Genomic DNA, 131,900 nt, shown 5'->3' on the forward strand with positions numbered 1-131,900 from the left:
CGAGGGCAATTTTGGGGCTTCACCATGTTTCATTGAAATGTACAGCTGTGTGTCATCCGCATAGCAGTGAAAGTTAACATTATGTTTTCGAATGACATTCCCAAGAGGTAAAATATATAGTGAAAACAATAGTGGTCCTAAAACGGAACCTTGAGGAACACCGAAATGTACAGTTGATTTGTCAGAGGACAAACCATTCACAGAGACAAACTGATATCTTTCCGACAGATAAGATCTAAACCAGGCCAGAACTTGTCCGTGTAGACCAATTTGGGTTTCCAGTCTCTCCAAAAGAATGTGGTGATCGATGGTATCAAAGGCAGCACTAAGGTCTAGTAGCATGACGACAGATGCAGAGCCTCGGTCTGACGCCATTAAAAGGTCATTTACCACCTTCACAAGTGCAGTCTCAGTGCTATGATGGGGTCTTCTGTCACGTTCGTCGAAAGGATTGGACCAAGGCGCACGTGCGTAGAGTTCCACATCTTTTAATTAATAGAAACTCACCAAACAAGCACAAACAAAACATGAAGCTACTGGTGTGCACACAGGCAACTATCTGTAGACAAGATCCCACGAAACACAATGAGGAAATAGCTACCTAAATATGATCCCCAATCAGAGACAACGATAAACAGCTGCCTGTGATTGGGAACCATATCAGGCCACCATAGAAATACAATTCACCTAGATGACCAACCCTAGACACGATTACGCCCCAACCAACATTGAGAATAAACAGCTCTCTATGGTCAGGGCGTGACATTAAGGAGAAACATAAGAAATTGCACAAGAACATTTCCAATAACCTTTTTGAGGAATAGCAACTTTACTTAACTTTCTTCTTAAGTCGATAGTTAAGGAAAAAATGTGACATTTCTTCTTAAGGTTTTGTGAATCTGGGCCCAGATCTCTCAACCCAATTGAACACTTACGGGAGATTCTGGAGCGGCGCCTGAGACAGCGTCTCCACCACCATCAACGAAACACCAAATTATGCAATTTCCCATGGAAGAATGGTGTCACGTCCCTCCAATAGAGTTCCAGACACTTGTAGAATGTATGCCAAGGTGCACTGAAGCTATTCTGGCTCGTGGTGGCCCAACGCCCTATTAAGACACTTTATGTTGGTGTTTCTGTTATGTTGTCAGTTACCTGTACCTGGTAAATAGAAAACAATCAACATGCTCATTGTGCAGCTGTCTAGTGCTTCTTAGAGGTATCATTATATGCAAGTTTGATACTTTATGAGTTTGACTATAAAGTAACTATTAACCTGTAACAAGAATGATAATGCATCCCTACCCGTGGTAATTTGTTTTTCCTGATGAGGTCACATGGCAGTGTTATTGATAATAGGTATTAGATAATCATATTTATAAGTGGGTCAATCCATATGATTTCAAACGCTTTGTAACCGCACCCCTTTTGATTTAACTGTGAATTTCCATACACATTTGCCCATGGTATAAGTGGTCAGAAAGTGACCTTTTGAACCTGAAAGCCAAAACATCTAGGAGAGGTGTTCAAATACCCATTTTGCATATCCCACCATACCATGAGAAATCCATATCTTCATCACTGAAAAAGGTAAACAGTTGCGCTCAATGTCATTTGAAAGCTTACAAATATGGATTGTCAAACAAATATATAATTTCTTGCAAATATTTTTTTTATAATGAATTACATGCCCTGAAGAAGGAACTGCATTGCCGAAATGTTGGTTATTAGGTTTTCCCATTAACTTGTTGGGAGTATAAATAGAGTGTGACTTACTTTCTTTTTATAGAATTTATAAAGAATTACAACACATGGAAATGTAGATAATTCATTTCAAAGGTTAAGGTTAAAAGTTTAAAAATACAAATGATAAATTACAATAAAAAAAAATACAAAACTTGTTTCAATAAATCATAAAATATCGTAGATTGATTACCCTGTTTTTAAGCTTATCAAAATATATTTTTCAGTGATGAAGATATGAATGTCTTACATATGCAAAATGGGTCAACTTTGAGCACCTCTATCTCGCAAATGTTTTTACCTTCAGGTCCAAAAAGTCCCTTTCTGAACACTTATACCAAGGGCAAACATATGAAAAGTTTTGTTTCAATCAAAAGGGATGCAGTCAAAAAGTGATTGAATTCATATGGATCGACCCCAAGCAATGCTCCCTTAAATTATTTGGAGCACTGAACAAATTTTTGTTTTTGTGAAACTTGAACATTGTGAGAATTTTGTGCATCTTCTGGCACGTGCTTACAGTGAACACTGAGGCTGTATCCTTACAGCTTTAAACAGTAACCAACCGGCTACTGTGGCTATTTGAGCATAATGTAGGCATACCAACAAAACCAATGGAGCGAAGCCCATAACATTTTCACATGGAAATAGCTTTTGATTCCTATGATATAGCCTACAGTAGCCTATATGTGGTGTTTAATGCAGGTCTCCATTGCATGAGACTTTTAAAACGTTTTTACATTATGAAGGGCTTGACATGAATTAATGATTTTTTACTTGGTCTGTAACACCATGGGCCAAATATGTGACTGTAAATTGCATTGTATTGTGTTGTATGATGCAAGAAACCACTTTACAAAATAACATGAATAATTATTACCAAACAGAGAATTAGACAATGTAGGCTACCCCTCTGCCTATTGGCTTATTTTCATATTCAAGTCCGTCTCAAAATACAACACTGCCCCTTTAATTAAGACATAAGCTTTTTATCTGACCGGCTTTTCAAAGACAGCTTGAAATGTAGCCTGCAGGTTCTGTGCTCTTGTAGGAAGCTGTAACTCCCCATTGCTGACCTATACTTATCTATAACTGGGCTAAGAACTTGCTAACTAGCAAAGAATATCAACACATGTTCACAAGCACGGCTCTCCCCTATGAACTGATTTGAACAGCACACTCACTCGCGGGTGCGGGTGATTGAAAGACAACCCCGCCAATAGAATTCTACTCCGTTGCGCTCTGGCTCTGCCTACAACAAAATCACAGACTCAATCTTGCAATGTTAGATTTGTTGTCGTTTGTTGCATTGAAAAAAGGCTGATATAATGTTGAGTCGATCCCAGAAAAATATAGTGCAAACTAATGGGGCGAATTCAGTGAAGTTCAATCTCTTGTGTCGGTAAGTGGCATGGCATTTATTCTACACGGCAGTCCTGGAGGAAGTGCGCAGTTTAGAGGGAACATTGACCCCAAGTGTATATACAGTTGAAGTCGGAAGTTTACATACACTTAGGTTGGAGACATTAAAACTCCACTCCACCAATTTCTTGTTGACAAGCTATAGTTTTGGAAAGTCGGTTAGGACATCTACTTTGTGCATGACGCGTCATTTTTCCAACAATTGTTTACAGACAGATTATTTCACTTATAATTCACGGAATCACAATCCAGTTTAACCTAAATTGACAGTGCCTTTAAACAATTTGGAAAATTCCAGATAATGATGTCATGGCTATAGAAGCTTCTGATAAGCTAATTGACATCATTTGAGTCAATTGGAGGTGTACCTGTGGATGTATTTCAAGGCCTACCTTCAAACTCAGTGCCTCTTTGCTTAACATCATGGGAAAATCAAAAGAAATCAGCCAAGACTCAGAAAAAAATTGTAGACCTCCGCAAGTCTGGTTCATCCTTGGGAGCAATTTCCAATCGGCTGAAGGTACCACGTTCATCTGTACAAACAATTGTACGCACGTATAAACACCATGGGACCACGCAGCCGTCATACGACTCAGGAAGGAGACACGTTCTGTCTCCTAGAGATGAACGTACTTTGGTGCTAAAAGCGCAAATCAATCCCAGAACAACAGCAAAGGACCTTGTGAAGATGCTGGAGGAAACAGGTACAAAAGTATCTATATCCACAGTAAAACGAGTCCTATATCGACATAAACTGAAAGGCCGCTCAGCAAGGAAGAAGCCACTGCTCCAAAACTGCCATAAAAAAAAGCCAGACTTTTTGGAGAAATGTCCTCTGGTCTGATGAAACAAAAATAGAGCTGTTTGGCCATAATGACCATCGTTATGTTTGGAGGGATAAGGGGGAGGCTTGCAAGCTGAAGAACACCATCCCAACCGTGAAGCACTGGGGTGGCAGCATCATGTTGTGGGGGTGCTTTGCTGCAGGAGGGACTGGTGCACTTCACAAAATATATGGCATCATGAGAAGGAAAATTATGTGGATATATTGAAGCAACATCTCAAGACATCAGTCAGGAAGTTAAAGCTTGGTCGCAAATGAGTCTTCCAAATGGACAATGACCCCAAGCATACTTCCAAAGTTGTGGCAAAATGGCTTAAGGACAACAAAGTCAAGGTATTGGAGTGGCCATCACAAAGCCCTGACCTCAATCCTATAGAAAGTTTGTAACAGCTTAACTTTCGTCCATCCCCTCGCCCCGACCCGGGCTTGAACCAGGGACCCTCTGCACACATCAACAACTGCCCCCCACGAAGCATCGTTACCCATCGCACCACAAAAGCCGTCTGCAAGGGGAACAACTACTTCAGGTCTCAGAGCGAGTGACGTCACCGATTGAAACACTATTAGCGCGCACCACCGCTAACTAGCTAATCATTTCACATCGGTTACATAGACAGAACTGAAAAAGCGTGTGCGAGTAAGGAGGCTTACAAACCTGACTCAGTTACACCAGCTCTGTCAGGAGGAATGGGCCAAAATTCACTCAACTTATTGTGGGAAGTTTGTGGAAGGCTACAAGAAATGTTTGACCCAAGTTAAACATTTTAAAGGCAATGCTACCAAATACTAATTGAGTCTATGTAAACTTCTGACCCACTGGGAATGTGATGAAAGGAATAAAAGCTGAAATAAATAATTCTCTCTACTATTATTCTAACATTTCACATTCTTAAAATAAAGTGGTGATCCTAACTGACCTAAGACAGGGAATTTTTACTAGGATTAAATGCCAGGAATTGTGAAAAACTGAGTTTAAATGTATTTGGCTAAGGTGTATGTAAACTTCCGGCTTCAATTGTAAGTCATACTCATAGAGACTGACTGACAATCTGCCCATACATGACCCTCTCCCCAGAAGCAGTGCATGATGGTTAATGATTACAGTGTGTTTAACAACATCACATTACCCCTAGTCACACTGACTCAGTAAAGTCAGTCACACATACACACACATATGCACAAACACATTCAAGTACACACACATTTTGTATGCATGCACACACCACAAAATTGGGCCTATCTGACTGGCAGAGGGAGTGGCTCGGAGTGAAGAGACAAATCAGTGACATCTTCTCTTGGATAAGATACTCCCATCCACCCACTCCCCTCCACCCACCTTACTCTAACTGGTTACAAGGGACACACCGCACCCACCCCCACACACACACGCTTGCACACACCACACACACACACTCTCTCTCTTTCTCTTTGTGTAAGGCACAGGTCACAGGATATATCTCGCTCTCTCTATCTCTCGCTCACACACACACACACACACACACACACACACACACACACACACACACACTCATGCTCGCTCGCTCACATTAAATTTACGCAGTTGTGTAACTGAAAAGATGTTCTATTAAGAGAACACATAACTACTTAGAAAACACAAAAACTGTCACGTCAGATCGGAGGAGGAAAATCATAGGAGGATTCTGATAGTAAAAGATCTGCAATAAGCTATGGAACATTTACGCGCATTACTTTCTCGCTGTCAGATCCCTAGCCTCTGACAGACTACTCGTAGGAGAGGTGACTCAGCAATCCACTGAAGGCTGAACACATGACAAAGACCTCACTGTAAAAGTCCTTACTTTTTCAGAAGTACGATGTGGTGAATCCTTGTAAATAATAATCATACTGTCCAACTGGGCACACCATGTCATTTCAAAGTGGAAATGTGGATAACATTTGTTTGAGACGTTGATCAATGAGATTTCAACCTTTCTTCACCCACTCAAAAAGACAGCCAGATGTTTGTTGAATTTCCGATGTGTTATCACTATGGTTGTAACCATCTAAAAGCCCAACAAAATGCATTGGAAAAACAATGTCAGATTTTTGGATTAGTTATCATCTAAATGTGTTATCACTGCGCTTTCAACTTTTTTTAAAGCACAACAAAGTTAAAATGGGAACACAATGTCAGATATTTTGTATTTATACAACAACCTAATATGTTATCATGTGCTTCATTGAATAGCACAACCAGATTACCTAGATTGCAGTTGAGATTACATTAATAATATCAGTTTAATATAGTGGGCTAAATCAGGGTCACACAGAGTGTTTCTTGGTAGTCTTAAACAAATCTACTTTGAAACAAAAGTATACACCTCACGCACATGGTTATGGGCTTAAAAAAAAGAAAAAAAAAGAAGACACCTTTTCCATGTCAGATATACAGTTGAAATGTATTCCAATTTGTTTTGCATCCCAATAGTACACTTTATATACAGTTGAAGTCGGAAGTTTATATACACTTAGGTTGGAGTCATTAACACTAGTTTTTCAACCACTCCACACATTTCTTGTTAACAAACTATAGTTTTGGCAAGTCGGTTAGGACATCTACTTGGTGCATATGACACAAGTACTTTTTCCAACAATTGTTTACAGACAGATTATTTAACTTATAACTCACTGTATCACAATTCCAGTGGGTCAGAAGTTTACATACACTAAGTTGACTGTGCCTTTAAACAGCTTGGAAAATTCCAGAAAATGATGCCATGGCTTTAGAAGCTTCTGATAGGCTAATTGACATCATTTGAGTCAATTGGAGGTGTACCTGTGGATGTATTTCAAGGCCTACCTTCAAACTCAGTGCCTCTTTGCTTGACATCATGGGAAAATCAAAATAAATCAGCCAAGACCTCAGAAAAAAATTGTAGACCTCTGCAAGTCTGGTTCATTCTTGGGAGAAATTTCCAAACGCCTGAAGGTATCACGTTCATCTGTACAAACAATAGTACGCAAGTATAAACGACCACACAGCCATCATACCGCTCAGGAAGGAGACGCATTCTGTCTCCTAGAGATGAACGTACTTTGGTGCGAGAAGTGCAAATCAATCCCAGTACAACAGCAAAGGACCCTGTGAAGATGCTGGAGGAAACAGGTACAAAAGTATCTATATCCACAGTAAAACGAGTCCTATATCGACATAACCTGAAAGGCCGCTCAGCAAGGAAGAAGCCACTGCTCCAAAACCGCCATAAAAAATCCAGACTACGGTTTGCAACTGCACATGGAGACAAAGATCGTACTTTTTGGAGAAATGTCCTCAGGTCTGATGAAAAAAAATAGAACTGTTTGGCCATAATGACCATCTTTGTGTTTGGAGGAAAAAGGGGGAGGCTTGCAAGCCTAAGAACACATCCCAACCGTGAAGCACGGGGGTGGCAGCATCATGTTGTGGGGGTGCTTTGCTGCAGGAGGGACTGGTGCACTTCACAAGGTAGATGGCATCATGAGGAGGGGAAATTATGTGGATATATTGAAGTAACATCTCAAGACATCAGTCAGGAAGTTAAAGCTTGGTCGCAAATGGGTCTTCCAAATGGACAATGATCCCAAGCATACTTCCAAAGTTGTGGCAAAATGGCTTAAGGACAACAAAGTCAAGGTATTGGAGTGGCCATCACAAAGCCCTGACCTGAATCCCATAGAAAATGTGTGGGCAGAACTGAAAAAGTGTGTGCGAGCAAGGAGGCCTACAAACCTGACTCAGTTACACCAGCTCTGTCCAGAGGAATGGGTCAAAATTCACCCAACGTATTGTGGGAAGCTTGTGGAAGGCTTCCCAAAACATTTGACCCAAGTTAATTAAACAATTTAAAGGCAATGCTACCAAATACTAATTGAGTGGATGTAAACTTCTGACCCACTGGGAATGTGATGAAAGGAATAAACACTGAAATAAATCATTCTCTCTACTATTATTCTGACATTTCACATTATTAAAATAAAGTGGTGAGACTAACTGACCTAAAACAGGGATTATAAAACATACTGGGATTATATGTCAGGAATTGTGAAAAAACTGGGTTTAAATGTATTTGGCTAAGGTGTATGTAAACTTCCGACTTCAACTGTACATCACATAAGACTGAGATATAACAGAACCATTTGACATTGAAACACCGGATTTTCGTTGGGTTTTTTAAATAATTTTGATTAATAATGAAATTATGAAAGATATTAATAACATTCCAACTATGAAGCCAGTTTTGTCATTTGACTGCAGGAAAGGGCTACAAGTACATAGTGCAAGTGATCAATGCTGTTCGAGATTCTGCACAGATTAGTATAGCAATTGTGAAGATCTCCACAGACCTGCGACTTTTGCGTGCCATTTTGAACGTGCACGCTTTCTATGATTACATAACAACACAGTAACTGACATTTATTATTAATGTAGGCTAACCTCAAAATGTGGCCATGGATGTGTTACTCATTTTAATGTTGAATAAATACTGTTACATTAGTTTGTAAGATAGCCTTTACTTTAGTCTATTTACTGTGTTACTAAAGTAACATTGAATTGTGTTTGGTTGGCAACGAAACCAAATACCAACATTTAAAGGATATCTAATGCTTGGATAGTTTCATCGGAAGCACTGGCTTAATCCTGTTCTTGAACTTTTACTTTTGGTTTAGCTGGAGACATGAATCCAACATACAGTGCATTCGGAAAGTATTCCGAATGCACTTTTTCCACATTTTGTTACATTACAGCCTTATGCTAAAATGGATTAAATAAAACATTTTCCTCGTCAATCTACACACAATACCCCATAATGACAAAGCAAAAACAGGTTAAATATTTTGGGGATAATTTATTAAAAATAAAAAACAGAAATACCTTATGTACATACAGTACCAGTCAACAGGTTGGACACACCAACTCATTTCAGGGTTTTTCTTTATTTTTTCTATTTTATACATTGTAGAATAATAGTGAAGACATCAAACATATGAAATGACACATATGGAATCATGTACTGTAGTAACCAAAAAAGTGTTAAAAACAAATCAAAATATATTTTATATTTGAGATTCTTCAGAGTAGCCCCCTTTGCCTTGATGACAGCTTTGCACACTCTTGGCATTCTCTCAACCAACTTCATGAGGTAGTCACCTGGGATGCATTTCAATTAACAGGTGTGCCTTCTTAAAGTTAATTTGTAGAATTTATTTCCTTCTTAATGGGTATGAGCCAATCAGTTGTGTTGTGACAAGTTAGGGGTGGTATTCAGAAGATAGCCATATTTTTTAAAAGACCAAATCCATATTATGGCAAGAACAGTTCAAATAAGCAAACAGAAATTACTTTGAGACATGAAGGTCAGTAAATCTTGAAAATGTCAAGAACTTTGAAAGTTTCCTCAAGTGCAGTCGCAAAAGCCATCAAGCTCAATGATGAAACTGGCTCTCACGAAGACCGCCACAGGAAAGGAAGACCCAGAGTTACCTCTGCTGCAGAGGATAAGTTCATTAGAGTTAACTGCACCTCAGATTGCAGCCCAAATAAATGCTTCACAGACACATCTCAAGTAACAGACACATCTCACCATCAACTATTCAGAGGAATCAGGCCTTCATGGTCGAATTGCTTCAAAGAAACCACGACTAAAGGACATCAATAAGAATAAGAGACTTGCTTGGGCCAAGAAACACGAGCAATGGACATTACACCAGTGGAAATCTGTCCTTTGGTCTGATGAGTCCAAATTTGAGATTTTTGGTTCCAACCTACATGTCTTTGTGAGACGCAGAGTAGGTGAACGGATTATCTTCGCGTGTGTGGTTCCCACCGTGAAGCATGGAGGAGGAGGTGTGATGATGTGGAGGTGCTTTGCTGGTGACACTGTCGGTTATTCCTTTAGAATTCAAGGCACACTTAACCAGCATGGCTACCGAAGCATTCTGCAGCAATACGCCATCCCATCTAGTTTGCGCTTAGTGGGACTATCATTTGTATTTCAACAGGACAATGACCCAGAACACACCTGCAGGCTGTGTAAGGGCTATTTGACCAAGGAGAGTGATGGAGTGCTGCATCAGATGACCTGGCCTCCACAATCACCCGACCACAACCCAATTAAGATGGTTTGGGACGAGATGGAACGCAGAGTGAAGGAAAAGCAGCCAACAAGTGCTCAGCATATGTGGGAACTCCTTTAAGACTGTTGGAAAAGCATTCCTCATAAAGGTAGTTGGCTCCTTCAAGGCAAAGGCTGGCTACTTTGAAGAATCTCAAATCTCAAATATATTTTGATTTGTTTAACACTTTTTTGGTTACTATATGATTCCATAAGGCTGTTGCGCCTTTTTCACCACACTGTCTGTGTGGGTGGACCATTACAGATTGTCAGTGATGTGTATGCCGAGGAAGGCTTTTCACCTTCTCCACTGCGGTCCAATCGATGTGGGTAGGGGTGTGCTCCTTCTGCTGTTTCCTGAAGTCCACGATCAGCTCCTTCGTTTTGTTGACGTTATCAAAGCTAAGCAGGGCTTGGTTAAAACCCTGGATGGGCTGGCAGCTCTGCTAATTCTCTGTAAAGAGCAAAGGTGGAAGTAGGTGAAAATAGTCTCATTAGTGTAATTGCGTAGCTTTTCTCAGTACTTGAATCTTCTTTTTTAAAGTGAGTCATTTTTATTTTACTTAAGCGTTGGTTGAGGTATTGTACCTCGCTACCTCTTTAAAACCATCTATTACAATTTTGTAGGCGACCCATAAGGGAGTAGTCGAAATGTACGGAATTGTTACCTGGTGGAAAATGGGGAGGGTCATCCTTTTTCAATTTCAGTCAGGGGGAGGGTTTAGTATTTTTTATTTAGTCCAGGGGAGGGTCATGTAATTTCTAATCATTTAAATGTCAGTATTTGTCAGAATTTTGGAATTTACGTATTGAATTAGACTGTGTAACTTTGGTGTAAAACCCTGCTCTCTCTCTTTCATTCTCCTCACTGAGCCCGGCTGGGTGGGCATTTTGATCAGTCTCTCTTTGTGCTTGGCTATCCAGAACGTGGCCGTGTAGAGTATCAGGCGAATCAAATAGTGCTTGTAATGATGATGTAGGGAGCTAGCGCGCAACAGTAGAAATGCCATAATTCAAAACAACTGGGTTTTCGGAAATCTCTGACTTCCAACATCAGTGCGTTCAAGACAACTGGGAACTATGCTAAAAAAATATTTTTTTTTTACGGTCATCCAACTCGGATTTATTTCAAAGTCCAAAACTCAGGCATCTTTCTAGAGCTCTAACTTTCCCACCTGAAAATCACGTCATGATTTTACCTCATTTTCCCCAGTTGTCTTTTGAAAGCACAAGAAAAGCACTCTGGTTTAATTTAAAGGTTTCTTTGCGGGTCTCTGTCCGCTGAAGAGAGTCTAGAAAAGTTCAATGGAATTGGGGAGAACAACAGTCCATGTGGATAACTGAACTATCTGTATGCCTACGAGTTGTTCCTCCGAACAGTTCTTGTGCTGACGTTGCTTCCAGAGGCAGTTTAGAACTCGGTAGTGAGTGTTGCAACCAAGGTCAGACGATTTTTAAGCGCTACGCGCTTCAGCACTCGGCGCCCCCCTATATACACTGAACAAAAATATAAACTCAACATGCAACAATTTCTAAGATTTTACTTAGTTACAGTTCATAGAAGGAAATCAGTCAATTGAAATACATTAATTTGGCTCTAATCTATGGATTTCACATGAGTGGGGGGAAAAAAGGTAGGGGCATGGATCAGAAAACCAGTCAGTATCTGGTGTGACCACCATCTGCATCATGCCCCGCGACACATCTCCTTCACATAGAGTTGATCAGGCTGTTGATTGTGGCCTGTGGAATGTTGTCCCACTCCTCTTCAATGGCTTTGCGAAGTTGCTGGATATTGGCAGGAACTGGAACATGCTGTCATACACGCTGATCCAGAGCATACTGAACATGCTCAATGGGTGACATGTCTGGGGAGTATGCAGGCCATGGAAGAACTGGAACATTTTCAGCTTCCAGAAATTGTGTACAAATCCTTGCGACATGGGGCCGTGCATTATCATGCTGAAACATGTGGTGATGGCGGCGGATGAATGGCATGACAATGGGCTCCAGGATCTCGTCACGGTATCTCTATGCATTCAAATCCCAATCGATAAAATGCGATTGTGTTCGTTGTCCGTAGCATATGTCTGCCCATACCATAACCTCACCGCCACCATGGGGCACTCTGTTCACAACGTTGACATCAGCAAACCGCTCGCACACACGACGCCATACACGCTGTATGCCATCTGCCCGGTACAGTTGAAACCGGGATTAATCTGTGAAGAGAACAATTCTCCAGCGTGCCAGAGGCCATCGAAGGTGTGCATTTGCCAAATGAAGTCGTTTACAACGCCGAACTGCAGTCAGGGCAAGACCCTGGTAAGGACGATGATTACCCAGATGAGCTTCCCTGATACGGTTTCTGACAGTTTGTGCATAAATTCTTTGGGTTGTGCAAACCCACAGTTTCATCAGCTGTCCGGGTGGCTGGTCTCCGGCGATCTCACAGGTGAAGAAGCCGGATGTGGAGGTCCTGGGCTAGCGTGGTTACACGTAGTCTGCCAGTGAGACCGGTTGGACGTACTCCCAAATTGGCCGTATCCGAAATTCTCTAAAACGAAGTTGGAGGCGGCTTATGGTAGAGAAATTAACATTAAATTCTCTGGCATCAGCTCTGGTGGACATTTCTGCAGTCAGCATGCCAACTGCACGCTCCCTCAACTTGAGACATCTGTGGCATTGTGCTGTGTGACAAAAGTGCACATTTTAGAGTGGACTTTAATCGTCCCCAGCACAAGATCATGCTGTTCAATCAGCTTCTTGATATGCCACACCTGTCAGGTGGATGGATTGTGTGTATGGAACATTTCTGGGATATTGTATTACAGCTCATGAAACATGGGACCAACACTTTACATGTTGCTTTTATATTTTTGTTCAGTTGACCACATAGCTACCTGGACTATCTACATCAACCCTTTTCCCACTAACTCTTTTTGACTCTATGCACACACACTGGACTCTACCCACACACTCACACATACTTACACTGACACTCCAACACATACACACAAACTCACTCAAACCACACTCATCACATTCGCTGCTGCTACTGTCTATTATCTCTACTGTTGCCTAGTCACATTAACCCTACCTATATGTACATTTCTCACTCAATTTCCTCGTACCCCTGCACTTCAATTCTGGTACCCCATGCAAATAGCCAAGCTATCATTGCTCATTGTGTATTTTTTCCTTGTGTTTTTGTTTTATTGCTATTATTACTATTTGTATTGTTATTTTATATTTGTATTGTATTATGCATTGTTGGGAAGGGCTGTAAGTAAGCATTTCACTGGTAATCTACATCTGTTGTTTGTGAAGTATGTGACAATTAAAATTAGATTTCCTTTTTCAGGATTTTTTTTAGGTCTATCGCAGTGCATTTTCTTGTATGTAAAGCAAATGTCTGTTATAAACAGACAATAAATAAATATCTAACCTAAATGAGACCAGTTGGCTGGCCTACAATTGACATTGTAGTTGACAGCGTACTGATGTGTAGAGTGTATATAGTGTACAGATGAATCATTGAATCGCTCATCAAATGCGTTTTAAAATGTTCAATTGGGGACATTAAAGTTATCATTATCTTATCCAGGAGTCACAAAATGACCAAATACACCCAACCAATTTGAAGTCTAATTAGTAAAAACTGTGAATTTCTAAATGAGAGAAATATTTAATTCATTCAGACATGGCCCAATTTCTCAAATTGAATTATTCAAATGCTGTCCAATACTGCCATTTGGTGGACAAGAAGAGGATAGTCCAGACACATGTCACTTTTTGGAATCAAATCAAATGTTCAAATCAGGTAAATTCACATGAAAATGAACAAAATAAATAAGAGACTGTGTCCTTTCAGAAAATTATATTTTATTAATGCTTATTTTATCAGTGCAGAAAAATGTGGTAATTTGTACAAATTACATTAAAACGTATTGAGTGAACAAACATGCATTTCTGAGCCGTCAGTCACATTTGATGACCAAAACACTGTTTTTTTGTGTGCTAATGTTAACTTGAAAGTTTAAAAAAATCCCACGTTCACATGCTAGTCGGAACTAGGAAACTGACATTTCTGACTTGCTAACTGGTTAGAGTTCACATGAGATTGGTGACACTTTAATTGGGGAGGACAGGCTTGTGGTAATGGCTGGAGCGGAATTTGTGGAATGGTATCAAATACATGCTTTCTATGTGCTTGATGCCATTCCATTTGCACTGTTCCAGCCATTATTATGAGCCATCCTCCCTTCAACAGCCTCCACTGTTGTAGTTATACACGCGCAGCATTCAACCAGTTAGCAAGTCAGACATTTCTTCTAGTTCCGACTAGCAAATGAACGTGGCATTAATTCATAAAAAAGCATCACACAAATTCCTTTACATCCAGGGATTTCACCCATCAGTCACCGACTGGCTTCTCAGAGAATCTGCAAACGGAGTAAAAACATTGACAAGATAGTCAAGTGACCTCTCTAACAATGGAAATACATGTCCTCAAAGATGGAAGGCAGGTCGGCAGAGGCAAGATCAGACGGGACCGTTCTATCCAATGAGAGGGCAGCTATGTGTGCGAACAACAGGCCATAGAGTTAGATAGAGAACTAATCTTTGTATTTGTGCTATTATAGCATCTGTGACAGCATGGCAGTGACATTGAGGCTATCTCCATTTTAAAGTAGTCCATTTTCTTCTTCTTAATTGGATGATTGTGCGCAACTCATAGGAATCACCACCCAGTTCACTACTTTAAAATGGTGGAAGCTCTCCAAGGACGTAGCTACATATGAGGACAATGAGGTCCGGACCTCAGTCATTTATTTCCTATTTCAACTCAGTCGGTGTCTCAACTTACTGTTGAGAATTTGAATAAATTCACATGGTGTTAAAACTTGTCTGTGTATCAGCAGTTTTCCTTGTGTTATATGCCACAGTCACTCAATTAGCCAATGTCAGTTAAAGGCCCAGTAGCTAAATAGCTCATTATTAAATAATGATATAGTTAAGTTTGAGGTTAAAGATCTGCTTTCACACTTTTGGGAAAGGGCTTGTGAAGAAAAATCTTATTGCAAGAACTGGGAGTTCTTTCAATTTGAGGTGTCCAAATACCTTAGAAAATATGGTAGTAATCTTGCTAAGACCAGAAGAGCTGAGGAGGAAAAGGTGATCATTAAGATAACTTCCCTTTCTCAGAGGTCCCCAGCCAGCCTCTCGGGGGAGGAGAAGATGGAACTGATTGAGTTAGAAAATAAACTGGATAATATATATAGATTAAAAGCAGACGGTTGAGGAGGGAGAACAGAATTCATCCTATTTCTTTAGACTTGAGAAATTTCACCACAAGTTAAACATTGATGGTGTTATTACAGATGACCAAAAATGAATTGCTAAATACTGTAGCAATTTTTACAGACAATTGTATAGCTATGTACTGTCAGGAATCCACAGATATGTTTTTTAACTCACTGAATAATGTTCACTCTATCACTGATATAGAATCTAAACATTGTGATGAACCCATCAAAGTTGAAGAGATTATAGAGTCTATCAAACATCTAAAGAACAATAAATCACCAGGTGTTGATGGAATTACATCAGAATTTTACAAATTATTTTCTGAACAAGTAGCCACCTTCCTATTTGAAGTCTTTTTAGAGAGTATTAAAAACAATGTTCTCCCTCCTACAATGAGTCAGGGGTTAATAACACTGATACCTAAGCCTAAGTGCAGCTCATCGATAACTGGTGTCCAATGTGTCTTCTTAATAATGACTATAAGATATTAGCCTTACTACTTGCAAAAAGAATTAAAGAAGTCCTGGATGCAATCATTGATGAAACACAGTCTGGCTTTATGAGGAACAGACATATTTCTAACAATGTCAGACTAGTATTAGACATACTTGACTACTCAGACCTAATAACTGAGGATAGCTTCATATTATTTTTAGATTTTTATAAAGCATTTGACACAGTAGAGCATCAGTTTCTCTTCCACTCCCTTGAGAGACTTGGCTTTGGGGATTTTTTCTGTAAGGCTATTAAGACTCTCTATACAAATGGTAACAGCTCTATCAAATATGGCACCTCACCTAGATTTGAGTTAAAGAGAGGAATTAGGCAAGGTTGTCCTATCTCTCCGTACCTGATTTTATTAATCACCCAACTTCTTACAAATTCTTTAAATAATAGTCCTGTACAAGGTATTTCCATAGCTGGTAAAGAAATTATTATAAGCCAGCTGGCTGACGATACTACACTTTTTCTCAAAGACGCTAACCAAATTCCCATATCGATCAATGTGATACTATCCTTTTCCAAAGCGTCTGGTCTATATCTTAATATTAATAAATGTGAACTCATGGCTGTCAAAGATTGTGTGACACCTTCATATTATGGTATTCCAGTAAAAGAAGAACTTACATATTTAGGCATAACCATTAGAAAGGATCAGAAGTCGAGAGGCTTACTAAATTTTAACCCTCTTATTAAAAAAAAACAGAAGTAGCTAAATCAATGGCTAATAACCAAGGCTGAAGGTATCTCTAGACTAACATATGGCGCTCTATCTTTATATCTTGACAGTAAAATAAGCAAGGAGATAGACCAGATGCTTTTCAACTTTCTGTGGAGAAACTGTACCCATTACATTAGGAAAACTGTTGTAATGAACACTTATGAGAATGGTGGGCTGAATTTTCTGGACTTTACTACCTTAAATAATACTTTTAAGCTCAATTGGATAAAACAATTCCTAAGAAGACCCACTTCTATGTGAAGTTTTATTCCTCATCATGTCTTCTCTACTTTTGGTGGCCTTAACTTCATGTTGGTTTGCAATTATAATATTGACAAAGTTCCAGTGAAACTTTCTGCTTTTCATCGGCAGGTTTTTTTGTCATGGTCCTTAATTTATAAGCATAAGTTTTCTCCACACAGATATTATATATTGAATAATCGGGATATATTGTATAAAAATACTTATTTGTTTTTAGAATATTGGTTCCGAAATAATATCCTATTGGTGAGCCAACTGGTAAATGCAGAGGGTCTTTTACTCAGTTATAAGGAATTCTTATCACTTTACAAGGTCCCTGTAACACCTAAAGATTTTGCAATTGTTTTAGATGCCATTCCCTCAGGTGTTGCTTTATTATTCAGGAACGTGTCAAGACCTGACCCTCAGAGCCTACCTTCCGTTGACCCTGTTGACTCATCAGTAGGAAAGATTTGTTTCTCTTTTGGTCCATTCAACAACAGAGCGATACGAACCTTGTTTCAGCAGGATGTTGTATCTATCTATACCTTATGTCATGCCTTATTGGAATGGATTTATTGATATCTGTTGGGGAAAAGTTTGGATGTTGCCACACACATACCTGCTTGTTAACAAAATTAAGGAAGTTTCCTTTAAAATTATTCATAAATATTATCCTGCCAACCACTATATGAAGAAGTTTAAGGAAAACATCAACTCAAATTGTTCCTTTTGTAATGACCACCCAGAAACAGTGTTGCATATTTTTTGGCATTGTATTCATGTAAGAAAACTGTGGCAAGACATCAGTAGATTTATAATTGAACACATTTATGAAGATCTTACACTATTGTGGAGAGTGCTTGGATTCTTTACCTACGATAGAAATAAGCTGAAATATTTTTATGTAATTCATTTCATTATTCTTTTGGCCAAATTTCATTATCACAAATGTAAATTTACAAACAAAAAAACTAATTTTCTTACCTTACAAAAATAATCTGAACTGTATTTTAAGACAATTAAATACTCTACTAACAAAAAAGCTGTTCGAATTATAAGTGTATGTATGCCCCTTAAGGTCCTTGTGTAATGTGATATTGTACCCCCTACCCCAATTGTCCATTGTATATTATTCATATATACTTGTGTTCCCACGTGTACTTCCTGTATTGATTTGTTGTTAAAAAAATAATAAATAAAAAACAGTTAAAGGCCCAGTGCAGTCAAAAACGTGATTTATTTCATGTGTTGTATATATTCCCACACTATGTAGTTGGAATAATACTGTAATAATACTGTGTAAATGATGATAATAACCTTTTAATGTAAGAGCTGTTTGAAAAGACTGCCTAAACTTTCTGCCTATTTTGGTGGGATAGAGGTTTGGTCTGCCTGGTGATATCACCAGGCGGTTTGTTAGTTAATGGACCAATTAAAAGAGTTCCAAACCTCTCTGCCAATAACAGCTAGTTTTCGGTTTTCCCCTCCCCACTCAGACCACTCCCAGACTCTTTCTTGAGAAATGTCTCTTTGCTAAGAGATGATTTGACAGCTGCAAATGTGTAGAATTGCAGGCAATTAGCTTTAAAACTGCACATACAAAAAAATCTGTAAAGCAAACATATTTGTTTACCTTTTGTTATTAAAATACTTTTTCTGCAAACAGTTCCCCCTGTACATATTAAATTATAGTTTTTAATCCCGGTGCTCAGTTAATGTGTAGCAGCTAATTGTATAGACTATGTGTTCTTAGATCGACTGAGGTGAATAAAGCCACAGCATCCAATGTGATAACGGCTGGGCAAATTTTTGCTTCTTTTTATGTTCTCCAAATAGCATTTCGTTTTTAAATTGTATAGAAATTCAGTAAATGAGTTTCAACTAAACTCACGTAGCAAATTAGCAATTACATGTTTTGTTGACAAAATTCCACACTCTGACCTCCATGCAAAATTCCTCACTTCGTTATACTTCGTGGGCTTATTTTATAAGACAGAATTTGGGCTGAGTAAAACCTCTCGCTTCGTCTCTTCCTCTCTGGTAAAGAGGACATGGGAGAGAGTGGAGGAAAAAGACGACTCCCTAAAACACGCCACTTCGATACCGCTACGACCGGAAGAGACTTTTCGTAGCAGGTAGGAGAGCGTTTCCTAATTGAATTATCCTAACCTTCTACGAAAAACTCACTTCCGGTCGTAGCTGTGTCGAAGTGGCGTGTTTATAGGGAATCTCGTAAAAAGAAACCCCCACTCCCACTGATTCACAGCTGTCAGTTGGAGGAAAAAACACTGTCAATCTTTGGGAGGAACCACTGTACAGTATTTTAACAACCAAGACGAAGAAAGAGCAAATCCTGGAAACATCAACGTCGTTTAGAAGTTTCTACGAGCCAGGCGAATCTCTTTGAAAAGGCGTGACGTGAAGAGCAGTGTCAGTTTGCTCTGTCACACATTAGAAATTGGGGTTGGCTAGCTAGTAGCTGGCTAACCAGCTAGCCAGCTAAATTTATACTGCTCAAAGGGATTGGCCTTCTCTTTTGCATTGGGGTCATTACACCGGAAAGGACATCTCAGGATTCAATTAAACCTCATTTTTATGTTTTGGGTCCCAAGGAAGGGTAAGAGCCCAGGGTCATAGCTTTTCAAGTTGAGGGAACATGGCATGGGGTTCTCTTGCTACTAAGCTAGCGCTAGCTAGGCAGCTACCAAACCAAAGCAAACACTTTCCCAATGACAATGTGTTTATGCTAGCTAGTTAGCTAGCCCAGGAAAGAAGCTAACTAGCTAATTTTCTAGCTTGGAAAACGCGGTGTTAACTATACAATAACTAAATTTACGTTATCCCCGCCCGAGTAGTTAACTAGCTACTGTAGCTAACGTCTCCATCTGTAACGGTAACTAACGTTAGCTCCCTCGGCGTTTAATTATTTAGCTAGCTAGGTAGGTATCTTGGCTACAAGAGTTTAACCACAAAGAGTCAGAACAATGAGTTAGTAATAAAACAAAAATGTTTTAACGTTACCCATGCAAGGGGCCATGATGGATAATTAGTAAGTTGAGCTAGCTAGCAATCCTAACTGTGTCATCGTGGAGGTTTATGGCCACTGTCTGCCTTATAACCGCCGAGTTAGTTAGCTAACGTTAGCTGATTCCTTATCTGGGCGTTTTCTTCTTGTAACTTGCCTGTGCTAACCACAAACGTTACGTGACGCTGGTAACGTTAACCTTTTATCAGAACACACACCGATGGCTAGCTAAATATTTGTAAGTTAATTTTGACAGCTCTAACAATAAAAGCAAATATTAATTTATAGCTAACCATATCAAGCTGTATGGGTGAAGCCTCCAAGCCCTGTGTTTAGCTGGAACTTTTACCTACGTGTAACCAGCTAACTTCAGCTATGTAATGATTTCCCAAAAACAATGTCAATGTTTAAGAAAATAGATGGCTAGCTAGATATGCATCTTCACTTGTCATTGTGTATTTAGGCCAAGTATCAATTGGCCTTTACACGGGTGGGGGGGGGTACGCAATAAACATGCCTCAGGTGAGAGTTGAGTAGGCTAATGTTTGATTCAAGGATATAACTAGTGTCAGTTTGTGGACCTCATGTAAACTTTTGCTACCTTACATGGCAACTTGGAAAGAATCTTGACTCTTTCATTGCATTCCGCACAGAACAACTTGATCTTTCTACAACTTCATACTTGTAATATTTTGCAGGTTTGTCAGTGTGTATGGCTTTGTCAGCACCTGGCCAATGTCAGCCGCAAGTGTTACACTCTTATAGGACCCAGACATCTGTGACCATGGCAGGATGTTTTGTAGGAATGCACTCTGGCCATGGCAGACTATTTTGTAGGAATGCACTGAGTGAGTGTGTTCCTCTCTGTGCACACAACATGCATGCGGGTGCTTGCGGGGAAGTTTGCACATCCCTCTCAATTCAGGGTTATTTGATTGCGTTTCGGCTACGTCTTGATAATATGCTATTCATTACATTGTACTATGTCCAAGGACTTAGTTCAATACTGAGATTCCCAGCGCTTCATCAAGGAGTGGTCTTCAATTGATCTTGAAATTGTGATTTATTAATGTAAACAAGGCATCAGATAATCTCAATTCAGTAAAATATTAGTGTCTTCATGTAAGGTGATAGGGCTGTCAGATCCATCTCTATCATTCATGTTTTTCAGATTTTTACCCCCACACTGTGTTGCTCTAATTTGGCCCTGAACGTGTTGGTGGAGCTGCAGTTGCACAGAAGCCATGGGGACACCAGGTAGAAAGCGTGCCCCTATCAAGGACCGGTTTTCAGCTGAGGATGAAGCCCTTAGTAGCATTGCCCGGGAGGTAAGTTAACCATCCATTTCAGAACCTCCCTGCTTTTAGTTCATTTCTGTGATTCTTTCTTAGTTTAAGATCTTTAACTGGTGTCATTAGCTGAGCTTCCCTCACATTGTAGGCCTATGTGTAGTGCATAAGTCACATTGGATGTTGTGTGTGGTGACACTGAAGACATGTATTTCCCAAAATGTGGTCAAAGACAAGTTTGAATTGGATGATTTATAAAAGGATGCATGGCAAGCCATCTTGGTTGTATTACTTTAAATGTAGGCTTCTCAACCCATACCCAACAATACCAACTGAGGTGAATGCAGCAAACAGCCCTCTGAAGCATATCTTGACACATGTTCACACACAGCTCTGCTTAGTCTGAGATGTGCTTGTAATGTGGATATTCAGGTTCCTTCAAGTTGTCTCAGCTCTGGCGAGTGCAGACAGCTGGTTTGCAATGGTGTAGTAGGATTGATTTGAAGAGATTTAGGGAAAATGGAGGGCAGGGGCGAGGAAGGTGGGATGGCCTGTAATGACTTGTCCCAGGATTATTCCATGTTCCTCAACTACCCGGCTGTCATTCCTGGCCTTTTCGTAGAGGCTGTGCAATTGTTCTCAGCGTACATAGTAGGCCCATGCATTTGTTGTGTAATTGTTATTGTTCATGACTTATTTTGAGAACGATTGTGGTGTATTTGCATAATTATGTGGCTAGATGAAACTATGCCACAGTGTGGGAAAAGCCTATATTATCAGCAGAGTAGATTTTCGAGTTCATGTGATTGACTGCCTTGCTTAACTTGCAGATTAACAGAACACAGGATCTCATATAGACTGGGAGGGAATGTTGTCTGTGCTCTTGTGAAGTGCCTCATACTTGGGGACTTCTTGGTAGTGCCTCATACTTTGGCACAGTAAACAAGGTTACATTTTCCGTCTTTAACCATACAAGCCTGTTATATAGAATCATGAGTCATCTGACCCACCCAGCCAGGTCCTGTCCTGTATGAATCAGGGTTTCTTTGTGGAGAGAACTAGATGTGCACAGAACAGTGAGGCCAAGTGAGTGTGTGTGCAGTGGGGTCCATAAGGCCAACCTCTCTCCAACCTGTCACACACCACCACTCCCCTCCAAACAAAGCTCCAGAAAAAAGTCATTGCATGAGGTCAGTCATCCTCTCTTAGGCTATGAGAGTGCTTGCCTGGTTGGCCTGTGCTGGACACGGATCACTGTCCTGCTGAGAAGGACTGTGAATTTGAGCCTGCGCTATCACCACCCCATATTGGAGGCCACTTACATTGCTGGGCTGTCAGTCACTTAAAATATCAGCAGCTTGCTTGCAAAACCGTCAGCCAAGTAGGAGGATTCACCACATGTTCTGTAGGCCTATCAAGTTTTCCTCAAAAGGATCATAATGTTAGAGAGATGATCAGAATGGGTGTATTTGATCTAGGCAGTCACTTAATTAACTGTGCCGTTGATTGTAAGTGAATGTGTGGGAGTTGAGTGAGTCATAGATCATAGTCCATATTACACAGTTTCAGTGCTATCCTGGGTAATGATAGCTATAAGCCATGCAGAGGACTATTGAAGAGAATGGCACAGTGTCACACTGAGTAGAACAGAATGAATAGAACAGGCTTGGAACCTCTAACCCTGGCAATTTGACTGGTAAACTCATGGGTACACTCGCAATGGCTGCCTGGTATTGTGATCAGTAATTTCCATGGTAATGGAGAATGTCGACACATCTCGGATTGTTCTGAAGTCGTTTCTGTTAGAAACATAAAATTAACATTCCTGCAACATTATTTTGTTGGGGCCTCTCGAGTGGCACTGCGGTCTAAGGCACTGCATCGCAGTGCTTGAGGCGTCACCACAGACCCGGGCCCGATCCCGGCTGTGTCGCAGCTGGCTGCGACTGGGAGACCCATGAGGCTGCGCTCAATTGTCCCAGCATAGTCTGAGTTTTGCCAGCCAGAATGTCCTTGTCCCGTTGCGCTCTAGTGACTCCTGTGGCGGGCCGGGCGCATGTACGCTGACAGTGTTTTCTCTGACACGTTGGCGCGGCTGGCTTCTGGGTTAAGCAAGCAGCGTGTAAAGAAGCAGTGCACCTTGGCAGGGTCGTGTTTCAAAGAAGACGCATGGCTATCGACCTTCCCCTCTCCCGAGTCCGTACGGGAGTTGCAGCGATGGGACAAGACTGTAACTACCAATTTGGATTCACAAAATTGGGAAGAAAAAGGGGTTTAAAAAACAAAAAACTATTTTTTGTTAAAATTTAATTAAATCTCTGATAAATTTACTGAATTGATTGCAAATTTATAGGATTCACACAAATTCATAGGATTAATATAATATTGAATAAATACACAGTGCATTCGGAAAGTACTCAGACTCCTTCCCATTTTCCACATTTTGTTAACTTACAGCCATATAAACTCAGCAGAAAAGAAACGTCCTCTCACTGTCAACTGCGTTTTATTTTCAGCAAATATTTGTAAATATTTGTATGAACATAACAAGATTCAACAACTGAGACATAAACTGAACAAGTTCCACAGACATGTGACTAACAGAAATTGAATAATGTGTCCCTGAACAAAGGGGGGTGGGTCAAAATCAAAAGTAACAGTCAGTATCTGGTGTGGCCACCAGCTGCATTAAGTACTGCAGTTTATCTCCTCCTCATGGAGTGAACCATATTTGTCTGTTCTTGCTGTGAGATGTTACCCCACTATTCCACCAAGGCACCTGCAAGTTCCCTGACATTTCTGGGGGGAATGGCCCTCGCCCTCCGATCCAACAGGTCCCAGATGTGCTGAATGGGATTGAGATCTGGGCTCTTCGCTGGCCATGGCAGAACACTGACATTCCTGTCTTGCAGGAAATCACGCACAGAACGAGCAGTATGGCTGGTGGCATTGTCATGCTGGAGGGTCATGTCAGGATGAGCCTGCAGGAAGGGTACCACATGAGGGAGGAGGATGTCTTCCCTGTAACGCACAGCGTTGAGATTGCATGCAATGACAACAAGCTCAGTCCGATGATGCTGTGACACACCGCCCCAGACCATGACGGACCCTCCACCTCCAAATCGATCCCGCTCCAGAGTACAGGCCTCAGGATAATGCTCATTCCTTCGATGATAAACCCAAATCTGACCATCACCCCTGGTGAGACAAAACCGCGACTCGTCAGTGAAGAGCACTTTTTTCCAGTTCTGTCTGGTCCTGCGACGATGGGTTTGTGCCCATAGGCAATGTTGTTGCCGGTGATGTCTGGTGAGGACCTGCCTTACAACAGGCCTACAAGCCCTCAGTCCAGCCTCTCTCAGCTTATTGCGGACAGTCTGATGGAGGGATTGTGCGTTCCTGGTGTAACTCGGTCAGTTTTTGTTACCATCCTGTACCTGTCCCGCAGGTGTGATGTTCGGATGTACCGATCCTGTGCAGGTGATGTTACACGTCGTCTGCCACTGCGAGGATGATCAGCTGTCCGTCCTGTCTCCCTGTAGCGCTGTCTTAGGCGTCCCACAGTACGGACATTGCAATTTATTGCCCTGGCCACATCTGCAGTCCTCATGCCGTCTTGCAGCATGCCTAAGGCATGTTCACACAGATGAGCAGGGACCTTGGGCATCTTTCTTTTGGTGTTTTTCAGAGTCAGTAGAAAGGCTTCTTTAGTAGCCAGAAGTTTTCTTAACTGTGACCTTAATTGCCTACCATCTGTGAGCTGTTAGTGTCTTAACGACCGCTCTCAACCTGCTCCACTGCATCCCCGTCAATGAGAATGGGGGGCGTGCTCGGTCCTCCTTTTCCTCTAGTCCACAATCGTCTCCTTTGTCTTGATCACTGAGGGAGAGGTTGTTCTCCTGGCACCACAAGGCCAGGTCTCTGACCACCTCCCTATAGGCTGTCTCATCGTTGTCGGTGATCAGGCCTACCACTGTATCATCGGCAAACTTAATGATGGTGGTGGAGTCGTGCCTGGCCATGCAGTCATGAGTGAACAGGGATTACAAGAGGGGGCTGAGCACACACCCCTGAGGGGCCCCCGTGTTGAGGATCAGCATGGCGGATGTGTTACCTACCCTTACCACCTGGGGGCGGCCCGTCAGGAAGTCCAGGATCCAGTTGCATAGGGAGGTGTTTAGTCCCAGGGTCCTTCGCTTAGTGATGAGCTTTGAGGGCACTATGGCGTTGTCCCTCAGTCAGGGACAGGTTGAAAATGTCATTGAAGACACTTGCCAGTTGGTCAGCGCATGCTCGGAGTACACGTCCTGGTAATCCGTCTTGCGGCCTTGTGAATGTTGACCTGTTTAAAGGTCTTACTCGCATCGGCTACGGAGAGCGTGGTCACGTAGTCGTCAGGAACAGCTGATGCTCTCATGCAAGTTTCAGTGTTGCTTGCCTCGAAGCGAGCATAGAAGTAATTTAGCTCGTCTGGTAGGCTCGTGTCTCTGGGCAGCTCGCGGCTGTGCTTCCCCCTTTGTAGTTTGTAATAGTTTGCAAGCCCTGCCACATCTGACGAGCGTCGGAGCCAGTGTAGTACAATTCAATCTTAGTCCTGTATTGATGCTTTGCCTATTTGATGGTTCGTCGGAGGTATAGCGGGATTTCTTATAAGCTTCAGCTGCTTTACCCTTTTAGCTCAGTGCGGATGTTGCCTGTAATCCATGGCTTTTGGTTGGAGTATGTACGTACTGTAACTGTGTGGACGACGTCATCGATGCACTTATTGATGAAGCCAGTGACTGATGTGGTATACTCCTTAATGCCATTGGAAGAATCACGGAATATATTCCAGTCTGTGCTAGCAAAATGGTCCTGCAGCTTAGCATCTGCCTCATCTGACCACTTCTTTTATTGACACTGGTGCTTCCTGCTTTAGTTTTTGCTTGTAAGCAGGAATCAGGAGGATAGAATTATGGTCAGATTTGCCAAATGGAAGGAGCGCTTGGAACACGTCTCTGTGTCTGGAGTAAAGGTCGTCTAGATTTGTTTTTTTGTGTTTTTTTCCCCTGGTTGCACATTTACGATGCTGGTAGAAATTAGGTAAAACTGATTTAAGTTTCCCTGCATTAAAGTCCCCGGCCACTAGGAGCACCGCCTCTGGATTATCGTTATCCTGTTTGCTTATGGCTGTGTACAGCTCATTGAGTGCGGTCTTAGTGCCAGCATCGGTTTGTGGTGATAAATAGACAGCTACGAGGAATATAGATGAAAACTTTCTTGGTAATTAGTGTGGTCTACAGCTTATCATGAGATACTCTACCTCAGGCAAGCAAAACCTCAAGTCTTCCTTAGCCTTCGTGCACCAGCTGTTGTTTGCAAATATACATAGACTGCCACCCCTTGTCTTACCAGAGGCGGCTGTTCTATCCTGCCGAAAAAGCGTAAAACCCGCCAACTGTATGTTATTCATGTCGTCGTTCATCCACGACTCGGTGAAACATAAGATGTTCGTTTTCAATGTCCCGTTGGTAGGATATACATGCTCGTAATTTGTCTATTTTATTATCCAATGATTGTACGTTGACTAATAGGACCGATGGTAAAGGCAGATTTCCCACTCGCTGTCGGATCCTTACAAGGCACCCAGACCTCCGTCCCCGATATCTCCGTCTCTTTCTCCTGCGAATGACGGTCATGAGGGCCTTGTCTGGAGTAAATCCTTTGCGTCCGATTCATTAAAGAAAAAATCTTCTTCCAGTATGGGGTGAGTAATCACTTTCCTCATATCTAGAAGCTCTTTTCGGTCATAAGAGACGGTGGCAGAAACATTATGTACAAAATAAGTTACAAATGCCACGAAAAAACACACAATAGCACTATTGGTTAGGGGACTGTAAAACAGCATCCATCTCCTCCGGCGCCATTGATGCTGTTTCATCAGCTTCTTGAAATGACTCTCCTGTCAGGTGGATGGATTATCTTGGCAAAGGAGAAATGCTCACTAACAGGGAAGTAAACAAATAGGTGCACATAATTTGAGAGGGAACATTTCTGGGATATTTTATTTCAGCTCATAAAACATTGGACCAACACGTTACATGTGTTTTTATATTTTTGTTCAGTGTTGATTAAATAACAGATTTTTTTTTTAAACGGATGAATTCCCAAAGCTGTTAGTTGACGATTGTTTCACATGCGCATGGTCCTTGCTATCTGGGGTTTTTGGGAGGTCCCTAACCCATTGAAGTTTTACATTTATAATGGTTATGGGTAGGGTTTAAGGTAGGGACGTCCCAAGGATCCCTAGAATGTAGAAATCATGTGAATGGCAATGCATAATGCAGTTGGAAAGGTCAATTAAATTTTTGGGGGGGATTTGTTTTTCTTCTATAGGCTATTATAATTAAATAAAAATTAAGTGCTTGAAAGTCCTTGAATTTGACTTGCAAATGTCTGTATGAACCCTGAATAGGATACTTTTTCAGCCCCAATGGAAAATAAAGGCCTCTGCTATTAAAATTACCCATGCATCTTTCGCTTTGCTGTCTTACCCCGGAGAGTATTTGTTTTTCATTCAGGCCAGTAGCTTTTATTGGAACTGGCCCGGTGTGCCACTGGAAAATGTACCTGAATGTCGAACCCTGTATGTAAGTTCATGATAATGGTAGGCAGGCCTATTTTTGCAACTATCTGCAAATACGTATTTCAAATTTCACATCCTCTTTTTTTAGATAACAGAGGTAGAACAAGTTGTCTGTTGTGCAAAACGCCTGATTGAAACTTGTTGGCTGTCAAACGATTTATCTACCTATGCTTGGGCTATTTTATGATTGGGTGTTATCACACATAGCAGCATATAATTTAGCAACGTGTGTTAAAGGGGTCCGCCTAACATTCCGTCTGATAAGGGGAGGGTTTTGAACGATTAGCCTAATGTTTGTGTCCATGGCAACTATAAACACTATAGTACTGAAGATAAACAACGTAAACTTTGACATAACATCCAGGGTGTGCCAACTTCATGGAGCCCTAGATGATGTAGTCTAGTGTGAGTAGAGGATCTGATCTACTCCTTGACGCTTAGGGTTTTGGAGGTGTGTATGATTGTGCATTTGTGCGGCTGCTGCTCAGATTACTCCTCTCCAGTCCCATAATGTGGGTGCAGGGGGAGGGAATGCTGGGGCCAGGCCGGATGGGCAGGGCTATAGATAGGACAGCGACACAGAGCTCAGGTCATACTGTCAGACAGCTCGACAGGTGCAGCGCAGAGGAGCCAGCCATCTCCTCTCCCTCTTTTCTCAGACACACACACCGTGTTTTCCACTCGAGCCCGGCTGTCGGCTAAACAGCCGATTACAGACTCCTTTTAAGCCAGTTACTTTTTCCACCTAAATGAACGAGGCTACTTTTCAATTTGCTAGTCAAAGTCAGCCAAGCCCCCTCCCGCTAGAATGAACGGTATGCATTTTCTAGCGATCTACCGGAGATTTCAGAGTTCCCAGGTTTGTTTTGAACGCGGCATCAAACGGCAACGGAAGGCAGGCTTCGTCAGCACGTCACACACCACTTTGCAATGAGCTGGAGGCAGTTACGTACCCAATGCATATGGGCCTGATAAATTTGTCAAATGCCTGGTAAATTTAAAATGTTTGCCGGTCAAATATCCCATTTTCCTAACGAAAACCCTGGTGTATCTGTGTGTTTGGGTCTTGGAACATGTCTAAAGTCAGTACAGCCAATCTGCCAACTTCTGTCTGTGGCGTCCACACAGTTTGGGTTACACATTAATATGACCCCACGGTGGAAAGGTGAGACTCTCACGAACACGTACATGTCAGTTGTTGCTGTAGCCCACAGGCCTCACGACTCGTCTGAAGCTCCCCGGGTACCAGTTGAAAAAATGAATGGAAGTATATATGGAGACCTGTGCCAAAAATAAGGGGTTAAATACAGTACATTCGGAAAGTATTCAGACCCCTTCCTTTTTTTCACATTTTGTTACGTTACAGCATTCTAAAATTGATTCAATAGTTTTTTTCCTTATCAATCTACACACAATACCCCATAATGACAAAGCAGAAACATGTTTTTAGAATTTTTTGCAAATGTATTAAAAATAAAAAACTGATCACATTTACATAAGTATTCAGACCCTTTACTCAGTACTTTGTTGAAACACCTTTGGCAGTGATTAGTCTCTATTCTTCTTGGGTATGATGCTACAAGCTTGGCACACCTGTATTTGGGATGTCCCGAAGTGCTATGGAGCAGCTCCGTTCGTCTTTGCCTCAATCCTGACTAGTCTCCCAGTCCCTACCGCTGAAAAACATCCCCACAACATGATCCCTGCCACTACCATGCTTTACCAAAGGGATGGTGCCAGGTTTCCTCCAGACGTGACGCCTGGCATTCAGGCCAAAGAGTTTAATCTTGGTTTCATCAGACCAGAGAATCTAGGAGTGGCTTCTGTCTGGCCACTTTACCATAAAGGCCTGATTGGTGGAGTTTTGCAGAGATGGTTGTCTTTCTGGAAGGTTCTCCCATCTCCACAGAGGAACTCTGGAGCTCATCGGGTTCTTGGTCACCTCCCTGACCAAAGCCCTTCTCCCCCAATTGCTCAGTTTGGCTGAACGGCCAGCTCTGGGAAGAGTCTTGGTGGTTCCAAACTTCTTCCATTTAAGAATGATGGCTGCCACTGTGTTCTCGGATCTTCAATGCTGCATCATTTTTGTTTGGTACCCTTCTCCAGATCTCCAGACATGCACTGTCAACTGTGGGACCTTTTATATAGACAGGTGTGTGCCTTTCCAAATCATGTCCAATCAATTGAATTTACCGCAGGTGAACTCCAGTCAAGTTCACAAACACTTCACATTTCCATATCATAAAACTCATGTAATTTAGTGTCAATGTTTTTGGTCACTGTTTCATGTACAGTATGGATGCATCGGGCCCAGGTTCAAATGGTTAAGATATGAGTGCGTCGGTTATTGGCTCCGCAAACCGATCCAAATGTAGCACGCTTTGGTCAGAAAACCTATTAAAATGTTACAAATTGCCGGTTCACTGAAAGATTTTGCTCATGACTTTTTCTACCTTCCCAAAAATGCCTAATATTTTTGTGACAACTGCGTCCTCTCCAGTGTCGAACTAAGCATGTAATTATGTTGACAGTCATAGATCTACTAGTTATTTTGCATACCGAATAGCCCCAGGCAATATCAGTAGCCAGCTTCAAATGTTTGTAAAATGGCTTGCACATTATTAGGCTTTATTAGTTGAGTGACAACCAATGTAATTTGCTAGGTTATTTTTATAAAATGTGATGTTAAATGGCCTGCGTACTCACCAGACATGTAACCCATTGAGCATGTTTGGGATGTTCTGGATCAACGTGTACAACAGTGTGTTCCAGTTCCCCAGAAACTTCGCACAGCCATTGAAGAGGAGTGGGACAACATTCCACAAGCCATAATCAACAGCCTGATCAACTCTTATTTTTTTTTTTTACCCCTAATTCATGCTATCCAATTGGTAGTAGTTCTTGACTCATCGCGGCAACTCCCATACGGACTCAGGAGAGGCGAAGGTCGAGAGCCGTGCACACAATCAAACCAAGCCACACTGCTTCTTGACACAATGCCCACTTAACCCGGAAGCCAGCCGCACCATTGTTTTCGGAGGAAACACTGTACACCTGGCGACCCTGTCAGCGAGCAGGAGTCACTAGTGCGCGATGGGACAAGGACATCCCTGCCAACCAAACCCCTCCCCTAACCCGGATGACGCTGGGCCAATTGTGCACCGCCCATGGGTCTCCCGTTCGCGGCCAGCTGCGACAGAGCCTGGACTCGAACCCAGAATCTCTTGTGGCACAGCTAGCGCTACGATGCAGTGCCTTAGCGCTGCGATGCAGTGCCTTAGCGCAGTGGTCTATCTCGGGAGGCCACAGTCTGATCAACTCAATGCGAAGGAGGTGTCGCGCTGCATGAGGCAAATCGTGGTCACGCCAGAAACTGTCTGGTTTTCTGATCCACGCCCTACCATTTTTTTTTTTAAGGTGTCTGTGACCAACAGATGCATATCTGTATTCCCAGTCATGTGAGATCCATAGATTAGGTCCTAATGAATTTATTTCAATTGACTGATTTCCCTATATGAACTATTGCATGTTTCTTTTTGTGTGTGTGTGGATATAGATATCTGTCAGCAACGAGTATGGCTGAAACAGCCGAATCCACTAATTTGAAGAGATTCCGCTGTCAATCAACATGCATGCAGGAAGGCAGATGCATACAACTTTACAACCACAGCAATGGATTTGAGATATTTATGTACACACACACTACTGTTCAAAAGTTTGGTGTCACTTAGAAATGTCCTTGTTTTTGAAAGAAAAGCCTCTTTTTTTTGGTCCATTTAAAATAACATCAAATTGATCAGAAATACAGTGTAGACATTGTTAATGTTATAAATGACTATTGTAGCTGGAAACGGCTTTTTATAAAAAAAAAAAAAAAAAGAAGAAATATCTACATAGGCTTACAGAGGCCCATTATCAGCTCTAACCAGAAAAGAAAGAGTGGGAGGCTCCGGTGCACAACTGAGCAAGAGGACAAGTACATTGGAGTGTTTAGTTTGAGAAACCGACGCCTTACAAGTCCTCAACTGGCAGCTTCATTAAATAGTACCCACTAAACACCAGTCTCAACGTCAACAGTGAAGAGGCGACTCCGGCATGCTGGCCATCTAAGGCAGAGTTCCTCTGTCCAGTGTCTGTGTTCTTTTGCCCATCTTAATCTTTTCTTTTTATTGGCCAGTCTGAGATGGCTTTTTCTTTGCAACTCTGCCTAGATGGCCAGCATGCCGGAGTCGCCTCTTCACTGTTGACGTTGAGACCGGTGTTTTGCGCGTACTATTTAATGAAGCTGTGAGAGATCTTCAGTTTCTTGGCAATTTCTCGCATGGAATAGCCTTCATTTCTCAGAACAAGAATAGACTGATGAGTTTCAGAAGAAAGTGCTTTGTTTCTGGCCATTTTGAGCCTGTAATCAAACCCACAAATGCTGATGCTCCAGATACTCAACTAGTCTAAAGGACAGTTTTGCCATTGGAACACAGGAGTGATGGTTGCTGATAATGGGCCTCTGTATGCCTATGTAGATATTCCATAAAAAATCTGCCGTTTTCAGCTACAATAGGCATTTAGAACATTAGCAATGTCTACACTGTATTTCTGATCAATTTGATGTTATTTTAATAGACAAATGTGCTTTTCTTTCAAAAACAAGGACATTTCTAAGTGACCCCAAAATTTTGAACGGTAGTATGTGTATTATTTGCCCTAGATTTTAGGAAATGGCAGTTACAGGTGTTAAACGTTGAGTCACATTGGCAATAGAACAAGGTTTCAAATTATGCCCAACTGACTCAGATTTCGGTTTATAACGGGGATGTTGTCCTCTCGCTCAAACCTTTTAATTTTTGTCTTACCTACCCCACATTTTACAGGAATATTCTTATGTTACTGAATTTATCCAGAGAATTTTTTGATTTTGTTAACAAATGCGGTGAAAAGTACAGTAAATGTAAAATGCACATACAATCAACACCGTTTGGATTGTCTTGTCAGGTGAAATGTTGTGTACTCAACTTTGGTATAAAAAAAATTGCCCATCTCCAAACTGTTCCCATTCAATTGCTACGATGCTTATGCATATGCTTTTTGTATTTCTTCTGTAAGAAACATTTCAATTTAGGCCTATATAGGACAATTCCAACGAGTGAAAAGGGTTATTAATAAGAGATCTGTGGGTCAGTTGCTAAACAAGTATTTTTTTGTGGGAATAAATTACATACTGCCATTCACAAAGAGTTGCAAACACTTGTTAATTATTTCAGTAAATGAACTGATGTCGTGCTAGCTCTTTATTAGCACGTATGGACCCAGAACTTAATTGGAATCAAGGCATTAGAATGTACCAGAAGCCGCCACAAATAGAATTTGTTCTGCAAAAACGTCTTAACCCAAAGGGAGCCTGTCTGGCTACTTTTTCTATTTGGCTGGTAACTCCATGTGCTTGTGGAAAACGCTGCACACGCGCCCACACTAGTCTATTAGCCTCACTAATCCATTTTAACAGTGCAAAAATACGCCCTCATTTTTTAAACTTTTAATCCCACCATTTTGTTTTCTTAGAGGAAGGTCCAATTTAGAATCTGACCGTTTTAAGCCAAAGCATTGAAACAATTTAGTTGGCTTGCGGTGCTCATAGTCACACACAACCTAAATGTGATGGTTGTGCCACTCTGCTCGCAAAGCTGTCATAGACAGCAGCTGTTTAGAGAAAGACAGACCATCCGCATGATTAGCCAATAGAAAATATCGAGAGGCTTATGACCAAACGGTGAGTTCACCGACCCTAATCGAGAGTGGAAATCCGCAGAGATGGCTGAAGACTTCTGACAGATGCACTGTGGGTGAACCGCTCAGCTGTAACATAAGAGTCAGAAGAGACATTTGATTACGGAAAACGTCCCACGAGACATGCATGTTTGCACAACAAAGGCATGTTTTTTCCCCCAATGCTATTTTTTTCCCCACTCAACAGGAATAGGCCTACTGGCGGCCCATTCTGGCACCACAGATAAGCATGGGCTGGAATGTTGACTGTTTGTTTGCAAGGAGATACTCTGTAGCCTACACCATACCACTGATGCAGAACCCATCTTTTTGTTGAAGATAAGTGGGTTTTTCTGCTATGGGAAGTTAAACGTGATGGTGTTTGTAGATGTGGTGTTGTCATGAGCAGAGTAGTCAGTCAGGAGAAGCTAATGTGTGTGTGTGTGTCTCTCTCTCTCACACACACACACACACACAGTCATAATGGGCCTCCTTGGGGGGTGGGGGGAGCATGGTCTACTTAAATTAGACACTGCTGCTGAGGCGCTTTGCAAAATTAGCCCCGTTCCCTCTCTACCTCTGGGGTAAATTAAGTAAAATTGGCGTAGGCCAGACTACCTATGTCATCTTTCAAATCCATTGCTGTGGTTGTAGAGTTGTATGCATCTGCCTTCCTGTGTGCATGTTGATTGAATAAATATTGACTGCCATTGAATGATTGCATATTTAGCGACTGGTGAAGCAACACCACATCTAGCTTTGTTTAAAAGCCTCATTGCCTAGTTTATCCTCCCCAATTCTTCTTTGTTACTGTGTTTTGTCCACCACTGTCGTTTCCCCTTTTTGAGGTCCTTAAATGAGCCTCTCTAAACTGATGGTTAGCACATGTTGTTGGGGTTGAGGTATTCCAGGCACTCTACTAAGGACTGTGTTCTAGAGCTGTGACTCATGTGGAAACTGGTCAACCAGTGCATGTGGTACAGTAGCTCTCTGTCACAGGTCTCTCAGGATCATTTATTTTTGGTCTCCACAATTTTGTTCTGTTGATTTGTTTGGAGTTGGTCTCCGTTGTGTTGCAGATGACCAGTACACACTTCTATAGCCTGCAGCAGAGTGAGGTGCAGATTGTATGCTGTGGTGTAGCCTAACGTGCAAGGGCGCTTATTCAAAGTATGTAATGCCAACCACCGCCTTTAGCGTGATCCTAACATGGCATTGCCTTATCATAAACAAGCTCATTGAGGGTGTTCCTATGTTTCATGAACTGAAATAAAAGAACCCAGAAATGTTCCAAATGTACAAAAAGCTTGTTTCTCTACACATGTTGTGCACAAATGTGTTTACATCCCTGTTATTGAGCATTTCTCATTTGCCAAGATAATCCATCCACCTAACAGGTGTGGTATATCAAGAAACTGTTTAAACAGCATGGCCATTACATAGGTGCAGCTTGTGCTGGGGACAATAAAAGGCCACTCTAAAATGTGCAGTTTTGTCACGTGACACAATGCCACAGATGTCTCAAGTTTTGGAGGGTGCGTGCAATTGGCATGCTGACTGCAGAATGTCCACCAGAGCTGTTGCCAGAGAATTGAATGTTAATTTCTCTACCATATGTTGTTTTAGAGAATTTGGCAGTACGTTCAACCGGCCTCACAACCGCAGACCACGTTTAAGGGGTCGTGTGGGCGAGCGGTTTGCTGATGTCAATGTTGTGAATAGAGTGCCCCATGGTGGCGGTGGGGTTATTCCATGGCCTGCATACTCATCAGACATGTCACCCGTTGAGCATATTTGAGAGGCTCTGGATCGACGTGTACGACACCGTGTTTCAGGTCCCACCCAAAATCCAGCAAGTTCACACAGCCATTGAGGAGTGGGACAACATTCCATAGGCCACAATCAACAGCCTGATCAACTCTATGCAAAGGAGAAGTTGTGCGCTGCATGAGGCAAATGGTGGTCACACCAGATACTGACTAGTTTTCTGATCCACGCCCCTACCTTTTTATTAAGGTATCAGTGACCAACAGATGCATATCTGTATTCCCAGTCATGTGAAATCCATAGATTAGGGCCTAATGAATTTATTTCAATTGACTGATTTCCTTATATGAACTGAAACTCAGTAAAATCTTAAATTGTTGCGTTTATATTTTTGTTCTGTATACTGTGTATACAGGGCTCCAGACTGCAATTTATTGCCTATTTCGCTTTGGCCCCCCGCTGTGATGGGCGAACCACTATCTCTCTCCCCTCAGGTGCGCCCCGAAATATGCTTTCTGTTTTAACATTTAAAAATGCAATTATGGGGGGGGGGTTGGACTTTAGACTACTGTTGTCCCTGTTGAAGAGAGGAGCATTTCAGCATTTTTTGCATCTCTCAATATTGAGCTAGTAGCTCACTGTTTTATAACTGAGCTATCTGATGTGGCTTTGAGATACGGAGCATGTGAAATGCGCATCGGCCAGAGTGCATATATTGTTTTTTAGGACTTTACATTTACTGTTAGATTAACACATGGCTACTAGCAGTGGGTATTATATTTAGAGTTAGAGATCATCGACCTAATGTGTTATGATTTTCCACTTGCTCAGGTCGTGAATTGGCTCTGAATCAATCAATCAATCAAATGTATAAAGCCCTTTTTACATCAGCAGATTCCAAAGTGCTATACAGAAACTCAGCCTAAAACTGGGTTTCAAACAGCAAGCAATGCAGATGTAGAAGCAGGTCGAGAGAGGGGGGTCGAGAGCCACAGCACAGTAGACTATATGATTATAGACATTGACCCTTTCTCTCTCAGCTCATTCACCGTCAAGCCACTAACATCTCTGTCTGATCACAGCCAAATTACCTTGTTCCTCAAAAGAACAGACATGGAAACAACCATACATTCACAGCCCAGTAAAGCTATACAACATCAGAAATTCATACAGATTGGCCCAAAACAGCACAGAAGAAAACCAGAAAGCAACCAGAATCCAAACACTCTAAGAACTTTCTGGACACCACATCCACTGACCGTAAAGAAGGCATCAATCTAGCAGTAAAAAACATTAAAATATTCAGGCAAACGGCAAGTGAAGCACAACTGAAACTGATAAAACTAAATACCACAGACAAGATGGCGCCAAAGAACATAGCTGAAGTTTTACATTCTCCCATCCAGTTGTGCTATTTAACTTATTGTGTACGTAATGTTGCTGCTACCGTCTCTTATGACCGAAAATAACTTCTGGACATTAGAACAGCGATTACTCACCGCGGACTGGAAGAAACTTTTTCCTTTAACGAGTCCGACGAGAAGGATATCCTGCTTTCACTGGAACAGGTCAGATGGCGCGGATTCTACACTACAGGACTGTTTTGCAAGCACAGACTGGAATATGTTCCGGAATTCATCCAATGGCATTGAGAAGTACACCACCTCAATTATTGGCTTCATCAATAAGCGCATCAACGACGTCGTCCCCACAGTGACTGTACGTACATATCCCAACCAGAAGCCATGGATTACAGGCAACATCTGCATTGAGCTAAAGGCTAGAGCTGCTGCTTTCAAGGAGCGGGAGACTAAACCCGGACGCTTATAAGAAATCCTGCTATGCCCTCAGACGAACCATCAAACAAGCAAAGCGTCAATACGGGATTAAGATTGAATCCTATTACACCGGCTCTGACGCAAACCACCATAGTCCCTGTGCCCATGGAAGCGAAGGTAACCTGCCTAAATGATTACCGCCCCGTGGCACTCACGTCGGTAGCCATGAAGTGCTTTGAAAGGCTGGTCATGGCTCACAACAGCATCCTCCCGGACACCCACTCCAATTCGCACACCGCCCCAACAGATCCACAGATGACGCAAATTCAATCGCACTCGGGTGTGTAGTTAGGCCCCTCCTGTATTCCCTGTTCACCCACGACTGTGTGGCCAAACACGACTCCAACACCATCATTAAGTTTGCTGATGACACAACAGTAGCAGGCCTGATCACCGACGACGATGAGACTGCCTATAGGGAGGAGGTCAGAGAACTGGCAGTGGTGCCAGCACAACAACCTCTCCCTCAATGTGATCAAGACAAACGAGCTGATCGTGGACTACAGGAAAAGGCAGGCTGAACAGGCCCCCATTAACATCGACAGGGCTGTAGTGGAGCGGGTCGAGAGTTAAGTTCCTTGGTATCCACATCACCAATGAGCTATCATGGTCCAAACATACCAAGAGCCCCCTCAGGAGAAAAGATTTGGCATGGGTCCCCAGATCCTCAAAAGGTTCTACAGCTGCATTATCGAGAGCATCTTGACCGGTGGCATCACCGCCTGGTATGGCAACTGCTCGGCATCTGACCGTAAGGCGCTACAGAGGGTAGTGTGTACAGCCCAGCACATCACTGGGGCCAAGCTTCCTGCCATCCAGGACCTATACAATAGGCGGTGTCAGAGGAAAGCCCATTAAAATTGTCAAATACTCCAGTCACCCATAGACTGTTTTCTCTGCTACCGCACGGCCAGCGGTACCAGAGCGCCCAAGTCTAGGACCAAAAGGCTCGTCAACAGCTTCTAGCCCCAAGTCATAAGACTGCTGAACAATTCATAAAATCTCCACCGGACAATTAACATTGCTACTCGCTGTTTATTATCTATGTATAGTCACTTCACCCCACCTACATGTACAAATTACCTCAACTAACCTGTACTCCGCACACTGACTCGGTACCGGTGCCCCCTGTATATAGCCTCGCTATTCTTATTGTGTTACTTTTTTAAATGACTTTTTATTTTAGTCTACTTGGTAAATGTTTTCTTAACTCTTCTTGAACTGCACTGTTGGTTAAGAGCTTGTAAGTAAGCATTTCATGGTAAAGTCTATACTTGTTGTATTCGGCGCATGTGACAAATAAAGTTTGCTTTGAGAAGACAACTGGTTTGATGCCGATTCGTAAAATTATGAGGGAAAAATCTTAGAGCACTATCAAACCAAAAGCACAGAGACCCAAATAATGGTGAATTACGCCTTCATTAGTGTGAGGCTTTAAAACTCTATAAACGTACACTCAGAATTTAAAAAGCACAGTACAACAAGAAGCAACTGACACTAATTGAGGAGTCCATAAACACAAACAACTTCTTGCAAAATTGGAAAAAAATTGAAACTAGAGGAATTTGCAATTACAAAAGTGGCATATAGACAGCCCATTTTAAAACACTGCAACACCGTTCAAATTGATGCGAAAGCAGAACAATGGCAAATTAATGACAAGTTGAGTGGATTAGAAAAAGCTATTTGACTCTCCAATTACTGACCAGGAACTCTAAGAAACTTCAGACCCTCAAATAAAAAATAAAGACATGCTTACCTGATGGCATCCTAAATGACATGCTGAAATTCACTAGTGCAAAATGTCAATTGGCAATATTTAAGCTGTTTAATTTGATCCTGATTGTAGGTTATTTCCCCGACATCTGGAATCAAGGACTCATAACCCCAATCTTTAAGAACGGAGACAAATGTGCCCCTAACAATTAGAGGCATTATGTGAATAGTAACCTTGTCGAGGTTTTCTGTAGTATTATAAATGTAAGCGTTCTAAACTTTCGTAATAAGCACAATGTCTTGAGTAAAAGCCAAATTGGATTTATACCCTACACACCCTGATAGATAAACATGACCACCAAAATAATACCAAAATGTACACTTGCTTTATCAACTTACAAAAGGCATTTGATTTTATTTGGCATACAGGACTGTTCTACAAAGTAGTTTAGGGAGTAAATATTACATAATGAAATAAATGTATACTGGCAGTACGTGCAGCATCAAAATTGGCAAGAAAATAATATTCTTTAACCAGGGTTGCAATCTGAGACTTGCACTCTTCAAATTTTACATCAACGAATTGGCTACTATTCTAGAAAAATCCTCAGCCGCTGGTGTTAGTCTCCACAATTTAGAGGTTAAATGCCTGCTCTTCGCAGATGACCTGTACCTGCTGTCACCCATAGCACATGGCCTACAGCAGAGCCTGGACCTGCTAGAGCAGTACCTAAATCCCCAAAACACAAATAATGATTTTCCAGAGAAGATCCAGATTTTAGGGAATTAGACCAAAGTTCTCAATTGGTACAACATTATATAGAGTACTGCACACACTACAATTATTTAGGTTTTAAAATAACCTCAACTGGACAAATTAATGAGGCAGTGAATGAACTGAGAAAGTGCGCATTCTATGGCATTAAAAAAACATTCAAATTGAAATACCTATAAAAAAAAATTGGCTGAAACTAATTGAATGTGTCATTGAACCAATTGCACTTTATGGCAGCAAGGTGTGGGGTCCAATTTGCAAAACAAGATTTCACCCAATGGGACAAACATCCAATTGAAACCCTGCATGCAGAGTTCTGTAAGATTCTCCTACATGTCCAGAGGAAAATTACAAACAATGCACGCAGGGCAGAATTAGGCCAGTATCCACTAATAATAAAGACTCAAAAAGAGCAATTAAGTTTTGGAAACATCTAAAATACAGTGAACCCCTCTCATATCATTACCAAGCCCTGCAATGCCAAGAGCTGTGCAAAGAAAAAAGCAGTGGTGTAAATTACTTAACTAAAAATACTTTAAAGTAGTACTTAAGTTGTTTTTTGGGGTATCTATACTTTTACTTCACTACATTCCAAAATATAATATTGTTATTTTTACTCCATTCATTTCCCCTGACAACCCAAAGTACTCGTTACATTTTGAATGCTTAGCAGAAAAGAACACGTGGTAAATCCCGTCTGCCTATGGTCTGGCGGACTCACTAAACATAAATGCTTCTTTTGTAAATGTCAGTGTTGGAGTGTGCCCCTGGCTATCTGTAAATGTTAAAAACAAGAAAATGGTGCCGTCTGCTTTGCTTAATATAAGGAATTTGAAAGGATTTAAACTTTTACTTTTGATATTTTAGCAATTGCATTTTCTTTTGATATTTAAGTGTTTAAAACCAAATACTTTTACTCAAGTAGTATTTTACTAGGTGACTTTTACGAGAGTAACTTTTTATTGAGGTATCTATACTTTTACTCAAGTATGACAATTGGGTACTTTTTCCACCACTGGAAAAGAGTCCCCTCATCCAGCTGGTCCGGAACTGAGTTCACAAACCGTGTTCTACTAACACACTGAAGCCTCAGTGCCAGAACATCCAAACAGAGTAAACCAAATTACAACAGAGTCAAAACTACATTACTTATTGGGAAACACAGCACAAAGTAAAATGCATTGCTATCTGGCCCTAAATTGATAGTACACCATGGCAAACTACTTGAACATGGTTAGTGATCAAAACCTTAGAAAAACCAAGAGAGAGGTCAGGGTTCCATAGCCGCAGGCAGAACAGATGGAACTGGGGCAGCAGGTGGACTGGGGACAGCCAGGAGTCATCAGGCCAGGTAGTCCCGAGGTATGGTCCTAGGGCTCAGATCCTCCGGGAGGGGAGAGAGAGAATTAGAGGGAGCACACTTAAATTCACACAGAACACCAGATAAGACAGGAGAATTACACCAGATATAACCGACTGATCCTAGCCCCCCCGGCACATAGTCTATTGCAGCATAGATACTGGAGGCTGAGAGGCGGGTCAGGGAACACTGTGGCCCCGTCCGACAATACCCCCTGACAGGGCCACCCAGGCAGGATATAACCCCCTGACAGGGCCACCCAGGCAGGATATAACCCCATCCACTTTGCTAAAGCACAGCCTCCACACCACTAGAGGGATATCAACAGACCAACTTACTACCCTGAGACAAGGCCCACGAAGATCTCCTCCACTGCACGAGCCCAAGGGGATGCCAAACTGGACAGGAAGATCACATCTGTGACTTAACCCACTCAAGGTACTCACCCCTCCTAGGGATTGCATGGAAGAGCACTAGCAAGCCAGTGACTCAGCCCCCGTAATAGGGTCAGAGGCAGAGAATCCCAGTGTAGAGAGGGGAGCCGGTCAGGCAGAGACAGCAAGGGTGGTTCGTCCCTCCCATGCCTTGCCCGTTCACCTTCGCACCCCTTGGCCAGACTACACTCAATCGTAGGACCTACTGAAGAGATGAGTCGTCAATAAAGACTTAAAGGTCGAGCCCGAGTCTGCGTCTCTCACATGGATAGGCAGACCATTCCATAACAATCTGGCTCTATAGGAGAAAGCCCTGCCTTTAGCTGTTTGCTTAGAAATTCTAGAGACAATAAGGAGGCCCACGTCTTGTGACCGTAGCGTACATGTAGGTATGTACGGCAGGACCAAATCGGAGAGATACAGTAGGTAGACGCAAGCCCATGTAATGCTTTGTAGGTTAGCAGTAAAACCTTTAAATCAGCCCTAGCCTTAACAGGAAGCCGCTGGTGTAAGATTAGCGCATTTTTTGGTTCTAGTCAAGATTCTAGCAGCCATTTTAGCACTAACTGAAATTAATTTAGTGCTTTTATCCAGGTAGCCAGAGAGTAGAGCATTGCAGTAGTCTCTATTAATAAACAAATTCTGGACCCCTATTTTTACAGTAATATATATATATATATATCAACAGTAGCCTAATTGTCAACCCAAAATTCATGACAATCACTGGGTTAGGTTGCATCAAAATATCTTGAATTGTGCATTCCAGCTTGAACATGTTAGAGGAAACATCTCAGTAGTTTATTGCACTTCTAAACAAAACACTTGGAATTACTTTATGACATCGTAAGATGAAGATATATATTTATGTTTGATCCAGCAATGTTGTTGTTGCAACCAAATGATGGACTTGTGTCACCAATTTTAAAACGGAAAACAATAGTCTGGAGCCCTGATTTTATAGGGTTGGCGGGGTAATTGTACAATCGTGTAACTGATGATTATGGATGAAGACCCTCCTAAAAATATAAAAGTCATGAACATTTAATTTGAGAAAAACATGTTTTAATCAACTTCATTTTCAAGTTCCACAAACTTTACCCAAAAGCAGTAAAAGTAAGCCTGGTTCAGATCTTACTACCTACATTGACGAGAGGAGACAAAACTAGAAACTTTCAGAATTCTGTGTTGTGAACAGAGGCGGGTAGAGTAATTCAAATCTGTACTTAAGTAAAAGTACTGTTACTTAGATTGATATTTACTCAAGTCAAGGTAACCCACTTAAGAAACTACTTAAGTAAGAGTTTTTTTTTTTTAAGTATACGGTCAGAAAACTACTTAAGTACTAGTTACACATTTTTTACATCTTTATGGTAAATTGTGACAGAAAACAAAAAGATCAACTTAGTGCAATTGAGTTGACATTAATGTATTATTTAGGTATGCCAGTACCATCTTGCAGATGTCCTCCAGCACAGGTAGGCTGTACAGTTTCAATTGCGGTCTTATTCAAGGTGCTCAATTTCATAAAAAGGTCAACGTTACTCAAGATATTGGAATCATTTCACAATTTCAATAGCATTAATTTAAATGAATTTCACTCATTTAAACTTTGAGAGCCAATAGCGTGACATCAAAACTCAAGACTATGTTGAATAGATTTCATTGGTCAAGACAACCAATCTATGTAACTAAAGTGATTTGGTCAAATGTAACAGATAAAAAAATTACTTCTTTTAGACATTACTTGAGTACATGTACAGCCTGACTACAATATTTTATCTTGACACGTTAATAAATACATGCTGTGTTAATTTTGGCATGTTTACCTGCCTACATACCGTAGATCGCAAACTCATAAGTCAATAGAGCTAACTGGCTAGCTATTACTGTTAGCTAACCATATACAGTTGAAGTCAGAAGTTTACCTACACTTAGGTTGGAGTCGTTAACTCGTTTTTCAACCACCCCACAAATTTGTTAACAAACTATTTTGGCAAGTCGGTTAGGACATCTACTGTGTGCATGACACAAGTAATTTTTCCAACAATTGTTTAGACAGATTATTTCACTTATAATTCACTGTATCACAATTCCAGGGATCAGAAGTTTACATACACAAAGTTGACTGCCTTTAAACAGCTTGGAAAATCCCAGAAAAGGATGTCATGGCTTTAGAAGCTTCTGATAGGTTAATTGACATAATTTGAGTCAATTGGAGGTGTACCTGTGGATGCATTTCAAGGCCTACCTTCAAACTCAGTGCCTCTTTGCTTGACATCATGGGAAAATCAAAATAAATCAGCCAAGACCTCAGGAAAAATAAGAATTGTAGACCTCCACAAGTCTGTTTCATCCTTGGGAGCAATTTCCAAACGCCTGAAGGTACCACGTTCATCTGTACAAACAATTGTACGCACGTATAAACACCATGGGACCACGCAACTGTCATACTGTGCAGGAAGGAGACGCAATCTGTCTCCTGGAGATGAATGTACTTTGGTGCGAAAAGTGCAAATCAATCCCAGAACAACAGCAAAGGACCGTGTGAAGATGCTGGAGAAAACAGGTACAAAAGTATCTATATCCACAGTTAAACGGGTCCTATATCGACATAACCTGAAAGGCCACTCAGCAAGGAAGAAGAACCCAGTTCTTCAAAACTGCCATAAAAAACCCAGACTACGGTTTGCAACTGCACATGGGGACAAAGATCGTACTTTTTGGAGAAATATCCTCTGGTCGGATGAAACAAAATAGAACTGTTTGGCCATAATGACCATCGTTATGTTTGGAGGGAAAAGGGGGATGCTTGCAAGCTGAAGAACACCATCCCAACCGTGAAGCACGAGGGTGGCAGCATCATGTTGTGGGGGTGCTTTGCCGTAGGAGGGACTGTGTACTAAATAAAATAGATGGCATCATGAGGTAAGAAAATTATGTGGATATATTGAAGCAACATCTCAAGACATCAGTCAGGAAGTTAACGCTTGGTCGCAAATGGGTCTTCCAAATGGACAATGACCCCATGCATACTTCCAAAGTTGTGGCAAAATGGCTTCAGGACAACAAAGTCAAGGTATTGGAGTCATCATCACAAAGCCCTGACCTCAATCCTATAGAAAATTTGTGGGCAGGACTGAAAAAGCGTGTGCGAGCAAGGAGGCCTACAAACCTGACTCAGTTACACCAGCTCTGTCAGGAGGAATGGGCCAAAATTCACCCAACTTATTGTGGGAAGCCTGTGGAAGGCTACCTGAAACGTTTGACCCAAGTTAAATAATTTAAAGGCAATGCTACCAAATACTAATTGAGTGTATGTAAACTTCTGATGAAAGAAATTAAAGCTGAAATAAATCATTCTCTCTCCTATTATTCTGACATTTCACATTCGTAATATAAAGTGGTGATCCTAACTGACCTAAGATGGGACATTTTTACAAGGATTAAATGTCAGGAATTGTGAAACTGAGTAAATGTATTTGGCTAAGGTGTATGTAAACTTCTGACTTCAACTGTAGCTACAAAGAATTGTTAGCTAGCTACCCGCGAAGAATTGAGATCTACCTTGCATAACGTTCGAGTTAGTACATATTTACATTATGATTCACAAAGCTAGCTGATAGTTGTGAAGTACAACTTTGCTTCGTGTATATCTTGGTTCGTCTATTGCCATTGTCCTGGCTAGAAGAAAGTTCAGTGAATGGGGTAAGTCCATAGTAAGTCAATAGGGATAACTGGCTAGCTAGCCACAAAGAATTGTTAGCTAGCTACCCATGAAAAATTCACATCTACCTTGCATAACATCTGCTCTTTCCATGAAATGGACTGACCAGGTGAAAGATATGATCCCATGTTGATGTCACTTGTTAAATCCACTTCAATCAGTGTAGATGAAGGGGAGAAGATTGGTTAAAGAAGGAATTTTAAGCCTTGAGACAATTGAGACATGGATTGTGTGTGCCCCTCGGTGGATGAATGGGAAAAATGTCAGATTTAAGTGCCTTTGAACAGCGTATTAATAGTAGGTGCACCTGTTTGTCAAGAACTGCATCACTGCTGGGTTTTTCATGCTCAACCGTTTCCCATGTGCATCGAGAATGATCCACCACCCAAAGGACATCCAGCCAACTTGACACAATTGTGGGAGGCATTGGAGTCAGGGTTTCAGTTAGGGAAATGTGGCGCCTGACATTTTCATTTACCAGACATTTGAGAAGTTTACTGGACCATATGTTTTGGGTGCGCATCCTGATTAGGTTGTCCACCCAAGGTGCTCAGAATTACAGAAGTCACATTTAGAATATGGTAATTCATATTAACAGAACATGCAAGTCGTAGATGCAACAACATGCGGTCCTTTTTACCGAATTCTGATGTGCACTTTGAACATGTTAGAATAACTGTCCACATTTACTTTTTCACAAAATCACTAGCCTATGTCAATCTACTATAGTAGAAAAATTTAGGCTACCTATTCGATTGGTCAGCTTGTCGAGAAAGAAATAGCCCATTCTGGGACAGTTGTGGGACGATAGATCCCAAATTCATACAACCAGTAGGCCTAGGCTACATAAAAAAATAAGCTGTTTTTAATCAATAAGTCTGATCACAACAGATGAGATCGTAAGCTTAAAATGGTGATCAACTATTTCTTCACATAAGCACAGCAATGCTCACAAGGCAGTAGGCTGCGTGTGAATGTTTGTTCAGTAATGCAATTAGTGGGAAAACACTGTTGCCAAAAGGGCACTTGCAAGCAGTTTTATCTAATGGAAAATAGCCATTATAAATTTAGAGAGATTTAATAGGCTACTTTGAGGCAAGGTAAGACATGCCTCATATGTATTAAAGCGTTCAAGTTTCAAACAATTAAGTCTGTTTTCAAAATGCATACTGCCTCCAGCTCAGTGAAAAGTGTTATGTGACGCGCTGATGAAGCCTGCCTTCCGTTGTCGTTTGACGCCGCATTCAAAACTCGGAAATCTTCCTACTTAAGTGCGTTCAGGAAGACTGGGAAAAATAGTTTTTGAAAAGTCATCCACCTCGGAATTCCAACCCGGGAACTGGTCTTTAATAGAGCTCCTACTTTCCGTCCTGAATATCACCGACATCATGATTTGACCTCGCATTTTTCAGAGTTCCCAGTTGTCTTGAAAGCACCACAAGATGCTGCTGCTGCTGCAGCAGAGGGTAGTGCGTACTACAGAGGGTCGTGCGTATGGCCAAGCTTCCTGCAATCCAGGACCTATATAATAGGCATGTCAGAGACTCCAGTCACCCAAGTCATAGACTTTTTTTCTCTGCTACCGCACGGCAAGCGGTACCAGAGCGCCAAGTCAAGGACCAAAAGGTTCCTTAACAGCTTCTACCCCCAAGCCATAAGCCTGCTGAACAATTAATCAAATGGCCACTGGACTATTTACATTGCCCCCCCGCCCCCATTTGTTTTGTGCACTGCTGCTACTCTCTGTTTATTATCTATGCATAGTCACTTCACCCCTACCTACATGTACAAATTACCTTTAATCTGTACCCCTGCACACTGACTGGGTACCGGTACCCCCTGTATATAGCCTCATTATTGTTACTTTTTATCGTTTTTTTTACTTTAGTTTATTTGGTAAATATTTTCTTAACTCCTTGAACTGCACTGTTGGTTGAGGGCTTGTAAGGTCTACGCTTGTATTCGGCGCACGTGACAAATAAAGTTTTATTTGAGTTTCTAGAATTGATTGTAGGTCAATAAGTCTACTTTAAGATGATTTGGACATGGAGCGTGAAAAATGCTAATATAAGGGATATTGACTTGCATTGGATTTGTGCCACAAATTCTAAAAAGTTAGCATTTGGAGACGGTGGCCAGGTAAACCAAAGCATGGATTGCTGTCTTACCTTGTCCATAAATTGCTTACAGAGTAAGAAAGGCAACCAATAGGCAATTTTGTAATTTGGGTGAACTATTCCTTTAAGCTTTTTCCTCCTGAACAGATATCCCAGTGTGTGGTGATTAGTGCTGTGTGGTGGGGTTGCTCTCTCCATAGTATTGGGTAGTTGCCTCCTTCACTCATGCTGCCAAACATACCCTAGTAAAACTGACTGTCCTACCGATCCTTGACTTCAGCAAATTGGATGCAGTCTATCAGTGCCATCCGTTTTGTCAACAAAGCCCCATATACTACCCACCACTGCGACCTGTATGCTCCCGTTGGCTGGTCCTCGCTGCATATTCCTCGCCAAACCCACTGGCTCCAGGTCATCTATAAGTCTTTGCTAGGTTAAGCTCCGCCTTATCTCAGCGCACTGGTCACCATAGCAACACCCACCCGTAGTACAAGCTCCAGCAGGTATATTTCACTGGTCATCCCCAAAGTCAACACCTTTTTGGCTGCCTTTCCTTCCAGTTCTCTGCTGCCAATGACTGGAACGAATTGCAAAAATCACTGAAGTTGGATTACCGATCATTACAGCTGTACACAACTACCTACCTAATCCCCATATTTGTTTTTGTTTTTCTGCTCTTTTGCACACCAGTATTTCTACTTGCACATCCTCATCTGCACACATGTTACTCCAGTGTAAATTGCTAAATTGTAATTACTTTGCCACTATTGGCCTATTTATTGCCTTACCTCTTTACTTCATTTGCACACACTGTATACAGATTTTTCTATTGTGTTATTGACTGTATGTTTGTTTATCCCATGTGTAACTCTGTGTTGTTTTTGTTGCACTGCTTTGCTTTATCTTGGCCAGGACAGTTGTAAATGAGAACTTGTTCTCAACTGGCCTACCTGGTGAAATAAAGTTGTCCCTTGGGGATATTTTTGTACCTCTCACACAATTGGGTGTTTCCCCAGAGTAAGGGCCCCTGCCAGTAGGTAGTCTGCGCTAATGACTAGCAATGTAACGATTCACCGATACGCATTGGTCCCTGGTTCAAATGTTTAACACCGTACCCAAACCGGATGTGCGTGTAACTAGATTTTGTCCCCCCACACCAAACGCAATCACGACACGCAGGTTGTAATATCAAAACACTCTGAACCAATTATATTAATTTCAGGACAGGTCGAAAAGCATGAAACATTTATGGCAATTTAGCTAGCTAGCTTGCAGTTGCTAGCTAATTTGTCCTATTTAGCTAGCTTGTTGTTGCTAGCTAATTTGTTCTGGGATATAAACGTTGAGTTATTTTTCCAGAAATGCACAAGGTCCTCTACTCCGTCAATTAAGCCACACATAAAACGGTCAACTGAATCGTTTCTAGTCGTCTCTCCTCCTCCCAGGTCTTTTCTTTTTTGGACTTTGTATGGTGATTGGCATCTTACTTTCATAGTATTACCACGACGACCGGCTGAATCACCCACATGGGTATAACCAATGAGGAGATGGCACGTGGGTATTTGACTTGCACCGCTTTCAGCGTCACAAATATAACTGACTTCTATTTTAGCACCTCGTTGGTGCGCGCAATGATTGAATAACATGTATGTGTAAATGTATTTTGTGCGTGAGCGGTGTGGTCAGCATGTTAAGATGTGAGTGCATCGGTCCTCGGGACCCCAAACCGATCCAAGTGCATCGGTCACAAAATATATTCAAACTTTAGGAATTGGGGCGGCAGGTAGCCTAGTGGTTAGAGCGTTGGACTAGTAACCGAAAGGTTACAAGATTGAAATATCAAATCCCCGAGCTGACAAGGTAATAATCTGTCGTTCTGCCCCTGAACAAGGCAGTTAACCCACTGTTCTTAACTGACTTGCCTAGTTAAATAAAGGTGTAATAAATTAAAACTGCTGGTTCACAATTTTTTGTTGTTGCTCATATTACTTTCTTTCTACCTTCCGAAAATGCCTAATCTTAAGTATGTAACCGTTTTGACAGTCATTGATCAATAAGTCATTGTGCATGCCAAACAACCCGGGGGGGTCTTGCATCATTCCTGTGGGGGCACATGTTTACTGCTGCCTTGTTTTGATTGTTCAGGTTCACCATAAGTAACAGTTTTGGTAGTTTTGCCTTACAATCATTGTATATGCTCATTTTTAGAAATACAGGGTTAAGTTGATAATTCCATAACGAGGATAACAATCACTTTTTCTACCAAGCACTTAGCGGGAGGAAAATAGAAGTTCACTTTGTAAAAACTTCCAAATAGTCTAAACCATTTGATTTTTGAGATGGGGGTGAAATCCAAAGTTGTGCTATATATTCATTGACTATGTCATAGCAAAATGTAAAGATAAATATTGATACATTACTAGCTCAAACACTTTTAATCTGCAAAAATTGACCAATTAATTAGTGGGTGATGGTGATTTCACATCAAAAGTGGGGGTACAAAAAGCTAACATGGGCCCCCTTATCTGATTGTGGGGTGGTGGATGCCCAATTTCCCAATTTCTCAGCTCAGGTGCCTACATACACCATAGACAATTATATGTACATAATTTACACACACACACACACACACACACCAACAAACAGAAGTCAGCTCAGACGGATCATGAGCTCCATCAGCAGCAGATTTGAATGTGTTTATGTAACAAATGTTAGTGTAATTCACCTAATCGATTTGATCGGTTCCTCTAATCAAATGGAATCGTTTCAAACTAAAATGTATTGTTGCTGTATCATATCAGAGCCCATGTATCTAGATACATATCAAATCGTCTTGAATGGGAAAGATGGCACATCCCTGCTAATGACTGTTCATGTTTTGTCCCACAGGCGGAGGCCAGGCTGGCTGCAAAGAGAGTGGCCAGGGCAGAGGCGAGGGACATCCGAATGAGAGAACTCGAACGGCAACAGAAAGAGGTGTACACTCTGTCACACACACACACACACACACACACACACACACACACACACTTAGTGATACAGGTACAGTCAATGATTCAACTCAAGAAAGAGATCCTGCCATTTCTCTTGTTGAACCAGAAAATGTGTAGGGATATACGAGTGCTGCATGTTCACAGATCAAATCCAGATATCTGTATATAATCCATCTTTCACATGTATTTTTCTCTTTCCCGTGTATGTAAGTGATGAACCTTGTGTGACTGAGTCTATATCATATGCTAAGGTAGTTGTGTGTTCAACTCCCTGGCACTCCCTCCCCCTGTTCTGTCCAGCTCTCCTCTCGCCACTCCTCATCCAGCAGCAGGAAAAGCTGGGGCTCGATCCACCAATGGATGGTAATGTTAGGCCAGGGAGCATGGGCCTCTCTCTGTACTAACACAGCCTGCTCTGTTGTGTATGGGAGCTGCCCTCTATCCCCCTAAACAGTGCCCTCTGATGACAGGACCGTACATCACATTATAAATGTTGTTCTGCAATGTATTTGCTTAGGAGGAGACACCTTTATCTGTGGCTGTGCGTTGAGAGTTGATTTTGGCCTCTTACCTCATTTGGGTCTTTTATGCTATGCAATGAGGCAGTTTGGGGCTAACGTTGATATGCATTGGAATGAGGTACTTTGGTCCTGTTTTCTGTTCTCTAACCACTGTTGAGTGAGCGTTTCTGAAATGTGCGAGTTCCTAGGGCTGTTGGGGTGACCGTATTACCGCCACACCGGCGGTCACGAGTCATGAAGGCAGTCAAATTCCACTTGACAGTAATTAGGTGTCTCAACTCAGCACTCTATTGTCACTCTTATCACTCTGACATCAATGCAAATGTAATGGAAAACCTCATCAAACACTTCATGAGAGCCCATGAGCTCATGTTGCGCAACATTTCTATAGGATATGCAATTGCGTGAGAAAACCGAGTGATGGCCTCTTAGAGAATCCCATCAGCTTTCTATAGGCTAGGCCTACTATATTTATCAACTTTCCTAATATTAAGCACATTGCTTATCTTTACAACAGGAGTATAGCCTACCCTGGCTGGCATTTAAATGATCCACGGGAAAAGGGTCCTCCATTCGCTATTTAAGTGCATAAATTACATGTTTCGAGACAGGTGCATGATTATGGTCCATTCTAAATCAAAACAAATTTCTCACAAGATTTAGTATACAGTTGAAGTCGGAAGTTTACATGCACTTAGGTTGGAGTCATTAACTCGTTTTTCAACCACTCCACAAGTTTCTTGTTAACAAACTATAGTTTTGGCAAGTCGGGTTAGGACATCTACTTTGTGCACGGCACAAGTCATTTTTCCAACAATTGTTTACAGACAGATTATTTCACTTATAATTCACTGTATCAGAAGTATACATTTAATCCATGGGTCATACATTTACATGCACAAAGTTGACTGTGCCTTTTAACAGCTTGGATAATTCCAGAAAATGATGTCATGGCTTTAGAAGCTTCTGATATGCTAATTGACATAATTTGAGTCAATTGGAGGTGTACCTGTGGATGTATTTCAAGGCCTACCTTCAAACTCAGTGTCTCTGCTTGACATCATGGGAAAATCAAAAGGAATCAGCCAAGACCTCAGAAAATAAATTGTAGACCTCCACAAGTCTGGTTCATTCTTGGGAGCAATTTCCAAACGCCTGAAGGTACCACATTCATCTGTACAAACAATAGTACGCAAGTATAAACCCCATGAGACCACGCAACCGTCATACTGCTCAGGAAGGAGACACGTTCTATCTCCTAGAGATGAACGTACTTTGGTGCGAAAAGTGCAAATCAATCCCAGAGCAGCAGCAAAGGACCTTGTCAAGATGCTGGAGGAAACGGGTACAAAAGTATCTATATCCACAGTAAAATGAGTCCTATATCGACATAACCTGAAAGCCGTTTAGCAAGGAAGTAGCCACTGCTCCAAAACCGCCATAAAAAAGCCATACTATGGTTTGCAACTGCGCATGGAGACAAAGATCGTACTTTTTGGAGAAATGTCCTCTGGTCTGATGAATCAAAAATATAACTGTTTAGCCATAATGACCATTGTTATGTTTGGAGGAAAAAGGGGGAGGCTTGCAAGCCGAAAAACACCACCCCAACTGTGAAGCACGGGGGTGGCAGCATCATGTTGTCGGGGTGCTTTACTGCCAGAGGGACTGGGGCACATCACAAAATAGATGGCATCATGAGGTAGGAAAGTTATGTGGATATATTGAAGCAACATCTCAAGACATCAGTCAGAAAGTTAAAGCTTGGTCGCAAATGGGTCTTCCAAATGGACAATGACCCCAAGCATACTTCCAAAGTTGTGGCAAAATGGCTTAAGGACAACAAGTCAAGGTATTGGAGTTGCCATCACAAAGCCCTGACCTCAATCCTATAGAAAATTTGTGGGCAGGACTGAAAAAGCGTGTGCGAGCAAGGAGGCCTACAAACCTGACTCAGTTACACCAGCTCTGTCAGGAGGAATGGGCCAAAATTCACCCAACTTATTGTGGGAAGCTTGTGGAAGGCTTCCCAAAACATTTGACCCAAGTTAAACAATTTAAAGGCAATGCTACCAAATACTAATTGAGTGTATGTAAACTTCTGACCCACTGGGAATGTGATGAAAGGAATAAAAGCTGAAATAAATCATTTTCTCTAATATTATTCTGACATTTCACATTCTTAAAATAATGTGGTGATCCTAAGACAGGGAATTTTTACAAGGATTAAATGTCAGGAATTGTGAAACTGAGTTTAATTGTACTTGGCTAAGGTGTATGTAAGCTTCCGGCTTCAACTGTATGTAAAGAGAAGATGACATCAAGAATAGTCTGATGGGTGACAATATTAGTCTGTAACTTGTGAATTATATATTGTTATATATGATGCCCAGCTTAATGCAAGAAACAATACCTTTTTATTGGTGACTTTTTTTGAATAATAGTCACACACCTCATGTAGCCTAGCCCATAGGCCTATGTTTTGATTTGTAGCACAACTAAAGTTGCCAAATAACTTCTTAAAATTAAGCACATTTAATTTGCTTTACAAGGGGTGTAGAGCCTAACTGGCATACACAAGCACCCCGGGAGACCCATGAGGCGGCGCACAATTGGCCCAGCGTCGTCTGCGTTAGGGGAGGGTTTGGCCGGCCGGGATGTCCTTGTCTCATCGCGCTCTAGCGACTCAAGTTGTAATTAAAAATAAAATGACAAACGATTCCAGAACAATCTGAGAATGTGGGTATCAAGATCCTTTTTCAGGTGAAACGACCCAGCGAAAAGATGTGTGTGTACTAGCTAGTAACTTTTCAAAGGAATTACTGTGTGGAAACACAGGTTTCCTCCTTTATCTTTTGTCTGTGTGGTTGAACAGCTCCTGTTGCAGTGTTTCTGATGGATTAATGGAGCTGCACAGGTTGTTGGAGATTTTTTTGGACTAACATTAACATCAAGATGTGTTATGTGTGGTTACGTCATCGCATGTCGAGTATTAGCCTTCCTTTGCATCTCCCTCTCCTCTAAGTTCCAACGTTCTCCGTCTCCAGGCCGACACAGAGAAGGCCCGGCACTCTGGAACTAGTACTAGATCCAGTAGCCATCATCGGCGGGTCTGTATACTTTATCTCATCTCTTTCTCACCTTTTTATCTTATTTCCTGACTTGCCTTGACGTCCTATTTGTCTGTCCCCCGTGTTTCTCTGCAGCAGGATGATGATGTCATGTCGGTCCGTAGCACTGGAAGCTACAGGGTGTGTACATTACGTAGTCTCATTGACCGTGTCATGTCCGTTATTTTAGTCTTGACTATTAATATGGAGGTATATTTCTATTGGAAAGGCCACACTGATGTGTGAAACCGTTGACCTTGTCGAGACAGCATTGGCTTATGTGTCTCATTATTTGTTAGAATTTGTTAACAATTGGAATACATCAATGGTCCTTGAGTAATTCTGTTGTTGTGTGTGTGTTCTGGTTTTGAAGTCAACCTCCTCATTGCGAGACCTGGGCAGCTCATCTTATAAAAGCCTGGCCAGCACCTCTCATCGAAGAGACCTGGTGGTGCGTCTGTGTGTCGGGTGTGTGCATGTGTGTGTTTCCAGGTAAAGGTGGGCTGGATGGCATGACTGTTTGTGCAGAAGGGAAATGGGAATGGGTTTGCTGGCCCATAAAAGACCAGTGTTGAATTCACAGCTGGGGGACACAGGAAGATAGCTGGGATATATTAGGCAGGGCTATATTCTATGTTGTCATGGGCTAGGCTAACATCCTTGTGGTTTGTAATGACATTCAAACAGCTGAGATGGTTACATTAACACTGAAGTCTAAAGACAAATTACCAGGCTACCGCAAATGACTCCGCGTGATAGTAATGGACATTGAATTGTTTATTAAACACTAACACATTTGCCTAATGAAAAAGACATTTAGCTTATCATTTAACCTCACAGTTTTGCAGTGTCATGCACCAACTGTCAAAATGTAGCTATGACTTGGTGTGGTGTGCCGTTCGTTCTCACAACTTTTTAGTAATCTGCAGTGCGAACACACTCACAGCACGTCTGTCTGTCACTCCTAAGAGCAGGGGTCTCAAACTTGTTTATCCTGCGGGACCACATTCGGTCTTCCCGTGAGGGCTGTATTTACTAAGACAACCGGCCACATTAAATCGGCTCATGGGCCGCATCTGGCCCGCGGGCCACCAGTTTGAGATCTCTGCCAACAGCCGCCTATTGGCTGTTTTTATCTTGTGATGATCATATTTCACATGAACCTTGTTCTCTCCCCAGTCTGACGGCCTGTCCAATAGCTCGGCTCTGAAGAGTAGCTCCTCTGTGAAGGGTAGCTCCTCTCTGAAGAGTTCCCGCTCCACTGTATGTACTTGTCTCTTGCTGAGCTTGTATGGATTGATTCACAGTAAAAGTGACTTTCATCTGTCTTTTGTTATACACTGAACAAAAATATAAACGCCACAATTTCAAAGAGTTACAGTTCATATAAAGAAGTTAGTCAATGGAAATAAATTCATTAGGCCCTACTCTATGGATTTCACATGACTGGGAATGCAGATATGCATCTGTTGATCGCAGATACCTTAAAGAAAATGACTGAATGGCACAACAATGGGCCTCAGGATCTCGTCACAGTATCTCTGTGCATTTCAATTGCCATCGTTAAAATGCAATTGTGTTCGTTGTCTGTAGTTTATGCCTGCCCATACGCCACCATGGGGAACTCTGTTCACAACGTTGGATGACAACGCGGATGACTCAACACTATACACGTCAGCTACTACAGCGAGTGAAATCACTGCTTCAGTTAGTTTCAGAATGGGTGGCAAGGCATAAATGAGTCCTAAATATTTCAAAAACTGAAAGCGTTGTATTCGGGAAAACATTCACTAAACCCTAAACCTCAACTAAATCTTGTAATGAATAATGTGGAAATTAAGCAAGTTAAGGTGACTAAACTGCTTTGAGTAACACTGGATTGTAAACTGTCACGGTCAAAACATGTTGATACAACAGAAGCTAAGATGGGGAGAAGTATGTCAGTGATAAAACACTCTTCTGCCTTTTTTAAAAACTATCAACAAGGCTGGTCCTACAGGCTCTAGTTTTGTTGCACCTGGACTATTTTTCAGTCGTGTGCCACAGGGGGACTTCAGAAAATTACAATTGGCTCAGAACAGGGAAGCATAGCTGGCCCTTAAATGTACATGGCGAGCTAACATTAATATTATGCATGCAAGTCTCTCATGGCTCTAGGTGGAGGAGAGATTGACTTCATCACTGCTTGTTTTTGTAATAAGTGTTGACATGCTGAATGCACCGAGGTGTCTGTTTAAGCTACTAGCACACAGCTCGGACACCCCCATGCATATCCCACAAGACATGCTACCAAAGGTCTCTGCACAATCCCCGAGTCTAGAACAGACTATGGGAGGCACACAGTACTACATAGAGCCATGGCTACATGGAACTCTATTCCACATCGGGTAACTGATGCAAGCAGTAGAATCAGATTTAAAAACAGATACAAATACGCCTCATGGACATGCGGGGACTGTTAAAAGACACACACACAGACACAGACACACATACACTTAAGACACACACTCGACACACACGTAAAGTATTCAGACCACTTGACTTTTTCCACCTTTTGTTACAGCCTTATTCTAAAATGTATTAAATTATATTTTTCCCTCAAATCTACACACAATACCCCATAATGACAGTGAAAACTGTTTTTAGATTTTTTTTTACAAATGTATAAAAAATATATATATAAAACAGACACATTATTTACATAAGTATTCAGACCATTTGCTATGAGACTCGAAATTGTTTCCATTGATCATCAAGATGTTTCTACAACTTGATTGGAGTTCACCTGTGGTAAATTCAATTGATTGGACTTGATTTGGAAAGGCACACACATCTATAAGGTCTCAGTTAACCAAAAACCAAGCCATGAGGTCAAAGGAATTGTCCGTAGAGCTCCGAGACCAGATTGTGTCGAGGCACAGATCTGGGAAAGGGTACAAAAACATTTCTGCAGCATTGAAGGTCCCCAAGAACATAGTGGCCTCCATCATTCTTAAATGGAAGAAGTTTGGAACCACCAAGACTTTTTCTAGAGCTGGCCGCACTGCCAAACTGAGCAATCTTGGGAGAAGGGCCTTGGTCAGGGAGGTGACAAAGAACCCGATGGTCACTCTAACAGCGCTCCATAGTTCCTCTGTGGAGATGGGAGAACCTTCCAGAAGGACAACCATCTCTGCAGCACTCCACCTATCAGGCCTTTATTGTAGAGTGGCAAGACGGAAACCACTCCTCAGGAAAGGGCACATGACAGCCTGCTTGGAGTTTGCCAAAAGGCACCTAAAGACTCTGACCATGAGAGAAAAGATTCTCTGCTCTGATGAAACCAAGATTGAACTCTTTGGCCTGAATGCCAAGCGTCACGTCTTGAGGAAACCTGGCACCATCCCTACGGTGAACCATGGTAGTGGCAGCATCATGCTGTGAGGATATTTTCAGCGGCAGCGACTTGGAGACTAGTCAGGATCGAGGGAAAGATGAATGGAGCAAAGTACAGAGATCCTTGATGAAAACCTGCTCCAGAGAGCTCAGGACCTCAGAGTGGGCCGAAGGTTCACCTTCCAACAGGACAATGACCCTAAGCACACAGCCAAGACAACGCAGGAGTGGCTTCGGGACAAGTTTCTGAATGTCCTTGAGTGGCCCAGCCAGAGCCCAGACTTGAACCCGATCGAACATCTCTGGAGAGACCTGAAAATAGCTGTGAACACTCCCCATCCAACCTGACAGAGCTTGAGAGGATCTGCAGAGAAGAATGGGAGAAACTCCCCAAATACAGCTGTGCCAAGCTTGTAGTGTCATAACCAAGAAGACTCGAGGCTGTAATCGCTGCCAAAGGTGCTTCAACAAAGTACTGACTAAAGGGTCTGAATACTTATGTAAATGTGATATTTCAGTTTTTCCTTTGTATATACATTTGCAAACATTTCTAAAAAAAACAGTTTTTGCTTTGTTATTATGGGGTATTGTGTGTAGAATGATGAGGGGGGAAATGATTTAATCCATTATAGAATAAGGCTGTAATGTAACAGAATGTGGAAAAAGTCAAGAGATCTGAATGCGCTGTAGATATGTGATAGTAGAGTAGTAGCCTGAGGGAACACAATGTGTTGTGAAAAGTGTTGTTTTTAATGTTTGTTCATGTAATGTTTTTAATTGTATATATCTGCCTTATTGTTGCTGGACCCCAGGAAGAGTAGCTGCTGCCTTGGCAAAAATATAACTTTTTTGTGGATAAAAATCGGTGCGTGTTGACACTGCACATACATTTTATGTTTCACTTACCATCGCATTTTCAACTCTACTCATAATTTTGTCACAAACTGTTGCGTTAAATAGCAAATGTGCCTACTCTGGTTTTGGCGTCTGCACTCTAGCCAACAGCGAGTCTAGGCCACGTAAGATTATTATGGATAAGAGTGAGAATTTGTCATGCATTGATCATTACACCAGAATAAGACCCTCGATATTTATTGCAAAGCAACATCAAGCTCATCACCGGGCACGTTCACCACCCCTGAAGTTCATCATAACTTATTTCATCTGAAGTCTAATGAACTTTATGGTTTCCCGAGTCGTAGCGGGAGGACCACACACACCATATCGCGTGACCCCCAAGTTTGCTTCAATGTGATGGTTACTATATCAATATTAGCATCGTGAAGGCGTTTCCACCGCCATTTCTCACATAATACATTTTACAGACAAAAAGATCAAACGATGTCTAACAAACCAATTATCTGTCAGCATTTATCAAATTGTGCCATCTCCGTTTCCATCACAGCTGTCGTGATTTTCTTTAGATATAGTTGGTTGGACTTGCATAAAACTGGATGGAAATGTAGTTAGTGACTGATTTTCAACTAAAAGAACTTACGTAAATCATGTAGAGTGCGCACATCTTACAGAATACTTGTCCTTTTTTATGAATGCATTTCATGCAATTCTATGTCATTTAGGCCTTTATGACAGGAGACATCAGAATCTTTTTTTAATACTACACAAATTCTGAAATGAGTGGCTACTCTGACACTGTCAAGCAGATGAATAAAGGCCTATGCCGGGTTTCCCAAAAGCATCTTAGGAGAAGTTCATTGTTAGAACCATAGGATCCTTATGGTTCTAAGATAACCGGGCACTGGTCTTGAAAGAAGGAAGAAACACAGATTGTACAATATTAGGAGGAAATATATAAATATGATAAGCTACAGTAGGCTACTAAATCAACTTTCCAGTGGTACTGACTCACCCAATGATGAAGATGGATAGCATGTCTATGTGTAGCCTGGGCTCACTGTACAGGTGATGGTCTCGAGATAGGTCTGAGCTACTTTGAAAAACAGTGCTTTTCGTTGAGATTTTAATTTTTTAGCTTCTACTGACAAATTAGTCTTCTCTTTTCAGCAGTAGGCATTTGCTTTCCAAATGTATTTCCCGCGATTTGTATTTTGAGATTTGCGAAGAGAAATAGAATCCATAGAACGAAAGTGCCCAATCAAGTCAGGACTGACAGCCATTTTGAGCATACCCATGAGTTTACGATGTAAACTACCAAAACGCTACCCAGCTAGCACGTTTTGTTCCTTGGAAGTTGTGGGAACGTAAGTGTTTGGCGGGAACGTAAGCTAGTAATTGGCCATTAAAACGTTCTGAGAACTGAAGTTAAAATTTCGTACATTTTGTCAGGGAGGTTCTGAGAATGTTTTTCTATGGTTTATTAACATTCGGAGAACAGGAATTATAGGTTATTAAATATCATTCTGAAAACATTGCTAGCTTAGTTTGGGTTAACTGTTTTGAACTCCAAGCACAGATAGGACACGTGTAAATGAATTAGCAAAAGGCTTTAATCATGCAAATATATGTATTTTTTTTATTGTGGTATGGCGTTAGTGATATTCAAACCTATGATCTTCTGCTTCCTATCCATGGAACTAGTCCACTGCGCCACCATGATGGAGCTAGCACGCCATGTTTTATTTTACAAAGCTGTACATTTTTATCTATTCAAACAGCCCCATTTTCAAATGAAAACGAGCACTTATTAAAATAAGGTGTGGCCAATTAGTGGGCGCAGCCTACACACCTGAACACACTTAACAAGATAGAGGATTGAGAGTTTTGATGTTGGGAACAGAATGTATGATTTTTAAATAACTTTAGAACGTTCTTTGAACATTACTAATGTTTTCTGGGGGGGTTTTGTAATGGAAAGTTTTCTTAATGTTCTGAGAACTGGACTTGAAATTGAACCATGAAGTCTGCAGAAAACGTTAAGCTAAAGTGCTGGACTCCCATAGAAGAACGTTGTTTGTTAACATTCTCTGAACAATTTGAGAGTATTAGTTTAAATAGAACCATGAGGAAACCTTATGGGAAGGTTGTATGCAAAATAACGATAGGACAAACACACTCACCAAGCTCTATGAAACATGGTTCTCAGAACGTTATGTGCTAGCTGGGTTCTATTGATTATATTTCTATAGCCGCAAAGCAACAAGCTGTTCAATATTTGGTGCGTGTGCTGTGTTCAGTGTTCAGACAGGAGTATAATTCTGGAAACATTATTGCAACTTTCCATTGCTTTGGGTCTTGGGTCACTGTGACCCTAAGTAAGATTTGCTTTGGTAGCGTGAGTTAACTTCTGGTGTTCTCCCATTCATGACCTCTCTTCCATACCAGAGCTCTGTGTACAACGACCTGCATAAGAAGACTCCCGTGTCCAGCAGCTCCAGGAAGGGCCTGCTGGTCAGTGTGTGTGTGTCTGTGTGTTCTCTCCTAGTGTGAGCTTCTCTGGGCGCCTAACTGGAAGCAGTTAATTGGACCTATTTACATTGGTGGCCAATGTAATTGAGAAAATCTATCTAGGAAGTTTTTCTCTCTTTGTGCACGCTTTTATGTATTACATAATTGTTCCGTTATAGACATAATCCGTGCCCTGTGATACTTCCAATTTTTGATTGGAAATAAAGATGGAAAGGCATGTCACAGCTTTGGCATGTTATTGTGCATTATTCATTTCCCCCTGTCTCTGTTTATGGTCATATCATACTATTCCACTCATCCTCTCCCTCCTCCAGACTGGTTTGTACCACGATCAGAGGAACTACAGCAGCTTAAAGAACACCAAACTTCCTGCTCCCACTACTTCCACCTATCAGCCTCGGGTTTGTCCTTCTCTTCAGTCCTGGCCTATTTCTAGCCCTTCCCTGTCTAGATGAAGTGGCGAAAGCTAGTTAGTTGAACTGAAACTACTTAAAGAAGAATAGCGTTTTTTATCTACTCAAGTTTATGGGACGTATAAACGGCAGTTGAGGTGGCCCATTGTGAATGGTTAACTACGCCCAGAGGGCTTTTATAGTGTCCGTGTGTGTTTGCACTCAAAGGTTTACAGTAGTTAGTTATTCATTATAATGAAGTTGCTGTTGGACCTCAATGACGTACATGCAACACCTCATCCATTTTCAGTTGACGGGGACGGTCGCCTCACTCTGTAGTCGTATTCGCATCACAGCGCTCTATTCTCAGGGCCTCAGGGAAATGCCGTTTGTTTCTCCTCACACTGGGGACACTTTCCTACCAACCCCCACCCCTGCTCTCTGTGGCTGTCCTCTAACTGTCTCACACCCCTTCTCCTCTACCTCTCCCCTCCTCACAGGCCCCGTCTGTGGCCTCCACCGCTGGCTCTGGTTCGGGGCTGACGCGCAGCTACAGCCTGGTCAGTGTCGCACTCATGCCTTCATATCACCTTCAAAGAAGACCAGACCCCAGTCCTATCTGATACATCTGATAGCCATGGCCAGGGTTCTCCCTAGGTCATTTATATTTGGGTCCAATGGTCACCGTGGCCACTTAGTGGGGCCGAGGTTATGCGGTCTGGTGGGCTATGATTGATAAGATATGGCTTTTTGTCAGATCAGTGGCTTTCTACTAAGAATAACTACAGCAATCGGTTGATGCAGGAAACATCCCACTGTTTATATTTAGTTAGTATTGAGAAAGGCGTGTTACTCGGCCTGTAAGATTCTCTGACTGAGGTCGTTGCTCCCTCTTGTGCGTTGCTGAGTTCTGGATGCTCTCTCCCTTGTGCCTTCAGGCTTCTATAAATGACGACGGTCTGTATGGCTCGTACACTGGTTCTCAATTGCATACCGTAAGTGTTCTGTGTGTCTATAATTGAATAGTGTTTAATGATGTCACCAGGGCCAGCAGCATACTGGCCTGTCTGTCCCCACCCTGTCAATGCTGTGTGTGTGTGTCCCCCTTCCCACTACAGCCCTCTGAGTACAGTTGGTGCTCCACCCGGAGCAGCCCTGTGGTGAGCCCCATATTCAGTCACACCACCTGCATGGTGTACACTAACCTAGTCTGGCGTTACCATACTCCCAAGCCTGGAACTGAGACTCTCCGCCATACTTAAACCCACACACTGCCATTACTAACAGGCTACCTACCCACACCCTCTTCCCTAGCCATCCTCACGGCACGCCTAGGGGTGCATAAATGGATGTTTTGTTGTCACACACTGGATAGGTGCAGTGAAATGTGGTGTTTTACAGTCAGCCATAGTAGCACGGCGCCCCTGCGGCAAATTAGGGTTAAGTGCCTTGCACATTTTTAATATATAGCAGTGACTGGATAGACAATTAATTGGCAAAGTGTATAGTATCTTTCACTTTATTGCATTTGTGGTTTTGAGGTGCCATGTGTTGCACGCAGTGGTGTGCAGGTCAAGACGATGTAGGCTGATGGGACTACTCTCTCGTCAATTTGTTTGAGTTCTACTCCGTATTATTTGGTCAGATCAGCCTAATTACACGACCTGATGGACCTAAAAAGTAGTTTTGTTGTATAATCCAGATACAGAATGCCAGTAGGCTTTATTAGCTTGTGAAGGTCATCACAGCTCGAGAGCTTCAAAAGCAAATGAAAATGCATCTGATTGACGTGTGTGAACGGAGACTCTTTTTCACTGTTAGTGAGGTGTGTGCCAAGTGCATGTGGTCACAATACTCTGATAAGGGGGGGGGGGATCCTGACTGTTCATGCTCCTCACAGAACTCCTCTGACGACGATACTGCCAGCACCGTGTCCCAGGAGCGCTACAGTCGCGGCAGGAGAGACAGCGTGGTGAGACCCTGGGGTTAGGTTAGGCTCTGGAGGGGGGATTTAATAGTTACAGGCACTGTTTCTAGGGTTTATATATGGGTTATTTACTTTGGATGTCTCCCTTTTGGGGACCTTTTTGGGTGTGCCTTGCTGCTATCTTGTCAGTGTGCAACACCGTTATATGTAGGCTTCATTCTACCCTTTTCAATTTCCGTTGTAAAATGGACAACGTATCTATTCGGTTCTTTTTATTATTTTTTACCCTTTAGTTGACATTTCATTACACACTGACTGGATGTAGGCCTATGCCCTATGGCTCTCTCTCTTAGACTTTCCATGTTTTCCTCTGACCTCATTTCCTTCCTCTCCCTCGTTCACTATCTCTACCATCCGTCTGTCTCTGATTCCCCCCCCCCCCACCCTGTATCTGCTCAATAGTCGTCTGATTTCTCTGACGTCAGTGAGTCGGCCGCTGACTATTTCAGCCGCTCCAACCGCAGGGGCAGCGTTGTGTCTGACCTGGATGACCTGTGTATCCCAGACGACCTGGACGCTGTAAGTTACCCGCCATCAACACACTGGCGTGCGATGGAATGCACTGGATTGCAGTTGTGGACACGTAACACACAGTGTTTTGGGCCGATTTCTCACAGCCTGTGTTTTCATACTGATGCCCAGTTATGTGCTTGCTGTATAGCCAACTCCTATAGTCATTGTCAATGTGTTGGCTATGTAGCACATAACAGATCTGGGACTAGGCTAGTTATGAATAGCATTATGGCTAGTTTTGTGTCTTCACAGCATGTGTTTGCTGCAAATAAAGGCAATTCAATAAAGTTCTCTGTTCTGAATAACCTGTGTGTCTATGCCTGGTATGATCTATGAACATGCAGCAGTCCCTAACTCATACCCCATCTACTAACTGATTTGCAGGGTGTGATCAGGTTTGGCATCGAGCATGTGCCACTTTGGATCCGAAATGAGTTCACGCATGCGGATGCCGTTGGCATGTCTGTTTTTAAATGGTTGTTTCCTTATTTCTTTTCAGCTGGATGAAAAATGTGATAAGACCTTCGTAGACTACAGCCGGGTGAGTACAACAAGCAGGAGAGATATATCCCGTGTTCGTGGTCTTCAGGCCATTTTATTTGTATTAGTGATGACCGTGACCAATGTAGGTCTAAATCATTAAATAGGTTTCCAGTCCATATTTCTACCTGCGTTCATCGCCACACCGTTCAGGTCCATATTGTTACGTTTCCTCATAACCTCCGCATAGAGCTGTGGTAATGCCGGGGTGATATATAATCTTAGTGGGGCTGGTTGGAACTGAATGGGTGGATCAGTTAAGCCAGGGCCCAGTAGTGTCAGTGTTGAATGACAGTCCTGGGGTGTGTCCGTTATGTGCTTTGTGTTGTTTTCTTTTCTAGCCATCCTCGCGCTGCACCACTCCCGGCCTCTCCCCGGCCACCCTGGCCTCCCTGGGGGGGACCTCCTCGAGACGGGGCAGTGCAGACACAGGCAGCATTGTCGATCCTGACACCAGTCTGAGTGAATTGAGGGTACACACACACACACCACCACCAGTCGTATAAACACCATTGCATAAACACCACTCTGAATGCTCAGCTATGAAAAGCCAACTGACATTTACTCCTGAGGTGCTGACCTGTTGCACCCTCTACAACCACTGTGATTATTATTATTATTATTTGACCCTGCTTGTCATCTACGAATGTTTGTACATCTTGGCCATGTACTGTTATAATCTCCACCCGGCGCAGCCAGAAGAGGACTGACCACCCCTCAGAGCCTGTTTCCTCTAGGTTTCTACCTAGGTTCCTCTGCCTTTCTAGGGAGTTTTTCCTAGACACCGTGCTTCTACACCTGCATTGCTTGCTGTTTGGGGTTTTAGGCTGGGTTTCTGTATAGCACTTTGACATCGGCTGATGTAAAAAGGTCTATATGAATACATTTAATTGATTACAAGGTTTAATTACAACCTGTCATTATACGGTTAGATAAGAGTTGTGTGTCAGTACCAGTATCAATACCAATGTAATCTAAAACACTAACATTCAAATGTCAAATCGATTTGAAATATAAGTTACTTTTTACAGTGAACCATGTGTAGTAGTTTACTCTTTTCCTCACTACTGTTTTATTTGAGTTCAGAGATGATCTGGAACATCCACACCTCCCTGCTCTCAACGCCTTATGTTACGTGTTGACTGCACGGGAAGACTGGAAGTGACATGTTTCTTCGACTTCCTATAAAGCTGTCCTTGTGTATGTCTGTGCATACCGTTGGGTAAATGACTGTCTTCAGATGCCAACAGCACGGGTGCTCTGTCTTAAATCTCTCAAACTGTCCTTAATTCTCCCTGGTTTCCCCCGATTCGCCCCAACCAACCCTTCCTCCCGTCTGCTCTACAGGATATCTATGATCTAAAGGACCAGATTCAGGATGTAGAGGGGCGGTACATGCAGGGGCTTAAAGAGCTGAAGGTAGAGGGGCCTGAGCTCGCAGCATGCCTTCTCTTGTCCTCTGGGAGCCTTATGGCATCACTAACCCCACTGTACCTACGTCTCCCCCTCCCTCACCCCCTCTAGGGCTCCACTGACTAACCGCTAACTGTAACACCAAAAGCACTCATTTCTATCTTGGCTCCCTGTCTGATGGCATGTTCCCTGCATGACCTTTCTTGCTCAGTTTGAAACTCACTGGTAATGGAAAGGATGGAAAGCCTTGCTTGAACCCCAGCAGTGCTTGGGGGTAAGAGCAAGACTAAGAATTGTCTTGTCTTGCAGCAATCCTCTGCCTGTTGGATGGGTTTCAGGGTTTGTAGTCCTACCCAGAAAATGACGACAAGCTTTCATTCACACAGCACTGAATGGCCTCCTGGCTTCTTTTCTGTAGCCACCCTAAAAATGTCACTTTTCTCTGAGTCTGAGGAAGTAAATTTGTGTTTTAAAAAAGTACTTTACTAACCCAATAGCTGAACTTGCTCATGTTTTGATATATTTTTGTTCTTTGGCCTCGAGTAGTTTTTTTTCCCCAGATGCCTTTTCATCACTGCCTTGAATCATTCCTCCGTAAAAATCAATCCACAATGGGTATCAAGTGTATCAGTTGTTATCACTTGTCCATCTCGGGTTTTGTCATTGATTACAATGTGAGACAATTCCAAGGTGGGGGAGCATTGTGATGACGTTTCAACCACCCCAGATTCTTAAACACAATCAAACCTGAGATGGACAACCGGTGGAACCCTTGAGATAGAGCCTTTCCTCTGTTTTAGGTCTTATTTAAGGTACTACTAGTGTACATAAATTGTATGTTTTTTTTTTATATGAGTATTGTTCATTTAGCGCAAGAGCTCTAGTCACTGTTAAAATGCGTCATATTGAGTTGAACTCATTTGAAGGTGAGTCTGAAAAATAAAGGTTACATTTTAACTGCACTGCACCCTACCCAACATCTATAGCAGTGTCTGTCTGTCGCCAGTGTTTTTCCAACATCCCAAACATGGTTTCCTGGTTGAGATACTAAAGGAATGTAAGAGTAAATGTAGTGTTCTATTATCACTATCTCCGATAAATAAATGTAATTACTATAGTAATAATAGTCATTCTTTTTCTATGCTAGTTCCCACCATGGTTAAGTGTGTAAACACCTGTGTGTGTCCCTGGTAGGAGTCGCTCTCGGAGGTGGAGGAGAAGTATAAAAAGGCCATGGTATCGAACGCACAGCTGGACAACGACAAAGCCAACCTCGTCTACAACGTGGACACACTCAAGGACGTGATCGAGGAGATGGAAGAGCAGATGGCCGAGATGCGGAGGGAAACTGAGGACAAGTCTAAGGTGAAGTGTTAAACACACACAGCATTTTAGATAACCGGTATCATCTAGTGTTAACACATGCAAACTCGGACCGAGGCGAGTATATACAAATTGCAGCAAAGTCTCCAACCACACTATCAACTTGTCCACACACAGTGCCCTCCAGTAATATTGGCACCCTTGGTAAATATGAGAAAAACGGGCTGTGGGAATTCATTTTTTTGCTGTTTATCCTCTTGGGCTATCATTCAAAATATTAGCAAGTAAGATTTTTTTAAATAAAGGTGAAATAAATTAAATAATTATTTTTCTCCCGAAAAGTGTGCCACAATTATTAGCACCTCTAGAAATTCTTAAGTAAAATCTAACTGAAGTGTATTCCCATTCATGTTTTACGTCTTTAAGTTCTGAGTGATTAGGAACACTTAAGAGGTAAGTCATGACTTCCTGTTTCACTATGGGAAAGACCTGAGAATACAGTAATGATGTGCGACAAAAGGTTGTTGAGCTGCACAAATCAGGAAATGGCTAGAAGAAAATAGCTCAACGTTTGAAAATGCCCATTTCCACTATCAGGTATATAATTAAGAAGTTTAAAGCAACTGGCGATGTTAACATGTGGTCTGGAAGAGAAAGTGTGTTTATATTGACCCCGCGCACAGTGAGGAGGATGGTTAGAGTGGCCAACAAATCTCTAAGGATCACAGCTGGAGAATTGCAGACGTTACTTGGATCTTAGTCAGAATGTCTCCAAAACTAAGATCAGACATAACCACAAGTTGTTTGGGAGGGTTGCCATAAAAAAAAAACTTTGCCGTCATCAAACGACAAACTCAAGCGCCTACAGTTTGCCAAACGTTACTGGAACTTTCATTGGGACCAGGTTCTATGGTCAGATGAGACTAAAATAGAGCTTTTTGGAAACAATCACCAGAGGTGGGTTTGGCGTAGACAAAGATAGCCATGCAGAAAAGTACCTCATCCCCACTGTGAACTATGGAGGTGGATCTTTGATGTTGTGGGGCTGTTTTTCTTCCAAAGGCCCTGGACAACTTGTTAGAATACATAGTATCATGGACTCCATGGACCTTGGAATCTGAAGGATCTGGAGAGATTCTGTATGGAGGAATGGTCTCAGATCCCTTGCCATGTGTTCTCCAACCTTATTACGCATTATAGGAGAAGACTCATAGCTGTTATCTTGGCAAAGGGAAGTTGCACAAAGTATTTAATGACTGGGTGCCAATAATTGTGGCACACATATATTTGAGAAAAATATTTGTTTTATAAGAATACATTTTTTTCTTTCAATTATTTTACTTAGATTAGATTTTTGAATGAAACACCAAGAGGATAAACAATAAATTTTTTCACAGCCTGTTTTGCTCATATTAACCAAGGGTGCCAATATTAGTGGAAGGCACTGCACCATAGTCAGTCTGACCATGATATCTACTGCTCTCTGCTGACAATGGGTGTACCATCACCCCTGGTGAGACAAAACCGCCACTCTTCAGTGAAGAGCACTTTTTGCCAGTCCTGTCTGGTCCAGCAACGGTGGGTTTGTGCCCATAGGCGAGTTTGTTGCCGGTGATGTCTGGTAAGGACCTGCCTTACAACAGGCCTACAAGCCCTCAGTCCAGCCTCTCTCAGTTTATTGCGGACAGTCTGAGCACTGATGGAGGGATAGTGCGATCCTGGTGTAACTCGGGCAGTTGTTGTTGCCATCCTGTACCTGTCCTGCAGGTGTGATGTTCTGATGTGCAGGTGTTACACGCGGTGTGCCACTGCGAGGGCGATCAGCTGTCCGTCCTGTCTCCCTGTAGCGCTGTCTTAGGCGTCTCACAGTACGGACATTGCAAGTTATTGACCTGGCCACATCTGCAGTCCTCATGCCTCCTTGCAGCATGCCTAAGGCACATTCACGCAGATGAGCAGGGACCCTGGGCATCTTTCTTTTGGTATTTTTCAGAAACAGTAGAAAGGCCTCTTTAGTGTCCTAAGTTTTCATAACTGTGACCTTAATTGCCTACCGTCTGTAAGCTGTTAGTGTCTTAACGACCGTTCCACAGGTGCATGTTCATTAATTGTTTATGGTTCATTGAACAAGCATTGGAAACAGTGTTTAAACCCTTTACAGTGAAGTTATTTGGATTATTACGAATTATCTTTTTTTGTGAGTTTAATCATGATTGCGGTAAAATTGTGCGTACGGCTTACTATCATCCTGGCAGTTGTAAACTTTGCGAGGCATGTCACTTCACCCATCTCTTCACATAGCCCACCACATGCACTGTTTTCTTAACCACAACTGGATGGATCCATAAAGAATGGCTGTAGGAATAATTAAACATTGGAATCAAGTAGGCTAATGCAATTGAAGGCATACTCTTGCTTACTGAAACTCCCAAAGTCATCCAATTGTTGTAATACATTTGATTGAAGCAATAATCTACCGTGTGTGGTCAACTATTTCAGCACTGTTTCGCTCTGCTTTGCGACACACGTGGGGTCTTGATAAATCATTTAATGAATGTCCGATTTTTCTTTTCACTAAATCTCCGTTTGAATATTTGTAGCTTAACAAGTGGATTATTTTTCTCTTTCCTCGCTGTCACTTAGTAGGCTACTTCTGACCAAAACGCCTGTACTTGTCTTAATCAATGTGATTCTGGTTCTCTCTGTATATTCGGTTAATTCTCTGTCTGGGCAAATCAGTGGAGGTGGTATGGCTCATCTTTATTCGTTTGCTCATCTATCTCTGATCAGAAACGTTTAGCATGCAATAATGTAGCCTAAATCAAGTGTAGGCCTGTTATTTTACTTCAAATCCAATTTTATTGGTCACATACACATGGTTAGCAGATGTTATTGCGAGTGTAGAGACATTCTTGTGCAGCAATATCTAACAATTCCACAACTACCTTATACACACACATCAAAGGAATGGAATAAGAAAATATACATATACATTTATCAATGAGCAAGTATATACATATGAGATAAGTAATGCAAGATATGTACACATTATTAAAGTGGCATTATTAAAGTGACTAGTGATCCATTTATTAAAGTGGCCAATGATTTCAAGTCTGTATGTAGGCAGCAGCCTCTCTGTGTTAGTGATGGCTGTTTAACAGTCTGATGGCCTTGAGAATAGAAGCTGTTTTTCAGTCTCTCGGTCCCAGATTTGATGCACCTGTACTGACTTCGCCTTCTGGATGGTAGCGTGGTGAACAGGCAGTGGCTCGGTTGGTTGTTGTCCTTGATGACCTTTTTGGCCTTCCTGTGACATCGGGTGCTGTAGGTGTCCTGGGGGGCTTGGTAGTTTGCCCCCGGTGATGTGTTGTGCAGACCGCACCTCCCTCTGGAGAGCCTTGCAGTGGTGGGCGGTGCAATTGCCGTACCAGGTGGTGATACAGCCCGACAGGATTCTCTCAATTGTGCATCTGTAAATGTTTGTCAGGGTTTTGGGTGACAAGCCAAATTTCTTCAGCCTCCTGAGGTTGAAGAGGCGCTGTTGCGCCTTCTTCACCACACTGTGTGGGTGGACCATTTCAGTTTGTCCGTGATGTGTACGCCGAGGAACTTTCCACCTTCTCCACTGCTGTCCCCTCTGTGGATAGGGGGGTGCTCCCTCTGCTGTTTCCTGAAGTCCACTACCGCGTATAGGCAGTGCCAAAAGCCAGAGGAGGTTGTGAAATATGAACACAACTCAATGTTTTTGAAAATATAGATTGCTGTTATTTTCTATCGGTAGAATGACGATGATACTCTCAATGTAACAAAGCAGAGTGAGGGCTGGAAAGAGATGAAACGTGAATCATAAAAGCATGGGCTTGCCCTGGGCTCTGTATCAAAATGGTATTATTAGATTTTATTTTTTTATGACAGAGGTTCCACATGTTGCCAAGATGCAAGTTCTGTGGGAAAAAATATTCCTTGGATTTTATTCTGTTATTTCATTATTCTTAGCCTACTGTAAAATGTGTGTTGACTGTGATCAGAATAGCCTGTGTCTTGTTTGTTTAATGAACAAAACAACTATAGATTTCATGCAGCCTTTTACTGACCAGTAACATAGTTAAACAAAAAAATATGACATTCTTTTGAAAATAAATTGTTAGTCTAATGTTTCTTAGGACCTGCCTAAAACAAATGATTAATGGCATTCTTTGTGATGGTTTATATTCAATGGATTTATTAAAATAGACATCCACCCACATTGGCCCACTCCTACTCCTACCCTTGCCGTCATGTGCACGGGAGATATAAAAGGCTCATCTCTGCAAGAATGTATGAGTTCAAAATAAAAACATACTGTGAAGTCTGTCTGTAAAAGGGTATAGGTGTAAACACCAATGGAATATTGCTGGGGGGGGGGGGGTTTGAGACTTTAGATTGTTTGATGAATGTTTTGCAGTTTTTGCCCTTTGTCATTGAGTTTAACAACAGTCCTTTCTCTTTCATTCCAGGAACTAGAAAGACAAAAGCACACATGCACAGTCCTGCAGCACAAACAAGTGGAGTTAAAAGAGGGAATCCGCCAGAGAGATGAGCTCATAGAGGTATGCCTGCACTAAGAAAGCAAACATTTGGTGGCAATCTGTTCTACACCTCTTTCTACAGTTCCATTCTCTACAGTCCTGTAGTCTCTGTACTGCAGTATCTTGATGAGGATCCAAAGTGTGAGACTGTGCTTCTCTCTCTGTCTCGCATTCATCCCAGTGTCTCTTGACATCACTCTGTTTCTCCGTCTGCTCTTTATCATGTTTCTTTGCCTCGTCTCTCTATATTTAAATGATCTCTTCTCCATAACATTTTCTGGCCTCCCGTCTTTCCTCTGGTCTTTTTTGGTCTCTTACCTTTCGTCGCTCTCACTCAATTTCTATTCAATGCTTTTGTCTTATCTGCATTTCTTATTTTTCCTCTAAATTTATCCTGTCATGTCTCTTTCTATCCTTTTAATCTATTTCATTGTTTTACCCTGTATCCCCATTCACTCTGTCTGTACGCAATACCACTACAGAAGAACCAGCGCATCCAGACTAACTTAGATACCCTCACCAGAGAGGTGTTTGACCTGCAGGAAACGATAAACTGGAAGGACAAAAAGATTGGGGTAGGAGGTCACGCTAGGGACTCTGAAGGATGTGAGAGGCAATAGATGTTCAGATAGATATAGCTTGCTTAGTTTTGGTTGTATGTCTGGAATTTGAAAAGTTGTGTTCAGATTCAATACCCTTAACCCAAAAGCAGTGGTGTAAAATACTTTAAAGTACTACTTAAGTAGTTTTTGGGGGTATCTGTACTTACTATTTATATACACTGCTCAAAAAAATAAAGGGAACACTTAAACAACACAATGTAACTCCAAGTCAATCAAACTGTCCACTTAGGAAGCAACACTGATTGACAATAAATTTCACATGCTGTTGTGCAAATGGAATAGACAACAGGTGGAAATTATAGGCAATTAGCAAGACACCCCCAATAAAGGAGTGGTTCTGCAGGTGGTGACCACAGACCACTTCTCAGTTCCTATGCTTCCTGGCTGATGTTTTGGTCACTTTTGAATGCTGGCGGTGCTTTCACTCTAGTGGTAGCATGAGACGGAGTCTACAACCCACACAAGTGGCTCAGGTAGTGCAGCTCATCCAGGATGGCACATCAATGCGAGCTGTGGCAAGAAGGTTTGCTGTGTCTGTCAGCGTAGTGTCCAGAGCATGGAGGCGCTACCAGGAGACAGGCCAGTACATCAGGAGACGTGGAGGAGGCCGTAGGAGGGCAACAACCCAGCAGCAAGACCGCTACCTCCGCCTTTGAGCAGGAGGAGCACTGCCAGAGCCCTGCAAAATGACCTCCAGCAGGCCACAAATGTGCATGTGTCTGCTCAAACGGTCAGAAACAGACTCCATGAGGGTGGTATGAGGGTCCGACGTCAACAGGTGGAGGTTGTGCTTAGAGCCCAACACCGTGCAGGACGTTTGCCAATCTTGGTGTTCTCTGGCAAATGCCAAATTCGCCACTGGCGCCCTGTGCTCTTCACAGATGAAAGCAGGTTCACACTGAGCACATGAGCACATGTGACAGACGTGACAGAGTCTGGAGACACCGTGGAGAACGTTCTGCTGCCTGCAACATCCTCCAGCATGACCGGTTTGGCGGTGGGTCAGTCATGGTGTGGGGTGGCATTTCTTTGGGGGGCCGCACAGCCCTCCATGTGCTCGCCAGAGGTAGCCTGACTGCCATTAGGTACCGAGATGAGATCCTCAGACCCCTTGTGAGACCATATGCTGGTGCGGTTGGCCCTGGGTTCCTCCTAATGCAAGACAATGCTAGACCTCATGTGGCTGGAGTGTGTCAGCAGTTCCTGCAAGAGGAAGGCATTGATGCTATGGACTGGCCCGCCCGTTCCCCAGACCTGAATCCAATTGAGCACATCTGGGACATCATGTCTCGCTCCATCCACCAACGCCACGTTGCACCACAGACTGTCCAGGAGTTGGCGGATGCTTTAGTCCAGGTCTGGGAGGAGATCCCTCAGGAGACCATCCGCCACCTCATCAGGAGCATGCCCAGGCGTTGTAGGGAGGTCATACAGGCACGTGGAGGCCACACACACTACTGAGCCTCATTTTGACTTGTTTTAAGGTCATTACATCAAAGTTGGATCAGCATGTAGTGTGGTTTTCCACTTTAATTTTGAGTGTGACTCCAAATCCAGACCTCCATGGGTTGATAAATTTGATTTCCATTGATAATTTTTGTGTGATTTTGTTGTCAGCACATTCAACTATGTAAAGAAAAAAGTATTTAATAAGAATATTTCATTCATTCAGATCTAGGATGTGTTATTTTAGTGTTCCCTTTATTTTTTTGAGCAGTGTATATTTTTCACAACTTTAACTTTACATTCCTAAAGAAAATAATGTACTTTTTATTCCATACATTTTCCCTGACACCCAAAAATACTCGTTACATTTTGAATGCATAGCAGGACAGGAAAATGGTCCAATTCAAGCACTTGTCAAGACCAACATGCCTGGTATTCCCTACTGCCTCTGATCTGGCGGACTCACTGAACACAAATGCTTTGTTGGTAAATGGTGTGTTGAAGTGTGCCCCTGGCTATCCGTGAATTTAAAAAAAAAAAAAAAAAAAAAAATGGTGCAGCCTGGTTTGCTTAATATAAGGAATTAAATTATTTCTACTTTTACTTTAGATACTCAAGTATATTTTTGGAATGCATTTACTTTTTTATACTGAAGTATATTTAAAACCAAATACTTTTAGACTTTTCCTCAAGTAGTATTTTACTGGGTGACTTTCACTTTATTTTCTATTAAGGTATCTTTACTTTACTCAAGTATGACAATTGGGTACTTTTTCCACCACTGCGCAAAAGTGTAGATGGGAACAATCTGTGACATTGAGATCAATATTACAAAATGATTTGAACAAAAAAGATTTTCATGCAGTTCCACATGAGTAGAGGAATAAAAGTGAATAGACCCATAACTCCACCTATACAGCAACATAGGCCTAGGACTATACATCCTTTAAGCAGGGTTCATACAGACATTGGCAAGTCAAATTCAAGGACTTTCAGGACCTCAAATGTTATACAATTGTTTGTATAATTTATATAATTGTACATATAGGGCCTAATATAGAAGCCCCCTCCCCCCAAAAAGCATGGGGGGGAAAAGTAGGCCATTAGCTACCACTTTTTTTAGACCGTGCCAATGTTTCTATTATTATTACATTCTAAAATACAGTGCCTTCGGAAAGTATTCAGACCCTTTGACTTTTTCCACATTTTGTTAGGTTACAGGCTTATTCTAAAATTGATTAAATCGTTTTTTTCCCTCATTAATCTACAGAAAATACCCCATAATGACAAAGCAAAAACAGGTTTTTAGAATTGTTTGCTAATTTATTTAAAAAATGTTTTTATAAAAAAACATAAGTATTCAGACCCTTCCCTCAGTACTTTGATGCAACTTTGGCAGTGATTACAGCCTCGTCTTCTTGGGTATGACGCTACAAGCTTGGCACACCTGTATTTGGGGAGTTTCTCCCATTCTTCTCTGCAGATGCTCTCAAGCTCTGTCAGGTTGGATAGGGAGCATCGCTGCACAGCTATTTTCAGGTCTCTCCAGAGATGTTCGATCGGGTTAAAGTCCGGGCTCTCGCTGGGCCACTCAAGGACATTCAGGGACTTTTTTATTTTATTTATTTTTTATTTAACCAGGTAGGCTAGTTGAGAACAAGTTCTCATTTGCAACTGCGACCTGGCCAAGATAAAGCATAGCAGTGTGAACAGACAACACAGAGTTACACATGGAGTAAACCATAAACAAGTCAATAACATAGTAGAAAAAGGAAAAAAAAGAGAATCTATATACAATGTGTGCAAAAGGCATGAGGAGGTAGGCAATAAATAGGCCATAGGAGCGAATAATTACAATTTAGCAGATTAACACTGGGGTGATAAATCATCAGATGATCATGTGCAAATAGAAATACTGGTGTGCAAAAGAGCAGAAAAGTAAATAAATGAAAACAGTATGGGGATGAGGTAGGTAAATTGGGTGGGCTGTATACCGATGGACTATGTACAGCTGCAGCGATCAGTTAGCTGCTCAGATAGCAGATGTTTAAAGTTGTTGAGGGAGATAAACGTCTCCAACTTCAGAGATTTTTGCAATTCGTTCCAGTCGCAGGCAGCAGAGAACTGGAAGGAAAGGCGGCCAAATGAGGTTTTGGCTTTAGGGATGATCAGTGAGATACACCTGCTGGAGCGCGTACTACGGATGGGTGTTGCCCAGTGAACTGAGATAAGGCGGCGCTTTACCTAGCATAGCCTTGTAGATGACCTGGAGCCAGTGGGTCTGACGACGAACATGCAGCGAGGGCCAGCCGACTAGAGCATACAGGTCGCAGTGGTGGGTGGTATAAGGTGCTTTAGTAACAAAACGGATGGCACTGTGATAAACTGCATCCAGTTTGCTGAGTAGAGTATTGGAAGCTATTTTGTAGATGACATCGCCGAAGTCGAGGATCGGTAGGATAGTCAGTTTTACTAGGGTAAGTTTGGCGGCGTGAGTGAAGGAGGCTTTGTTGCGAAATAGAAAGCCGACTCTCGATTTGATTTTGGATTGGAGATGTTTGATATGAGTCTGGAAGGAGAGTTTGCAGTCTAGCCAGACACCTAGGTACTTATAGATGTCCACATATTCTAGGTCGGAACCATCCAGTGTGGTGATGCTAGTCGGGCGTGCGGGTGCAGGCAGCGACCGCTGGTTTTACTAGCGTTTAAGAGCAGTTGGAGGCCACGGAAGGAGTGTTGTATGGCATTGAAGCTCGTTTGGAGGTTAGATAGCACAGTGTCCAAGGAAGGGCCAGAAGTATACAGAATGGTGTCGTCTGCGTAGAGGTGGATCAGGGAATCGCCCGCAGCAAGAGCAACATCATTGATATATACAGAGAAAAGAGTCGGCCCGAGAATTGAACCCTGTGGTACCCCCATAGAGACTGCCAGAGGACCAGACAACATGCCCTCCGATTTGACACACTGAATTCTGTCTGCGAAGTAGTTGGTGAACCAGGCAAGGCAGTCATTAGAAAAACCGAGGCTACTGAGTCTGCCGATAAGAATATGGTGATTGACAGAGTCGAAAGCCTTGGCCAGGTCGATGAAGACGGCTGCACAGTACTGTCTTTTATCGATGGCGGTTATGATATCGTTTAGTACCTTGAGCGTGGCTGAGGTGCACCCGTGAGCGGCTCGGAAACCGGATTGCACAGCGGAGAAGGTACGGTGGGATTCGAGATGGTCAGTGATCTGTTTGTTGACTTGGCTTTCGAAGACCTTAGATAGGCAGGGCAGGATGGATATAGGTCTGTAACAGTTTGGGTCCAGGGTGTCTCCCCCTTTGAAGAGGGGGATGACCGCGGCAGCTTTCCAATCCTTGGGGATCTCAGATGATACGAAGGAGAGGTTGAACAGGCTGGAAATAGGGGGTGCGACAATGGCGGCGGACAGTTTCAGAAATAGAGGGTCCAGATTGTCAAGCCCAGCTGATTTGTATGGGTCCAGGTTTTGCAGCTCTTTCAGAACATCTGCTATCTGGATTTGGGTAAAGGAGAAGCTGGGGAGGCTTGGGCGAGTAGCAGCGGGGGGGGGGCGGAGCTGTTGGCCAGGGTTGGAGTAGCCAGGAGGAAGGCATGGCCAGCCGTTGAGAAATGCTTGTTGAAGTCTTCGATTATCACGGATTTATCGGTGGTGACCGTGTTACCTAGCCTCAGTGCAGTGGGCAGCTGGGAGGAGGTGCTCTTGTTCTCCATGAACTTTAGTGTCCCAGAACTTTTTGGAGTTAGAGCTACAGGATGCAAATTTCTGCTTGAAAAAGCTGGCCTTTGCTTTCCTGACTGACTGCGTGTATTGGTTCCTGACTTCCCTGAACAGTTGCATATCGCGGGGACTATTCGATGCTATTGCAGTTCGCCGCAGGATGTTTTTGTGCTGGTCGAGGATGTTTTTGTGCTTGTCCCGAAGCCACTCCTGCGTTGTCTTGACTGTGTGCTTTGTCCTGTTGGAAGGTGAATCTTTGCCACAGTCTGAGGTCCTGAGCGCTCTGGAACAGGTTTTCATCAAGGATCTCTCTGTACTTTGCTCCGTTCATCTTTGCCTCGATCCTGACTCCCAGTTCCTGCTGATGAAAAACATCCCCACAGCATGATGCTGCCACCACCATGCTTCACTGTAGGGATGGTGCCAGGTTTCCACCAGACATGATGCTTGGCATTCAGGCCAAAGAGTTCAATCTTGGTTTCATCAGAGCAGAGAATCTTGTTTCTTTAGGTGCCTTTTCCTGTGGAGTGGCTTCCGTCTGGCCACTACCATAAAAGCCTGATTGGTGGAGTGCTGCAGGTTGTCCTTCTGGAAGTTTCTCCCATTTCCACAGATGAACTCTAGAGCTCTGTCAGAATGACCATTGGTTTCTTGGTCACCTCCCTGACCAAAGCCCTTCTCCCCCAATTGCTCAGTTTGGCTGAGCAGCCAGCTCTGGGAAGAGTCTTGGTGGTTCCAAACTTATTCCATTTAAGAATGATGGAGGCCACTGTGTTCTCGGATCTTCAATGCTGCATAATTTTGTTTGGTATCCTTCTCCAGATCTCCAGACATGCACTGTCAACTGTGGGACCTTATATAGACAGGTGTGTGTGTGCCTTTCCAAATCATGTCCAATCAATTGAATTTACCACAGGTTGACTCCAAGTTGTAGAAACATCTCAAGGATGAACAATGGAAACAAGATGCACCTGAGCTCAATACTTATGTAAATGTTTTTTTTTTAGCAAACATTTCTAAGAACCTGTTTTTGCTCTGTCATTATGGGGTATTGTGAGTAGATTGCTGAGGAAATGTTTTTATTTAATCAATTTTAGAATATGGCTTTAACGTGGAAAAGGTCCAGGGGTCTGAATACTTTCCGAAGACACTGTGAGAATGTGGACCATTGCCTGACTAAATAGATTGAATGCATGCATGCCGATTTTTCGGTAGCCAACGCAGGCACACATAATAAAGCCATGAAGCGATAACATTAATCTCACGATTTCAAAATCAAATCAATTTTTATTTGTTGAATGCGCCTAATAACCTCATGTTGTTTTACTGCAACACAGTAGCGCAGGGAAACAAATGAAAGCGGCCATCTCTCATGAAATCACAGACAATTATAAGGGAGCAGGAGAACTTATAAATTGGCTACAATAACCTTTCAAGCACCAAATTGAGGAAATGTCACATTTAAGTTAGGCCCATTCCAGTACTTCTGAGCTCCAAATTCAAGTAGGCTACTTCAAGCACCTTGTATTGTTTAAATTTGCAGGTCTAACATTTTAAAAAAATAAATATGTATCATGTTATTTCATTACCAGATCATATTGTGAATAAGTCCGCTAGGCTGTGTAAATTGTTGTCATTATATCCAGAATAATTAATAGGAATAGCGTTGGGTGTTGCGCAATCGTCTGTCCTACACAAAAGACTGTCTAATCCGAGGCACAAAAACATGAACTCATTACCTTAATTCTTTCTCTGTTAAATCTAACAAGACCCTGCTGGAAATCAAGCAGACAACAGATTATCAACATCAAGTTGCTAGGGTATTAGATCCAACGTTGATCCAGGCACAGCTGTCTTCACCGGCATAACGAATGAGACACCAAGATATTCTCAGCCTTTCTCCCAACACTTAGCGCATGCGGTTCAACAGCAGCCCGTCACATCATCTGTTCATCACTGTCACGTGGAAAATTCCTTCCTAGATCAGATATGTGAACATTCCAGTGTAACTAGTCAGCTGGACATGAAATGCACATCCCAACAAGTATTATGCATAATTATTGAAGAACCATGTTGACAGTATCAATTTAGGCTTTTAAGTACCAAGGTAAGGTGACTCTTTCGGTTAGAAGCATTCGATTTTGCAATGCATACATTTTGGATTTGTGTGCCCCATGAAAACGAAACTGTTTTCCCCCGTAACGTAAGGAGACACAAAATATTACATAGTTCCACTGAATTTCTGAGATCTCTATTCTGAAAACTGTCCTACTGCCAGATCTATGATTCTTAGAGGGAACAAGTTATATGTCTAATTTAACTGATTTAATGACAACTTACACTGCCATAAATGTAAGGACAGAAAAGTCATTTTGTCACCCGATTTTGGACAAATCCGTCAAGACACCAACCGTGATAAAGGATTACAGGTTTTAAATCAACTCATTTTATTGAATAGAACTATGATCCCCTTATCTTAATGACATGAACAAAAATTGGCAGATTTATCAATGACTTATCAACAGCTATAACAAGTTGTCCTAGTTTATAGAAAGACCCGCAGTCCCCCATCAAGTATTTAAAACATTGGGTTGGTGCAAGCATGGCTGGAGGAAGTTTCCAACACATTCCTTACACCAGTCCAATTCCTTTTAAATCGTGAGAGGGAGTGTTACGAGTGTACCATTTAGCAGAAGGGTCAAGAATCAGACCACCCATATCAACATAAACATTTGCCTGAAGGAAACTCGGTGCTGATTCACCGATCAATTAAATCTGTATCAGATAATCGACTGGTCCTAAACAGTCTATTGCCTCTCATAGTTGCATGACAGGGAGCCTGGATAATAGCCTGTAGTTTTGACCAATTCTAATTCACAGTTTGGACTTTCCCTTTAATGTGCATGTGAATTGACGATTGTGGGCTCACTAATTTACATTTTAAGTTGGATGCTGTGGTCATTCTAGGTTTTGTATGCAGTCCAAAGTTTAGTCAGTGCAAGGGGAAATGTGCACCTGCAAGCATTTGATATGTCGTGTATGAAAAGAAATGGTGAAAGATCCATATGCCCAACTCATTGATGGGCATTTCTCCCTTAAAACTCTATTTGATTAACCCTGAAATGACAGCATGAGATCCATTTTACATGAGTCAAAAAATAAAATGGAGGCCTACACCTAAAGCTTTGCCTGTCTAGTGTCAGATTGTGTCTTAGTTGGCCTTTAGCTCTCCCTTACAGCACTGTTGTCTGATCTGTGAGCATGTGGTGATTGTGTTTAACATCTGTCACTTTGCCTTTCCAACTCAGCCTTACCATTTGGGTGTACCTTTTTGTGTGTGCATACAGACATATGTGCATGTACAAAAAACATATCATTGTAGTGTGCATTCATATCAGTCTTTCCAACCTATCCTCGCCTCTTTTCTTTCCTTTCTCTTGTCTTTTCTCCCTCCTGCGTGTGGCCACCAGGCCTTAGAGAGGCAGAAAGAGTACTTTGATTGCATTAGGAATGAGAGGGATGAGCTCAGAGATGAGCTGGCTGACATCAAGGCGAAGGCCAAAACAGGAGAGGTAGGTCTCACCACCAGAGGGCTGGGAACAGTACTATATATTTCCAATATGTAGACAAAGTTGGTTACAGGAATAAGCTCGCTAGCAACCAAACAGTGATAAAAAAGCAACTTGTGGGTCGTATGTCTTGTGTACCTCGCCGTTTTGTTCCTACTGTTTCTCCCAATGTCAAATTTGTTGGACACTTGGTGTGTCTGTCAGTCTGCGTACCATTAATGGAAACCTTAGTACACTGTTACTTAGTACGTAAAGCTCAACAGTTCTACGTGGTCTGCTCTGTGGCAGTAGAACTGAACATTTTCCTCCACTCAATAGCCACCTCTCGTCGGCAGCTAGCATTGTTTAAATCAGCTGTTTTCTCAAAGATATTACGCTACTAATACTTTTATCTATAAAATGTCTTGCAAAACCAGCTACATTAGTTTGAATTACTTTGGGGATTCCACCCGTCGTGGAGTCATTTCATACGAGCACATTTGTTTCCTCGCCTCCGCTCCTCGAAGATGACCTATTTCAAAGTGGCGAGTGGAGGACGGAGGAGAGGAGGCGAGCAACACCAATTGAGATTCTCCCCGTCTTCCTTTGACTCCTCCTAGAAACACGGCCTGGTCATCATCCCTGAGGGAATGCCTAACGGGGACATCAGCCACGACGACCCAGCCACAGGGATCACTGTGGTCACACAGGAGGCTGCCCAGGTGCTGGAGTCAGCAGGAGAAGGGCCTCTGGGTGAGTGGAGGGGACAGAACGAGCTCTATTAAAGGGAGCATGGGGACAGCTAAATTAACTTGTATCTGTAATGCATTGTTCAATAATACCAGGGGGAGTTTCATTGCTTTGGCCATAGGTGCAAGGAACCTCTTATAATGATATTTCCTTTCCTTTGCAGATGTTAGGCTACGAAAGATTGCGGATGAAAAGGATGAACTCTTAGCTCAGGTACATATAGTTTTCCTCTTTGACCCAAGTGTCGTCTTTTTGAACTGTCTGACAAGTAATTATGTGTGGCGTTTCACAGATCAGGAAGTTGAAAATGCAGCTGGAGGATGAAAGGCAGAAGCACTCGAAGATGGAGAACGCCTTCACAGAGGGAGAGAGGATGGAGAATGGCACTGATCTGCACGTCATCGAGATGCAGAGTAAGTCTCGTTCGTGCCCAAACCTAAAAAAAAAGTTCAGAGGCATACACATCACCACTTAGTCTCTCTAAAGACTTTCTTGTTACATTACACAGAACCCCACTTGTCCAAAGCATCCTATTGGCAGTTCTCTTCTCGTGTGCCAAGAACGAACTAACAGCAAGGCTCACATCTTTATTCTAATGTCCTGCGTAAGGTAACTGTACTCACTCAAATGTTCTACTCTCTGCAGGAGATGCCAACAGACAGATAAGTGAATACAAGTTCAAGCTCTCGAAGGCAGAACAGGAAATGGGCACAATGGAACAAAATGTAAGTCATGGCAACACTGACATACTTGCCCACATGTACCCTAGCTGACCATATGCCAACTGGATACATTAGTGTTAGAATGAGAAAAGGAAAATAAGTCAGATTCGTATGTGAAGGACTTTGTTTCATTATCCTCATATCCAGATCAACAGACTTGAAGGACAAGTGTCCAGATACAAGGCATCGGCGGAAAACTCAGAGAAAATAGAAGATGAACTGAAAATTGAAAAAAGGAAACTTCAAAGAGAGGTAGGAAACAAATCAAGTCAGTGGCCAATGTTTGATTTGACATCAAATGTTATCTAACCATTCCCCTCCTTTTGCCACAGCTGCGTACGGCTCTGGATAAGACCGAGGAGATGGAGATGACCAACAACCACCTAGTAAAGCGCCTTGAGAAGATGAAGGCCAATCGGAACGCCCTTCTGTCTCAGCAGTGAGGTCTGCTGGATTGCCACAGAAGCCCTTAAACTCACACCGCAGATAGTGTCTGGAGCACATTTCCATTCTTCCTCTAACACTTAAAGTTGTGTAGCAAAACCAAAAACACTTACAGAAAAAAAGCAACACTGGTAGCACCGAGGCAAGAGTTGGTGTTTAAAAGAAATAAAGGATTAGCACCAGTGTCTTCGGAAGGGAGACTCAACCTATTAAACCATAGTTACTAGGGGGAGATGATGAATCTAAGGAAAATTTGACTCATTACTTTATTTTTCAAAGCTTTGTTACTACATGTTATTCACAAGGTTTTACTGCTGGGTGCTTGGCTATTATAATTTTTTTTAAATAAGTTGCATGAATGAGTATAATGGCGCTTTTTAACTGTTAAACCCTTACGGCTGCTCTCTGGCCCTGCACCTATCCATAATCCCTCACACAGTGAAGTGCCTTCTCACACCTGGAGACTGAGGGTTTTGCATTAACCAAACAATAACTGGTACAGACATGATTTAATGAAATATATAGAACTAATTGTCTGCAGAGGTTTCATTGATTTCTCAAATATTTAAAGATTTTTTGGCAATAAGTGTAAATGTCAGAACTGTAAATACTAGATTTTTTTTTTTTTTTGCATGGGTTATGGCACATTGAATTCCATTTGTAAGAGTGGTTTGAGGTTCTTTATTTGGGGTACATCAGAAGACGGCACTACATACCACTTCTCAAACAGTGTTCGCTGCTTTGAAAGCCAAGCAGTTTCAAGTCTCAGGACCACACAGTGATTGTGTCTGGGGCAGCTATCGCATTGAATAAACTCTTAACAGATTTACACTGCCCTTTGTTTCATTTTATGTTACAAGAAGTTAATGCTTGAATTATACCCAAGCACCTCAATCCCTTATGTATAGAATAAGTCAATGGTTAGAGCTCCCAAGTCAAAAGTTTACATACTTAGGTAACTCGTTTTTCAACCACTCCACAAATGTCTTGGCAAGTCGGTTAGGACATCTACTTTGTGCATGACAGAAGTAATTTTTCAGACATTAATTCAATGTATCACAATTCCAGTGGGTCAGAAATTTACTGTGCCTTTTAAACAGCTTATAAATTCCAGAAAATGTCATGGCTTTAGAAGCTAATTGACATCATTTTAGTCAATTGGAGGTGTACCTTAACTCAGTGCCTCTTTGCTTGACATCATGGGAAAATCAAAAGAATTCAGCCAAGACCTCAAAAAACAAAATTGTAGACCTACACATGTCTGGTTCATCTTTGGGAGCAATTTCATCTGTACAAACACCATGGGACCACACAGCCGTCATACCGCCCAGGAAGGAGACTCGTTCTGTCTCCTAGAGATTAACGTAATTTGGTGCGAAAAGTGCAAATCAATACCAGAACAACAGCAAAGGACCTTGTGAAGATGCTGGAGGAAACAGGTACAAAAGTATCTATATCCACAGTAAAACGAGTCCTATATCGACAACCTGAAAAGCCGCTCAGCAAGGAAGAAGCCACTGCTCCAAAACCGCCATAAAAAAAGACCGACTACAGTTTGCAACTGCACATGGAGACAAAGATTGTACTTTTTGGAGAAATGTCCTCTGGTCTGATGGAAGTTTGACCATCGTTATGTTTGGAGGAAAAAGGGGGAGGCTTGCAAGCCGAAGAACACATCCCAACCGTGAAGCACGGGGGTGGCAACATGTGGGGGTGCTTTGCTGCAGGAGGGACTGGTGCACGTCACAAAATAGATTGCATCATGAGGGGAATTGTGTGGATATGTTGAAGCAACATCAAGACATCAGTCAGGAAGTTAAAGCTTGGTCGCAAATGGGTCTACCAAATGGACAATAACAAGCATACTTCCAAAGTTGTGGAAAAACGTCTTAAGGACAACAAAGTCAAGGTATTGGAGTGGCCATCACAAAGCCCTGACCTCAATCCCATAGAAAATTTGTGGGCAGAACTGAAAAAGGGTGTGCGAGCAAGGCGGCCTACAAACCTGACTGTTACACCAGCTCTGTCAGGAGGAATAACCCAAAATTCACCCAATTTATTGTGGGAAGCTTGTGGAAGGCTACCTGAAACGTTTGACCCAAGTTACACAATTAGCATTGCCTATGTAAACTTCTGACCCACTGGGAATGTGATAAAAGAAATAAATGTCTGACATTTCACATTCTTAAAATAAAGTGGTGATCCTAATTGACCTAAAACAGGGATTTTTTACTAGGATTAAACGTCAGGAACTGTGAAAAACTGAGTTTAAATGTATGTAAACTTCTGACTTCAACTGTATATCAAATGGTTTCCCGAAACAGACATGCAGACCATGGTCGGTGTTTCTCATGTCTTAGCATCGCTCAAATACTTTGTAGAGGTCTGGTAGGTTAGCAATCTGGAGTACGCTGCCATCCTCACTGAAGTGTTTAGGGGGACTGAAGAGGCTCCGGAAGGCTTTAAACAGGAGATGCTCCACCTTCCAACGCCACGAGTTCAGCTCTGCATCCTGCAACGCATTCACAACCATAGTCTGTTCAGGAAGTGCTAAATGGGACCAAAACTGAAAATATAAGAGCGTGTTCCTACGACATGGCAGTATTTCTTCCATTTCAAACTTATTTGCTCCTGAACCCTTTCTTGGTTTCTACTAAATGTGACCTCGGTGTCATCAACTACCCGCTTATATCAGATTGACAAGTGCGAGACACATTAAAATAAAAACAGGGCTGTGTTCATTAGGCATGCAACTGAAAACGAAAATTATTGGCCAACTCCATGTAGTCCTTCCCTGTCAGTCCATTTCCTTCTGTTTGGTGCCTAATAAAAACGACCCGGGATTGCGCATCTGAGTGACATACCTGCTCCTCCTCTCCCGGCTCCAGCTCCAGGACATACTGTTTCCTGATAGAGTAGAACTGGCAGCACTCCTTGCTGAAGTCTCTGAAGCAGTCCTTCTCATTGTCCCAGTTCACCTACACAACCCCTCCGATTAGTCACTTTAGTCTATAAGAACTTATTGATAAGACATGGTCATGGATAAGAATAGTTCACACCTCGGTAGCCAAACGTAGGATGAACATGGGCAGACCCTCCATAGGAGGGGTGTACTTGTCAAGCAGCAATGGCAAACCGGTGAGATTTCCTTCCTGCAAACAAGACACATTCGGATCTTAAGTTTTGCCCTGATGTCATGCATGACAATTACATTTAGGGGGTAAATGCTAATGTTACAACCAGGTATGATTTCAATGTTTTTGTCAGCACAGACAGGATACAGAGGGTCAGCAGACAGACCTGGTCTATCTCCATGGAGAAGTAGTCCTCCAGCATCTCAGATTTCTTCTTCAAGAAGTCGACTATGTATTGGGCCAGACCCTCCTTGGGCCCGTCCTCCTCCGACCAGCCACTCTCCTCGGAGTCCAGAGCCAACATGGCCAGGTCATAGAGTGGTGCAGGCTCCTGGAACAACACAACATCAACAAACCAACTCGGAGCCAAATATCTGGGCCCGTATTCACAAAGCGTCTAATCTAGGTTTAGGTCCTCCCTGTCCATCTTATCTGAAAGGCTAAATTGTTCTGAGACCATTAGTGAAAACAGGCCCAGAATCACAGCCTCTGGTAATGCAAAAACAGGATTTTAGAAAAAAATTACTTATTTACATAAGTATTCTGACCCTATGCTATGAGACTCAAAATTGAGCTCAGGTGCATCCTGTTTCCATTGATCATTATTGAGATGTTTCTAAAACTTGATTGGAGTCCACCTGTGGTAAATTCAATTGATTGGAGATGATTTGAAAAAGGCACACATCTGTCTATAAGGTCCCACAGTTGACAGTGCATGTCAGAGCAAGAACCAAGTCATCAGGTCGAAGCAATTGTCCGTAGAGCTCAGAGACAGGATTATGTCAAGGCACAGATCTGGGGAAGGATACCCAAAAATGTATGCAGCATTGAAGGTCCACAAGAACATAGTGGCATCCATCAATCTTAAATGGAAGAAATTTGGAACCACCAAGACTCTTAGAGTTCGCCGCCCAGCCAAACTGAGCAATCGGGGGAAAGAGCCTTGGTCAGGGAGGTGACCAAGAATCCGTTGGTCACTGACAGAGCTCCAGAGTTCCTCTGTGGTGATGGGAGAACCTTCCAGAAGGACAACCATCTCTGCAGCACTCCACCAATCAAGCCTTTATGGTAGAGTCCAGAAGGAAGCCACTCCTCAGGAAAACGCACGACAGCCCGCTTGTAGTTTTCCAAAAGGTGCCTGAAGTACTCTCAGACCATGAGAAACAAGATTCTCTGGTCTGATGAACTCTTTGGCCTGAATGCCAAGCATCACTTTTGGAGGAAACCTGGCACCATCCCTACAGTGAAGCATGGTGATGGCAGCATTATGCTGTGGGGGTGTTTTTTGGTGGCAGGGACTGGGAGACTAGTCAGGATCGACGGAAAGATGAACGGAGCAAAGTACAGAGAGATCCTTGATAACCTGCTCCAGAGCACTCAGGACCTCGGAAGGTGAACCTTCGCCCCAGTCTAACAGGACAACACAGGAATGGCTTTGGGACAAGTCTCAATGTCCTTGAGTGGCCCAGCCAGAGCTGGTTTTCAGAAACCTGAAAATAGCTGTACAGCGATGCTCCCCATCCAACCTGACTGAGCTTGAGAGGATCTACAGAGAAAAATTGGAGAAACTCCCCAAATACAGGTGTACCAAGCTTGTAGCTTCATACCCAAGAAGACTCGAGGCTGTAATCACTGCCAAAGGTGCTTCAACAAAGTACTGAGTAAATGTGATATTTCAGTTCTTTTTTTTTTTTGCAAAATGTTCTTAAAACCCGTTTTTGCTTTGTCTTTATAGGGTATTGTGTGTCGATTGATTAGGGTAAAAAACGATTTAATCAATTTTAGAATAAGACTGACGTAACAAAATGTGGAAAAAGTCAAGGGGTCTGAATACTTTCCAAATGCATATTGTACAAACTGCTCCCAACTTTAAAAACTTTAGGCACCAAATAGAATTTAAGGAGCACCAGAAATAGATTTTTTTATATAGTTTAGGCTTCCATTAGGCCTATATGAATCCTACCTTTGAAGCACACCCTTTTCCTTTCTTCCTGGGCCAATCAAATTGGCCTAGACCTACTGTCAAGTTACCAGGTTGTTAGCTAGCTAGGTAACATGACTGCAACACGTTTGTTATAAAAAAAAAAAACATTTTCGGTTTTTAGGACTACAAGCTGGCGAGATCAAATAAATGTTTATTAGTCACATGCGCCGAATACAACAGGTGTAGTAGACCTTACAGTAAAATGCTTACTTACGAACCCCTAACCGACAATGCAGTTTCAAAAAATGTGGATAAGGATAAAAGTAACAAGTAATTAAAGAGCAGCAGTAAAAAATAACAATATATACAGGGGGGTGCCGGTACAGAGTCAATGTGCGGGGGCACCAGTTAGTTGAGGTAGTATGTACATGTAGGCAGAGTTAATTAAAGTGACTATGCATAGATGACAACAGAGAGTGGCAGTGGGGGGGGGGGGGGGGGGAGTGGCAGTGGGGGGGGGGGGGGGGGGGGGCAATGCGAATAGTCTGGGTAGCCATTTGACTAGATGTTCAGGAGTCTTATGGCTTGGGGGTAGAAGCTGTTTCGAAGACTCTTGGACCTAGACTTGGCGCTCTGGTACCGCTTGCCGTGTGGTAGCAGGGAGAACAGTCTATGACTAGGGTGGCTGGAGTCTTAGACAATTTTTAGAGCCTTCCTCTGACACCGCCTGGTATAGACTGGCGCATACAATAGAGTAACTGTTGTTTATAAATTCAGTGAACTTTTTTTAAAAACAGGTGCCAGTTAGTTCTTTAGATGGGTATGGCCAAAAATGTTGGTAGTATCATATGAGACGGTACTACGGTATTCTAAAATGTTGGTATCATAAGTATCATGATGTTTTGGTACCATGATATTACCGTGATGTGTGTCATACTTACAGATAACCTCAAGATGCCAAAGTTACCGAAGTCGTAGATCAAAATTTGGTAGAATAGCTCCTGGCTAAAAAAAGAGAAAGAGCCAAATATTCAGCACCTTGAGCAACCGCACAGGAATACTTCTAATTGATATATTTCTATAGCAGCGAAGTATATTTTTAAAGCTTCTACATGCAACTCTGCACAACAAATGTTTTTCTGAACACTTCTACATTAATGTGGATGCTACTATGATTACAGATACAGTATAATGGATGAGTAAGAAAGTTAGAGGCATAAATATCACACCCCCCAAAAAATGTGAATCTCCCCTGTTATTGGTAATGGTGAGAGGTTAGCATGTCTTGGGGGTATGACATTTGTTCCTCTTTGTCACACAAGCTTGATGTAGTCATTGCGTGCTAGGAATATGGGACCAAATACTTTTGACTACTTTAATACAGGCCTTCAGAAAGTATTCATACCCCTTTACTTATTCCACATTGTGTTACAGCCTGAATTCAAAATGGATGGTCGTTTTTTTTAACTCACTAATCGAGACACAATACCCCATAATGACAAAGTGAAAACATGTTTTTTGAAATATTTACACATTTATTTAAAATGAAATACACAAATATTTAACTGACTTTTTAGAAATCGCCTTTGGTAGTGATTACAGCTGTGAGTTTTTCTGGGTAAGCCTTAGAGAGCTTTGTACAATATTTGCCCGTTATTATTTTCTAAATTCTTCAAGCTCTGTCAATTTGGTTGTTAACCATTTTCAAGTCTTGCCATAGATTTTCAAGCAGATTTAAGTCAAAAACTAACTTGTCAACATTCACTATCTTCTTGGTAAGCAACTCCAGCGTAGATTTGACCTTGTGTTTAAGGTTATCGTCCTGCTGAAAGGTGAATTCATCTCCCAGTGTCTGTTGGAAAACAGACTGAACTAGGTTTTCCTCTAAGAGTTTGCCTGTGCTTAGCTCCATTCCATTTCTTTCTTTATCCTTACCATAACAAAGGGGTTGAATACTTATTGACTCAAGATATTTCAGCTTAAATTGTTTATTTCATTATTCCACTTTGACATTATGGGGTATTGTGTGTATGCCACTGACAGAACATCTCAATTTAATACATTTCAAATGCAGGCTGTAACAACAAAAATGTGGAAAGTCAAAGGGTGTGAATACTTTCTGAAGCGCATTGTATACGTGAATTCTTCCAAATACTTATGACACCTTCAAATGAGGGGACAAGATGCATAAAATGCTGCCGTTTCAAGCCAAATTATACGTTTCAGCTTAACTGTCCAAATAAATACGTAGGGGAGTGCATGTGGTTCTGACCTGAGTTTAGTGGTGTTGAGAAGGTACAGTTTGGTATGGTGCTGGATCAGAGTCCACTGGGGGTTGACACAGCCCACAAACGAGTGATTCTGAAGCATCTCTTGAAGACCTGAGGAAGACCAAACATACATTTGACAGGCTCTGTAACCAAATCTTCTGCTAAGGGTTTTTGCCATCCTTAGTTTACAATCTCCCTTTTCTGTAATGAAGTAAGTACAGTATTGCAACAGCTATGTGCGAAGTAGCTTTCTTCACCTGATGGTGTCAGCAAAGACACAATCACGAGTAGAGTGGAATATCTACAGTATAAAGTGGATTAGCTCTTTCAAATCGTATGTCCCCTTCCTCAGTTCTCCCCATTTCACACACACTACTTCTAACCCATGGTAGTTAGAATTGAGACCACCGCAGACACTCCTTCCTGTACGTGTCCAGTATTTGATGACGGATGGAGTTGGGTATACCTTTGTGTGCGTGCTCAGCGATGTCATCTCTCAGCTCCTTCACACTGCTCAGCTTGATGGCTCGTCTCCTGGTTGCGGCTGCAGCAGTCCGGTCCTCCTGCTCCTCATCCTGACCGGCACGCGGACGCTTCCTGGGCCGACCCAACAACACCCACACACTGCTATTACACTGCTTTTACTAAACAAGTAAACACACCCCATACGTGCTCGCCAACACATCCCCATGCACCACCAAATATACAGACATTCTAAGCACCAGTAAATAAACAGACACACTCCATAAAACACTTAATACACCACACACAGACTATTCAAACGAGCACTCGGTGAATGTATCCCTAAAGCCCACTAAGGAGGCATCATCACCTGGGGAGATCAGCTGGAGTATTTAGGCTGGTTCCCTCCCCATCCTCTGTGGCACCTGGAGCCTGTTCCTCCAGGGTCTCTGCATTGTCCATCTCTTCCATGTCATTGGTGGTCACAGGTTCCCCCCTGCTCTGCCCATTAGGGTTGGCGGTGGGAGTAGGGGCCAGCTTGGATGCCGGCTGGAGAAAGGCGTCCAGCTTTTGGGCTCTACTGTCGGTCCTGACCATCTGATGGGCGTAGACCCGCTCACTGTCCCCTGTGGAGTTGGAGGAAGACTTCCCCTCGCTGGTGGAGACAGACAGCCCAGGTAGCAATGTCTACAAAGAAACAGGTCAAACAGGTATTTTTCACCTCAATTCCAAGAAAGCAGCTTCTCTTTTTTTACTACTACTACTACTGATTCTACACACCAACTAATCCACTAAAGAAAGGGAAAGAGAATTGCATACACCCAGTTTAGCTTATTGGCACATACTGTATGTTTCATAGCCAAATATAGTGTTAAATACCTAGTAGTATAATATCCTGTTAAAAACATTACAATGAGAAGACATTCAGCATGGAGGACTGCAGAGCTAACGGCACCTGTGTGAAGTACGTGCGCGAGGAGTTGGAGCCCAGGAGTTTGCTCTCTATGTGTTTTTGAACGCTCTCGATGATACAGTCTTCGTGGAGGAAGTGCACCTCGTGTTTGGTAGGGTGGACATTCACGTCGATGTTATGAGGGGCAATCTCCAGGCTTAAGCAATAGAACAAAGAACCGTAAATACAACCGGAAATCGTTTGCTTTCCAGTTAAGTGACAGTAACCGGAGTTACCTGAGATATAGGAATGGATGAGAGTTCTTGGGAAGGTATGCAGCATAAACGGTCTCAATGGCTTTTTTTAAGGCACTCGATTCAACCAGACGATCTGAGGAGAAAACGAGACTATTAGTAAAAGTTCACAGGAATATCGTATTCAAAATCATATAACGTAGCGCTCCTGTGGCACATACGATTGATGAAGAGGATGAGAATGCACTTCTTCACTGAGTAGTTGGCGTTGGAGATGTGGCCCTTCAGCTTATAGGCGAGCTTCTGATCCTCACAGCCCACTTCAATCAGCTCCCTGTGGAAAAAACACATGCAACACACTGCTCACTCTTCAGACTGCAGACTCAACGGCAAAACTGGTATCGATGACATCATTATAGCCAGATTTCAACCCGTTCTGGTTGTAATTAAGTTATTTCAAACAGCTTCGCCCGCTGGGGAAGGTCAAGTTCACTGAGCACAAGAAAAACCAGCAGAAGTCCAATTAACTTATTAACTATGCAGAACACATCAGATTATAGCTCAAAACATTCATTAACAGATCAAGATAAAACTCTGTCTGGCTGCATATACAATTCAAAATGGATGGCATAACCTCTATTCACTCAACGAGGAACTGACATCCCAACATGAGAGAGTAATCTTAGAGGGGTATTTTTTTCCAATACCTGCTGACTGTATTGCCGAACACCACACGGATATTATCCAGAATGGAGGCGTTGGGTAGGGTCCTGACGTCTGCCATGGTCTCGCCTTGCTGGGGATGGAAAAAAGACAGAATATTTGTGACATACAACCGAAGTCTCCTCCCTTCAAGGGACAATGACCTCAGGTGAAAACATCAAGGGTAGGAAATGTGAACGAAAACAATCGCACCTTTTTGACAGCAAAGCTTTTCCCAGAGTTGTGTATAGCATACCTGTAAAACAAAAGATCATGTTTGCTTGATTCACAACACATCGCCAGCACACAAAATTAAAAAAATACTTGTGACGCTCGACCCAGGAGATGTGCACTGGTAGTGACGTCTGAGGCCACACACCTGCTCACCACCTCCACAATCCTGGAGTACTCCTCACTGGGGCTCTTTAGGGCTTTCCTCCTGGTGGACACGTTGTAGAACAGATCCTCCGCCTGTGGATGTTCAGAGATACTTGAAGTCGTCGTCTCTTTTGAACATTACAGTCGATATAACTTGCAGTTGTCAGTGGCCATTTAATGAACTCACGGTGATCTGTGTCCCCTGGTTTCCAGCACAGGGTTTGGGTTGGGTCTTGAGTTTCCCATCACAGTAGGTGGCTCTGGGGAGGGTGAGGGCAGTACTTACAGACTGAGGATTCAAACATGTTACTGGGCATTTCGACAAAGGACTGATGGCCTCATCAATCAAAGCGTAATCGAATAATAGGCTACCTGTAAGCACACTTGGCGTCAGCCGTTTTGGTTGTTATGGTCACATGGGCAACATGGCTTATACTGGCAAGTGCCTGAAACACACACACACACACGTCACATGGATAGTACAGAAATACAAGAATTGAAAATCTAGCTTTGCCCACATAAGAATAACCTACACCAAATACATCCCCATTACAACGTAACCTTGACAAATGTGGATGATCGAATTACTCAAATGATCAAACAATCGGAGATACTTCACCTCTCCTCTGAAACCATAGGTTGAGATGGTGTTGAGGTCCTCAAAAGTCTGGAGCTTGCTTGTTGTAAACCGTTCACATACTATTTCCATATCTTCTTTCTTCAACGAGAAAGTAAAACAGGCGAAAGGAAATTGAGAAGTGAACCAAAATATGGACTTAGTGGAAGTTGTTCATTTTGCTTACATGACTCAGACTCTCCCTCTCACACACGTCTTACCCTGATGCCAGTGCCATTGTCCTGTATCTGGATAAGTTTCAGACCGCCCTCCTTCAAAGTCACTTGTATGTTGGTGGACTTGGCGTCTAAACTGTAACATGACAGGGAATGCAGATGTCATATGGTGCTCCAAACTGATATCTTCTCATAAACCAAATTGCAAAGACCTGGTACAGTAACTATGTAAACAATCAGCTGTCATGCGAATAGCAACTGCTGCACAGCTACAGTTAGCTATGGATATAACTCCAGTGTGACAAGTATTAAAATCACATTGGAGTTATTGCCAAAGCTAGCTAAGCTACAGATTCAGTCACCAGATGCTGAGGGCGGGGGGGAAATCCAGTGCAGCAAAGTAAGGCGCAGCTTCAACAGTGCAGCAAAAGATGTAGTAGGGACCAGCAGCTTCATGCACGACTTCCTCACGCACCTCAGCAGCCTGTATTTGACACTGTAGAGAACCTCCGTGACAGTGGCTGATGTCCACAGCTGCCTGACCACCACCCAGGCAGTGTTGAACAAACACACGACCAGGTGTGTGTGGGTGGGTGGTATGAATATTTTTGTATTTATTAATAATTCATACAAAATGTTGTTACTCATACATGCACTTCTAAAACTTTGTTACGCTGTTGTATTCTCTGACATACAGACCTGGACCCAAACTGAAGACCTATGAGGGTGTCAGTCTGACACCCAGATATGACAGCACCCTGGCTCGTGTGACATCATCCATGTCCAAACTCATTGACCGGCTGTGCCAAAGCATGGGCAAGATATTTGGGGATTTTAGCTCTGGGATCCACAAAACTGGTGGATCTGCAAACTTGGCCTGATGCAGAAAACTCTGAAGTTTAGCATCTTACAATAACACTCCGGATCTTACTAACAATCCACACTTGTTAAAAACCCGTAAAAGCATTTAACTAAATATTATTTGACTTATTGTGTGTGTGTGTGTCTTTTCAGATTTTGGAGATTCAGAGGTTGATGACCTAACAAGGCACTTTGAGCCAGTGATGTGGATCTGATCCCAGACCAGTGGACCATCCTGAAAGCCAGGCTCTACCAGGATCCAAAGAGCAGCGTGAAGAAGACGTCCTGGCCCGAGGTCCACAGGACCCTCAAACACCTGTGCCCTGACCTTCTTCAGCTGGTAGAGATCAGCTCCAGCCAGCATCCGGACCAGAAGGCCAAACTTTATGGAGCAGAGAGGAGCAAGGGAGACTGAGGAGGAAGATGAGTCTGAACAAGAGTGAAGAGGAGGCCTAGCCTAATTTCAATCAAGCATTTGTGTGCGTGTGTGCGCGTGTGTGATAGAGCGCGAGAAAGATAGAGATGTAATGGTTAGTAGTTCCGTGAGTTCTTGAGACCTTAAGATTTATGTTAGCTCCCCCGATCCAATGCCTTGGCTTTAGCTCAACAGGCTCACACAGTCGTGGCACACAGAAGTCCCAGGTTGGAAAACAGACAGACACATATCGCACCCAAGGCTTTCAGAATTGACCTGTGTTTAATCCTGTAGAAACCAGCTACAACGGGTTCTTACCCACCCACTACGTGGGAAACCCTACTGTGGATAAACTGACACTGTAGTCTTCAATCTGATGGAGAGATGCATTATAAAACACATTAAGTGGCGAAGGACATTTACTAGCGTACGTGTTTATCATATCCCCGTGAAGCCACTGACAGCACACTATTTCTGAGCTGCACTGGGGTTGGAACGCAATCATGGTTAGATAAAGACGCCATGGAGCCGGCACGAGATATGGGTCGGAAAACGTACCTCGGTGCAGGGATTGGAGGTGCCACTGTACTCCAAATTTTACCTATATCAAAACTGATACATCGAGAAGATTTATTTCTCCAGTGTGATCGGTTTATAGGCAACTCATTCTGTTCCATTTCTGTAAATGTACATCTGTTTCAACTGGTGTGTGCCATGTTCTGTTCTTTTAAATCAATTTCAATACAAAACACATCCATGCATTTTCTGTGATTTATCTCCGTTATTTATTTCTGGGAGAAAATGTGGCTGGTAAAAAATGAGGGTGGCTGGTCAAATTTGGGCATCCACCAGCCACTGCTAATTTCCCACCTTGGTCTTAATCGAATCCATGATTGCCTTCCGACCCCAGTGCAGCTCAGTGTAAACAAGCGTAACAATATGGTCGGAATCTGATGGCTAGCAGACCACCGGCTGTGAGGATTGTCAACAACACCTCGTCCTCACTGACTCTTAAAACAGGGCCCCCTCAGGGGTGTGTCCTCAGTCTTCTGCTCTATTCCCTGTTCACCTACGACTTTGTGGCTTTGCGAAACACCAACTCAAATCATCAAGTTTGCTGACGACGCCACAGATGTAGGCCTGATAACCAACAAAGGAAGGAGGTAAGTGAACTGGCATTGTGGTGTCATGACAACAACCTCTCCCTCAACGTCAGCAAAACAAAGGAGCTGATTGTTGACTTCAGGAAGCAGGGGAGGGAACATGCCTCGATACACATCAACGGGACTGCAGTAGAATCACAATTTTTAAGTTCCTCTGTGATGACTTGTTATGGACCAACACCACCACTCCTGTCAAGAGGACTCAACAGCGTCTACTTCCTAAGGTGGCTGAAGAAATCAGAGCGTCCTGACCCGGTTGCATCATGGCCTGGTACGGGAATTGCTCCGTCTGCAACCGCAAGGCCCTCCAGCAGGTGGTGTAGACAGCCCAGTACGTCACTGGGACCGTGCTCCCCACTATTCCAGAACATCACTCGAAACGGTGCCTGAGGAAGGCACGCAGGACCATCAAGGAACCCACACACCCAAGCCACGAGCTGTTCTATACCTTTACCGTCGGACAGACGGTATCGGAGCACGAGGTCTGATAACAACAGGCTCAGAGACAGTTTCTTTCTATCTAAAAGCCATCAGACTGCTAAACACTTGAACTGAACACCTGCTCTGATTCTCCACACCTTGACTGGCACACATCACAACTGCTGCTACCAGGCTATTATTATCCTGCTCAAATTCATACACTTGCCCCCCATCCCCCAATACACATGTAAATATTGGACTATAAATTGTGCCTTCCTGTATTATACTTGTGCTATTTATTATTGTTGCATTGTCAAGAAGGAACCGGCAAGTAAGCATTTCGTTGGATGATGTATACAATGCTTATCCCGTACATACGACTAACACAACTTAAAACTAGCTAGGGTTGCCCATGTGAAGTACCACAGTATGTGTCATAATACCCCAAAAAACATAGCGGTCAAACAAGGAAATGGTTCTAATCATTTTCCCACCATTCATTTCTCTCATAGGTGATTTTAGAAACACTTAAAATAAGGGCTGTGTTTCGTGTAGGCTTACCCTGGGGTGACGTTTTGATAACTGTGTAACTCTCTCTAGGACAATGGACTTAATGTATTCACCTGTATTTACCCCCCCAAAATTAAACGCTAATTACCTGCTAATGTGGCAATCATAAAGAACAGCAAATGCCATGATGATCGGGACGAGACTGCTGAATCTAGGCAACAGTAAGAATCTCTGGATTAACTATGTAATGTCAGCTACATTTTGTAATGAATAAAGTCAAAATGTCTTTAAATTGACAATTCTGTGAACCATCTTGTGAAAGTTTTAAACAATACCTGTTAGCAAAGGTGTTAGCTGGAGATGACTTGCAGGAGCTTGCAGGGATTTGTAGTCTTGCATGATGTCTACTATTTGATGCGAATTAACATTTTCAAATCTGAGAGTAAATTGAGCCGAATTATATTGATAAAGGTCACCTTTTCCGAGAGATTTACACGGTTATCAAAACGTTACGCCACTGTAAGCCTACACTAGACACAGCCCTTAACTTAAGTGTTTCTAAAATTGAATGGTGGAAAAACTATTGGCATCATTTCCCTGCTCGACCGCTAGGTTTTATTGGTATTATGACATTTCCACTGTGGAATTCTATAAGAGTGAGCTATACGGAGAGATTATATATAATAATAATATAATATATATATTATTATATATATATATGTTTAATTTAACTAGGCAAGTGAGCTAAGACTTTTACAATGACGGCCTACCCCGGCCAAACCCTCACCTAACCCGGACGATGCTGGGCCAAATGTGCGCTGTCCTATGTGACTCCCGATCACGGCCGGTTGTGACACAGCCGGGATCGAACCAGGGTCTGTAGTGATGCCTCTAGCACTGAGATACAGTGCCTTAGACCGCTGCGCCACTCAGGAAGCCCTTTTCTTTGCTCTCTTAACTTATTCCCCCCCCCCCAGATAATGTGTAGAATTGCTGGAAATTAGCTTTAAACCTTTAAAATGTTTCTCTCAGCCTCATGGCAAAATTTGTACATGTAGGTAGAGGTAAAGTGATTATGCATAGATAATAAACAGAGAGTAGCAGCAGTATCAAAACAAAGGTGGGGGTCAATGTAAATAGTCTGGGTGGCCATTTGATTAATTGTTCAGCAGTCTTATAGCTTGGGGTTAGAAGCTGTTAAGGAGCCTTTTGGACCTAGACTTGGCGCTCCGGTACCGCTTGCTGTGTGGTAGCAGAGAGAACAGTCTATAACATGGGTGACTGGAGTCAAACCATTTTTTGGGCCATCTGGCACCGCCTAGTATATAAGTCCTGGATGGCAGGAAGCTTGGCCCCAGTGATGTACTGGGCTGTACACACTACCCTCTGTAGCGCCTTACAGTCCCGATGCCGAGCAGTTTCCATACCAGGCGGTGATGCAACCGGTCAGGATGCTCTCAATGGTGCTGCTGTAGAACTTTGAGTATCTTTTCTGTCTCCTGAGGGGGAAAAGGCATTGTCGTGCCCTCTTCCCCACTTTCTTGGTGTGTTTGGACCATGATAGTTTGTTGGTGATGTAGACACCAAGGAATTTGAAACTCAACCCGCTCCACTACAGCCCCGTCGATGTGAATGGGGGCGTGTTCGGGCCCTCCTTTTCCTGTAGTCCACGATCATCTCCTTTGTCTTGCTCATGTTGAGGGAGAGGTTGTTTTCCTGGCACCACACTGCCAGGTCTCCGACCTCCTCCCTATAGGCTGTCTCATTGTTGTCTGGGATCAGGCCTACCATTGTTGTGTCTTCAGCAAACTCAATGTTGGTGTTGGAGTCGTGCTTGGCAACGCAGTCGTGGGTAAACAGGGAATACAGGAGAGGACTAAGCACACACCCCTGAGGGGCCCCTTGCGTCATCTGTGGATCTGTTGCGGCAATATGGGAATTGGAGTGGGCCTAGGGTTTCCGAGATGATGGTGTTGGTGTGAGTCATGAGTTGTACGGGGCGGTAGTCATTTCGGCAGGTTACCTTTGCTTTCTTGGGCACAGGGACTATGGTGGTCTGTTGAAAGATATAGGTATTCAGACCCTTTACTCAGTAGTTTGTTGAAGCACCTTTGGTAGCAATTATAGCCTCAAGTCTTCTTGGGTATGATGCTACAAGCTTGGCACATGTGGATTTGGGGAGTTTCTCTCATTGTTCTCTGCAGATCCTCTCAAGCTCTGTCAGGTTAGATGGGGAGTGGCTTCCGTCTGGCCACTCTACCAAACATGCCTGATTGGTGGTGCTGCAAAGATGGTTGTCCTTCTGAAAGGAACTCTGGAGCTCTGTCAGAGTGACCATCGGGATCTTGGTCACCTCCCTGACCAAAGCCCTTCTCCCCTGATTGCTCAGTTTAGTCAGGCAACCAGCTCTAGGAAGAGTCTTGGTGGTTCCAAACTCCTTCCATTTAAGAATGAAGGAGGCCACTGTGTTCTTGGGGACCTTCAATGCTGCAGAAATGTTTTGGTACCCTTCCCCAGATCTCTGCCTCGACACAATCCTATCTTGGAGCTCTACAGACAATTCCTTTGACCTCATGGCTTGGTTTTTATATAGACAGGTGTGTGACTTTTCAAATCATGTCCAATTAATTGAATTTACTACAGGTGGACTCCAATCAAGATGTAGAAACATCAAGAATGATCAATGTCTAAGGCAGCGGTCTAAGGCACTGCATCTCAGTGCTGGAGGCATCACTACAGACACCCTGGTTCGAATCCAGGCTGTATCACAGCCGGCCGTAATTGGGAGTCCCATGACGGCCTACATTGTAAATAAGATTTTTTTCTTAACTGACTTACCTAGTTAAAAAAATATATACAATTTGTCGTTATGGACTATTGTGTGTAGATTGAATGCACTGTATGTAAGGGATAATCAACAAGAGACTATGCGTTCTATGGAAAATAAGGAATGCCATGGAAGGTGTGTTCCACAATGCGCTAGCGGAGTTTAACTAACCTTCCACGGACTTGCATTATTTTCCAGAGAACGCATAGCCTCTCGTTGAGTATCCCTTACATATACCACAGCTATAGCATAGAGCCACGAGTTGATTATCCCATTTATACCATGGCTAGAATTGAATACATTTGCCGCTAAACATTTTCTCAACGTCCACTGAAGTAGCTAGCAAGTTTACTAGATAGCAACAGTAGTTGCCTTGGTTACAAAACAAACCGACTTGCTAGTTTATCTAAACAAACCATCAGTCCTAGCTTGCTATTATGAAAATCTAATTCAACAATGGCAATAATGTTTTCAATTCGACTTTTACTGTCAAAAGCAGTTCAAACACACAATGTAAGAATGAAATATAGAAAAGGAATTCTACAGTGCATTGTAGGGAACTAATGCACGCTCTAAAATGCCCTTCAAACCAATCCGAAACAAGTATTCAACAATGCCATGGCAAAACAGACATTATAAACTGGGTGGTTCGAGCCCTGAATGCTGACTGGCTGACAGCCGTAGTATATCAGACCGTATATCACGGGTATGACAAAACATACATTTTTACTGCTCTAATTACATTGGTAACCAGTTTATAATAGCAATAAGGCACCTCTGGGGTTTGTGGTATATGGCCAATATACCACGGCTAAGGGCTGTATCCAGGCACTCCACGTTGCGCTGTGCTTAAGAACAGTTGTTAGCTGTGGTATATTGGCCATATACGACACCCACTCGGGCCTTATTGCTTAAATATACCACGGGTATGATGCAAAACACTTGTTTACTGTTCTAATTACATTGGTAACCTGTTTATAATAGCAATACTGCACCTCTGGGGATTGTGGTATATGGCCAATATACAACAGCAAAGGGCTGTATCCAGGCACTCCGCATTCCGTCGTGATTAAGAACCGCCCTTAGCCGTGGAATATTGGCCATATACCACACCCCATCGGGCCTTAAATATATCACAATTACTTTTGGAAATGCATATGTTTGTTATCCTAGCTTCCTTGCTTCTGTTCCTCTATCCTTTTCTTTCCTCCCCTCCTTTGCTTTCCTAGCACTCTTTCCTCCAATCCTTAACTAACTTTCTTTACTTTCATATCCTAGCTTATTTTCCTCCTTTTCTTGCTCCCTTTCCCCCACTTGCTTCCTTCCCTCTCCTCCTTTTCTAGACTTCTTTCCTCATTCTCTTTCTTTCTGCAACTTCCTTTCCTCTTCTCCTATCCTAGCTTCCTTTACGTTCTCTTTCCTTCATCCTTTGTTTTCCTAGCTCCCTTTCCCCCTGTCCTTTCCTAGCTACCTTTCTTTGGTCTTTCCCATCTTCCATTCCTCCTTTCCTAGCTTCCTTTCCTTGATCCGTTATCTTCCTTTCCTCCCATCCTTTGCTATGCTAGCTGTCTTTTCCCCTATCCTTTCCTAACGCTACACATTTTACCATGAGTTTGAGAGAAACATTTAAGGTTTTAAAGCTTATTTCCAGCAATTCTACACATTATCTGGGGGGGAGGAAAATAAATTAAGAGAGCCAGGAAAGGGGCCTCCCGAGTGGCACAGCACTCTAAGGCACTGCATCGAGGTGCTAGAGGTCAATACAGATCCGGGTTCGATCCCGGGCTGTGTTGCAGCCAGCCGTGACCGGGAAACCCATGAGGCGGCGCACAATTGGCCCAGCGTCTTCCGGGTTGTGACGGCCGTGCGCATGCACGCTGACTTGGGTCGTCAGCTGTACGGTGTTTCCTCCAACACATTGGTGCGGCTGGCTTCCGGGTTAAGCGAGCAGTGTGTCAAGAATCAGTGTGGCTTGGCGGGATCGCGTTTTGGAGGAAGCATGGCTCTCGACTTTCACCTCTCCCGAGTCCGTATGGGAGTTGAAGCGATGGGACAAGACTAACTACCAATTGGATATCACGAAAATTGGGGGGAAAAAGGGGTCACAAAATGAAATTAAAAAGAGGGCTAAGAAGGAGGCTAGGAAAGGAAACTAGAATGTCAGGGAAAGAAAGGGAACAAGGAAATTAGGAAAGTAAGCTAGGACATGAGGAAAGGGATCTAGAAAAAAAGGAGATGAAAGGAGGAATGGAAAAGGGAAAGACCAAAGAAAGGAAGATAGGAAAGGTAGCTAAGAAAGAATAGGAGGAAAAGGAGCTTGGAAAGCAAAGGAGGAAAGAAAGGCGAGAGTTTAACAAATGGAAAAGAGGAAAGGAAACTAGAAAAGGAAGTTGGGGAAAGTGAACAAGGAAATTAGGAAAGAAAGCTAGGAAATGAGGAAAGGGATATAGAAAAGGAGGAGAGGAAAGAAAGCTAAGGAAGGAAAGGGAGCAACAAAAAAAAAAGAGGAAAGGCAACTGACATTTACTTCTGAGATGCTGACCTGTTGCACCCTCTACAACAGGGTTCCTCAACTGTCGGCTCACGGGGGGTTTTGTGTGGACCCCCAAGTCTTCTGGCGGGGGGATTTTAATTGTTGGACATAAGACTAAAAACACCAGGAAATCAGCTCCAAGTGATTTAAATTCAATAATTCTTTCCCCAACTATTCCCACACATAATAGAGATACACGTGATCGTACACATACGTTAGCAATGTTTGAAATGATTATGTTTGAGTCAAACATATCTGTTTGGGCTTCTTGCTGTCTACAAATTACTTCTAATTATGTTCTGGACACATAACCACCAGCGAAGGAAAAAAATAGCCTGCGGCTGAATCTAGTCCATGATCCCTGCTCTACAACCACTGAATATTATTTGACCCTGCTGGTCATCTATGAATATTTGAAGAACAATCTGCCCTTACTGGGGTGGCAGGTAGCCTAGTGGTTAGAGTGTTGGGCCAGTAACTGAAAGGTTGGTGGATCTAATCCCTGAGCTGACAAGGTAAAATATCTGTTATTTTGCCCCTAAACAGATAACCCACTGTTCCTAGGCTGTCATTGTAAATAAGAATTTGTTCTTATTGCCTAGTTAAATAAAGATCACCAAAAGAAATGGCCATGTACTCTTATAATCTCCACCCGGCACACTCAGAAGAGGACTGGCCACCACTCAGAGCCTGGTTTCTTCCTAGGTTCCTGCCTTTCTAGGGAGTTTTTCCTAGCCATCGTGCTTCTACATCTGCTTTGCTTGGTCTTAGGGGTTTTAGGCTGGTTTTCTGTATAAGCGCTTTGTGACATGTGCTGATGTAAAAAGGGCTTTATAAATACACTTTATTGATTGATTGTAAATGCAAAAAGGGGACTATGAACGATAGGAGGAAAGAGAGTGAGGAAAGGATCACATTTTGCTTTTGTTAATGACTCATTTACTTTGGATCATGACATATGTTTGTGAAACTATAGGCATATTTACAGAGGGATTTTTACTTTGAAGTTGCATTCTGCATTTGCACAACTGACACAAACACACACATTAATAGACCTCGATCTCCATAGAGCTAGCCAGCTAACTCACGTTAAATAACGTTAGTACTATCAGAGACACAATTATAAACTCTTAGATTGAACGCTAGCTAGCTAACTACTTTTGTTAGCAATATGGCAAACAATTAGCATTCTTCCTAGCTATCTAGTTAACTAACTTACCAGTTTTCAAGCAATTCTTTGATAGCATTTGCAGGACGTTGGATAACCTCTCCAGCAGCAATCCGATTAACAACGGTCTCATCGAGTCTCCGAATCACCCCGGACATACTGCCAGACTGTTAGCTTTGAATCAGATTGTGAATATTATCAGAAGTAACACAAATTGGTGCTTAAATGGGACACCCTTACTTAATAAAATTAGCTAGCTTAACATCCTACCACCATCACAACATGTTGTTAAAAGCGCGGGGGGGAGTGAGGGGTTCGATTAATCTCGCCAGTGTAGGCGTGTTTTGCACCGGCTGAAAGTTGATTGCATTCGATTTGGAACCGGGCTGCCTCCCGGACGTGAGCCAGGTGCCCCGCTCTGTCCGACTGCGAAGTCGCCTCAAAACAAAAGTGAAGTAATTATTAAGCACGTGTAGTAATTAGTAGGAATCTGTTTTCCCATGCAAAAGTGACATCTGCCTTCACAATAAAAACTAGTTGGAAAAAGCATACATTTATTTTTTGGAAAAGAGATGTATGTTTCTGGACGATGCACCGATACTACCGTGTTGACAAAATAACGGAGCGGTGTCATTTACTGCTTTCGCCCGATGATGTGACCGGTTTTTGCCCGGTTCAACCTGGGCCAGTGTAAAATAACTCCCTGTGTCAAATCTCTTCTATTACAACCCCATGATTGGCTGTTCCTAAAAACAAGTCAACTGTAGCAGCCAATAGGGATAGGGATTGCTATAACATATCGCGAGTGCCTGTGTTTCCTGTGATACAATGCTACTTTTTGTTATGGTTTAGATTACTACTCGTGTGCATTATCAAAAAAAGTATTTTATATTTAGCTACCATGAAAATTGCCACAGTGCTGTCAGTCTTCTGGAGATTAACATCTAATCACTTACATAATAACCATCATACCAAAAATAAAATCCTTATTTTTTGGTGTCATATATTTTATATTAGTAAAACATGTTTTGTGGTAAAAAAACAACAACAACAACAGTATTGACACTTTTGAGCAACAGCAACATGTCATTTTTTGGGTTCTGGCAGCATGACATGGATGGGATAGAATGCTGTGAGCAGTGCATCAGGAGGGTGGCGCTGTTTGGTCACCAAGACCAGGCTGAACTTCTCAATGCGGTCCAGCATGAACTCAGTTCTGGCATACTGAGGACCATCTGTGGAGCGCACCAGGCTTAGGTACCTACCGGGAGACGACATAACTTGATACCAATCTCGCAATGAGAGGGCGCAGCCCTGCATTTCTTTATGTCTTACATCACCACTTAAATGTAAAAAAAAAAATCTAACTACAACTGAGAAAGGTTCATATTGAGATGATCTATGTGTTGGCAGTGAGCGCTTGGTACTGTACCTCTCTTCTTGCAGGAGCTCCTTGTTCATCAGCTGCTCACTCAGCCCTGGGTTCACCTGGTCTAGCTGGTTCTGTACACTCTCAAACAAGTCCACCTCCATCATGTTAATAACCAAGGGCTTTCCGAACCTGCAGACAGGATCACAAAAAATCACAACAGCCTTTCTATTCATACATACATTTATCTGTGTCCTTATTCTGTCTATCCACTCCTTTATTAATACAAAAACAATATTTTTTGTGACATATTTACTGTTGGCAATTCAAATCAGCAGCCCAACCCTAAATTTAATATACATTAAGGTTTTACAGCAAACTCTTAAAAAACCCTTCTTACACCTGCTACTGTATAACTCAAATTTAGGATTAGGCTGCTCATTGCCGGGCATCCCTGTAATATCTCTCTCTCACACCTGATGGCCCCCAGTAGAGCGAGCCTCAGTTTGTCAGGCTGCATGTCTCCAGGGTGCAAGGCGTCCAGGTAGTTAGTGTCTCTGTAGCGTAGAAATGTGGCAGCCTGACCATAGGTATCCACAAGCAGGGGCCACCTAACATCAGATACACAGCCAGAGTGGATAAACGTAATTAACTGAATCTAATGTTAAAGTGTAAACAGAGCGATTAGCTAAATACAGAGAGATGAACAACCTGTTTGCGTTTTGTTTGAGCAGCTAACCTGAGGGCAAAAAGTCATACTAAAGTGAGTAAGTAATTATTATAGTTTTTTACCTGCCATCCTGCTTGATCTTGCCGCCTACATCTTTAATAAGAACTTCCTCAAGGTCACGAACCGGGCAACGAACCCCACCACGGTCCAGGACAGCATCTTAGTTCACATAAATACACACTGTGAGAATATTACATTTTGTGTTGCTCCAGGGAAAGGTGTGTTTGTTTGTCTCTGTGTGTGTGTGTGTGTGTGTGTGTGTGTGTGTGTGTGTGTGTGTGTGTGTGTGTGTGTGTGTGTGTGTGTGTGTGTGTGTGTGTGTGTGTGTGTGTGTGTGTGTGTGTGTGTGACAATACATACCTCCACCAGACTGCTCTCTCAGTGTCAGCTTGGCAAGGGATAGTTGCCCTGCAGCCTCATGAGCTGCTATTTGAGCTTTCGCCAACACATCTTCAGCTTCATGAACCACCTTTACGCACACGCACACGCACACACACACACACACGCACAAACACACACACACACACACACACACACACACACACACACACACCAGTACTGAGACAATACATACATCAGTACTGAGACAATACATACATCATTACATCAGTACTGAGACAATACATACATCATTACTTCAGTATTGAGACAATACAACTTTAGCAGTGTGCTACAAAAATACAGTGACTACCTGCAAGGTGACTTTAACCTGCTCCTCCATACCCTTCCTCACACATGTATCATGTTCTGTGATCCTCTTATTCAGCTCAACGAAGGCCTTCTGCAGCTATATACACACACAGGGCGAGTGACGTCAGAGTGATGAAAGGGACATTTTTCCTGTTCATCTTGGAACTATTGACTCCAGATGTGTCTTACCTCTCTTTGGCATCGCTCATGCTCTTTCTGGAGCTGCTCCACCTCCCCTTTCAGGCTGAGGGAAAACACAGGCCATTTTTGGTTTGCACGCTTGCACTGTTTCCCCCTATCAGTGAACAATGTGTGGGGAAATCATGTCAGCTATCCTCTCTATCTGTCCTCAACTCTGCAAAAGTGTCTCTGCACGACTGGCTAGATGACGTGACTTAACAGGACCGACGTGCTTTTGTGTTGAAGGAGAGGGGAAGTAGATAGAGAAAAACATATTACAAATAGTTAACACATTGCATCATAATGTGTGCACACAACATCTGATCTTTGGCCAAGCTATTCAGTTTCTCTTACTGTTCTGGCTAAATTGTGTATCCTACTCTGTTCTCTATGCTGTATGCATGAGACATGACCTAATTAGACTATGTTTGGGAGCATAGGTTTGGGTTTTGAGAGTGTCATACTCTATGAAAGGTTTCTGTTTTGAGTGGGAGGGGTTGAACACTTGGGCGTGACTCTTACCGCTCAGTCTCCGCCTCGTTCTGCTTTTTCTCTTCCTCCGCCCTCCTCTGTTCCTCTGCCTTCATCTTCGTCAGCATGGAGTCAGTGGCACTCAGATCCCAGTTCTGTAAAGTGGCAACCACAGCCTCTTCAGAAGCCACCTGGAACATGCCCACAAACACATAAGCCCAAACAAGGCTTGTAAAACACAATTTACACAGCCACCCTCTGTCTCTGTCTCTCTCACACAGACACATATTCTATCCATATACTGTCCATATTGTCTATACATCACATCACATCCCAACACACACACACACACACACACACACACACACACACACACACACACACACACACACACACACACACACACACACACACACACACACACACACACACACACACACAGATATAAAGAACCCTGATTATTGTCTATGCGCACACACAGTCACACATACCTGCTCTGGAGTGCTACCATCATCTGCATGGGTCCTCGGGTCTGCCCCAAGCTGTAGAAGGGTCTGGACTGCCCCAACATGGCCTCCAAACGCAGCTCTGTAGATTGGAGTCCGTCCAAATGCACCCTATTAAAAAAAACACTTACTGACATACTTCTGCAATTTCTTAGGCCTTAGGCATGGACATTTCACTCCAATACTCAGAAATATATATTTAGTTGTTTGCCTGCTGGAGAAAGTTTGTGGAAGACCAACGCTTCCCAAAGAAAGGGTTTAAGTCAAGTCATGCTTGTTTTTTTTTATTTAAACAGGCAAGTCAGTTATGAACAAATTCTTATTTACAGTGACGGCGTGGAAACAGCGGGTTAACTGCCTTGTTCAGGGGCAGAACGACAGATTTTTACCTTGTCAGCTCAGGAATTGAATCTAGCAATTTTTCGGGTTACTTGCCCAACACTCTAACCACTAGACTAACTGCCTATCAATAGATGTGAACAGTCGTGGCCAAAAGTTTTGAGAATGACACAAATATTAATTTCCACAAAGTTTGTTGCTTCAGTGTCTTTAGAAATTTTTGTCAGATGTTACTATGGAATACTGAAGTATAATTACAAGCATTTCATAAGTGTCAAAGTCTTTTATTGACAATTACATGAAGTTGATGCAGAGAGTCAATATTTGCAGTGTTGACCCTTCTTTTTCAAGACCTCTGCAATCCGCCCTGGCATGCTGTCAATTAACTTCTGGGCCACATCCTGACTGATGGCAGCCTATTCTTGCATAATCAATGCTTGGAGTTTGTCCGAATTTGTGGGTTTTTGTTTGTCCACCCGCCTCTTGAGGATTGACCACAAGTTCTCAATGGGATTAAGGTCTGGGGAGTTTCCTGGCCATGGACCCAAAATATAATGCCACTTAGTTATCACTTTTGCCTTATGGCAAGGTGCTCCATCATGCTGGAAAAGGCATTGTTCGTCACCAAACTGTTCCTGGATGGTTGGGAGAAGTTGCTCTCGGAGGATGTGTTGGTACCATTCTTTATTCATGGCTGTGTTCTTAGGCAAACTTGTGAGTGAGCCCACTCCCTTGGCTGAGAAGCAACCCCACACATGAATGGTCTCAGGATGCTTTACTGTTGGCATGACACAGGACTGATGGTAGCGCTCACCTTGTCTTCTCCGGACAAGCTTTTTTCCGGATTCCCCAAACAATCGGAAAGGGGATTCATCAGAGAAAATGACTTTACCCCAGTCCTCAGCTGGTTGACAGAGGAAGAACAATGATTCCAAGCACCACCCTCCTTTTGAAGCTTCCAGTCTGTTATTCGAACTCAATCAGCATGACAGCGTGATCTCCAACCTTGTCCTCGTCAACACTCACACCTGTGTTAACGAGAGAATCACTGACATGATGTCAGCTTGTTCTTTTGTGGCAGGGCTGAAATGCAGTGGAAATGTTTTTTGGGGATTCAGTTCATTTGCATGGCAAAGAGGGACTTTGCAATTAATTGCCATTCATCTGATCACTCTTCATAACATGCTGGAGTACATGCAAATTTCCATCATACAAACTGAGGCAGCAGACTTTGTGAAAATTAATATTTGTCTCATTCTCAAAACTTTTGGCCACGACTGTATGTTTGTGTGTGTCAGTGGGAATGGGTGGGGGAGGGAAGACACTCACTCTCACCTGACCAAGAGCTAATATTTCTGTTCGCGCTGCATTCTCTCACCCGTGTGTTTATGTCCGCACCCCTCTCCACCAATAAGGTGATGACTTCCGGCTGACCCCCACCTGCTGCTTCTGACACTGCTGTGTTGCCATTGGCATCTGTGATGTTTATCATGCAAAGTTGGTTTAGCAGCCGCTGGCGTTTGCCTGCTTCATCCAACCCAAGGCCACGCTTTGTGTCCCTATCAGAGACCTAGATAAGGACCAGTGCATCTATTAATCTTTGTCATGTCTTCATTACTTGTCCACACAGATCTCACAGATATCACATATCAGTCTCACCTCCTTCAAAATTGCTAACACTTCCTCTGCCTCTCCATCGAACGCTGCTTCCAGAAGTCGGGTTCGCAGCAGCTGCTCTTCCTTCTTCCCCTTTCTCTCGTCCTCCTCCTTCTTCCTTTTCCACTCCGCCTCTTCCTGTTCTCTTCGTACTAGCGCCACAAAAGCCTGCAGGCCAATCGAAACACACTTTTCAGGGTACACACACTTCTCCTTTTCAGAAACAATGACATTACATTGATTGTGGACTACAACACACTCAAGCACACTCACGGGTGCTATTTGAAAGAACAACACACAAAGGAGGAGATCTGAGTCAACATGCAATGCCAAGAGTTCTATTACTCATGATTTCAAATGTCAATACGTTGATATACTTTTACAAATCCAAACCTAACACTGTCGTTTTCATATCTAATTAGCTAACCTCTTTCTCCAAGCGATCCATAAGGTCTTCATAGTCCTGTTTTTCCTTCTGTCTCCGGACCCGCTCTCGCCTGGCCAGCAGGCCTCGAGTGGCCCGCTGGATGGTCACTGCAGCTAGCTCCTCTTGAGTCGGCTCTACATCTACAACAACAATAAACATGCATACAGTGAGGACAAACAAGTCCCTGTTATTTCAGTTTAGTTTAGATTTGATTTGCACCTTTTTTTATATAGTTTTAGTTGTCTAAAAATATTTCTATTTCGTTTCGGTTTTAGTGTTAGCGGCAGAAAGCATGCGTGGTCGGCTTGTAACCATTTGTGTGTGTTTTTTTAAATTTCACTTATTGCAACTCGGGGGCAGTAATACATAAGATGATGGGTAAGGTTAGGTTAGGTTTCAATTATAAAGTCAATCTCAATATGACTTGGATTTAAAAGGAATAGCGCTGCGATTGGTGCAAAAAAAATATGTTGGAAGGAAGCAATCCAATGCTTTTTAACTGTAGTAGTACATGTAAGAAGAACCAAGTTAGATAGCTAGACAATTTTTGCCCTATTAGCTAGTGACAGCTAGGCCTATTTGAAACATTGCCTTCTCCTGGCTGCATTTACCCGTAAGATGGCTTATAAACCCAAAAGCTTGAGAACCCAACTGAAAACCCCATTTGATTTTTCCCCAAAGTTTTGAGAAAATAACTAAAACTGAACACAATTCATGATGGTTTTTATTTTATTTCGTTTTTGGAATCAAAGTTAATCGTTTCAGTATAGTTTAGCCTCAGTACAGATTCATTGTATTGTCTTTGTCCGTCAAGATGTATTTGTTCATTTCCTTTGTTCAACCAGATAAGTTAGAGAACATATTCTCTTTTACAATAACAACCTGACAAGAGTAACAAAGCAAAGCCACAGACTCACACAACAACACCCGTGCAGTATACATAAGATTGTACAGTCGACTTTACAGCCTAATCCTATCTATACAGCCTAAATATTTGTTTAACCTGGAGGATTCAGTTTGTTTGTGCTGCTCAGTATGTTGACGACAGCTATTTCTAGTTTTTATTAATATAACTTCCCATATAGGCCTATATGTTTAATGTACACAGCGCATTCGGAGAGCATTCAGAGCCCTTCACTTTTTCCACATTTTGTAACGTTACACCCTTATTCTAAAATGGATCAACATCCCTCAACAATCTACACACAATACCCCATAATGACTAAGATTTTTTATTTTTTATTTATGCAAAATCTGAATTATTACATTTGCATAAGTATTCAGACCCTTTACTCAGTACTTTGTTGACGCACCTTTGGCAGCGATTACAGCTTAGTCTTCTTGGCTATGACACTACAAGCTTGGCACAGCTGTATTTGGGGAGTTTCTTCCATTCTTCTTTGCAGAGCCTCTCAAGCTCTGTCAGGTTGGATGGGGAGCGTCGCTGCACAGCTATTTTCAGGTCTCTCCAGAGATGTTCGATCGGGTTCAAGTCCGGGCTCTGGCTGGACCACTCAAGGACATTCAGAGACTTGTCCCGAAGCGACTCCTGTGTTGTCTTGGCTGTGTGCTTAGGGTCGTTGTCCTATTGGAAGGTGAACCTTCACCCCAGTCTGAGGTCCTGAGTGCTCTGGAGCAGGTTTTCATCAAGGATCTCTCTGTACTTTGCGCCGTTCATCATTCCCTCAATCCTGACTAGTCTCCCAGTCCCTGCCGCTGAAAAACATCCCCACAGCATGATGCTGCCACCACCATGCTTCACCGTGGGAATGGTATTGGCCAGGTGACGTAACGCTTGGCATTCAGGCCAAAGAGTTCAATCTTGGTTTCAACAGGCCAGAGAATATTGTTTCTCATGGTCTGAGAGTCTTTAGGTGCCTTTTGGCAAACTCCAAGAAAACTCCTACCATGTGCCTTTTACTGAGGAGTGGCTTCCGTCTGGCCACTCCACCATTAAGGCCTGATCGGTGGAGTGCTGCAGAGATGGTTGTCTTCTGGAAGGTTCTCACATCTCTACAGAGGAACTCTGGAGCTGAGTCAGAATGACCATCAGGTTGTTGGTCATTTCCCTGACCAAGGCCCTTCTCCCCTGATTGCTCAGCTTGGCCAGGCAGCCAGCTCTAGGAAGAGTCTTGGTGGTTCCAAACTTCTTCCATTTAAGAATGATGGAGGCTACTGTGTTCTTGGGGACCTTCAATGCTGTGGAAATGTTTTGGTACCCTTCCCCTGATCTGTGCCTCGACACAATCCTGTCTCTGAGCTCTATGGAAAATTCCTTCAACCTCATGGCTTGGTTTTTGTTCTGACATGCACGGTCAACTGTGGGACCTTATATAGACAGGTGTGTGCCTTTCCAAATCATCTCCAATCAATTGAATTTACCACAAGTGGACTCCAATCAAGTTTTAGAAACATCTCAAGAACGATCAATGGAAACAGGATGCACCTGAGCTCAATTTTGAGTCTCATAGCAAAGGGTCTGAATACTTATGTAAATAAGTTATTTGTTTCTAAAATCCTGTTTTCGCTTTGTCATTATCAGGTATTGTGTGTAGATTGATGAGGATTTTGTTTTTATTTAATCCATTTGAGAATAAGGCTGTAACGTAACAAAATGTTGAAAAAGTGAAGGGGTGTGAATATTTTCCAAATGCACTGTATATGGTTTATAAATGTTTTTTTAAGTTGATTTGCTGCATTTATCTAAATAAAAGATTTGTATTTAATGGAAATAATAATATACTGTACATAAAAGGAATGTAGGCTTAGTATTGCATATCACCTCATGAATACCATATGAGAGCTACAACTGAAAAGGCTTTCAACATAATTGCTCATTGGTTAACTAAAGGAGTACGGCAACAGCTGTCAAAGCTATGAATCCCGCTCTATGATATGTAGTGAGGTAATTATCTATGTACTGAAGACAACTTAATTTCACATGCTCTACAGCAGGGTTCCCCAACTGGCGGCCCGCGGTGAATTTGACATGCAGGTGGTTTTATTTGCCCCCCCCCCCCCCCCCAAGTTTTATGAGCAAAGAAAATTATAAAATAAAAAATAGGTTATTTTATACTTTTTTTGTGGGGGTGAGGGGGGGCATTTTCATTGTTGGACATAAAAGAACGTAAAAACACCAGGAAATCAGCTCCAATGGATTTTAATTTTGGAAATCTGTTCCCAAAGTTCCCACGCATAACAGAGAGAAATTTTGGGCTCCCAAGTGGCGCAGCGGACTAAGGCACTGCATCTCAGTGCTAGAGGCATCACTACCCTGGTTTGAATCCAGGCTGTATCACAACCGGCCATGATTGGGAGTCCCATACGACGGTGCACAATTGGCCCAGCGTCGTCCAGGTTTGGCCGGTGTAGGCTGTCATTGTAAATAAGAATTTGTTCTTAACTGGCTTGCCTTGATAAATAAAGGTTAAAAAAATAATGAAATATATATAAATAAATAAAAAATATGTGATCGTATACAAATCATAATAATTAATAATAATTGATTTATAAAGCACTTTTCTACCAACTGAGGTACTCAAAGCACTTTACATAGTAGGTGGAAACTCACCTCATCCCCCATCAATGTGTAGCGCCCAACTCAGTGATGCACGGCGACCATTTTTGTCCCAGAACTCTCACCACACATCAACTATCAGGTGTAGAGGTGAGGAGTGATATACAATTAGGAATGAGGGGGATGATTAGATGGCCATGATGGAATGTGGCCAGGTTGGAAATGTTGCCATGACACCGGGGCGTACACCCCTACTCTTACAATAAATCCCATTGGGATTTTGAATGACCACAGAAAGTCAGGACACCCATTTTAACGTCCCATCCGAAAGACGGCACCCTACGCAGGTCAATGTTTCCAAATGTAATCAAGGTTTAAGTCAAATATTATATCTGTTTAGGCTTCTTGCGGTAAATTTGCAGTCTAATTTTTTTTTATTTAATTATGTTTCGGCCCCCGATCATCCGCTCAAGAAAAAAATTGGCTTGCGGCTGAATGTAGTTGATGATCCCTTCTCTATAGTTCCTACTGCTCCCATGTGTGCCTTGGGTGGTGCCTGCAGGAAACAATGAGGGATTGTTTCTAAGCTTGCATAATTTCCTTTGACCACATCAGACTCCCTTGGGTATAATGAAGAGTAACAGACAGTTGTGTAATGTAAGCAATGTGTTCATTCTTCTGAACTCCAGGGTGGATTATGAATGTGTAATTGCACACTGTCCCCGGTAAGAAGAACACAGCCGATCCTAGGGAATAATTATTATTCTCTCCTTTTTTTTCACCCCTATTTCATGGTATCCAATTGGTAGTTACAGTCTTGTCTCATCGCTGCAACTCCCGTACGGACTCGGGAGAGGCGTGCCTCCTCCGAAACACAACCCAACCAAGCCGCACTGCTTCTTGACACTATGCCCACTTAACCCGGAAGCCATCCGCACCAATGTGTCGACGGAAACACCGTACACCTAGTGACCGTGTCAGCGCCCAGCCAGCCACAGGAGTCACTAGTGCGCGATGGGACAAGAACATCCCTGCCGGGCCAAACCCTCCCCTAACCAGGACGACGCTGTGCCAATTGTGCGCTGTCCCATGGGTCTCCCGGTCACGGCCCGGCTGCAACAGAGCCTGGACTCTAGTGGCACAGCTAGCACTGCAATGTGACGCAGTGCCTTAGACCACTGCGTCACTCGGGAGGCAATCATTATTCTCTTCTGGTCGAGTCCTAACTTGAGATGAGCATGCTTAACTGGCATTCTCATAAATCATGTGTAATACACAGAGTCTATTCTGTTCTGCCTCTAGTGGGACACAAGCCAGCAACCTTCTGCACAACAACACATAAGGCAAACGTCTTAGCCAACTCGAGCAACACAATATAGTCTATCATGCCCTGAGCGACGGCAGCTTTTTAGATCTCAGGGAAGTATCCTGTCACCAATGTACTTCAGCCAACATACTACAGGCGAGTTTCCCTTCTACTACACAAGCATTAGGCACACAGATCTCAACTGAGGACTCAGGCCTAGGTGTATGAGGACAATCAAATCAGCACTTCTTTACATTGTTGCAATGGAAGTAAGCTAAGGGTAAATTGACGAATTGACTCATTTGGCATGATAAGAATGAGCAATGCAGAGCAGTACTTTTCTTTGGTGGTTGCACTGTCTTGGCACTGGCAGAGGTGTTTCGTCTTGCCTTAGCAACAGCAGATTTGCCTTTGGACTGGCCACCCTGGGTCACACCAGTGCTCTGTCTGCGCTGTGGGGAGGCACCTTCCAGAGCACAAACAAAGAGGGGAAATTAGACTGCACATTAAGAGAAAGAGAAACACATCTCTGTGTACAGACGGCTGACACATTTAATGTGATGGTAACCAAAACCAATGAACCAATGAACCAAAATATGTACCATCACAAGTTTAGGTACATACTTAAATGTTTTTACAGCAAAGTAATTTAATGTTACTTTGTGTTTAAAATGGGCTGGAGATATTGGTAACTAGCTAACGTTAAATGATATATTAAATAAAGCCTGTTAAACAGCTTCAACCTCCAATTGTTTTGCATCTTCATTTCAGACAACATTTTACTTAGGCCTAAAACACTTTTATATTCGGGAATCAGATCCCCAATGGCTAACGTCGTTAGACACCTCTACTTGAAGTTGAATTCCAATGCTATGCATGGTTTGCATACCCGCCTCTGATGATTGAACTGCTCCCTTCGACGGTGCCTTGGCTCCAGTTTTCCCTGGGCTTTTAATACTACGTGAACTCATATTTCGTCCAAATAATAGTTAGACGAACCAGCCTAGAACTGTAGTACAATTAGCCAAAAATAGATTATGGTTTCAAACCTGTGCAATTTAGCTGTTGGATTCACAATCCCTTCCTGAACTCTCACAGATCACCATGGTAACACTTGCGCGGCTTGGTCTCACGCGAAGGAAAAATAGAAATATAATGAATAGAAAGGGTTTGTCAACTTTCAAGTCAATAGGCGCGTTCTAGCGGGTGTCTTTTGTCAAGTCGGTAACCAACCTTGGTCAACGCCTTTCAAAGTGTGTTGCATTTGGGGATAACAATTGTCTGACTTGCACCTACCAATTACTGTATACACTAAGTGTACAAAACATTAGGAACACCTTCCTAATATTCAGTTGCACCACCTTTTGCCCTCAGAACAGCCCACAATTCGTCGGGCATGGACTCTACAAGGTGTCGAAAGCGTTCCACAGGGATGCTGGCCCATGTTGACTCCAATGCTTCCCACAGTTGTGTCAAGTTGGATGAATGTCCTTTGGGTGGTGGACCATTCAAACACACAGGAAACTGTTTAGCGTGGAAAAACCCGGCAATATTGCAGTTCTTGACAAACTCAAACCGTTGCGCCTGGCACCTACTACCATATCCCGTTCAAAAGCACTTCAATCTTATTAACAAATATCAACAAACAAAAGAGGAATAGTCACATGCAAACAAGCATACATACAAACTATTTACACTGCCAGGAATCCTAAACAAACAAATCATATTCATTAATAATACAACAAGTTTTAATTGCATTTTTGTTTGAATTAGACCATTTGCATTTGTGAATATGAAATGTAATATTATTAGCAGTTTTATCAATGTCAGAATTTCTGAAATAAATCATTATATCAAAACCATTAAATAGTACAACCAGTCCTATTTTTTTTGTAACAAAATTCTGTATGTAAATCCCAAAAATTCTACTATAAATACAGGCAAAAAACAAATGCAAAATGGTCTCCTTCTCCATTCCACAGAAATCACATTTATAGTCAATATTCAGCTTGAATCTTTCCAAAACATGTTTCACAGGATAAATTCTATGTAAGATTTTAAATGAAACTTCCTTGTCACGTTCCTGACCTGTTTTCTGTTGTTTTGTATGTGTTTAATTGGTCAGGGCGTGAGTTGGGGTGGGTAGTCTATGTTATGTGTTTTCTATGTTGGGTTAATGGTTTGCCTGGTATGGTTCTCAATTAGAGGCAGGTGTGTGTCGTTTCCTCTGATTGAGAGCCATATTAAGGTAGGTTGTTCACACTGTTTGTTTGTGGGTGATTGTTCCTGTGTCTGTGTATACCACATGGGACTGTTTCGTTTGTTCGTTCATTTTTAGGTAGTCTGTTCCTGTTCGTGCGTTCTTCGTCTATATGTAAGTTTGTTTGTTTCAGGTCTGTTGCCTTTGTTTATTGTTTTGTAGTTTGTTCTAGTGTTTTGTCAGTGTTTCGTCTGTTAAATAAATTCAGTATGTATTCATCACCCGCTGCGCCTTGGTCCGTTCAATCACCACAAGACGAACGTTACAGAATCACCCAACCAAACCCGGATCAAGCAGCGGGTTAACGGGCAACAGCGACAGCAGCAGTGGTTCAAGGAGGAATGGACATGGGAGGAGATTCTGGACGGAGAAGGACCCTGGGCAGAGCCAGAGGAGTGTCGCCGCCCAAAAGCGGAGCTGGAGGCATCTAAAGCGGAGAGGCGGCATTATGAAGCGCTAGCAAGGCAGAGCGGCTGGAAGCCCGAGAGGCTCACCCAAAAATTTATTGGGGGGGGGGATAAAGGGTAGTGTGGCGAGGGCAGGTAGGAAACCTGCGCCCACTTCCCATGCTTACCGTGGAGAGCGAGAGTACGGGCAGACACCGTGTTACGCAGTAGAGCGCATGGTGTCTCCTGTACGTGTTCATAGCCCGGTGCGGGTTATTCCACCTCCCCGTACTAGCCGGGCTAGATTGAGCATTGAGCCAAGTGCCATGAAGCCGGCTCTACATATCTGGCCTCCAGTACGTCTCCTCGGGCCGGTGTACATGGCACCAGCCTTACGCATGGTGTCCCCGGTTCGCCAACACAGCCCAGTGCGGGTTATTCCACCTCCCCGCACTGGACGGGCTACGGGGAGCATTCAACCAGGTAAGGTTGGGCAGGCTCAGTGCTCAAGGGAGCCAGTACGCCTGCACGGTCCGGTATATCCGGCGCCACCTTCCCGCCCCAGCCCAGTACCTCCAGTTCCAGCACCCCGCACTCGCCTTATGGTGCGTGGCCCCAGCCCAGTACCACCAGTGCCTACACCACGCACCAGGCTTCCAGTGCGTCTCCAGAGCCCTGTTCCTCCTCCACGCACTCTCCCTGTGGTGCGTGTCTCCAGCCCAGTGCCTCCAGTTCCGGCACCACGCACCAAGCCTCCTGTGCGTCCTCAGAGCCCTGTACGCACTGTTCCTTCTCCCCGCACTCGCCCTGAGGTGCGTGCCCTCAGCCCGGTACCACCAGTGCCGGTACCACGCACCAGGCCTATAGTGCGCATCGAGAGTCCAGTGTGCCCTGTTCCTGCTCCCCGCACTAGCCTTGAGGTGCGTGTCTCCAGTCCGGTACCACCAGTTCCGGCACCACGCACCAGGCCTACTGTGCGCCTCAGCGGGTCAGAGCTGCCTGCCTGCCCAGTGCCGTCTGAACTGCCTGCGCTGCTCGTCTGCTCAACGCCGCCTGCACTGCTCGTCTGCCCAGCGCCGTCTGAGCCATCCGTCTGCCCAGCGCCGTCTGAGCCATCCGTCTGCCCAGCGCCGTCTGAGCCATCCGTCTGCCCAGCGCCGTCTGAGCCATCCGTCTGCCCAGCGCCGTCTGAGCCATCCGTCTGCCCAGCGCCGTCTGAGCCATCCGTCTGCCTAGCGCCATCTGAGCCATCTGTCTGCCCAGCGCCGTCTGAGCCATCCGTCTGCCTAGCGCCATCTGAGTCATCCGTCTGCCACGAGCCATTAGAGCCGCCCGTCTGTCCCGAGCCATTAGAGCCGTCCGTCTGTCAGGAGCCGCTAGAGCCGTCCGTCAGTCAGGAGCCGCCAGAGCCGCCAGCCAGTCAGGAGCCGCCAGAGCCGCCAGCCAGTCAGGAGCCGCCAGAGCCGCCAGCCAGTCAGGAGCTGCCAGAGCCGCCAGCCAGTCAGGAGCTGCCAGAGCCGCCAGCCAGTCAGGAGCTGCCAGAGCCGCCAGCCAGTCAGGGGCTGCCAGAGCCGCCAGCCAGTCAGGGGCTGCCAGAGCCGCCAGCCAGTCAGGAGCTGCCAGAGCCGCCAGCCAGTCAGGAGCTGCCAGAGCCGCCAGCCAGTCAGGAGCTGCCAGAGCCGCCAGCCAGTCAGGAGCTGCCAGAGCTGCCCTCCAGTCATGAGCTGCCCTCCAGTCATGAGCTGCCCTCCAGTCATGAGCTGCCCTCCAGTCATGAGCTGCCCTCCAGTCATGAGCTGCCCTCCAGTCATGAGCTGCCCTTCAGTCCGGAGCTGCCACCCAGTCCGGAGCTGCCACCCAGTCCGGAGCTGCCACCCAGTCCGGAGCTGCCACCCAGTCCGGAGCTGCCATTCAGTCCGGAGCTGCCATTTGTCCTGAGTTGTCCCTCTGTCCTGAGCTACCTCTTTGTCCTGAGCTACCTCTCTGTCCTGAGTTGTCTCCTCTATTTTAGAGGGGCGTTGGTGAAGGTTCCTGGACCATGGTCGGGGGCGAGGGTCGCCACTCAAAGGACGCTAAGGAGGGGGACAAAGACAGTGGTGGAGTGGTGTCCTCGTCCACCGCCGGAGCCGCCACCGCGGACAGATGCCCACCCAGACCCTCCCCTTGAGTTTTAGGGGTGCGCCCGGAGTTCGCACCTTGAGGGGGGGGTCTGTCACATTCCTGACCTGTTTTCTGTTGTTTTGTATGTGTTTAATTGGTCAGGGCGTGAGTTGGGGTGGGTAGTCTATGTTATGTGTTTTCTATGTTGGGTTAATGGTTTGCCTGGTATGGTTCTCAATTAGAGGCAGGTGTGTGTCGTTTCCTCTGATTGAGAGCCATATTAAGGTAGGTTGTTCACACTGTTTGTTTGTGGGTGATTGTTCCTGTGTCTGTGTATACCACATGGGACTGTTTCGTTTGTTCGTTCATTTTTAGGTAGTCTGTTCCTGTTCGTGCGTTCTTCGTCTATATGTAAGTTCGTTTGTTTCAGGTCTGTTGCCTTTGTTTATTGTTTTGTAGTTTGTTCTAGTGTTTTGTCAGTGTTTCGTCTGTTAAATAAATTCAGTATGTATTCATCACCCGCTGCGCCTTGGTCCGTTCAATCACCACAAGACGAACGTTACATTCCTTGACCTTGTTACTGATACAATATTTTTTAGCAATTTTCCATGCTTTCCCACATTGTATATCACCATAGATATTTGACCAAAAGAATCTTGCTGAGGGAATTGTAGTATCACAAACAATATTCCTAATCTGTTTTTTACTATATTTATCTTTGATGTTAATATTGCCAATGAATATATTTTCATGTAAATCTATGTTACTTACATCAACCACAGAGGAATTTAAAAGAGATTACAACCCCCCTTGGAATCGCATCAAAAACAATTGCATATTCTTTCGGGGTTATTGGAATTTTAAATGTATCAAGAAATTCCCCATATGAGAGTAGATATCCATCCTCATTCAGTAACTGACCAACCAAAATAATTTTATTCTCAAACCAGTTACGAAAAAGAGAGACTTATTTTAAATCGTATATCTTTGTTGTTCCATAGAAAGTATCTGTGAGGGGAAAAATTGTTTTCATTTTTTTTTCTTTTTTACCTTTATTTAACTAGGCAAGTCAGTTAAGATTAAGAACAAATTCTTATTTTCAATGATGGCCTAGGAACAGTGGGTTAACTGCCTTGTTCGGGGGATGTTTATACGCAAACATCCAGGCTAAAATTACCTGCAAGTGACATCAATAAGGGCTTTAGCTACTCCAGGGCGTGATGTGCAGCCTCTCGTTGAGTAAGTAAAGTTGAAGGGTGACCGGAGGACTGCAGGCTGTCATATAATGTATCCTTATAACTTCCTCTGTGTGCAAGTTTAAAATAATCGGTTCAATGACATACATATTGTGCACTTTTTTTTTACATAGAGATTTTTCTATTCACTATCATGGGGGGATTCTGTTTTCTGCTAACAATGTCGTAAAGCGCTCGGCGTTGAACTTACGTGGCTTCATTGAGAGGGGTCAGTCGTTCTCCCCTGGCGCCAACGTGTAGACTGCGTGAACTTTAGAAAAATCATGTGATCAAAGGTCATGAAGTTTTGACTGCAAGTTTCTGCAGTTGCTCTTCAATTCAAATCAAGGGGCTTTATTGGTATGGGAAACATATGTTAACATTGCCAAAGCAAGTGAAGTAGATCATATCTAAAACTGAACAAAAACAATACAAATTAACAGTAAACATTACACTCACAGAGGTTCCAAAAGAATAAAGACATTACAAATGTCATATTATGTATATATACAGTGTTGTAACGATGTGCAAATGGTTAAAGTACAAAAGGGAAAATATATAAACATAAACATGGGTTGTATTTACAATGGTGTTTGTTCTTCACTGGTTGCCCTTTTCTTGTGGCAACAGGTCACAAATCTTGCTGATGTGATGGCACACTGTGGTATTTCACCCAGTAGATATGGGAGTTTATCAAAATCGGGTTTGTTTTCAAATTCTTTGTGGATCTGTGTAATCTGAGGGAAATATGTGTCTCTAATATGGTCATACATTTGGCAGGAGGTTAGGAAGTGCAGCTCAGTTTCCACCTCATTTTGTGGGCGGTGTGCGCATAGGTGTCTTCTCTTGAGAGCCAGGTCTGCCTATGGTGTCCGTTCTTAATAGCAAGGCAATGCTCACTGAGTCTGTACATAGTCAAATAGTCAAAGCTTTGCTTAAGTTTGGATCAGTCACAGTGGTCAAGTATTCTACCACTGTGTACTCTCTGTTTAGGGCCAAATAGCATTCTAGTTTGCTCCGTTTTTTTTGTTAATTCTTTCCAATGTGTCAAGTAATTATATTTTTGTTTTCTCGTGATTTGGTTGGGTCTAATTTTGTTGCTGTCCTGGGGCTCTGTGGGGTCTGTTTGTGTTTGTGAACAGAGCCCCAGAACCAGCATGCTTAGGGGACACTTCGCCAGGTTCATCTCTCTGTTGGTGATGGCTTTGTTATTGAAGGTTTGGGAATCGCTTCCTTTTAGGTGGTTGTAGATTTTAACGGCTCTTCTCTGTATTTTGATAATTAGCGGGTATCGGCCTAATTCTGCTCTGCATGCATTATTTGGTGTTTTACGTTGTACACAGAGGATATTTTTTGCAGAATTCTGCATGCAGTCTCAATTTGGTGGTTGTCCCATTTTGTGAATTCTTGGTTGGTGAGCAGACCCCAGACCTCACAACCATAAAGGGCAATGGGTTCTATAACTGATTCAAGTATTTTTTGCCAGATCCTAATTGGTATGTCGAATTTTATGTTCCTTTTGATGGCATAGAATGCCCTTCTTGCCTTGTCTCTCAGATCGTTCACAGCTTTGTGGAAGTTACCTGTGGCGCTGATGTTTAGGCCAAGGTATGTGCAGTTTTTTGTGTGCTCTAGGGCAACGGTGTCTAGATAGAATTTGTATTTGTGGTCCTAGTGACTGGACCTTTTTTGGACACCATTATTTTGGTCTTACTGAGATTTACTGTCAGGGCTCTTCAACAACTTCATCCTGCAGCCATCGCCTGCATTGTGGGAGGCTCTATTGTTTGCCCCATGGGAACGTGACCAAAGGCATAACTTAAACAGGAACGAACTTTGGCGATTCATATATAGAATGCTACAGTGGATATACAAATGGATGTGATATTTGAGGCTCTCTCTCACTAATTGATTGTACAATGTAGACACATTTTGAGTGTGTGATATGGGAGTTGGAGACATGTTTATTTCGACATTATAAATAACAACTTTTATAAACAATGGCAACACTGCCATGTTGATCTGAGCCTCGCTGTTGAAAAACCACAGTTCGTGTCTGACTTCTGACTGAGCAGTTGCACCTCCCCTGCCCAGTGATGGTATAATGGGTGGACTGCCGGCCATTGAGAGTGTACCCATTTTCTTTATTTTTTTCTTTATTTAACTAGGCAAGTCAGTTAAGAACAAATTCTTATTTTCAATGACGGCCTAGGAACAGTGGGTTAACTGCCTGTTCAGGGGCAGAACGACAGATTTGTACCTTGTCAGCTCAGGGATTTGAACTTGCAACCTTTCGGTTAGTCCAACGCTCTAACCACTAGGCTACCCTGCCGCCCCGGCTACCCATACCAAAGATACTGGTAACTAACCCTCCTTCTTCTATCTTTGCCCACAGTTGATCTGTCATAATACCCATAAAACCTAGCGGTCATTCTTTTTTCACATATGTGATTTTAGAACCACTTCAAACAAGGTCTGTGTTTCATGTAGGCTTTTCCTGGTGTGATATTTTGATAACCTTGTAAATGTTATCAATATATTTGGCTCTATTTACTAAGATTCTAAAATGCTAATTAGCATCAATGTAGATATCATGCAAGACTACAAATCCCTGCAAGCTCTGGCATTTCCTCTCTAACTGAGACTTTTACTGTAAGCTAGCTACTAGCTACCTTGATCCAAACGAACTATATATTTAGCATTTTCATTTACTGTTCCATATTTTAGTTAACTAATACCTGTTGTCTTATGTATGCATTTGTTCTTGTGTCTTGTACAGAATACTATCCTAGAAGGTGTCAGATATTTAGAATGTGCAGTGAATACGAACGAGGCTAGTATTTTGCCAAGAATCTAGCTAACTTGCTAGCTACTTACCTACCTAGATGATATTAGAAACATACCCTTATTTTATCAGATCCTCTTCTTCGTCATCCAGTGGAGGTTTATATTCCATCCCGTATAATGTCTGCCAACTATATGAACAAGGTGAAATCTATTTCAATTCATGGTGTCAGAAGGCACTGCTGTATTAAAGCAATTCAAAACTAACTTGTTGGCATGTTCTGTTGCGGATTCAAGTCCCAATTTAACTAATTGCAGAATGTATCCATAATGATGAATGAATAAGCATATTTATTTGACAAGAATGCACCTAGTCACACATCAATCCTGTCAAACACCTGAACTCCAACAATGACATTTAAAAAAATAAATCGAAATAGTAAACAATGCATACATATGCCTTTTGTACATAACATATAAACATCTGACTTGGAAGTAAAGATTACATTTACTTAAATTATCAAAAATATCTTCCCAACTATTTTGCAATCTGTATGGCACAGCTGTCAACATCCTGGTTCTTAAATTAAACTGGTATATTTTCCCATTTATACTATTCTTGTTCCTCCCCCAGTTTTGATCTTTTATATTAGGCAGACAGACCAGTTCCCTACCTCCTCCAACTGCCACCTGCCTTCTCCATTTTTGGGGTAGTGGTGTAATCAATTGGTTGTAATCTTGAACTGACCAGACCTTCCCATGTAATTCCTGATAGCTCCATGAAATACATAATTCTACCACTCCAATTTACAATATAATTTAAAAACAGAATAGCCTTCTCAAACAAATTTTCCATAAATACAAATATTTTATCAACCAGCACATTTGAGTTCAATCATAATTTGTTGTAATATTTGTTCTATCTTTTCTGGGGGATGCATTTGAAATTGTAACCAGCTCTGCATTGCTTGTTTGAAAAAGTGAGATACTTTGAACAAGGTTTTATTTTTCAATTAATCGAAAATGAGAAATGGCAATCTGCACAAAGCAAAAAGGCCATTTTTAAACAAGGGATGAGTTTTCCTTAGTAATCTACTTGAGAACAATTTAGGATTCTAGTAAAACTTTTGTATAAGTGAAGCTTTTAGAGAGAGCTTTAGTGCTTCTATATTTAATAATCTCAGCCCACCCAGTTTATATTCATTATATAGATAGGCATGCTTCATCTTGTCTGGTTTAGCGTCCCAGATAAAGCAACAACAAAAAAGTATGAAACATCTGGAGTAGGCAGTGCCATAAGTAAGTGAGCAAACTGAGATATGACTAAGGAGTTAATCGGTGTATTTACCTCTCCATGGTTGCAGGATTTTGTCTATTTTTATTAGTTTTCTATTGAAATTCATTGTGTAGAGCTAATTTATATATTTTGTGATATGAATACCAAGTCCAGGGCATTCAGAAAGTATTCAGACCCCTTCCCTTTTTCCACATTGATAAAATTATTTTTGTTCCTCATCATTCTACACACAATACCCCATAATGACAAAGTGAAACATTTTTTTGAAATTTTTGAAAATGTATTACAAATAAAAACAGAAATACCATATTTACATAAGAATTCAGACCCCTTACTATGAGACTCGAAATTGAGCTCTGGTGTATCCTGTTTCCATTGATCATCCTTGAGATGTTTCTACAACTTGATTGGAGTCCACCTGTGGTAACTTCAATTGATTGGGCATGATTTGGAAAGGCACACGCCTGTCTATATAATGTTCTACAGTTGACAGACCAAAGACCAAGCCATGAGGTCGAAGGAATTATCCGTAGAGCTCCGAGACAGGATTGTGTTGAGGCACAGAACTGGGGAAGACTACCAAAAAAAGTCTGCAGCATTGAAGGTCCCCAAGAACACAGTGGCCTCCATCATTCTTAAATTAAAGAAGTTTGGAACCACCAAGACTCTTCCTAGAGCTGGCTGCCCAGCCAAACTGAGCAATCGAAGGGAGAACGGCCTTGGTCAGGGAGGTGACCAAGAACCCAATGGTCACTCTGACAGAGCTCCAGAGTTCCTCTGTGGAGATGGGAGAACCTTCCAGAAGGACAACCATCTCTGCAGTACTCCACCAATCAGGCCTTTATGGTAAAGTGGCAACTCCTCAGTAAAAGGCACATGAGAGCCCGCTTGGAGTTTGCTAAAGGACTCTCAGTCCATGAGAAACAAGATTCTTTGGTTTGATGAAATCAAGGCTGAACTCTTTGGATTGAATGCCAAGCGTGTAACCTGGCACCATCCCTACGGTGAAGCATGGTGGTGGCAGCATCATGCTGTGAGGATGTTTCTCAGCAGCAGGGATTGGGAGACTAGTCAGGACCAAGGGAAAGATGAACGGAGCAAAGTACAGAAAGATTATTGATGAAAACCTGCTCCAGAGCACTCATGACCTCAGACTGGGGCGAAGGTTCGCCTTCCAACAGGACAATGACACTAAGCACACAGCCAAGACAATGAGGGGGTGGCTTCAAGACAAGTCTCTGAATGTCCTTGCGTGGCCCAGCCAGAGCCCAGACTTGAACTCGATCTAACATCTCTGGAGAGACCTGAAAATAACTGTGCAGCGACGCTCCTCATCCTACCTGACAGAGCTTGAGAGGATCTGCAGAGAAAAATGGGAAAACCTCCCTAAATACAGGTAGGCCAAGCTGGTAGCGTCATTCCCAAGAAGACTCAAGGCTGAAATCGCTGCCAAAGGTGCGTCAACAAAGTAAAGGGTCTGAATACTTATGTAAATGTGATATTTCCGTTGTTGTTTTTTTACACATTTGCAAAAATGTCTAAAAAACTGTTTTTGCTTTGTCATTTATGTGTGATGTGGGGGGGGAAATATTTCATCCATTTAAGAATAAGGCTGTAACGTAACGAAATGTGGAAAAAGACAAGGGGTCTGAATACTTTCCGAATGCACTGTATGTCTATTTCAAAGTCAGACCATTTCATAGGTAAACTGCAGGGTAATGCATAATTTTTTTTTTTTAAAGATCCAATACGTAATATGGTAATTATGTTTTAGTCCAGAGTGGCCAGAAAAGTTATCTAGATCTTCAATGAGACATTGCAGGAATCTAGCTTGCGGACTTAATATAAAACTTGAGTCATCAGCATACAAGGACACCTTTCTTTTTATGCCTTTGATTTCAAATCCTCTAATGTTGTTATTTGATCTGATTTTAATAGCTACAGTAGCACTTCGATGGCCATAATGAAGAAATATACTGACAGCGGACACCCTTGTTTAACTCCTCTTGCAGCAACTCGACCATGAAGGCCTGATTCACACAGTCTCCTCTGAACAGTTGATGTTGAGATGTGTCTGTTGCTTGAACTTTGTGAAGCATTTATTTGGGCTGCAATCTGAGGTGCAGTTAACTCTAATGAACTTATCCTCTGCAGGAGAAGTAACTCTGGGTCTTTCATTCCTGTGGCGATCCTCATGAGAGCGAGTTTCATCATAGCGCTTGATGGTTTTTGTGACTGCAATTGAAGAAACTTTCAAAGTTCTTGACATTTTCTGGATTGACTGACCTTCATGTCTTAAAGTAATAATGGACTGTTGTTTCTCTTTGCTTATTTGAGCTGTTCTTGCCATAACATGGACTTGGTCTTTTACCAAATAGGGCTATCTTCTGTATACCACCTACCTTGTCACAACACAACTGGTTGGCTCATACGCATTAAGAAGGAAAGAAATTCCACAAATTAACTTTTAAGATGGCACACCTGTTAATTGAAATGCATTCCAGGTGACTACCTCATGAAGCTGGTTGAGAGAATGCCAACCGTGTGCAAAGCTGTCATCAAGGAAAAGGGTAGCTACTTTGAAGAATCTAAAATATATTTTGATTTGTTTAACACTATTTTGGTTACTACATTATTCCAAATGTGTTATTTCATAGTTTTGATGTCTTCACTATTATTCTACAATTTAGAAAATCTGTGCTTGGAGTTCAAAACAGTTATCCTAAGTTAGCTGTGTTAATCGAAGTATTCTTGAAACATGTTATCAGAATGTTATTTAATTACTTTCAAATTACATATAATTTCTGTTCTCAGAAAGTTAATAAAATCTCCCAGGAAAACTTTTTGGGGAACCATTGGGATTGGGCCAGTAACCAAGAGGTTGCTAGATCAAATCCCTGAGCTGACAAGGTGTAAATATGTTATTCTGCCCTTGAACAAGGCAGTTACCCCACTGTCATTGTAAATACGAATTTTTTCTTAACCTACTTGTTTAGTTAAATAAATATAGAAACACTTTCTCAGAACCTCCCTGCAACCTAAGAATGTGATTTCCCAAAACAGCCTACATTTTCACTTCCATTCTCAAAAAACTGTTTTCCAAGAATCAATGGGAAACCAAAAATGTACGTCCTCACAACTTCCAACGAACCAAATATGTTATCTGGGAAGGGTTTGGGAACCTCACCCTCGTAATTTGAGTCGTAAACTCATGGGTATGCTCAAAATGGCTGTTAGTCCTGACTTGAATGGGCACTTTCGTTCTATGGATTCTATTTCTATGGATAATATTTCTTTTCGCGCTGTCAGTGAATAGCTAAAGGCCTTTCGCAAATTTCTAAATACAATCGTGGGAAATACGTTTGGAAAGCAAATGCCTACTGCCTGAAAGAGAAGACTAATTTGTCAGTAGAAGCTACCATTTTTTTCCCTCAACAACGAACAGCACTGTTTTTCAAAGTAGTCAGGCTTATCTTGAGACCATCACCTGTACAGTGAGAAGCCTAGGCTACGCATATTCATGCTATCTATCTTCATCATTGGGTGAGTCAGTGCCACTGGAAAGTTGAATTAGTAGGCTTCTAATATTGTACAATATGTGTCTCCCCTCTTTTTATTGGCCCTAGGCCAGGTCAAGACCAAGGATGTTTTCCCAAAAGCATATTAATAAGGCTGCGTTTATTTTAAAACCATAGGATCCAATGAATTTAGCCTAAAATGCTTTTGGGAAACCGGCCCAGGTCGTGTTCATTTATCTGTTTGACAGTGTCATTGTCGCCACTAATTTTGGTCATTTTGTAGTATTAAAAAATATTCTTATGTCTCCTGTCATGTAGGCCTAAATGATGTAGAATGGCATGAAATACGTTTATACTGCCGCGTTCAAAATAACTGGACACTAGGAACTTGGAAATCTCAAGACTTCCGACTTCAGTGCGTTCAAGACGACTGGGAACGAGCTCCGACTGGGAAAAATCGTTTTGAACGGTCATCCAACTCGGAATTCCAAGTCGGGAACTCGGGCCTCTTTCTAAAGCTCCCTTTCTAAAGCGACTTTCCGCCTTGAAGATCACTGACATCGTGAATTCACCTCGTTTTTTCCGAGTCCCAGTTGTCTTGAAAGCACCATATAACACCACATTTTCGCGTCCATGTCACGAAACTGGAATAAATTGAACATTTGCAGTTAGGATGCGTTACTTTGAGGCGGGGCATAACTCGTCAGCAATCTGTGAGATGGGCTTCTTTCTAACTTCTAAAACTCTTCCATTCCCCTAACATGCCTCAAGCAAGCATGAAAATAAACTGGTTCTGCCGGGGTAGGTGATCAAGCCACGCAGAACGCTCTTTTTGAGGAGTCCAGCCAGACGAGGAATGAGATACAGTCTCAGTGGGGAATACCGGTTCAAGAGAAGGACTAAATCGTAATAGCCTAAACTGAAACCACGGATGATTCAATTCAGGAAGAATCTCAGTTATGCCATAAGGTTAGTTCTTAAAGTTTTTCAGGAAACATATAGGAAGATAATGTGGAACATTTCTCTCTTAGGGACAGATCGACGTTTACGAGGGTGTCACAAGGTGTCCTAAAAAAAGAGAATGCACCCCCTCCACAACATTACAAATATTTTCACACGACCCTCCCCTTGTAGGCTACTGTAAAATAAATGGAACACCCTCCCCCCTCATAGAATTAACTCAAAATAATGTTTACTCCCACGAATAACCCTGTTTTATAAACGTGGATATCGACTTTGCCACTTCAGCCAGTATATGCCTTGCAGGGCTATGGCCAGAAGGTTGAGGGTTCGCTGACCACCACAGATGAGCTCTCTAATCATTCCTGTTTCATTACTTCACGATCAGAGGCGGTTGCAGACAATGATCATCTATTGGGAATCAGAATTTCAACATTTTAATGGCATATCTATAATTATATAAAATATATGCAACACATTTTCCACCTATAGGTTTCTGTACCAATGCACCACACAACAAATAAACAAAACATACTGACTTTGGGCACTTCAATATCATGGTATTGCACAGTAAAGTCGGGGACTTATTTCCATTATGGTCCCTACATTTGTTGCAGTATATGCTACAGTTATATAAGGACTAAATGCGTGTCTAATTTACACATCTCCATTTGGCTTTCGGGGGTCACCTTATTATTTAATTGTAAAGATAATTGTTTATTTATTTCAGCTGTAGAGTTGAAATAAACAGCATGTCACTTGGATAGTGTTGCTTTAAATCAGTGCTCACTCTGTCATAGTCTTTCTTTGCCTCCATCATTTCCATTCAAATTGCATCCAAAATAGATCATCCTGTTCAACATAGAGACTACCAGTGGTAGAAAAAGTAGCCAATGATCGTACTCGAGTAAAAGTCAAAATACCTTCATAGAAAATGACTCAAGTAAAAGTGAAAGTCACCGAGTAAAATACTACTTGAGTAAAAGACTAAAAGTATTTGGTTTTAAATATACTTAAGTATCAAAAGTAAATGTACTTTGCTGAAATACACTTAAGTATCAAAAGTAAATGTAAAAGTATAAATCATTTCACATTCCTTATATTAAGCAAACCCAGACGGTTTTCTTGTTTAAACATTTACGGATAGCCAACACTCAGACATAATTTACAAATAAAGCATGTGTTTAGTGAGTATGCCAGATCAGAGGCAGTAGACATGACCAGTGATGTTCTATTGATAAGTGTGTGAATTGGACCCTTTTTCTGTCCTGCTAAGCATTCGAAATGCAACAAGTACTTTTGGGTCTCAAAATGTATGGAGTAAAAAGTACATTATTTCTTTAAGGAATGTAGTGGAGTAAAAGTTGTCAAAAATATAAATAGTAAAGTAAAGTACAGAAGCCCAAAACACGAATTAAGTTGTACCTGAAAGTATTTTTACTCAAGTACTTTACACCACTGGAGACTACATGACCAAAAGTATGTGGTCACCTGCTTGTCAAACATCTTATTCCAAAATCATGGCCATTAAAATGGAGTAGGTCCACCCTGTGCTGCTGTAACAGCCTCCACTCTTCTGGGAAGGCTTTCCACTAGAAGATTTGCATCCATTCAGCCGCAAGCACATTAGTGAGGTCGGGCACTGATGTTGGGCGATTAAGCCTGGCTCGCAGTCGTCATTCCAATGCATCCCAAAGATGTTCGATGAGGTTGAGGTCAGGGCTCTGTGCAGGCCAGTCCAGTTCTTCCACACCAATCTCAACAAACCATTTCTGTATGGACCTCGCTTTGTGCACGGGGGCATTGACATGCTGAAACAGGAAAGGGCCTTCCCCAAGCTGTTGCCACAAAGTTGGAAGCACAGAATCGTCTAGAATGTGATTGTATGGTATAGCGTTAAGATTTCTCTTCACTGGAACTAAGGGGCCTAGCACAAACCGTGAAAAACAGCCCCAGACCATTATTCCTCCTCCACCAAACTTTACAGTTGGCACTATGCATTCGGACAGATAGCGTTCTCCTTGCATCTGCCAAACCCTGATTTGTCCGTCAGACTGCCAGTTGGTGAAGTGTGATTCATCACTCCAGAGAACGCGTTTCCACTGCTCCAGAGTCCAATGGCGGTGAGCTTTACACCACTCCAGCTGATGTTTGGCATTGCACATGGTGATCTTAGGCTTGTGTGGCAGCTTGGCCATGGACACCCATTTCACGAAGCTCCCGACGAACAGTTATTGTGCTGACGTTGCTTCCAGAGGCAGTTTGGAGTGTTGCAACAGAGGACAGATGATATTTACCCGCTACGCGCTTCAGCACTCAGCGGTCCCATTCTGTGAGCTTGTATGGCCTACCACTTCACGGCTGAGCCGTTGTTGCTCCTGGACATATCCACGTCACAATAACAGCACTTACAGTTGACTAGGCAAACTCTAGCAGGGCAGACTTTTTTCAAACTGACTTGTTGGGAAGGTGGCATCCTATGACAGTGCCATGTTGAAAGTCACTGAGCTCTTCAGTAAGGCCATTCTACTGCCAATGTTTGTCTATGGAGATTGCATGGCTGTGTGCTCTATTTTATACACCTGTCAGCTACGGGTGTAGATGAAATAGCCGAATCCACTAATTTGAAGGGGTGTCCACATACTTTTGTATAGATACACTATTCAAAAGTTTGGGGTTACTTAGAAATGTCCTTGTTTTCCATGAAAATATACATGAAATGAGTTGCAAAATGAATA

General features: G+C 42.6%; 3 protein-coding genes across 6 annotated transcripts; 1 reads left to right on the forward strand and 2 right to left on the reverse strand.

Moving 5' to 3' along the window:
* The first annotated feature begins 18,928 nt into the window (after window positions 1-18,928).
* Window positions 18,929-83,557, forward strand: lrrfip2 (leucine rich repeat (in FLII) interacting protein 2). Of its 4 annotated transcripts, XM_038960304.1 has the most exons (15): window positions 19,054-19,514; window positions 21,094-21,250; window positions 50,217-50,303; window positions 64,105-64,146; window positions 64,487-64,618; window positions 65,493-65,564; window positions 66,753-66,923; window positions 71,378-71,470; window positions 80,733-80,834; window positions 81,431-81,563; window positions 81,724-81,773; window positions 81,853-81,973; window positions 82,206-82,285; window positions 82,430-82,534; window positions 82,615-83,557. In XM_038960304.1, exons 2-15 carry the CDS (start codon window positions 21,167-21,169, stop codon window positions 82,723-82,725), a joined length of 1,383 nt encoding a protein of 460 aa, XP_038816232.1. In that variant the 5' UTR covers window positions 19,054-19,514; window positions 21,094-21,166; the 3' UTR covers window positions 82,726-83,557. The 4 variants fall into 4 exon arrangements, with proteins under 4 accessions (XP_038816230.1, XP_038816232.1, XP_038816229.1 ...); XM_038960302.1 differs by lacking the exons at window positions 19,054-19,514; window positions 80,733-80,834 and adding an exon at window positions 18,929-19,032; XM_038960301.1 differs by lacking the exon at window positions 80,733-80,834 and having other exon boundaries at window positions 19,057-19,514.
* Window positions 83,558-84,935: 1,378 nt separating this feature from the next.
* Window positions 84,936-103,746, reverse strand: mlh1 (mutL homolog 1, colon cancer, nonpolyposis type 2 (E. coli)). The gene is made up of 19 exons (XM_038960305.1): window positions 103,483-103,746; window positions 93,580-93,670; window positions 93,362-93,460; window positions 93,115-93,188; window positions 92,930-93,002; window positions 92,744-92,835; window positions 92,578-92,620; window positions 92,370-92,458; window positions 91,884-91,996; window positions 91,705-91,798; window positions 91,472-91,625; window positions 90,887-91,203; window positions 90,521-90,651; window positions 90,057-90,165; window positions 88,726-88,789; window positions 86,027-86,191; window positions 85,786-85,878; window positions 85,591-85,704; window positions 84,936-85,238 (listed from the first exon to the last, which is right to left on the reverse strand). Exons 1-19 carry the CDS (start codon window positions 103,587-103,589, stop codon window positions 85,083-85,085), a joined length of 2,178 nt encoding a protein of 725 aa, XP_038816233.1. The 5' UTR covers window positions 103,590-103,746; the 3' UTR covers window positions 84,936-85,082.
* Window positions 103,747-104,517: 771 nt separating this feature from the next.
* Window positions 104,518-115,728, reverse strand: LOC120017379 (IQ motif and ankyrin repeat domain-containing protein 1-like). Its single transcript, XM_038960129.1, has 14 exons — window positions 115,719-115,728; window positions 114,960-115,088; window positions 109,800-109,939; window positions 109,376-109,540; window positions 109,095-109,286; window positions 107,363-107,488; window positions 106,923-107,062; window positions 106,410-106,515; window positions 106,222-106,317; window positions 105,891-105,999; window positions 105,593-105,689; window positions 105,277-105,411; window positions 104,909-104,992; window positions 104,518-104,692 (listed from the first exon to the last, which is right to left on the reverse strand). Exons 1-14 carry the CDS (start codon window positions 115,726-115,728, stop codon window positions 104,518-104,520), a joined length of 1,704 nt encoding a protein of 567 aa, XP_038816057.1.
* Window positions 115,729-131,900: the final 16,172 nt, after the last annotated feature.

Source organism: Salvelinus namaycush, chromosome 22 (genome assembly GCF_016432855.1).
Source record: "Salvelinus namaycush isolate Seneca chromosome 22, SaNama_1.0, whole genome shotgun sequence".
NCBI lineage: Eukaryota > Metazoa > Chordata > Actinopteri > Salmoniformes > Salmonidae > Salvelinus > Salvelinus namaycush.

Coding starts and splice junctions, on each gene's coding strand:
- lrrfip2 (XM_038960304.1), top strand. CDS start 21,167: ATGGGGACACCAGGTAGAAAGCGTGCCCCTATCAAGGACCGGTTTTCA. Junction 81,774..81,852: donor AGGATGAACTCTTAGCTCAG/GTACATATAGTT, acceptor GGCGTTTCACAG/ATCAGGAAGTTGAAAATGCA. Junction 82,535..82,614: donor AAAGGAAACTTCAAAGAGAG/GTAGGAAACAAA, acceptor CTTTTGCCACAG/CTGCGTACGGCTCTGGATAA.
- mlh1 (XM_038960305.1), bottom strand. CDS start 103,589: ATGTCCGGGGTGATTCGGAGACTCGATGAGACCGTTGTTAATCGGATT. Junction 91,204..91,471: donor CGCGCACGTACTTCACACAG/GTGCCGTTAGCT, acceptor GTTTCTTTGTAG/ACATTGCTACCTGGGCTGTC. Junction 85,879..86,026: donor TCTCCATGGAGATAGACCAG/GTCTGTCTGCTG, acceptor TCTTGTTTGCAG/GAAGGAAATCTCACCGGTTT.
- LOC120017379 (XM_038960129.1), bottom strand. Junction 109,541..109,799: donor TGGATCGCTTGGAGAAAGAG/GTTAGCTAATTA, acceptor ATTGGCCTGCAG/GCTTTTGTGGCGCTAGTACG. Junction 109,287..109,375: donor TGTTAGCAATTTTGAAGGAG/GTGAGACTGATA, acceptor GTCCTTATCTAG/GTCTCTGATAGGGACACAAA.